At 44.9% G+C, this 144,179-nt stretch overlaps 2 protein-coding genes across 5 annotated transcripts; both read right to left on the reverse strand.

Annotated features, from left to right (window-relative positions):
* Nucleotides 1-31,476: 31,476 nt before the first annotated feature.
* On the reverse strand, nt 31,477-82,407 carry LOC121453038 (spermatogenesis- and oogenesis-specific basic helix-loop-helix-containing protein 2-like). Its single transcript, XM_041659549.1, has 16 exons — nt 82,399-82,407; nt 75,977-76,075; nt 75,719-75,772; nt 71,688-71,764; nt 69,788-69,798; nt 47,181-47,206; nt 45,710-45,921; nt 43,254-43,315; nt 43,067-43,171; nt 41,334-41,418; nt 39,129-39,239; nt 37,412-37,559; nt 37,198-37,286; nt 36,257-36,378; nt 32,987-33,246; nt 31,477-31,635 (listed from the first exon to the last, which is right to left on the reverse strand). Exons 1-16 carry the CDS (start codon nt 82,405-82,407, stop codon nt 31,477-31,479), a joined length of 1,629 nt encoding a protein of 542 aa, XP_041515483.1.
* An 11,535-nt stretch (nt 82,408-93,942) lies between these two features.
* Nucleotides 93,943-118,977, reverse strand: Spart (spartin). Of its 4 annotated transcripts, XM_041659208.1 has the most exons (11): nt 118,467-118,570; nt 118,150-118,350; nt 115,255-115,346; nt 113,017-113,846; nt 109,675-109,872; nt 107,193-107,369; nt 105,511-105,634; nt 101,208-101,402; nt 100,681-100,839; nt 100,455-100,545; nt 93,943-96,008 (listed from the first exon to the last, which is right to left on the reverse strand). In XM_041659208.1, exons 4-11 carry the CDS (start codon nt 113,842-113,844, stop codon nt 95,741-95,743), a joined length of 2,040 nt encoding a protein of 679 aa, XP_041515142.1. In that variant the 5' UTR covers nt 113,845-113,846; nt 115,255-115,346; nt 118,150-118,350; nt 118,467-118,570; the 3' UTR covers nt 93,943-95,740. The 4 variants fall into 4 exon arrangements, with proteins under 4 accessions (XP_041515142.1, XP_041515143.1, XP_041515141.1 ...); XM_041659209.1 differs by lacking the exons at nt 118,150-118,350; nt 118,467-118,570 and adding an exon at nt 118,959-118,977; XM_041659207.1 differs by lacking the exon at nt 118,150-118,350 and having other exon boundaries at nt 118,467-118,584.
* Between the last annotated feature and the right edge of the window lie 25,202 nt (nt 118,978-144,179).

Consider the following 144,179-nt stretch of genomic DNA (forward strand, 5'->3'; position numbering starts at 1 on the left):
ATGTGTGTGCTTGCGTGTGAACGCAAAGGGCAGCCTCGGGTGTTGCTTATCAGGACGTCAGTCCCTTGTTTCAATGAGACAAGTCCTGTCACTGTCCCTGGGGCTTGCTGATACAGCTAAGCTGGTTGGTCAGAAACCCCAAGGGTCTGCCTGTCCCGGTGCTAGGGTTACAAGTGCTGGCCACCAAGCCCTGTGTTTTAGATGATGCTGATACTAACGACTGAACTCATGTCTTCATGCCCTCCCAGAAAACAGTTTACTGACTGAAATGAAGTCAGAAACTCCTACATGAAGTCATCCCTCAAATAACTAAGGATTTGAGGATATTAAAATTAACCTAAAAATAGCTGCTACTTAGAGTGGAATTTTATTTGACCAACTTCTGCCAGGAGTTTATTAAAGAGAAAAATAATTCACTCATCATTTTCATGAAAGCACTTATATTAAAATCTATATCTTTGCTAATCAAACTGTGAACTCTCGGCGCTCCTATAGAGCACAAATATAATACTTAAGAAACCATAAGAGCTGTGTTAGTACTGTGCTGCAGCAAATTGCACCAGAAACACAACAAATTTTTTTTTAATTTTAATATCAAAAACTCATGAAGATATTATTCTATACTATCTGATAAAAGCATATTATTGTCTTCCTTTGTTTTTTCTTTTTTTTTTTAATTTTTTTTTATTGCAAAAAGAAGAAAAAAAAACATAAACAAAAGGAGGGGAAGAGAAATGGGAGGCTGGGAGGAGGTGGAAACTTGTTTTTTTTTTTTTGTTTACACAACAAATTTTTAACCTGAAGCTCAGAAAATAGTGAACAGCCTTCCACTGAATCTGTCTTCCAGCTGAAGAACTTCCTTCATTAGCAAAGTCAAAGAACCTTGAACAGGTTTTTAACAAATCCCAAGGTGTCTAGTAAAATATAGTGTTTAAGTAAATTTAATTTTTATTTAGTATAATTTCAAATTTTGGAAGACATGTGTGTGTGTACGTATACTTGTGTGTGTGTGTGTGTGTTATATGTGTTGAGTATACAAGAATATGAGTGCATTTGCTTATGCAGCTATGTGTGGAAGCAAGAGGTTTACATCAGGATATCTTTGTCCATTGCTGGAGTTACAAGAGCATGCCACCACACCCAGATTTCTTAAACGGATGCCAGGGACTTGAACTCATGCCCTTATGTTTACGCATCAAGCCCTTTACCCACTGAGCCATCCTCTATCCCTTGAAACAGATTCTTAAAAGTGTCTTCCAGGCATCAAAACACTGCGTCACCGTGTAGAATTCATTCTGAAGAAATTCCTAGCTGAGTTTCAAGAAACATCACATAATGTTTAACTTAGTTTACAATGTTGTGTTGAGCCCCACTCATACCTAAGCTGGGTGCATGCAGTCTGCAGGCCTTGGGTCAGACAGTCTTGTAAGGGGGTAAGGGAAGTAGTTCAGTGGAAGAGCATTTGCATAAGGTCCTGGGGTCAAGCCTCAGTTCTGGGGAAAAGTAATGGAACACTTGCTATAATTCCAATACTGATAAACTCCTAAATTTTAAAAAAAATCAAAACATGTACTTGTTTTTCTAAGCTGTTTCTTCCACATGTGCATAAGGTAAAACTATAATTTTAAATAAAAATTGAGAAATGCTAATATAATAATGTTTAACTTTTTATAGTTAATAGCTAACTGAAAACACATCAGATATAACCAAAAGTATGTATGCTCTAAAACCTCTCAAACAAATTATGAAGGAAATACACTCTTCATGACCTCTGGCTACATAGAGGTTATTTAAAGAAAATGCAAATCATGAGCCATACAGAAGTCACTAACTTGACTTCCACAAATTTTAAAACTTATACTTGTATACAACCCTTAAGAAAAAGAAAAGGATATAAAATAGAAATGATTTTCAAAGAATGTTAATTTAAAAGTCTCAGTTTCAGAATAAAGATCCTTTATAGGTCAACAATAAAAATGTAACAGGTAGTTATTTTAATAAACACAAGAGGAAATAAGAATGTTCAACATCATCAGTCACCAAGAGTATGCAAAACAAAGTCACAATGAGACCAGTACAGCTCCAGCAGCAACACACAGTAAGATGCTTGGAGGGTTGGAGAGGACAAAGAGCTTCTGTTGGAACTGGTCACTGTGGCTCATCAAGGTATGAAGTAATCCAGCTATGTTGAAAAGTAACTCACTGGTTTCTCAAGTGTACAACCACCCTGCCACCCAACAAGACCATTTCTGGGAACAAGGGCTAGCAAGCAAATTTTCATGGAAGTTTTATTCATAGTGGATAAAATTTATTCAAATGGTCATCTAATGGTAAATGGATAAACAAATTGTGGCATAGCTATACAATAAACACTATTCAACTATATTTAAAATGGGCAAAGAAGACCACACAACACACAATGTCCTGGCTGTAAAGAGGAAAAACAAGGTATTAAGTGAAGGAAGTCTAGTCCAAGACAGTTTACTCTTAATTCTACTTATAGGAAAATGAAGAAAAACATCAGAGGTGACAGGGACTATAGCTGGGAGAAGTTTTGCTGTAAAGGACACACATGAAATTTGGGGGATAAATGAAGTATTCTCAATCATCATTGGGTTCTTGCTGTATGGCAGTACCCGTTCATCAAAACTTACCATAATACATACTCCAAATTTGTCGTTTATGCACATGTAAGTTATAGATCAAAAGAGCTGATAAAAATTTTCATATGTAGCCAGGCAGTGGTGGTGCACGCCTTTAATCCCAGCACTTGGAAGGCAGAGACAGGTGGATCTCTATGAGTTCCAGGTCAGCCTGATCTACAGAGCAAGTTCCAGGACAGGTACCAAAGTTACAGAGAAGCTAAGTCTTAAAAAAAAAAATTTTTTCCCGTATGTCAAATACAAAGTCAAAAGACAATGACAGAGTGGGAGAGAATATTTTAAAGGCATAGGACAACCAAAAGATTTGATTCCTAGCTGAAAGTTGGCCTGGCATTTACAAGAGAGACCGATAAGAATTTCTGGTGAAAATGTGAGCACAGAGGTCCTGATCAACTGTGATATTCTCTTTGGAGAGCAAATTATAAGTAAACAGAGCCTTGGATCCAGGAGACACCATCCTGCAGAATTAAAAGCATCTGTCTCCGAAGACTGTGTACACAGATGTCTGTGCTTTCCCAGTTTGTAGATAGAAAAATAACTGAGTGCAGAGCTTCAACATACAGTGAGCTATAGACTATCACACTGCTACTAAGGCTGTGTGTTAGGCTTCATGCATAGACAGGAATGGATGTGTTATTCTGGTCTATGAAAAACAGAGCTCTAGACATGCATGCAATGTAAGCATTATAAATAAGAAAGGAAACCCGCATTATGTATGTTTGCATATGATCCCATGAGGTTATAAGATTAAAAAGATAAACATACACGTAGAGCTAGGAACCAGCCCTTTGGAGATGAGGGGAGAGGCAGGTTGCTGCATTTTCTTTGTGTGTCCTGTTAATTTCCTGTTGCCATGAACACCTGCTGCTTTGATAGTGTGGGGAAAGAAATAGCTCTGAGAACTGGGTGCAGAATGAAACTTGCTCTTTTGCTCTTCTTGTTGGAAACTTTCAAAGCCCTAATGCTCTGTGGATACATGTGAGAGGGACTCGGGAACTTAGTCCATCCTTGGTTCCAATAGAATTGGAAGCCACAAGATAGGATTATAGGGATTTTTATTGGTGTCATTTGTTTTTAATTCAGAAGTGTGGTTCAAATAGCAAATACACACAGAGATGGGAAAGAAGCTAGATCAGGGTTGACAGGAGACAGGAGGGCAAGTTTTAAGGCAAGGCATGGGCAACTTGAAATACTGAGCAGGAAACTGCATAGAGCTGTAACCTTAGAGAGTTATACACTCAGGATGTTGCTATATCGATGTCTGGTGCTAGACAGGGAAGAAAACATTCCTTAAGAATTTAGATATAGGGCTGGAGAGATGGCTCAGAGGTTAAGAGCATTGCCTGCTCTTCCAAAGGTCCTGAGTTCAATTCCCAGCAACCACATGGTGGCTCACAACCATCTGTACTGAGGTCTGGTGCCCTCTTCTGGCCTGCAGGCATACATGTAGACAGAATATTGTATACATAATAAATAAATTTTAAAAAAAGAATTTAGATATAAAAGCTGGGCCTCATATGAATCTGTGAGCTACCTATTCAAACTGAAAGCTGCTTATTAGTTCGGTCTAAAAATGAAACCAGACACGTTGAGAATTTAACAAAATACTGAGGAAACATGTCATGAATGTAGGTGTCAAAAAGTTATACATTCCTGAGATTGATGGTTTTAAAATGGTATAGAGACAAAATAGATTGGCAAAGGAGGAGTATTATAAATAAATGTGAACAGGAACCAAATAGAAACAAAACTAAAGTGAGCTCAGGTATAAAATGCATACAGAGGCTGGAGAGGTGACTCAACAGTGAAGAGCAATGGCTGCTCTTCCAGAGGACCTGGATTCAATCCCCACTATTCACATGGCAGCTCACAATTGCCTGTAACTCCAGCTTGAGGCAATCCAATTGTGTCTTCTGGCCTCTGCAGTCTTTGCACATGTGGTGCACATCACATGTGTGAACATACATAAAAATAAAAATAAATAAAAAGGCATGTATGTTTTATGTACTGACATAATTAAAGAGCTAGAAAAAAAGATTATAATCGCAGGTATTGATTTAAAACTGGGATTATGAAAAGGATTGCAAGAAGGAATTATTTCCAAAAACCAAATGTATTTTAAAAATCAAGAGTACTTATAAATAAATGAAAGTTATTAAAATCTGAACAATGGCTTTATTGGCATATCTAACAAAACTGAAGGGAACACTTAGAACACTAGGGAGTCAACTTAAAAAGTTAATCTCCAGTGTAATACAGAGAGACAAAGAGATGGAAGTCACTAAATAAAAATTCAGAGTCATAATTGAGAAGGTAGGATGCTCAAAAATGTATCTAGGTAAAGTCCCAAATGAGATATGATAGACAGAATTGTTGAGGAAATATTTGAAAACATGGCTGAACATTTTAAGGATTAATGAGTGATATTAAGCCCTGAATGTGACAGCCCTAAAACATGAGAATATGAACTAAATCAACGTGTAAGTGGCCATAGTAAAACTGCAGAACACTGAGGCCGGAGGATGAGCCTTGAGCAGGGAGAGTGTCCTACAAAGGAGTCCCACTCACTGGTTCTGCACTGCTTCTCTGCCTCCTTATTAAATTTATTACTAATCATCAGACAATAATTGCAGAACTTTGATGGTCATTCAGAAGCATGCAGGGAGTGACAAACTATTTGAGTTACTGCATGCCCTCATTCCATTTAAGGTGGATCTTGATTTAGCTTTATAAATGCACGTTTTAAATGTCTATTCAATGCTGCATCTGCCCCATCTTGGATTTTGTTGGTAGTTTTTTTTTTTCTATCTCAAATGTCCCCTTCCAAGCAGCACCAGTATTTGGAAGGAAAACCACCAGTACAGGGCCTTCCTTTACAGAGACAATTCAAGGAAACTTCATTCAGGCGTGAATTGTGGTTCAATGTTAATGCTGCGTTAAAGATGATATGTGTAGGGGCTGGAGAGATGGCTCAGTGGTTAAGAGCTCTGGTTGAATTCAGTTCCTAGCACCCACATGGCTCACAGCCATCTATAACTGCAGTTCCAGGAGAATCTGACACCCTCTTCTGGCTTGTGTGGGTACTGCATGCACATGGTACACATATAAACATGCTGACACTCATACACATCAAGTCAGATAATAGAAAAAAAAATAGTGTCTTTAAATAGAAACACACATCAATTAAGGTTGCATATTAATTACTTAATGAAATGCGATCAGAAGCTCATGGGAACATGAACTTGAGTTTTCTTCAGTCACAGCGGCTGAGTATCTTCTAAATCAGTGGTCAGAGTGAGTTTACAGAAAGTAAGAGCTACCAATGTGGATTATCACCTGCTCTCAAAAGGAAGGAAATGGAAGCCAAGCAATAGTGGCGTGATGTCTTCAACATGGTGGCCACTGTCTATTCTGCATACTAAAGAAAATTATTCTCAAAAACGAGGTTTGCACAAAACTATTTTTTAGAGAACTTAAAACAAAAAAAATTACTTCTAGCTGGGCGGTAGTGGTGTACACCTTTAATCTTAGCACTCAAGAGGCAGAGTCAGGTGGATCTCTGTGAGTTCAAGGCCAGCCTGGTCTACAAAAGCTAGTTCCAGGACAGACTCCAAAGCTATAGAGAAACACTGTCTTGAAAAATCAAAGCAAAAAAAAATTACTTTCAACAGGTTGTCATTTTAGCAAAATTCTGCACAAAATGCATTTCTAGAATAAGTAAATGTATCCTGGTATCAATATAAGTGAACAACAATGAAAGTCATACACTAAATAGGAAACACTGTCTCTAGAGAGAAAGAATATTAATTTCTAGGATCGCTAAAGAACTCAAAAACTTAAATAAAAAGCCAACCCCAAATCACCTACTCAAAGACTCAGGGAAAAAAATTGAATTGAACAGACAGTTTTCAGTGGTTATGTGAAAAGATGATCCGCATCTTAAACCAACCTGGAAATGCAAATTAACAGTTTCTCAAAACAAATGCTGGTGAGGATTCAGAGACAAACAAACCCTTTCCATTGGTGGTGGGAGAATAAACTGAGGCACACTATGGAGCACCAGATGGGGACCAGCCTAGATGTCTGTCAACACGTGAATGGATAAAGAAACTGTCAGGACCACCCTGTGGTTGGGATTGAGAGATGACTAGCCAATCGGTATTTTCATGATTGCTAGTATATGTAGGAAGGCCCAGGCCCCTGTGGCCATTTCTATCACTGGACAGAGAGTTCTGCACTATGGAACGGAGCTAGTTACATAGCTCTCCTTCATGGTTCCTGCTCCTGCTCCTACTTGTGTTCCTGCTCTGCTTGCTTCACTGATGGACCTGGAAGTGTAAGGCGAAATAAACCCTCTCCTCCCCAAATTGCTTTCTCACTCATGATGTTCACTACAGCAACTGAAAGGAGACTAGACTCGCTACCAAAAATGAAGCAGAAATCTGCTTCCTCAAGAACTCTGTGTTACTTCTAAAACTACAGGTTCATCCATAATCAAATTCCACAGACAGCTCCCGAGTTTCTAATTCGTTTACTGAATTAAAACCCAAACAAAGAGAAAGGTTACAAAAAAAATCAAAGAAACATTCAATTACATAGAAAAGTCCGTGAAATGTAAAGCTTTTGGAAAATAGAAGGCTGATAATCCTAGGGAGACGTGGTATATAAACCAGGAGGGGTGGGGTTACATGTAGTTACCAACTTCAGGTATATGAAAGGGTCTGTCACTACCAGGCTTAAAGGTGAGAGGTATAATTAGGAAATAGTATGAGTAACCTTATGGAAATAATCAAAGCTCATTAAAGAAGAAATAAATACCTAAAATAGTCCCTTATCCAAGATACTGAATTTGTGCTTTAAAAAACCTTTCTACCGAGAAAACTCCAAGTCCAGATTGTTTAACTGATGAATTATGTTAAACATTTAAAGAATAATTAACACAGACACAGAAAAGCAAAAAAACATGATTTCTAGAGACAATATCAAATCTAGAGAGAGAGAGAGAGAGAGAGAGAGAATATATGCCACTCATGATGACAGATGCGAAATTTCTAAACCAAGTTTTAGGGAATCGAGAATACAAAGGGTTATATTTCACAGTTTGTAGAGTCAAGTGGGTCTTATCCCAAATGAAGTAATGAAATAACTCTGTAGGAAAAAAAGAGAAAATACAAATTTAAATTTCTATAATCATTCAATAGAGCTGTGAAGCACTTAACAAATATTAATAGCCATGTATCCATATTGAGTGTTTCTTCACATACGCAATTCGTGAGATTGTCTCCACATAAGAAGGGTAGCTCTAAAAACACTCATAAATAATAGCAAAATAGTATTAGTAATATAATTAGTAATACAATAGCAAAAGTCTGAATGCTTAGCCCCAAGATCAGGAACAAGACTAGAAATTCAATTCTTTTTTTTAAAATGCTTTATTTTTTAATGATGTGTATGCATGTGTGTCTGCACACATTTGTGTAAGTCCCCTCAGAGGCCAGAGGCACTAGATCCTCTGTGTTGGAGCTACAGCGGACTGTGAGCCACCCGCCATGGGTGTTGGGGACCAATAGCTGATCTTCTGCCAGAGCCACTTCTCCAGCCAGACTTCAGCTCTTACGTCTTCAGCTCAACATTAAGCCAGAAGTTTAGCTGTCTGTCAGATGGCAACACAGTTTGGTACTATTTAGAAATACATAGAAATTAAATCAGATGAAAATATCAGAATAACTACGATGAGTTCAGAGAAACCAGGCATGGAAAGTAACTGTTCATTCTTCCACTCTCCCCAAGTCAAGAAAACACAGAATGTGGTCAGGGGTTTCCTTGCGAGGCGGTCAAGTTCAGAAAGGAGGGGGCATAGACACTAACAAGAGCTAAGCGTGCTGTCCATTTATAACTCCAGCTCTCAGGAGGCAGAGGCAGGAGGTTGACGGCAAGTTGGAGACCAGACTGGACTCCACAGTGAATGCTAGGCTGGTCAAGCCTGCAGACAATCTGGGCGGGTGGGTGGGCGGATTGTAAGGAGGGGTCCATGCTCTCCTAACACTTTCTGTATGAGTCCCTGTTGTTCTTTGGCATGCTGAGTGTACGATAAAAATGAGCAAATCACCCCAAAGACATGAAATACATCTAAAATAAAAAGCAAGGCAGGAGTTTCTTCTAAGAGGCTCTAAAGTAAGAGCCCTGCAGGAGAAAACAGTATCTTAAATCTTCGCAGTGGATGCAGCAATTAACTCCAAAGACTCCTTCAGCTGCAATCAATACACACACGGACCTGGCAGCATACACAGCACAGCTGAGTTCGGCGGGGACCAGCATGGGTGGGGCTGCACAGCCTCTATCAGTCCGGGGTGAGAGAGGCACACTTTAGGCGTGTTCTGGTTTGGCTCCGGATACTGTAATAAAGGACCATGGCCAAAACCAATTGGGAAGGAAAGGGTTCAATTCATCTTACACTTTATAGTCCACTGTGAAGGGAAGCTGAGAAGGGAAGGAATTCAAGGCAGGAACTGGAACAAAGGCCGTGGAGCAATAGTGCTTACTGGATTGCTCTCTATGAATTGTTCAGTTTGTTTTCTTATGCAACCCAGAATCACCTACTAAGGGATGACTCCACTCTGGGTAGGTGATCTGGACTCTCTAACCTCAGTCATCAATCAAGAAATGACCCACAGACTTGCCCACAGGCCAGTTTGACAGGCTGTCCACAAGGGAATGCCCTTCCAAGGTGTGGCAAATTGGCCGTCAGGATTAGTCACCTCAAAGGTACTACCCTTTTAGATAGTGCAGGATCAGGTTTAGTTATGGAGACCGATTTGAAATTTGTTTTTATTGATTTTTTTAAACCTTGGTTTTTAGCTGACATATTGCAGCATTCTAGTGAGAGCGTGCAGATTGTCCTTCTGGGCCTGGCTCATTTCACTAAGCACAATGTCTTCCAGTGCACTCTATGTTATCAGAGACGACAAGCCTTCATTCTCTACTGTGAGGAAGCAATTGTTGGTGTATGGTGTATGCAGAGCCCCTGGGCTGTGTCCGCCCATTCACTGATGAGCCTTTAGCTTGATTTGGCATTGTAGCATTGTGAGGAACAACATACATCTCAGTGCGGTGGTGCACCCCTCTGATCCCAGCACTCAGGAGGCAGAGCCAGGTGGATTGCTATGAGTTCAAAGGCCAGCCTGGTCTATAGAGTGAATTCAAGGCCAGCAAGAACTGCCTATTGAGAAGACCCTGTCTCAAATAAAAAAATAAACAAGCAAACATCCCAGCATTCCCAGGGAAGATGGGAGGCAGAGACAAAAGAATCTCTTGGAAACTGGAGGGCTTTCTGGTGGGAACAAGAGAGATCCTGACTTGAACAAGAAGGAAGATGAGAACTGTCCTTGGTTTTCTGAGCTTTGCATGCTGATCACACCATGCACAGGCAGACACATTCTTTCTTCCTCCTCTCTTCCTTCCTCCCATGGACAGGCAGGCACAAATGTGTGCTGCCCAACATGGGTGCTGGGAACTGAACGCACGCACTCTAAAAGAGAAGCCAGCCCTGTTAACCACTGAGCCACCTCTCCAGCCCATGAATTGACTTTTTTTTTAAATTTACAAGTATGAGTATCCACCTGCCCTGTGTGTATGTGCACTGTGTTGTACAAAATTTTAAATGTCTTTGAAAGTTATTTTATGTTTCAGGAAGGTTTGCATTTTTAGTGAACGTTTTCTATTTTAGTCATTGATAGTTCTAATAATCAGGAACTCTTACTGTTTCTCTTATTTAACAAGTATTCCTTCTTGTACCACTATCTCCATCTTGTGTTATTAACTCTATGAAGAGATGTGTTAATTTCCCATCTTTTAGTGAAATGTCCCTGGTTCCCTGTTAGATGAATAAGCTTCATAGAATTCCCAGAGAGGGTTTTGTTTGAGTTATTGCACACACAGATTGTTCTGTAAATAGTTTTGGTAACTGCAGGCCACCTTAGCTATGTTAAGAAATTCTGGCATTGATTTTGTTTTCCCTGGCTTTCATGAAAGCATTGTTTTGGATGACTGTCCCTGCAAGTTGCACTTGGGGAATATAACTACTGGTTCTCATGCAAGCAACTTGGTTTCTTCTTCTTTTTTTTTTTTTTTTTTTTTTTGTCTAAGCAGTTCTAAGAACTTTCCTGTTTTCCTGGGGGATAGATAGATAGATAGATAGATAGATAGATATAGATAGATATATATATCAAAGTTGATTTTGCAGCTACCCAGAAGCCTGTTCATCAGAGAAGAAGTCATCCTCTTATTTGTAAAATGAGTTCTTACATTACATTTTAGCACATTGTTTTGTAGGTTATTTCACTTCTTAGGAAACTCTAATGTGTATGCTGACCGTTTCTTGTCTGCTGGTTCCTTTTCCTGCTGAACCTTTCTGCTTTTTTGGTCTCACTTTAATTTTCTTCGTTGATTTCCTGTCTTGATATCTCTCATAATTAAGGTTGTTTTTCGTTTGGTTGGTTGGTTTGGTTTGGTTTTTTGGTTTTGGCACCTTGTAGGCAGATGTGGTGCTGGTGGTGAGAGTTCCATATCTTCCCGGCAACAGGAAGTCTACTAACTCCCTGGGCATTATCCTGAGCATAGGAAATATCCTAAAATCCCATCCCCACAGTAACACACTTCCTCCAACAAGGCCTACCCACTCCAACAAAGTCACACCTCCTGATAGTGCCTCTCCCTATGAGATTATGGGGCCAATTAATATTTGAACTATTATAATGTCTTTTACCAGATTTCTGTTTAATTCTCCTCTCTCTTGGTCCCTTATAGTTCCTTAAAATAAATCCCGTAATTTGTTTCTGAAATCAATCACTTTAAACCAAAAAGATTGTCACTATCAAGTAGAAAAGAAGCATTAGTGGATAAAGCCCTCGATAGAGCGCATCTCCCTAAGTCTGGGCTAGTTGGTGAGGGTATCAAGATCATAGACATGGTCTCTGTTCTCAGAGAGACAGGGCAATGTGCTAACAGAGATGCAGCAATTTAAAAGTGAACAGAGTATGGTGGCAGAGATGACGCCTGGTTAAATCTAAACGGAGGACTGTGGAAGCCTTTTAGATAAGATCACCTAGCAAGCAGTGGCAGACTGAGAACGCAGGTGACCTGCACATGGTTATGACTTAGGCTGGGCCCCTGAATCCACTGAAGGCTGTGGGCAGGAGGCCCAGCAGCCCTGCTTGTCATCCACCCACCTCTGGGTGTTCCCCCACTTACATCCTCTCCTCCCCATCTGTGGGGTTCCCTTTGTGCTCCAGTATGGACTCTGATTTTTAGTGTTTCCCATGAAAATCTCAATAATCAGACAAGGAATTGTCTCCAGTCTTCTAAAGCCAGCTAAGAGCCCACCTGCCTTCAGGAATCTAAAGGGTGACAAGCAGAGTTGGAGACATGGCTCAGTGGTTAAGTGCTCGCTGTGCAAGCCGGAGGACCTGAATTTAATTCCAGCACACACCTAAAAGCAGGCATAACAGCGTATTCCTGTAACTCTAGCACTGTAGGGTGAGGACAGGCAGAACACACCACCCTGCACTCTGGGATGAAGCCTCTGGAAGCATTCAGCAATCCTAACTGATATTGGATCAAATTAGTGAAACAATCTTTGTGCCTTAGATCCTTGACATAAGCTAACCATCTCCTATTCTCCTCCAAAGAAAGAGTAAATGGGTGGCAGGATCCCCAGAATCCCAGCCAGGAACAAGTACTTATAGCCCCTTAGTGACAATGTACAAGTAAGTGACAAGGCTAAATTCTGAGACATCTGGATGAGGCATCCTCCTGAAGAATTGGTGTTCTATTGAATAGCAGGCTTTGTAGTAATTTCCTAGCCTTTAATAAAAACAGGTCCTGCAGAGAGGGAGGGGAAACCGGTAGATATATAAAATAAATGGAAAAAATAAAATTTAAAAAATTCCTGCTGTTTTGAGGATTTTTACTGATAGTATTATTCTGTAGGAAGAAACAGAGAAATGTTTCTACCAGGGTGAAAGACCCTGACAGAATAAATTTTAACTCCTTTCCCCTGGACATATGTCTTCTTGCTAAAGACGGATGGTTTGGAAGGAGCAGGTTCCATGGACACCTTTCAAATAGCCGCTTGTTAGATGTGTGCCCTACTGAATTTCAAAGTGGGAAGCTATAGGCTTGACAGGTAGATACTTGTGTAGATAGATACATAGTTTTCCCCTTTTCTACTCTGTGGTAAGCCAACATGCACGGGACCCTTTTGAAGAGTGCGGCTTTCCTCGCTGTCTCTGCCATATGCCAAGACCCTGTGGATAAATAATGCCACCGCCACACGCTCTGACAGTTTTACTGACTTGGTTTAGTGACCAGTATTCAATTTTTTTTATTTACTGTGACTTTGACTATGTATCTATCCTAGCTGCCTCTCCTACTTAAAGCGGACACCTGTTCCCCCTGCCGTAAATACTCCTCCTAAGGAAACGTTGACACGTTTTACACATAAAATTTCCATGGCAAATGAAGGACGTAATAGGCAAAGTTAAAGGGAAAAAAATGAAGGAGAGAATAGAAATTTGCAACAAGATGCCACTTTATTAAAATTTATTTTTAAAAAAAGATGTATGTTGCTAAAGAGATGTCTCAGTGGTTAAGAGCACTGGCTGCTCTTGGAGAGGACCTAGGTTCAATTCCCCACACCCAGATGGCAGCTCATGACCATGGGCAACTCCAGTTCCAGGAGATCTGATGTTCTCTTTTGGCCTCTGTGAATACTGCGTGCATGTGGTACCCGTACATCCAATGTGCGAAGACACTCGCACACATAAAATAAAATAAGTAAGTCTTATGAAGAAAACACCTTAATAAACAAATTCACAAAAATCAGTCATACAATTTCAAACAGTACTGTAGAAACAGGCATGCGATGAATCTACAGTCCTCAGAAGAAATACATAAATATATATTTGTGTGTACTTGAATATGCATACAAAGTATGCTAAAATAAAAATTAAAAGTAAATGACAGCTACAATATGACTTACCACATAGTAAATATTAAATATATTTATATTTAATGATATATTATTATGCAATAATATATAAATAATAAATATATTAAATCAATAAGAGGAAGGACCATGTTCTATCAAGTGGCAATCAAGACTGGGAAAACAGAACCCTTCCAGACCACAAGTGGCAATATAAAAGGTTACAGGCTTGAGTAACTCTCCGGACAGGAACTCAGGTAGTGATGGGGAAGGATAAGCACAGGCTCATGGAGGGATCAAGGCAGCTTAAGCTACCTCCACCGGGACTGTAAGCTTCCTCCTCTGCCTCAGCTGAAGTGGCCTGGAGATCTCCGATGTAATCCCTAACCTTGGTGGAGTAAAGGTTAACAAAGCCAGTACAGGGAAATTCAATCAAAGCTCATTTTCCCTTGCACTGAGGTGGAAATAGCAGATAGGCTGACTTTAGGATGAGCTTCTTGGAGTCCCACACATGATCAGGGAGCCGCTGAAATTTAAAGGCTAATCTCAGAATCGAGGGCCAGGGTTTTGCAGCCTCTCAGTGGTAACTCCTGTGCGCGACTTCTGCTGTCTAGTAATTGCCAGCTGCGGCAGTAGACTCAGTCACCGTCTTCCTGGTCAGAAAGTGGGAAGGAACTGAGAGCATGCCTCATGTGAAGGCAGCAGGATAGTTCTTCCTCGGAAACCAGGGCGTTTCTGAGCTGTGGCATTGTCTCCAAGCCCAGGGGAAGAGCTGAGCCCCACATTCAGTCCTGTTTCCAGTGCCGAAGCATTTGCGGAGCGAGGCCAGGCGCCACCCAGTGGGCGGTGTCAAGATGACTAATCACTAATTACAGCCTAGGAGTGACAGCCTAGGCGGTGAGCCTGGGAGTCCAGCTGTCAGGAGAAAGCACAGAGGTCAGGAGGGAGTGGCTGGTGACAGGTGCACTTGAGGGGGGGCGGGGGCGCTGGCAGACCCAGCGAGGCCAGAAAGCGGTTGTGGGATTGGCGGGGAACTGTCTGGAAGCCCTTTTCAATGCAGGCGCAGCCTTCTCCGGGTTCCGAAATAGCAATGGCACCGGTGCCCGCACATCAGCCCAGGACTGAGCTAGCCAGACCCACAGCAGCTGCTCAGACCACGTGAGACCCACGAGGTCTGAAGCAGCACAATAAGGGATAAAAATTTCTATTCGGGAATTCACAGGATGCAGGGTTTCTACGCGACTGGATTGGGGAATGTAAAACGCCTAGGACTGATAAGTACGTAATTCTGTGAGCTGAATTTTCAAAGTAAGTCATGGCTTCCCTGACTCTGTCTGACATCACTCCTACTAAAGTTCCGAAGCTGCGGATGTCAAACCCCTGGCCATTAAAGCATTATGCATTTCGCTGCCTCTTCAATACAAGTAGCTGATTTTTGTGCTTCCCTGGGCAGTTTTCTGTAATTGAGAATCCCTGGCCTAAGAGCAGACAAAACACACAAATCAGCCAGTACTAGCGTGAAAAACAACAGTCACAAAGGCAAACACCTACATTTTGAAAAAGTGGATTCAAGTTCCTACAGTCTCCACATGTCCAGCCCATTAAAATAATAGATGCTTTAAAATGGAAAGAGCAATCGTGTCTTGAAGATAGAGAACAATAGGCAAAGTTGACCTCACTATTTCTGAGACATAAGCTTTCCATTTGGGCCTGTAGATCCTTCTAGAAACGATGCCAATTCGACATTGCAGGTTGTTGGCTGCAGAACTAAAAGGCACACATACAAAAGGTGAGGCATCTATCACAGCGAGGTCTCTGAGGGGGCCTGCGTGAAATATTAAGCCTGCAGCATCTGCAGGTCAGTGGTGGGTCACTGAGAGAGAACCGAAAATGCAATGGCTTATGGGTTGGGGGGCGGTCATCGAGGACCACTGGGGCTGAAGCACAAGAAAAGACTTGTGTTGGACATGGTGTTGTTGTGGGAGGAGGATCAAGACTGTAAAAGGTCTCCTAGCCTCGCGGTCAAGATTTTGGTTTTCACTGAATAGGTTGAGACCCCAGGGCAAAGGAATACATGAGATGTTTGGTGGCTGGGGCTATTCTGCAGTTGGCAAAGAGCTTGCCTAGCTTGCATGGGGCTGGAGGCTTAGTAGTGCATGCCTGTAATCTCAGGACTAGGAAGGTAGAAGCAGGAGGCTACAAATTCAAGGTCATGCTCAAATATGAATTTGGGACCAGACCCTGTCTCAAAAAGCTTAGTAAACAAATAAGTAGATAACCAGAGGGAACAAAGGCAGAATTTCATTAGGAGAAAACCTAGATGAGACTAGCTACGATGGCGGTGGCTTAGGTCAGGGTGGTCACGGCAGAGTGGGTGGGAAGTGGCCAGGTTTAGCAAGCAAGCTCTTTGAATGAAAAGACGGGAACTGACAGTCAATCACACGGAGAATGAGAAGAGCCAAGCATGACCCACTTCTTTTCTGGCCTGGAAACAATGGACTTGCCTTTGGTGAGTGTCGGGGAGGGCAAAGGTGTAACAAATAACGAAGGGGTCAGCTTTGGTCTCTATCGCAAAGGCCTGTCTTTACCCCAGTGTCTTCCTACACAGTGTTTGAATCAATAGTAAGCCACCTTGTCCTTTGTGTAAATATGGATTTTCGTCACCCTGAGAGCAGACAAATGTTTTTAAACAGTATTTTCAATGGGGCAATTTCTTTTTTTTTAATCTTGTGTATGAGGCAGCAGACAGTGAGAGTCACTTTTTGTTTTACTTGAGCAATGAACTCCTACTTTCCAAGAAGGTTCCGAACCGCTAACTAGATAGCAGACCTCAGATCCTGTACTCATAGGAGGGTCAGTCAGGCTAAAGACAGAGGTCTGGGACACACAGAGCAAGCCTCGCAGACATCTTCATGGGCTTCCTGCTCATCACTTTGCCTGCTTCACATCCAGAAATGGTGCTTGTTGAATGCTCAGCATAAAGGTGTGTGTGGTGTCAAAGGAACGTCTTGTGGAGTAAACAAGAAAGCTATTATGTATGCATCTCCATGTGACTGGATGTCACTTGATTTTGTATTCTGGAGTTAAGGGTGTAGTTCAGTGGTAGAGTACCTGCTAGGATGTGCAAAGTCCTAGCTTCAATCCCCATATACCAACAAACAAACAAAAGCGTCTTTTGCATCTAAAGAAAGGGTGTGGTAGGATCCTGCCTCCAGTGCTATGGGTTTCACAGACTCTTGGGTACCACAGCACCATCCTCAGGTAAATTACACCCATTTTTATAAATTTACAGAAAAGAGACCAGCATCCTGTTAAGGATTCCATATGTAAAGAGACAATGAGTGGTCGGTTTAATGCTATCATTACCCACATCCGGGGATGCTGGTTCTCAGGCCTGCCAGGATTATCACCACCACCCTTTCCTCTTTTGCCTCTCCTCCTCCTTTCTCCTCTCACGCCCAGGATTAGTGGTTACCATCAAAGGTTTTGACTTCTGCCGGGAACATGCAGGAAGTGGCCCAGCAGCTGCTAGACCAATTCTGGGAGGAATCTATTGGTGCAACCATCCTTGCTCCCATTGGCATCAGATAGGAATACCAATGACAACATCATCAACAGCAATAATAACAGAAGCTGACACATGTGATATTTCTGTGCACTTGGCCCACAGCCTTGCCAGGGGGTCGGAATAAATCTGTTTTAACTGACCAGGACAATGAAGCATAGGGGTCTAAGTAAACCTGTATGGCTTCCCACAAGTAAATTATGTAGGTTGAGCTTCAACTTCGGTTTGTGAGGCCCCAAAGTTCTTGACCATTGGCTTCCTGTCCAACTCAGGTTTAAAAATTCTCATTTATATGATTTTATTTTTTTAGTCGGAAGAGAAGGCAAAGGAATTATTTACAGAAGATTGGCAAAAAGTAAACAATGCTACTACCGACTGATTAGCATGGGGTCATCCATAAGCAGGATTTGGGTTACCTTGATGAGATCACAAAGCAGATGAGTACAAATGAACCCCTGGGAAATGTTCGCTCCAACAGAGCACACTTCTTTAAAGGGTGTACACCCGGGGCAGGCCATTCAGAAGACGGCAGCAGCCTCAGACTTGTAGTTGGTAAATGAGCAAGATCACTTTTGAGACTCTAGCGGCTCTAGTGGAGCTCTTTCCTGGAGCCAAGACAAGACTACTGCCGTCTTTAATCAGAGCAATATGGAGGAGACGTTCAGGAGGTCATGGCTGTTGCATTACCCCAGAGTTGGGAGGTCATCAGACTCTCCTGGCAGGTTCTAGCCACCCCTCCCTCCCAGCTTCATGAACTCCTGTGGGGAGACACGGAGTTGGTTGTGGTCCTGCAGTAACTTGCCTTCCCTGAGTCGTCTCCCATGTTGGGGTAAGGCTTCTCTGCCATGTAGTTCTTTAGACTCACCCAAACCCCTCTAAGTGATCCGAATAAACTCATTATTTCACCCAGCTAGACTTGGATGGTATTGGGTTGTGCGGCCTGTTGGGTGTCCATCTCAGGAGACTAGATATTTCTTTACAACTCCTCAGGGGAAGTATTCCACCAGGGATTAATTTAAAAAATTAGTCACGTTTATTTATTGAATATGCGCCCACTAGAATACCATGTCAGGGGACAGCCTGTAGGCATCAGTTTTCTTTCTTCACCAAGTGGATCCTGGAGATTGAAATCAAGCTACCAAGCTTGGTAGTGAATGCTGTTACCTGCTGAGTCATCTCATTGGCCCTGAGACCAGTCTTCAGAAGTTGTCAGGCTATGAGGTGGCCGGGTGCCTATAAAAACACCCATTGGTCCCACTGCCCTAGGCCAATCACAGTATTAAGCAAAGCAGAGTAGGCTACTATTGCCACACTTTCAGACTTTAAATAGATTAACTTACAGGTTAACTTTCCCCCAGAGCCCTCTGAAAACAATATAGTCCCAAATGTGTAGACCTATAAATAAGTAAAATACTAAATAAAAATACTAAATGTGCATTTCAAAATTTGGAATTCTCAGCACCGAGAAAAACATGCAATCCTAAATGAAAACTAGGCGTTGGCTTTGTCTGAGTGGTGTAATGGTACTTGTCACCAAACCCCCAAGATTTTGTGGTGTCTCCCATGGTAAGAATGCAGAACAGGGGGCTGAGGGGTCGCTAAAGGGCTGAGACAGTTTGCTTCTCTTCTGGAGAGCCTGGGCTTGGCTGCTGCATGGTGTCTCACAACTGTCTGTAACTCCAGTTCCAGGGGATCTGATTCCCTCTTCCGGCCCTTGTGGACAATGCACACATATTGTGTACACACACACAAACAGGCAAAACACTTACACACATGAAATTTAAGACAAATAAAAGGCGAATGTGACTAGTAATGTACAGTCTCCCGGTCGGGTTGTATCTCTGCATCTCTAGGTATCATCTCTAGGGAATTCATGGTTTTCCCATTGCTGATCAATCAGCTTTTGCCTATTCATCACTAAACTGCCCTGGCCATTATAACTGAAATTATCTGGGTCTTCCGGCCCTTTGTAAGCTTTCTGTGTTTGATCAAGTATTGATTTTAACATCCAAGGACTCAGAACATTGAAGCTTTCTATTTCTTCCCAGCCATAAAGTATCCTATCTTCCTTTTAAGACTTAGAGTTGCTTCCTAAAGCTACTTTTGTTGTGGGGGTGTTAATTATTTTCTGAGCTTAAGTCATGACAGGTGGCCTAATTATTGCAGGTCCAGCCCTGGAATTGCTTTAGCCTGGCTCTGACTCGGCTCCCTTGAGGGACTGACCTAAAACTCCTTTTCTTTTTAAAACTGGGAAATGCAGTCCTATGATTGGTTTACATCCTCTTCCATCCTCTGGGCCTTCATTTTCAACCTCATCCTCCAACCACTGTCTGCCCTCTGGGTAGTAACCAGGTGAACCACACGCAAAGATGCGGCATGGCACGCCTCTGTTAAAACCTTCCTTTGCTCAGGAAACACGAAAAAGAACAACGGCCTAGGTCTTGAGTGAACTGGCCCCTGTTAGCGATAACAACTAAAGCCAAGCCAAAGAAGGCTTGCAGGAAGAAGGGCAGCAACATTCTCAGATCATTTTCCATAAATAGGCCAAATAGCATGCTGTATTCAAGGCAATGGGTCATTAGTGGGGGGGGGGCAGTGAACGGCAGAACTCGGAGGTGTGAATGGCAGTCTATTTCTTGTCCTAGGTGCTGGTTCACAGCGTTTGCTTTGCGATAGCTCACTGAGTCATAGTCTTAGGACGGGCAAACCTTCCAGCAGGGCACTTACACTTGAGCACAAACGCTGAGGAGAATACAGGAAGCAAGCAAGAGAAGAAACAAGCATAAAACCACCCTGCCCAGGCGCTGCATCCCAGAGAAAACACAGCATCAGTATTGAAAGGAAAGGCTGGCGGAGTTGCAAGCAGGTTGCGTTTCATTTGTTAAGTGGGCGACTTTAAGGATGTTCGTTTTGTTTTTAATGAGAGATTTTAAGAATGTCGATGCCTGCTGTGCTGTGGGAACTTATCCGACATAAAGCAAGTATATGGCATTCAAGAGCAGGATCACAGAGCTTGTAGAGGGGTTCCCTTGGACTTGGGAGAGTGTGAGACAAAGGGGGAAGGAAGGTTGTACGAGCAGAGCAAAGGAGACAACTGAATCATGGAGGCAGAACGTGGACAGGACAGGGGTGGTGGGTGAGTGGCCCTGAGAAGCCTGGTCTTCAGGCAGTCAGCAAACTGAGCAGGCAGCGGAGTGATGGGCCTGGCTATGTCGGCCTTTGATGCGATCTTTCCTGGTCACAGCTCTTTGGGGGCTACTTTCCGCCGAAAATGCTGGGGCCCACTGTGATGTGATATGCTAGAAAAATCTCTGGCTGTCTCTGGAACAGAAGAACCTTACCCTGTAACAAATTCCTAGAAATAGAAAATGTGGAATTCGGAACATGAAAATTTAAAATCTAAATAAATGTCACCCGAGAAGTAACTCCTTTGATCCCTGCCCACCTGTGGTAGTCCCTCTACCCCACCCTCTGCGCAGCATTGCTGCTCATAAACTTCCAGAGAGGTGAAAACTGCCCGTCTTTTTCTTTCCCCAGCTGGTACTGCTAACATCTTCTCAAGCATTTCGTTTCCTTATGGTGCTCCCTGACGGCAGGCTAGCCATGACCTCTGCCCGTCTCTCTCGCTAGTCTCTTATCTTCTCTGCTTGAGCTTGAGGAGTGCTTTGCATGTTAGGGAAACAAGCCATTTGGCAGTCATATTTGTCGAAAAGCCGTGCATAGGTGGGGATGCTCAGACATGCAGACCCAGGCTTGGCCGTTACATTTAGACATGCAGACCCAGGCTTGACCATTACACTTAGACATGCAGACCCAGGCTTGGCTGTTACTCTTTGAAAGAAGCCACCACGTCACGTTTACAAAGATGGACATCTGTTCTAAGGTTTTTACACCTTCATTTCTCAAAAAATTCCCAATATCTATCATGTATCAGGAACTGATTTTATTGGGTAAGAGCCAATATAACTTTACTCCTGAATTGTTCCTCCAACGGCTAGCCAGTGACCCCACCGTTCCTTCTACATTATGCAACCTTTCCTTGGCAGGTTTGAAATTCTAAATATATCCTCCATCTTTAAAAAGTGCTTATAATTTAATTCCAGTGGCAAGAGTCGTCTGGATCCAGTTGTACTCCATCCACCTAAGGACGTTTGACTCTTTTAGGCACTGACTTCCCTGTCAACAGTTCCTGGTGAAACCTGCCCTGATTAACGCTGTCCAAACAACCCCACAGGCCTCCATCTCCCTAAAGGACACACACAGATGTTCTGAGAGGTCTCACTTTATGCCCACGGTGTGGGACTCAAAGCCCGGATCTGGCACACCCCCATGGCTTATCCACTCTCCCACAGTCCTAGAAAACACTTTGGGATTTTCCTTCTCTTTCCTGCTACTTTTCCCAGCACTCACCATCCCCTGTACCACCTGTACCCATCTGCATCTGACCTGCTGCCTGCTGCCTTCCCTTGCTGTCACCCCAGTGACATACGGCCTCAGCGGTGTCTCCACAGCCACCAGCTGCTCAAGACCACAGTGGCAACAGCTATGCTCTGTTAAAGCCTTCCTTCTTCACGGGGTAATGCCACACAACAGGGAGACGTGCTGAAATGTCTCCTCCCTTAAAACACCCTACTCTCTATGCTCCCTTGTTTTGAACATTCTCCATCCTGTGACAAAAGACGAGTTACCTACCCAGGCTTTTCCCTCTCTTTGTCTCTCACCCACGCCAGTCAGGCTGTGACGTCACCACCCCCCCACACACACACACACACAGCGCCGTTCACACTGGTGTCTTTACACTACCCATGACCAAAGCACCAGCACTGGTTGGCTGCATGGACTACTGGCTTCTCATTCCCCAGCATTCCACGCTTGCTCCCTAAAGCCTGCATAGTCTGCCCCATAGTCAGCTCACGTGCCGTGCCTGTCTCCTCTTGTCCTGGTTTCTATCTAGTAAGAAGTCCATTCTCTTGGAGTCAAGTCTCTTGGAGCCCAGCATCACCTGGTTCCCCATGTCTCCTGCATACCTCCTCCTAGCCCTGATGGCCTCCCTGCATCTCCAGCGCCACTAGCAGGCCCTGCTCTTTTCTCTAGAATGTTCCTTTCCCTGAGCCATTGCCTGCCTTGCTTTTTCCTTTTAATTATCAGCGCATCTCCCCAGACTTCCCTATCCCAAATAACAGTCTGCCTCACCCCTGGCCCTGCTTCCTTTCTGTTTAGAATATCTACATCTGTTCAAAGACAACTGAAAAGGCATTTTATATCTGTAGCCATTTATGTATAATCTCAGGAATTCCCTGCTGAATTTCCCTTTGTGCCCGAGGCTCACCTCCTCAACATGCCCCTTTCTCAAGGCCCAGAACCTCACTTCACAGTGAGTACCACTTCAGTCCTGGTGTCCACAACCACCTCGCTGTCATTTTCTATTTATTGCCATGTTAATTTCATTAATTTCCTGTCAGAACATTCACCCCGCGAAGGGAGGGATATTGCCAGGACTGCTAAATAAGGAGGACTTAGTAAAATATTTAACTATTCTAATATTTGTGAAAATGTACAAAGTGGAGAAAATCATTAGAAAACTAAATATACTTCGAGATATTCTTAAAATAGAATTTTCCATCCATTTTAAAAAGTCAAATCATGGTTCCAAGTTTGTGAGAAATCAGAATGTGTCCCTATATGTATAATTCATATAGTTCCATCCTGCATGTTTCTATAAGAGTAATCTAAAGGAAAATGTGTCAATGTGCTATGAGTGGTTACTCTTGTGGGCTTTTTTCTTTTTATTTGTGTTGTTTCTTTGAGACAGGGTCTCACTGTGAAGCTCTGGCTGGCCTGGAATTTGCCCTGTAAATCAGATTGGCCTTGAACTCACAGATATCTTCCTGCCTCTGCTACCCCCTTGTAAAGGCCTGTACCACAATAGCTAGCAAAATTTTGTTTTTAAAATATGGGGGAGGGCCGGGCAGTGGTGCCGCACACCTTTAATCCCAGCACTTGGGAGGCAGAGGCAGGCGGATCTCTGTGAGTTCAAGACCAGCCTGGTCTACAAGAGCTAGTTCCAGGACAGGCTCCAAAACCACAGAGAAACCCTGTCTCAAAATAATAATAATAATAATAAAATAAAATATGGGGGAGGGGTTGTGTGCATGAAATGCCCAACGAGAGCAGAAAAGGGCATGCATCAGAGGCCCCTCGGAACTGAAGTTGCGGCCTATTGCAAGTTGCCTGATGCAGGTACTGATATCTGAACTTAGGTCTTCAGCAAGAACAGTGTGCACACTTACCCACTGAGCTCTCTCCAACCCTGTGAGGGGTTACTTCTACAGAATAAGCATTGGGCTGGAGAGTAGGCTCAGAGGTTAAGAGCATTGCCTGCTCTTCCAAAGGTCCTGAGTTCAATTCCCAGCAACCACATGGTGGCTCACAACCATCTGTAATGAGGTCTGGTGCCCTCTTCTGGCCTGCAGGCATACACACAGACAGAATATGGTATACATAATATTAAAAAAAAAAAGAACAAACATCAAGGGAAAGGGGATTTTTTCACTCCCTTTTATGTCATTTTGTTTTGTTTAAATGTTAGAGGTTCATGGTTTCACAACATAGATTAAATATTTTCCAATAGACTATTAGTACCAGTGTTGATACTGGTCTGATGGGGGGCAAGACGCTGGAAGTTACGGGGGAAACTGGAGTGCTGCATGCTTTGAGAACAAGACTCATGGGGAAAAGGAACCAACTGAGTAAATCAGCTTATTTTACTTATTGGTTCTTTCTGTGGGGACGATGTTTCCTCAATGACACAGTACAAGCCTTAGAACAAACTTGCAAGTTATGTATTAGCTCAACTGATGAGAAAAATGAGAAACGAAGGTCAGGAGAATGATCACTAACAAGCTTAGAGTTGAGATCAAGGGTTATAGGGCTGGGATTCCTACTTGCCACCACGCACTCCTCTGAGGCAGGTGTCAGGTGGCAGACACACATCCGGAACTGGAGGGAACTGAACCAGCCACTTGTAGAATCCACATAAACCTATGCTCTGCTCTGCTAGCATCTGGCTGTAGCCTGAGTCTGGTGGGACTGTAGGGAATGTTGGAAGAGGGTAGACAGGAGAATGGAGCAGGGCAGACGAGAGGATGGAGAAGAGTAGGCAAGAGGGTGGAGCGGGATACACAATAGGATGGAGGAGGACACACAATAGGATGGAGGAGGGCAGACAAGAGACTATCAAATAATAGTGTGTGGTGCTAGTAACTAAAAAGGGTGGATGATGCAGGACTCTATCATGTATTTTATGTGTATATGTCTCTACTTGAGTGCACATATGTGTAGCATGTGTACGTGTGTGTACTTGAGTACATGCATGTGCACCACATGCATGCAGTAGCCTGAGGAGGTCAGGAGAAGGTGTCAGATCTCCTGGAACTGGTTACAGGTGTTGTGAGCCACTATGTGGGTGCTGGGAACAGAACCCAGTCCTCTAAGCGCAATGAACACTCAACCAACAAGGATCTTAAGACTTAACACTAGAGGGAAATAATCCTATCCATTCAATGCACCCCTGATGTCCTTGCTATTTAGAGTACTGTGGACCTGGGAGGAGCTGCACAGTGACCTTAGGAACCATGATCCTTCTCTTCTTGTACAGTATCATAGTGAGCACACAGACTGCCAGGAGGCAGGTGACGTGATAGATGCCGTGTGCCGAGGGCCTGGTAGATATCAAGAACTTTATCAACCCTAGCCTTAAGCTTGTACCTTACTAAGGAAATCAATACAGTAATAAATGTTTCAGAAAAGGAAACAGATGAAGGGAGAAAAATAAGTTACCTCATGTGTGCAGAGGGATGGGATGCAGCCTGCGACAGGACTCCAGTCTGGTGTTCTTCCTAAGACATGCAGCTGCTCCTTAGGGGAGAGTTGTTCGTGTGGCAAAGGACACAGGCTGCGAGGCTGTGGACAAGTGTCTGTTACCGGATGGTATGGAGACAAAGCTGCATTCATGACAAAGGGAAGGTTTGGGAAGGAGAAAAGAGTGGTATTGAGGACTTGAGGATGTGGGGCCTGGGAGTCTGGGGCCTGCTTTTGTGTAAGCGAGAACAGAATAGCCATGCAGACAGTGAAAAATAATTTTCAGCTGGAAGTTTGCCACAACTGGCGTGGCGTTGCCAGCGGGATCTGATTAGTATTCCTGAGCTCTCCGTGGCATCTGTAGGAAATACCCAAATGACACAAAGCCAATTCCAGCAGCAGAGATTTAACATTTTAACCCCATTTCTCTAACACGCTAACCCGTGATGAAATGCTGGCCAGGCGTCTTTTCATAAGCTGTTTAAGGTCTCGGAAAGCAGACCATGTACCCAAGCACGTGGTCATTCACCTTTGCTGAGCCAGGCCAGGGCTCCAATGTGCCTCCTCATAGAGTGAGCTCCTACCCGCACTGCCAATAGGATAGAGAACTGGGTGTATTGTATCCAGACTTGCCTGGACCAGGGCCAAGGTTCTTCATGTAAATATCTTAACGTGCTGTCCTTGTATCTGTCCTCCGCTGCCACAATCCCACCATTTTAATACATCTCTATTGTAGACTTTCCATTTCGGGCAGAATTGACAGTGATACCACATACAAACACATTCGCTGCCAGGCAAACCCTAGGGTAGGTTCCTTAAAAGGCTCTGGGAAGTCTTGTGGCCAGCAATAATATTTATATTGCAACCCAGCAGTCTTGGTTCACACGGTGGGGGCGAGGGCGGATCAAGAAAGAAATTCCCTTCCCCATATTCAGTTTCCCTCAAGTCTCAAGACAGCTAGCAAGGATTCTGAGCTCAGCAGATCCTGCAGGCATGTCTCCCAGGCACGGGGTTAAGATTAACCCTGTAAAACTCCCCTTTATGCCAAGACATCTGTTCGTGTACATTTTTGCTTCTAGAAGAAAATAGTTTTTCTGCAATCACGCTTGTGTCTCTCTTCCCCAAAACTCAGCTGAAGGCTTTGGGACGTTTTTGCCAGCCTTTGACGCACTGTCACTAAGGACTGGAGAGATGGCTCAGAGGTTCAGAGTACTGACTGCTTTTCTGGAGGTCCTGAGTTCAATTCCCAGCAACCACATGGTGGCTCACAACCATTTGTAATGAGATCTGGTGTCCTCTTCTGGCCTGCAGGCATACATGAAGGCTGAATACTGTCCATAATAAATAAATAAATCTTTTAAAAAGTTCCTTTTAAAAAAAAAGAACTTAATAATGTGATAACGGAAGAACATTACAGAATACACTCTAGCAAGGGATATAAAACCAGTGTTTTAGGGATTGGACGATGGTTTAGAGGCTAAGAGTACTGACTGTTCCTGCAGAGAACCCAGATTCAATTCCCAGCACCCACACGGCAGCTCACAACCATCTGGAACTGCAGTCCCTGAGGAGACGGTGCCCTCTTCTGCCCTGTGCAGGCACCAGACATGGAAGTGGCGCATAAGTACATGCAAGCAAGACATTCATACATAAAAATTCCTTTAAAAAGTTAGTATTTAGAAGTTAAATGTCACACGGTAGTTCAAATAGAGCACTCCATTAAGAGATAAAATCAGTATGTCACTCTGATATTTTTAATATAGTAAATAAAATAAAATAATAAACCTTCAGAGTTTAAATCCAGTGGGCTTCCCACCCCTTTAGGATTTCCTGAACATGAGTACTAGCATGGCACAGAAGAGTACCAGGCTGAGCCTACAGCAGGAGGGAGACCGGTGCATTCTAGGCTCTGTGTAAAGACCCGAGTGCACACACGGTATTTCACTTTTCAGCACTTCCTAGTTCAAACTTGAGTCTGTGAGGACAATCTTTGAGACACGTGCTTTGTGAAGATCTGTTGTAGGTGTTGTTGGTGGTGTTATTTTACACACACACACACACACACACACACACACAGTTTCCCCTAAGCCTAATTTTTTTAAAAGAGCTATCATTTCGAGGGACATGGGACCAGCCTAAGGCAAACTGAAAGGAATAAGAATTTAGTGTTTTATAAAATGCTATCCCTTCTCATGAACCCTTGTGGCTGTCTGGGGAAGGATTAAACTGAAACTGGCAAGAAATATTTGTTTGCAAAGACCACTTTTCAAAACAAGTTGGCCAGAATATTCTAGAAACCCATCTCGCTAGCATTTTACTTAGCACACAGTACACGCGCTTTATAATTGGACTTCCTTGTAACCTTTCTGTTGAGAAAAACATTTTTAAAGAGCTTTGTAAAAAAAAAAACTCAGCAGCATGCAGATCCTGTCGTTAAGCCAATCACAGCTGCCTGTGTTTTCCAATTATTTTATTGTTTTCAGAAAGATGATTATCCTGGATTGTACAACCAGCCTTGAAAGAGAGAGATGAAGGGGTTCTCAGTCTTGCACAAGGGTGTCACGTTTCCATGGTGACGAAACCAGCTCTTGATACCAGATTAACCACGATGATCCTGGGTTTCCCGCTCTGCTTCCTCATTCCACATACCAGAGAGCCCACAGAACGGAGAGGGAGAGCCAGAGGTCGGCGGTACTCCTGAGAGCTCCACAGAGAGCTGCCAAGAGGCTCAGGGGCTGCTGTCAGTTGGCCAAGCCTGCCTGGGGCTGTTTTACATGTACAGTAGTCTACTGTAGACAATACCTTTAATAAAAGCGCAAAAGCGACTTTCCTCACCCCGTTCCCATACCATCTAGACAAACCCTAAATCTTGCTGCTAGCTTCTGCGCTCCCCAGAAACTCCATGGGCCCTCAGTCTTTGCATTTCTCAAAACCGTATGATCCAGTTGTCTGGCTTACCAACACCCGAACCTACCTTCTGAACTCTGCCTGGGCTAGGCCTGCACTCTGCCCTTCATCTCCTGACTTCTGCTCTCTACACCCTTGATGAACATAGTTATTATACCAGTTACAACAACAGCACCCAACCTTGTGTGTCAGAATTGTCCCATGGGATGCTGGGCTCTGAATGTTTATGAATAAATCTATAAATGCTGCTGGGTCTGGAGGTCGATGAAGTATGACTGTGTGTTCATTCTTTTTCATGTCCCCTACAGGTATCTGCATCCATCTAAGAGTATAGGGTGTGTTGGGGTGGGATAATTGGATAGATACTACACATCTGTTAGGGTTCACTGAAATACAGAGTGCTAGGTCCCAGCCTAGCTGAGTCTTCCAGATCTGATTCTGGGGGGTACGGCCTGGAAATTGATGAAGTTCCTTCCCACGCCTAGATAAGCGGTTACTCATACAGAAGAACCGCTGATCTTTTTGGAGTCAAACTGAATCCTTGATGACCAGGCATCAGGCAGACTGAGTGGGAGAAGGACCAAAGGGAAGTGGAGCCCCTCCTCCTAGGTAGCTTGTTGCTGTTTTGCATACTAGACAAAGACCCGACATTGTCAGAGCTTTGCATTTTTAGAAGCTAGAAAGAAATAAGGAGAAATTGGGTTTCCCATAACTCAAACAACCAGCAGACAGCAGCCACTGTCACCTTGTGTCCTCTGTCTTTGGAAGCTTTGCCCAATCCACAAGAGGTCTCTAAAAGGTGCCAACATAGAGCACCATGAGAGGCCTGACCAAGTGGCTCCTGGGGATGAATTCCGTAGCCTCAGACAAGGATGACATCATCTGCCGTCGAGGGCTCCTGCCTGGACCGACTATATCTGGATGTAGTTAGGCGGCCTCCCCAAGGGCAGCCTGCCACACCACAGACGCTAATTAGTGATGTTACTCTTCCATGCCATTCCAAGCATGGCTCTCCTACTTTCTCAATGAACTTCGTTATTGGCCACTGAAGATGAAAACGTGGGTGTCTGCCTTCGTCCTTTGTCCTTCCTCCCGCTCCTACAGTGGACCTCTATCAAGTCTTGCTAATTCTGCCGGTAGCAGAGACACAGAAGCCGGCACCGTAGGCAACCGCCTTGTAATTCTCAGACGATACTGTCTCATGCCCTGCCAGTTTGATTTTCTAAAGAAAATCCTGGGGCTGGAGAGAGGTGTCAGTGGGTAACAGCACTTAGCTTGCAATCATGAGCACCTGAGTTCAAATCCCCAGGACCCAGGTTAAAAGCTGAACCTGACTATGTGTGCCTGCAACAGGTGGATCCCGAGAGCTCACTTGCCAAACATTCTAGAAGAAATGGTGAGCTAAGGCTTTCATGAAAGGCCCTGACCCAAGGCAACAGGGCAGAAAGCAACAGGAAAAGACACCCGCCATCTTTCTCTGGGGTCTCCACGCTCACATGTATGTACCATAGGCACATAACACACAACCATGCACACACACACAAAGAATCCTTCTACGGACTGAGGCCTGATAAGTCTTTGGCTGAAAGCTGAGCTTCTTTGGAAGAACATAATTTATTAAAAAATGAAGTTCTCGCCTAGGTTGCGGACCCTTGTATGAGGTTCAGGACCCTGGACCTGGCTGCTTGTGTGATCTCCTCCAGTACCAGCTGCCATCCTGGGAGTCCAACACTGCCTAATCACACCTGGCTTCAGAGAGGGGCGAGAGGATAGAGGCTGAGGAAGACTATGGAAAGAGGGTCCATCTGTGGCTATGGGACAGCCATCATCCCTGCTGCACAAGACTTTGTAGGGGTAGACTTTGCCCCAGGGGCACCAACACTGCTGTAGTGAACCCTCGTCTGTGATTTGTAAAGAAGCCTAATAAACTCATTGGGCCCTCAGAGAGAACTCTGGGAGAATCACGTCTTCATCTGTGGCTGGGGCCCTGAGAGGAGTAGAAGCTGTTGACGTCTGCCCAAGAGAAGGAATTTTAGGAACACCAGTCTTTAATTAAAAAATAAATAAATAAACAAACAAACAAACCTTTAAGTTTTTAAGGAAAATAAGGACTGAGGGCGTAAGCAGACAAACAGCTACTGGTATCATGATCCACAAGTCTTTTCTCCTCGAATTCCTGGCCACAGTCTCTCTCAGAACCCACGTGTGGATCTGGAGAAAGTCCACCGAAGCTTCTCCCAACAGCAAGGGGGGCCAGTCAGGGACGCGGCAAAGCTCACAGAACCCGAAACACCTCAATAACTTCTCTTGTAATGCCAAAGCAATGGCAGCTGAGACTGTGGACAGTCAACATCCACATAAGAAGCAAAGACTCTAAGCTGGAAACTTCCAGTTCCTCACCACAGCGCACCCCATATCTACAGAGTTTGGCATCTTCAAAGACCTTATGCCAAAAAAACAAACAACAACAACAAAAGCTGAAGATTATTAAGCATCTCAGAAATCTAATAAAATCAAATTCCTTTCATGCAATGATTAAAAGAGAAAACATTTTATTAAACGAAACAATGGATTACAAGGTAAACTTGAACATTTCAACAATAAAACTTCCCCGTAAGAACATTTCAGTGTAATATAAAACAAACACAGCTCCCCGTTCCCAACAGTTGCTCTACCACCTGCAGGAAGAAAGGACAAAGCAGAAATCTGTGGGTCTGTAACTAACGGTCCAGCGAGGAAGGTGTCCTCCTGGCTCTCATCCCACTCACATGGTTGCAAAATGCAACCGAAAGCACATTACTGTATCCAGTCACCAAGTGGAAAGGCAGACACCACTCCACACACCCCTGAATAGTTTTAGCTTGGGTGATGAATGAAAAAGGGGGCTGTTAAAATGTCAACTCTACAAAAGATATCAGCTAGAAATCAGTGACAGAAAAGCAGGCTGCAGGATCTGTGTTTGGTGGCCTTGGGAATATCGACATGCCTTCCTGGTCTTAGCTAGTTCTACCCACACGGGTCTTCTTTGTCATACGATTTTCACAAAGTGAACAACAGTTTTTCGGTAGAATGGATATGTGTGGGTGACTAAGGCTGCTGCTGCTTGCCCTTCTCTGGCCAGGAAGTCCCAGAATTGATGAAGAAGCCTGAGAACACAAGGCTATCACTGCCATCAACTGTCTTTCTATACATCTTTGGAAGATTCTAGCACATTCATCAGAAGCCAAGACCAGCGGCTTTCAAAAACCTCTCTTTGTCCCTTCTTGCTGAACTGAACAACTGTGCCCAGCCTGTGGTCTCTAATGGGAGCCTCCGCCATGGACTGCTAACACGCCCCAGCTGCTGCTGAAAAGGAGAGAGCCTCACACATTAACTGAAGGCTGGTGCATTCTTACTCACAACGTCACAGATGCATTTCTGTCTCACAAAATAGTTAATAACGTCAACTGGAGTCTTCAGGTGACTAAAGCTACGGGGTTTCAAATATTTCTTTTTTCTTAAAAGTAGTCATCTTCTTGAGGTGGGGGAGATGGCTCATCGGAGGCACGTGGTTGCTGAGAAGCCTGATGATCTGGGTCCGAGTCTTGGAACCCACCGAAGACGCCGCATGGGGCAGCGTGAGAACTGGCTGGAAACTTGTGGCCTGGAGTAGTACACTGTAGCAGAGACCAGAGAGAATGTCTCAACAAAGAAGAAGGAAGAAACAAAAAAAGCTGCCTTCTGACTTCCACATGGGCACTGTGGTACACACACACACACACACACACCTTTAAAAACCAAAACAAAAATAACTTTCTTATAAAAATTCTACAGCAAAAACATACACATTAAGTACATGTCAACAATGAAAAATGAATCAGCTGTGTGAGCCTGTAGTTCTCAATATTTTGGGGTAGTTTAAGCAGAAGGATCACTTGAACCTAAGAGTTCAAGACCAGACAGACAAGGCAGGATCTCATATTAGCTAGTCATCAATCAATCAATCAGTACTATTCCATCCTCTTTCATTTGTCTTGGCTTTCCTACCCTGACCATTACTGGCACTTCATAGTGTTATCTGCATACTCTTAAGTTTTCTCTGTAGTTCCCTTTGGGATGTCTTTATTACAAGTGAATCTTGGGACAGTCACTATCATTCCTACTTCATAGATGTCACATAGAAATGACATTTTCTGCTCTAGAAGGGATGCATTAGGCATCGTTAGACCAAATATATGACTTAGTTATGACCTCCACAAAAGACTTCACTGTTCACGCTGGTCCGTCCACTTCCCTGTTCATCCATGCTCTTCCCATCCTCATCTCTGATTCCAGACTCCCTAGGGGTTTTGGCTTAGGGAGTAGGTACCTCTCCAGGAGTCAGCAGCACCTGGCTGGACTCTATGTCCTCTTCCTACACCGTCCAACCCATATCACAGCTACCCACTTCTCTGACTGTATCCCCAAACATTTCATGAGTTTGAGCTTCATGTCTGCAGACACTACATTCCCAGAGGAGCCAGGAAGCACATGCCGACAGTACTCAAGGACTGTTGTATAAAATCTGGTGTCTGAACTCAGTCTGATGGCAAATGAAGGATGGGTTTTCATGCAGTGACGCTAACTACTGCAGACGAGAGACAAGAGAAGCAGGTAGGGGGTCGGCTGAGAATGAAGACCGAGGAATGGGCTGGAGTATCCCAGGAACTCTGAGGGGAAGAAGAGGGGAGGAGAGGGGGAGCACCCAGATCCAGAAAAGCTCAATTCCACTTGGTCACCTAATGCTAGACGAGCCAGGCCATATCCAGATTCATGATACCAGACATCCAGCTACCAAGCCTGCAGCATGGAGAATAAAGGCCTGGGGTAACTTAACTGCAGCGATTATTCCCACTCAGACAGAGTGACTTAAAAACCAACACAGCTCTTGCGGTACAGACCATGAGCTCCGAGACCAGGGCATTAGCAGCAAAGTGCAGCTCACTGGCTGGAGAGGACCCAGTCTGCCTCAGAGCCCAGACCACTTACCCGACAACTGGAACTGGCAGGGCGAGTTTGGCAAAGCATGGAGCTGCAGTGCTGAGGAAGAAAGCTGGACCCACCGGGCACAGCGGATGGTAGGTAAATGGAAACGTTCTGGTTCTTTCTGGCAGCTGTGTCCTGGGGAGGGACGGTCCCAGAACAGCATCTGATAGCGTGGAAGGGACTCAGAGAGAGGGCCACGCTGCCGGGGACTCGCGTTTTCACCAGGTCCTCGATAGGGCTCTCAGACACAGAGCTCGACGGGCCTGTCACGGGAAAGAGAGCAAGTGTCTGCAAACACTGTACACACAGTCCTGTGGCTCTGAACCACAACACGTGAACTACATGGCCCTCAATTTAATTTCCCATGTCACACATGCGGACAGCTGTTACACTCAAACACTGACGGCTCTTCCTGAAGCAACATTTAAACTCAACATTGTATGTTTATATTGGTTTATCACAACAAGAGATTTTAGAAGACAAGCAGATCTCTTTGCTTTTTGGTGTGAGTGAGTGTGTGTGTGTGTGTGTGTGTGTGTGTGTGTGTGTGTGTGTCTGTGTGTGTGTGTGTCTACCATTGTAACCAAACTGACCATCTGTCCTGGTTAGTTTTATGTTAACTTGATACAAGCTGGAGTCATTTGGGAGGAGAGACAATAAAGAAAATTCTGCTAAAAGACTGGCAAGTCCATAGTACATTTTCTTGATTGATGTGGGAGGGCCCAGGCCACTGTGGGTAGTGCCGCCTCTTGGCTGGCAGTCTTGAATTTATAAGAAAACAGGCTGAAAAGCCAGTTAGCAGTGTTCCTCCCCCTCCTCCTCCTCTTCCTCTCCTACCCCCCCTCCTCTCCTCCTCTTCTCCTTCTCCCTGCTCCTCCTCCTCTTCTCCTCCCTGCTCCTCCTCCTCTTCTCCTTCCCCCTCCTCTCCTCCTCCTCCTCTTCTTCTCCCTCCTCCTCCTCTTCTCCTTCTCCCTCCTCCTCCTCTTCTCCTTCCCCCTCCTCTCCTCTTCTCCTCCCTCCTCCTCTTCTCCTTCTCCCTCCTCCTCCTCTTCTCCTTCCCCCTCCTCTCCTCTTCTCCTTCTTCTCCTCCCTCCCCCTCTTCTCCTTCTCCCTCCTCCTCCTCTTTCTTCTTCTCCTTCTCCCTCCTCCTCCTCTTCTCCTCATCTTCCTCTTCCTCTTTTCTCTATTCTTCTCCCTTCTCCCAAGGTCAAGAGAAAGGTCTAAGCAGACCACTAAAGTGATCTGCATTTCTTTCCTTGGCTTCAGAACCAAGGGGATCTATGTTCTATTTTGGCCCCTTCTCTTTCGACTTTAGACATAACCATAGGAACATATTTGTCTCGGAGCTCCCTCTGGTCCCCCTAAATCCCCCTTACCCCCTGGATATGTATGTGGTGCCTCTGTCCCGCATTAAACACACTGGACAAACCGGTTTGCTTTGGGGATCCTGTCTGCCACTGAGTTCCAAATTCATATCAACAACTGCATCTCTGATATAAAGAACCCCGTCTCTGAGGTGGGGGTGCCAAGCAGAGCACCAGGGCACAGGCTTGTCATTAGCAGGGAGAGTGATGGTCAAAGATATCCCACCGTGGGGTGCAACACAGTTCCTTAGAAGAAGGAACCAAAGACTCACGAAAGACTGGATGAGGAGAGGGGTGTCCCTGTTACTCAAGGCAGCCACTCAGACTGGAGCGTCCACTTTACTGTCTTCTCCATGGAGAGCAGCCTCCAGGATTACCCAGAGTCACACACTTGCTCTCTCATACTCCAGCTTTGTTCCTTCCCATCCTCTTTCCACAGCTATGTGGGAATGCCTAGGCTTGCCCAAAAAATAGAACAGAAATGCCTCTGGGAGGAGGGCTGCATGCATCTAAATAGGTATTTGTATTCTACATATTTCTTGACCACCACTGCTCTAGACACTAAAAATATAACCATAAATTAAAACAGGAGGGAAAACCCTCTACCTTTGTGGGGTTGGCACTCTAATGAGAGAAGACAGCCAATAAACAAGCATATGAATAAATGTCATTAGCAAGGGATGAGGACCAAGAAGACAAATCTAACAGAGAATGTGGGATAAGGGTGTCAAGGACTCAGAGTGGTGACCTTAAAACAAAGCCCTGAACGAGGTGAATAAACTAACATTCTCAATGCTCAACACAAAGCCGGCATTGAACTCATATGAACACATTCAGTTCTCTATATCCTCGAGCTGGCATTGCAACCATGGATTGAAAATATTAAAAACAAATAAAAAGAACAGCAAGTCTATAGAAAACACGGACAGACTTTGTTCTTTGAACAATATAATGTAACAACGATTTGTATAAATTTACATTGTATCAGGTGTCATCCAACCCACAAAAGACTTCAAGTAAGCAGGAGGATGTGCCCAGGATATATGTAAATGATACTCCATTTTATAGAAGGGACTTGAGACTCTGAAGATCTGGTGTCTGCAGAGGAACGTGGAACCAATCCTCTGTGGGTACTGAGAGAAAACTATGCTTCGTCTTAGATTTCATTTCTATAAGAAATAAATTTATCAATATACTTATCGTGTGCTAGCAAGATATACTTTCTGGCAATTATAGTCAATTTTGAGGCAGATTATATTTTATTTTATTTTATGTGTATTGATGTTTGCATACATTTATGTATGTATGCCACAGGCATGTCATGCCTACAGAGAGACCAGAAAGGGCAGTGAGCCCCCTATAATTGGAAGTAGAGACTGTTGTGAGCTGCCATGTGGGTGCTGAGAACTGAACTCAGGTCCTCTGCAGGAGCAGCAGAGCCTCTGCCCCGAAGATAACTCTTGTGGTTGAATCTGAAATGCCCCCCAGTCTCATTTTGAAAACTTGTTCCCTGTCTGGTGGCACTGTTTTGTGAAACCTTTGGAAGCTGGAATGCAGCTGGTTGGAGCTGGGGCCTTCCACCCCTGCTTCCATCCTGCTCTGATCCCTGAGCCCTGCATCGTGACGTCCTGTCGTATAAGTGCTGCCATGCCTGCCTTTACTATCAGACAGACAGACAGAATCCTCTGGAACTGGGAGGTGAGCATTTCCTCCCTGGGGTTGCTCTGCCGGGAATTCTGCCATGGTGATGCAAAAGGAACGAATAGAACTCCATCTGAATGCTTCAATGAAGCCAGGACTCACTGTGTGGTGTTTCGGCTCCACCTGACCACCCGGTTATGGTAGGAGACGACGGGGACTCAGGGGGACCCAGGGGCTACAGAGCCTCCATTCCGGCGCACGTGCTCACCTCTTACAGTTTCCTCCACGGGTCTTCCTGTGGCCGGCAAGGGATACACGCTCAAGCACTGATCAGCCAGGAGCTGGATCTCCCGCACAGACGCGTAAGCGCTTGTCAGCACAGCATCATCCCTTGAAAGACAAGAAGGGGTCACTTCGCACTTCTCTCCAGTTAGACAAGGTGAACAGTGCTGAGGTCAAAGGCTGTTCTAAACTGTGGTTTAAAAAAATATGTGTTTGTTTAAATGTCTGAGTGTTTCCTGGAGGTCTGTATGTGTACCGCACATACGCAGTCCCTACAAGGGCCAGAAGAGTACATCAGACCCTATGAGACTGGAGTGGCAGCTGACTGCGAGCAGCCATGTGATGCTGGGAAAGGAACCCGGGTCCTCTTGCAAGATCCGCGAGTGTTCTTAACCACTGAGCCATCCCTCCAGCTCTTCAAAGGCTTTTCTATTAGTCAAGATCTGAAAAACCTGGACAGAGTCTCCGTTAAAGATTATTTAAACAGAACAAGGAGGTACTGAGGACTTTTAATGATTCTTCGAAGGTCTTTTTGGTTTCTCTTTGCTCGCACAGACTCCTAAGTTCTAGAAAGGAAGTCATCACTTGGCATGCCACATTTTCTATCTGTAAGCTTAAGGACTGCCTACTAACTGGGTTTAGATGCTCCACAGTCCTCGGCCTCTGCCAGAGAATTCTAGAACCCAGCCTGCCCCTGCTGGGCAAGTGGAGTCTCAAAGCTCATTTTAAGGCTCTCAGGGGTAACAAGGACCACAGCCCAAGGAATATAGCAAGTGTTTGTGGCGGTTTTGAAATGGTTAGTATGGGCAGCGGGAGAGCCTTAGCCTGGGCTCTCACGGTGCATGCTTGCAGGTCCTGTCCACTATGAGCATGCGCAAAGGAGGGGGAAAAAAAACAGACTAAGAATTCCCACAGCCCTGGCCATACCTCTGTGACGTGGCTGCGCACGGAAGGAACAGATCGATGGGCACGTGTCTCTTAGAGAACCTCTTATTGTTCTCAATGGTTTCTTTAATCTGAACAGGTACAAAGGTGCATATATAAAAGCAGACTTAAGGACACATGTATGTGCAGTTACAAAAACAAACGTAAAAATCGGTGAACGGAAGCGTTGCCGAGTAGGACTTTAGAAACTGAGTACCTTGGCCATGACGGCTGGAGAGAGATTCTCCCGGACATACTTCACATAATCAACGGTCGCCTCGATAACCGAAGCCACGTCGCTCTTTCTCCCCTTGACGTGTGGAAGGAGAGTACGCAGCTGCTCGCAGGAAAACTTGATGCGCTCTCTGTTCCAACAGTTGTAAGGCAATAAGGAAGCATTGGTCTCACCTTCTTCTTTGGGCATAGGGATAAACAGTTCTTCTTTGGGGGTTTTTGCGAAAATGGACTGTCCCCATCTTCCTCTGGTCTCTGTCTCAGAGGAAGGCCATGTCCCCACAGGCCAGCAGCCTTCCCAGCTCCTAAAATCACAACCTTCAGGGTTTCCCCCTCGCCTGCTACACAAACTAAACAACTGGCAAGGCACAGAGTCTGTGCTCCGGCAGCCCAGCTCCCTCGACCAGGCCACAGCTGCGGTGCTGTGGGTGCCCAGGTAGTGCCAAGCCCTCACAGCCCTGAAGATCTGTTGAAGTCTGTCCTGGGGAAGAATCACATGCTAGACAGACACCCTTTGTCAATGCACACTAGAAGCCCCGCAGGCCAGGAGGAGTCAGGATCTGGATTTGGACCATATTTCCAACGAGAAATCATTTGGTGTCTTGTGACATGTGAGTTTTACACATGCTGTGGCTTGGGCTGAAGGAAAAGAAGAAGATAGCTTTCCCAAGCAGAAGGACTGAAATGCTAGCATCCAAAAGAGACAGACATGGGAAAAGCAGATCTAAGTGAATTAACTCAAGCCCTTGGCATTTTCCCCGAAGGGCATGATTTATCCAGTTGCGATCTTGACATGTACAACCAGCTGGACCCTGAGGCAAGTCCTTAAATTTCTCTTAATTGCAGAAGAAAAATTAAATTTAAAAATATCTTGTTTGACAAATATATAGTCAGGGGTGGAAAATATGTTGGTGAGTGGAATTTTTATAGGGCTTCAGGAGTCCCGGAGTTTGGCAGAGATGTCTCAGGGACTATTCTGGGGGGAAAGCAGTGGGGAGTCAACAGCTGGACACTATGACTGGAAAGCTTTCCACAGAGAGCACTCACTTACAAAAGAGCTGGAGATGAAACACATGGCAAAGTTTCCGCGTGCAAAGCGGTCTCTCGGTAAACTAGGAAAAGTTGCCTAAGCACGTTAAACGGGAGGACGCCTTAAGCAAACTACAGTCTATTAGATCGTCTGCGTTTCCTCTGCAGTGGGGGCTGTGTCATAAACCTTACTGAGGAAAAGTAGTATTCGAGACAGGGTAGAAAAATAATCCTTGCCACTAAATAAAGCAAGAATGAAACACACACAAAAAAAACAACAGAAAGCAAAGTTATCTACAGACAACTCAACTGTTGACAGCATTGCTCCCTTTCCTAGAGCTTCGCTAGATCTATGTCCCTTCCACAGTGAAAAGGCCTTCATACATGGTTGCGGTGTGTATTCAGAAAACGAGTGAATGCAGGGGAAACAGGAGAATTACAGACAAAAACAGAGAATCACAGCATGAGATCACGTAGAGTCCCTACTGTTCTCCAGCCATCCCGCCGCACTGATGCCAGCTGACCCGATGGCGGAAAGGGTGGCATGCATTTCGTGGTCACATTTCCTAGACTCATCTAGACTGCTGGCGATGTTAAATCTGGGAAACGTGTAGACGTGATTTCTCTGGGTCAAAAGTTATCCACAACACCAAAGCCGTGACAACACTCACCTCCTCAGCTTTTCTTTGCTTGAGTGAAGAAGAGAAGTCTTCCTGATTTTCTGGGGACCTGACAGTGGGGCCTTTTCTCCAAGTTCTGGGTCCCTTTTCAGTTGCCCAAAACTAGGAGCAAGTGAAAATCAAGCCACATATTAAAGAGGAAAATTGTCAGGCGAATGAGTCACTAACCAGGTGGAAACTACACCTCCTGCTTCATACAAAGGGGGCAAATACATCACATCACTGTCCCTGACACATTCGGTACTAAGTCTTTTCTTTCGGACTTTGAAATATCATAAATCCAATGGTCAAAACACTAAAACACACTGATTAAGTATAACATAAAACCAGGGCTAAGACACTCTAATTTTATCTGTTGTGGCTATTCCAAATTACAAGCAGTTACCTACTGACAATGTTTTTGTATTTTAACCTTTACTTCATGCTGTTGAAAAAGCATTGCACCACCAGCCTACTTCTCCTTCCTGCTGTAGTTGATAATTACACACAACCGTTGATGCTCGGACAACCCGTTATAAAGCAGACAGAGTTAGATAGCTCCCACCCAACTGTAAGCTACCGTTACGTGTTCTGAGCAGGTTACAGGCCAAGCTATCATGTCAGGCAGATAGGATGCAGTTTTTACCTACAATACTTTGCACCGGGTCTTACAGTCCCTCTGCAAATCACAGAACATGACTGTATCTACCCTTAAGAAGTTAAGGCACATGGGGCTGGAGAGACGGTTCAGTGGTTAAGGGCACTGGATGTTCTAGCAGAGGCCATAGGTTCCATTTCCAGCACCCTATGTGGTGGTTCATAACCATCTGTAACTCCAGTTCCAAGGTATCAGATGCCCTCTTCTGGCTTCTGAGGGTACTACATGCCTGTGGCACACAGACAAGAGCAGCAAAACACACCCATACACATGACATAAAACTTGGTGTCTTTCCTGAGGTGCTAATTACCACAGCTTTTGTTACAGGGTCTCTAGCTGTCCTGAAGCTCATGAAGTGGGGCCCGGCTACCTGGCCAGGGTGCCCCAAGGATTTCCCCCTTCTGTTTCCACCTCCCCAGTGCTGGTATTCTAAGCACCCACGTCTCAAAGCTTTTGTGTTTCAATTCTTGGTCTCAAGCTCAAGTCCCCATATTCTCAAACAACTACTTTATTGACTGAGTTATCTCCCTAGCACTATAATCCTATTTTCTTTCTCCAAAAGGGTGGAACTTGACTGGAAATTTTACTTTTATTTACAGTGGTAAGATTAGGAGGGAGAGAAAAAGAATTGAAAAATGCTTTCATGTGGTATAGGAAGGTCATGAAACCTCACGGCACCCTCGCACCCCAGACGGGGGTCATCTTCCCATAAAACTTTCTGCGGCTCAGCTGCTACATAAGATTCACAAGGCTGCTGCTATCAATGAGCCACCTGAGTGAGGTCATCTTTGGTTTGCCGCACTGAACTGAATGCCAAGTCCCTTCCTTTTCCCGAACAGTAGATGGCTGCATTCTACACATGCCGGGAAAGCCCGATTCAGCATGTTCACCATCGGTCTCCAGCACTTGTTCATTCCAGGCAGCTCTGAGCTCTATCAAAAACACCCTTGGTGTAAAAAAAAAAAAAAAAAAAAAAAAAAAAAAAAAAAAAAAAACGAGGGAAACATTCACCAAAAGTTGGTTTTACAAAACATAGGAAGAGTCTGACTCCAAGTTCAACTGCCTGTGGGAGATAGGCTTGAATGTTAGTTCTAATACCCAGAAGAGAGGCATCAGACACTGAGACAGCCCAGACAAACTGCCCCGTAGAAAAACTAAAGCTTCCTTCAAAGGTCATATAATAAATTCTCCTAATAGTTGAAGCACTGCGTTTGTGAGTTCAAAACAGAAAAGAAGAAGAAAGTGCTTTAGATACAGACTAGGTAAGATTGTGCTTGTCTGTTCAAATACCGGAGGTTTAAACTGGTGTTTTAAAAGAATCTTCTATTATTTTATTTGAGTATCAAGGAGCTTTCTTATACTGTGTGGTGTACCATGATCTCAGCTCTAAAATTTGAAACCAAAGGATGCTTCCTGTCTTCCAAGCAAGAGACGGCCCCTCTTCAGCCCTCTCAGCACCGGGGCTAGTGTCCTGTTGTGACAGTCTCTGCAGTATCATTAATCAAATATACACACTATAAACATTTGTAATATGGAAAAGTAGGAAAAATAAAACTAACCAAAGAAACAGATCAGTAGAAAAGTCATTGCAGGAAGTCTGGAGGTACAGTCCACTTTCTGGAAGCCTCTTAATGCTTTCCACATCTGCCGGGAGTTTGGAAAGAGCTCATTTTAATCCTAAAATCACGACCAATGATTTTTACAAAGCAGGGTTTTTTAAAATAGAAAGCAAATGGATTTCATTCCAGGAAGCATAAAACCACTGCGATTAGAAAGTACCATTGAAAGGCTACATACACCACACCGTACCCCCAGGACACTCTCTGTCCAGTCAGAACCTGGTAACTGAGGTATTTTACAGTGCGCCTCCAACCGAGCTTATGCATCACCTTCCTATTTATAAGTGAGCCTCAAGAAACTGCACTCAAGCCTCAAGGGGAAAAGAATCTGCAGCTGTCGGTCCTTGGAGCAGTGACAGAGCAACTAGAGAATGACTATGACCCATCAGAGGTGCCGGGGACAGGTGATGGGCAGCTGCGTTTCTGAGGACCAGAGAACAGAGTGCAAAGAGACCTTGGCCACAAGCTTAGTCAGGCCTAGTAAGGTGACACCAGAGGGGTTAGGAGCTGCGGGGGGAGGGAGAGGAGGTGCTACAAAGTGAACTCACTACACTGACCACTGAAAACGAACACTCTAAAAGAGGCAAACACACGTGAACAAGAATGTGAAATTATATAGTAATAACGTTTCAAGAACATATTAACTTTAAGTTTAAAAAAAGTGTCCAGCCTTACGGAGATGTAACTGTGAGTGAGTGTGTGAGTGTGTGTGTGTGTGTGTGTGTGTGTGTGTGTGCAGTATGTAGGTTGATAAACATATACATTGTAAACATAGCACAACCAAATTAGAGTATTCATCACCTTACATAATTATTCTATTGTGCATGTGTTGAAAACATTTCAAATGGATACTCTTAGCAAGTTTCAAGTATTCCACACAGTATTGTTAATACAGTCATCAAGTATCTTAGGTCTTCACTATTTGCTCGTAGGCAAAAACTCTCTACCCTTTGACCAATCCTCTCCATCTGATATCAACTTAATTCCAAAAAAATTCTCAGCTAGTATCCCAGTGTAAAGCAAGTAAAAAATAGTTATTGAACCACATTAATTCCAGGACATGGAGGCTGTCTGCTTCCTTTTGGGATAAAAACTAACGGAATTAGTGCTAAAGTGTTGCAATGCACAAATACAATAGGTGAGGGATTACAAAGGAGAGGCCTAGTTGAGGCGCTGACACCAATGCTTTGTGTCTAAAGCTATGCAAGAGAAAGAATGGCCCTGTATTCACCTCAAGAGGTAAATAAATACAAGGAATTCCTGTGCAATTCCAGGTTAATGCTCCTGCCTTTTGAACATCCCTGTAATGAAGTAACCTAATCAATTATATTTTAATAACCAAGATATGAGGGCAGCCAGGTTATCAAATTAAAAGAAACATAGTAACAATCTCAAACAAAAACAAACAGCACCCTTTACCACACAGCTATCATGCAACTCATTGGAAATTTCTGAACACTTTGGCTTCTCTTGCAGATAAAGGATCTTTTCCTCCTTATTTACACTGATTTCCTGACTATGAGTAAAAGCACACTTGTGAAATACATAGCAAATTCCTAGTCCACAAATAAAGGAATAAGTGGAAAATCGATTTAAAGATATACAAACACGTTTTTTTTATAGAATGTTAATGAGAATTTCTTAAACCTTTGCAAATATATTTTTTAACTCACCCATATTTATGAAAAATGTTTTCCAGTACTTTACCACTGTGTTCATTTTGTCCAGCGTCAGAGGCTCAGTGAAACTAATATCCACTCCATATTCTGAAACACAGCCTAAAGAAATCATGTCAGCAACAACCTTGTGATTCCTGCTTGAAAATGAAACACATGTCACATGAGGAAGTCACATACATACCTTTAAATTCTTCAGGTATTATAAAAACAAACAGCAAATATATGTTTTTCTTCTTGCCGGATCTGAGGGAAAAGCGTTACAATGAAACAAAATCATCATTCAAAGAAAGTCAGACTCGAGAGCTGAACTACTAGGAACTGTACTATAGATGCCTTGAACTTGGAGAATTCGATATGATGGGAAAAAATTTTTACACTCAGCATCTCAAGTCAAGAAGGGGTGACGTGATGGATGGACCGCTCTTTCGTCACTAAATGAATAACCTAAACCGCATCCATATTTTCAGATTTCTCATTAGTTTTAAAAAAGGTTGCAGAAAAAAAAATGACATTTCAAGACCACTGTGAGAATAAAATCAGGGACTGGAGAGACGGCTGGCTCAGTGGTTGAGAGCATTGGCTGTTCTTCCAGAGGCTCCTGGTTCAATTCCCAGCGCCCACATGGCAGCTCACAACTGTCTTCAACCCCAGCTCCAGGGGACTGTACACCCATGCAAAATGCTAATGCACATAAAATAAAAATAAGTAAATAAAAAAGTAAAATCATCAAAATCCAGATTGGGGAAAGTTACATAAAACTAAAAACTCTTTTAAACACATACATGTGTGTTTGAAACAAGATACACATGTATAATTTAAGACAAAAAAGGAAAAGGAAAGCTGAAATTTGAATTTTTATTAAGTTTTTTTTTTAGACTCATAAGCAAGAAACACTGAATATTGATTAGATATTTCACCATTAAAGAATTATTCCTTTATAGATGTGTCACTGGTGTTGGGGCTTTTGTTGAGTCCAGTCTTAGACAACTATTTACTAAAACACCAAATGGATGAACTAAACAATGCCAGATTTGCTGTGAAACCCACCCGCAGCAGAACACTCTGGAAGAGGAAAGATGTCCCACTAAGAGCAATCCAAGCTGCACTGAGGACTTGGGACTTTGCTGCTCTAGTCTGCTGTCCTATGCTTGCAAGGTTCCAAACTGAAATGTCCTGTGCAAGAGTTAACCACACTCGTGTGTACAGAACGTCAGCTAAGTACAAGCTTGGCTCATCCAGGAAGAGCGAACCTCACCTGAGAAAATGCCTCCATCAGACTGGCCCAAAGGCAAGTCCCGAAGGCATTTTTTTCATTAATGATTGATGTGGAGGGCCCAGCCCACTGTGGCTGGTGCCACCCCTGGTGGTCCTGGGTAGAATAAAAAAGCAGGCTGAACAAGCATGAGGAGCAAGCCAGTAAGCAACACTCCTCCAGGGCTGTTGGTTCCCACTTTGAGTTCCTGCCCTGACTCCCCTGAACACCGGACTAACATCAGGAGACTGAAATAAACCCTCTCCTCCCCAAGTTACTTTGGTCGTAGTATTTATCACAGCAATAGACCCTAACTAAGAACCCCTGCATGGTACTGTTAGTTTATGTAAAAGTGAATGTGTATTATTCTACATTCCATATTTTATCATAGACTTATCTGACTATAGGAGGCTGGTCCAGGGTCCCCCAGGGATACCCAAATCAGTCTGTGTTCAAGCCCCTTGCCGACAAAGGCTTTTAGTTAAGGGGCGGGGCAGAGGACCAGGAAGTCCAAGTAGCCTGGCGGTGGTGTCCATCTAACTGGCTTAGTCTCTTCCTGCCTCAGCCTGCCTAGTCCGCTAACCTCCCAGGCCTCCTAAGAGAGTCCCCAGATGTTCTCAGCCAGCTTACAGGGGCCTCTCCTGACACCATCTTAATTCTGCTCTCTCTGTCAGCTCTTTCCAGAGGGGAGCCAAGCTATTCGGACCTAATCCTCTTTACACACATCCTGATTGGTTCAAGATGCCCTGGGATCCCACTAGGAGAAAGTAACTCCCCCTCCATAGGACTCCAGCTCTCTGAAAGTAGCTTGGGCATGAAGAAGCTGGGCTTTTGCAGAGATCTAAGGTGAAATGGGGGTGTCTGAGATGGTAGGGTCCTGACTCACTCAGATCCCAAGAACCTCTTCACACCCAGAAATAGATTCAGGCCACTGCCATCTCCACACAGAGCTCAGGGTTCTTGCTTCAATATCCCCCATAAATCTTAATAAACTCTAAAACGATGTGTCATTTTAATGACAGTTATTTTAAAAAAGCATTCCTATGGGACCAATATCAGCATTGTATATCAAATAAATTTAAATTATTATTAATTTAAAATTAAATTATTAATTATAAAATTAATTTATTAAAATAAATTAAGCCCTCTGTTGTCACCCATACCTACTCCTTCTCAAGTTAAACCGTTAGTTCTTACAACAGCATGCCAAACTGGCCATATACCCACACTGTGAAGCTTCTATCCATGAAGACACGCTTCCTTTTCAAGTGCAAAGTGGTCAGATTTTATGTCAAGTATATCAGCAAACTGTATCTTACAGATGCAAGAGATAGGTCTCAAAGGTGATTTTAAAGACACAAGAGTCAAGATTCGAAACATTTTACCTGATTAACTTGACAGCCTCCAGTTCCTCCACAGTTAAGGTGGAAGTCACCTTCAAGAAAACGATGTCAAAAGAGTTTGCAGCCAAAAGCCCAGCCACCTTCTTTACATCGATAACCGTCAGGGTGATCTGTGCTGTGGCGGAAAAGTACTTCTGGACAGAGCCAGTTAGGAAGTACCTTGTGGCATCTGCAACCAGCAAAATGTCCAGTCGCTCCTGAAAGAGAAGGGAAGCAGCAGAAGCTGTATGTGATTACTACCAAACAAACACTAGGGAGAAATAAAGCAATGGCGGCCGACCCGCAGCACTCAAGGCCAGGAAGCCCTGCTCTGCCTCCATGTCCAGGGCTATGCTTGGGTCTGAGCATCTTGCTGCTTCATGAAGATTTGAATATGCTTTCCCTGTAAACCTCTCTTGCTCCATTAACAGGTAAGGCTATGATTCAGTTTCTTTTTTGTTTGTTTGTTTTGTGTTTTTCGAGACAGGGTTTCTCTATAGCTTTGGTGCCTCTCCTAGAACAAGCTCTTGTAGACCAGGCTGTCCCCGAACTCACAGAGGTCCACCTGCCTCTGCCTCCCGAGTGCTGGGATCACCACCATGTTTCCTAGTTGGACGTTTCTACTGGAAAATGTATTTTGTGAGAAAGTCAAATGAGCAAGTCCCATACTATTTATCTTGCTAAAAACACATTCTGGAGAACAAATAAAAAAAGCTAAATTTGGTGCTAGAGAAATGGCTCAGTGGTTTTAAGAACCCTGGCTACTCTTGCCGAGGACCCAGATTCATTCCCGGCACCCAGAGGTGACTTTCAGCTGCTGCTAATGACAGTTCCAAGGGATCTGGTCCTCTTCTGGCCACCGTAGGTACCAGGCACACACATGATGCACATACATACATGCAGACGAAACATTTAGACAAAAACATCTCATTATGTTTTAAGTGAGTTTATAATTGTGTGTTGGGCCTCATTCCTAGCAATCCTTGGCCACATGAAAACATGGGTTGACAGGTGGACGATTGCCTCCCTCCACACAAGGCAGCATCCCTCCTATGACTATCTCCCTCTCCTCCATCCCCCACGCACTTCTGTTGGGAATGCCTGGAATTTAAGATATTATCTTTTGTATTTACAATTAATATTTACACGTAATGATTTCTGTTGTCATCTCTTTGGTCTGTACTATTCCTTGTAGTTCCTGCTTGCTTCTCTCTGGGATTCACTTTATTGAATTTCAGTGCGGGCTCAGGAGAGTCTTCCAGCCTGACAAGGCTGTCACTGCGCTCACAGGGAGTTAGCTGGTCTAGGTCTCTGAATTTTGAAGATGATGATGCATCACCTTGTGATATTCAGAGTGGCTATAGAAAATACCAAGTGACTTTGCTCTCTGTGGGTGATTTGATGCTCTTTATCTCCTGTGTTCTGATAGTATCTGAGAACAAGACTTGTTATTGGCTCTGGAAACTGATGGTACTTCTTCAACAGGGGTCACTTTTTCCTCTCTGTTGTCTTTCTCTCCTTGGGAATCTTCTCTGAAATGTTAGAAACCCAGGAAGATTCTTTTTTCTATTTCTCTGTGATAGATTAGATTGAATTCTTGGCCTACAATTTAATATGACTTGTGATTTTTTTAAGGTTTTATATTTTTTGGTGTTTTCATCACCTGTTATTTTTGGGATGTGATAACGTCTCTGTAGAAACAAATTAAAATTTTACTTGTGTCTACATGTATGCATTAAGTCATATGTGTGTATCTGTGTGAGGAGGTCACAGAACAACTTTGAGTGTCATTTTTCCAGCAGCGTCTACCTTGTTCGTCAGGACAGGGTCTCATGCTGGGCTTGGAGTTTTCTAACTGTGACAGGCTGTCTGGCCAGGAATCCCCGTATCTCTACTTCCCCAGAGTTAGAATTACAGGAACATGCAGTCACGCCTGCTGTGTGTTCATGTGTGATTGTGCATGTGTATGCCTGCAGGTGGTCAGAAGAAAACCACATGGGATTTCTTCTTCTGTGTCTCCCCATCTCATTTTTTGAGGCGGAGTCTCTCACTGACCCTGGAACTCAAAGATTTGCCTACACTGGCTGAACAGTGAGTTCCAGGGGCTCCCTGTCTCTTCCCAATGTAGGAGAGTGGGGGGGGGGGGGGAGCTCAGGCGTGAGTCACTGTGCCCAGTCTTTACACAGATGCTTAGGTCCTAATGTTTTCACGTAATTACTTTTCCAACCATGCTATCTCCTCAGCCTCGCAAATTGGAATCCAGGCATTTGTTTCTATTCTCTTTTGTCCTAGCCCCTTCAGCTTGCTCTCTCACAAGTACTAAAACAAGGTAGATTATGAACAAAACACATCTCTTTCTTGTCATATTGGAGATAGGATTAAGTCCAAGATGAAGGTGTTGGCAGGCCCAGCATCAAGTGAAGGCATGATTTCTGGTTCAGGGAAGGCAGCCTCTCTGTGTGCCTCCATGTGGTCAAAGGCTGATGGGTCTTCCTTGGGCCTCTTTTACGGGAACACTTATTCTTGATGACAGACAGGCCCTAGTGACCTAATCACCTCGGAACAGCCCCACCTCCTAATGTCAACACCTTGTAGTGAGGGCATCGGGATGTATATTTGGAGAGGACACCAACACTCCTAATAAAGCAGGCTCACAATGTATGCCCAGTAGAGCTGCACACTTGGGCGGCTGCACCTACCTACATCAGGGAATCTTAGAGAAACTTTCGAATCAAAGGCTATGTAGCTGTAAATGTCCCCAGCGTCCTTTAAATGGAAACTGATTTGGGTCCAGTGTTAGGGAGCAGGGAACTGGGAAACGGATTGGACAGCAGAGACTGAGTCTGTGCCGGTTCCTGGTCACACAGAGGACTGGGAGCCTCCTTCCCACACGCAGCTCCCTTTCCGAACATCAGTTCACAGGCCTGTCCCAGAGGTAACCGCATCTCAGCTCTGGTCAGAGGAACAAGCTAAGCACAGGTGTTCTGTATGTAGCTGCTTCCACACCAGGTGATCGCCCTCTGCACACGTGCAACCCTTTGCTTCTGCCCACCACTAATAGGTCCCACCTCAGCATCTCTCCTCTGCCGTCTACAAAGCTGTACCTTTTCTCCGTCACACACATTTGAGACTGTCGCTTTCTAGATTTCAAGTCTGTGGGTTTTAGGTTCTGAGAGAAATGGCTGTGTTGGAACCAAGATTCCATCTAGAACATCGGGTGGCTGTGTCTCCTTAGGTTTTAACGTAGAGTTGTCCCGCCCCTTTCTTTTGCAGTGATATTTACTTGTTGGAGGCTGAATTATTTTAAGTGTCTCCTGCTGTGGCGTTCAGAACAGAGGAGGTGGAGGAAACATTTATGCTCAATCCACCAGCAGGAGCCGGTCTCACTCACCTGCCCCACCAACAGCAGAAAGGACAAAAGGGTCCACTTATTAATGTGTTCTTGTTTTTTTTGTTTTGTTTTGTTTTCTGCGACCTGACACCAGCCTCCAAACTTACCTCTGTTTCCCTCGAGAGCCCTAACCTTTTCAAAACATACCATGACCTTTTCCTTCAAAAATAATTATTTCGCTATTTGAGACACAGCCTTGGTATGATCCCTAGGCTGGTTTCAAACACTCAATCCTCCTGTCCCAGCACTTAGAAACTACAGAGACCCAGGGAGAATCTGGAGGCCCTTGTGGTCTGTTTCACGTCATTTGAAAGCCACATCATAGGTCAGTAGTATTTCAGGTGCAACCCATTAGTGTTTGTTGTCCGACTCTACTGGATCGCATGGCTAATTCTCTCCCAGCACCTTCCTGAGACCCCTCCCCCAAAGATGAGTGCCACTGTAACACTGGTAAGTTAGAGTGGGGCCTGACTCTAAGAAGGTTATAGTTCTGTTGACTTTTTTCCAAATAATGTTTTAGTTGAAGCAACTGCCAATGAGCTAATATAATTTATCAGCCATTCATAAAATGATTATATACATGTTTCTGTGGAGTGTCTGTGTGTGTGTGTGTGTGTGTATGTGTGTGTGTAAGAGAGAAAGACAGAGATGTAGCATGTATGTGGTGTGTGTATGTGGTATGTTTGTAGTGTGTGTGTGTGATGTATATATGTGGTTCGTGCTTATGTGGTGTGTATGTGGTGCTATGTGTGTGTGTGTGTGTGTGTGTGTGTGTTTGATGTGTGTGTTATGTACCTGTGTATGTGGCGGGTGGGTGGGGGTCAAGTGTCTTCCTCAGTCACTCTCCACCTTATGTTTTGAGGCAAAATCTCTCACTGAACTAGTCATTAGGCTAGATTGGCTGGCCAGTGAGCTCCAGGGTCACCCCGATTCTGGCTCCTCTCACCAAGCACTGGGGTTACAGATGCATGTGCGGCTATGTCTGCCTTTATCTGGGTACTGGGTGCCAAACTCGGGTTCTCATGCTTGAGCCGCAAGCACTTCCCCAACCAAGCCACCTACCTCTCCAGTCCCCTGATTTTTCTTTTATCTTAATATAGCAATTTTTCTCTCACTGAGCCATCTGAGAACAAAACAAGGTGGTATGAACAATGACACTAAAAACAGGTAGAAGCCAGGGGATAGGTAATATAAAATAGGTATAGGCTGGGGATAACTGTAGAATTTTCTGTTAGGAAGTTTGGTTCTCTTAGTCTTCTCAAACATCTTACCGCTTTGTGCTCCTCCTTAATCACTGTCCCCATAGGTGTTTATTGAGCCTTCGTACTGGGCAGAGGCAGTGCTAAGAATACAGGTGAAGGGGCAGCCAAGCACCCTGCACACAGGGCTGTCCATGCCTTCTCTGTGGTATAGACAGCAGGGCTCACAATCCTTGGGATGCAGAACAGTGCACGGAGCCTTGGTTACCAGCCCATTTCCATCATCCAGTGTGGGGCTAAGGGACCAAAGGCTTCAGGGCAGGAAACAGTATCTGCCTCTTGGTTCCAGGCACCACCACTGGCTCTAAGAGACACAACCTGTATCTGCAAGGCAAGCTCACAGTGCAAGGGCCCCATGCAAGGTAGACACCTCTATGTTTTCTTAAATACCAGCCTGAACACCACACACACACACACACACACACACACACACACACCTACACCTTGTTATTTCAAGCTGAGAGGATGGGAAAGAATTCCAGGGATGTACATTCAGACTGGGCAGTGGAAACCGTTCTCCCCACTGCGTGAGTCACAGGCTAAAAGAACAAAAGCAGCTGCCTCTCTGAGCCTTGTCCTGGGGGGTACCTGGTGTTCTAACTGCATGATTCTCCTTCCAGGTTCCCCTCCCAGAATCTATCAGTCTTGTGGAGAAAAGTCAAGAGCTTTAAGGGACAAAGACATGGGGAGGAGCCTGAGGAGGTAGGGAGGAAACTAAGATGGGTGGGAAGTAGCAGAATAGGAAACCATGCTCTGTGCAGGAGCCTAAGGTTTGCTGGGTGCTGAGGCACCTGGTACAAAACAGAGCAGTTCCAGAAAGATGTGACTGGTCCTCTCGCCAAAGGCTTCTTTCCCTGACCTACAAAGCCAGAGCCACAACATACTCAGGGTGTCAGCAGTCACACAGATTAGAACACTGAGAGCACCACTCAAGTCCACTACTCAGCAATGTAAATTTAGCAAATAAAATCAGCGTAAATCCGAGTGTTGACTCAGTACGCTGTTGATGGTGTGACATCGGAACACAGGCAATAGGAAGGCCTCCCAACGATGAGAGGAAAAGAATGGAAAGTTCTAGCGTATTCTCCTTTGCAAAATTGCCTTTGAACATGTCTATAATTTCCACCTATGAACACAATTGGCTAGATTCCATTATATATCATTTTTTTTCTGTATGAATTGCTTAGTGCATTTTTTAACCAATACATATTCATTGGAATTTTTTTTAAATGACGAGGAAAAGAAACCCCATGCTTTCTTAGGGGTGGGCCCTATTAACACCCTGCCACGTCCTTTAATGATGGGCAGCTTTATAACCCCACGGGCACCCATGTCCTTATCTACCCCAACTCATTTCTGGCCACATTCAGGAAACCGCAGTCTCTACAGTTTTACAGCCCCAGATCTCCATCTGCAAACAGTGGCAGTCTAAACCCTTAATTAGTAACAGCAGGTGCTGAAGTGCTTAGAGCAAATCACCCCTCCATTTTAGTGAGCTGTTATTTATGTCAGTCTTATCACGGGGTGCAGCGCTGCCGACAATCAGCAGCGGCTGCCTGGGCCTGAACTCTCAGAGGGCAATCACCAGCCTCCGGTTTCCCTGGAGACCAAGGAGGGATTTAGCTCTATCTGGAGACTAAGCAAGCTGCTGGGCTCACAAGACTCAGAGGGGGCTCTGACTCTCCTGGGTCAGAATCCACTAAAAAAAAAAAAAAAATCAGGCATTTTATTCAGAATTCCATTTTTTGCTTAATCCTGAGCCATCAGACTCCTTTTCCTTAGCGCCTTTGCTTTCAAGCGCGAACCTCCCCCCCCCCAGCCCCCGGAATTACCAAAACCCGTTAAACAACCTACAGAAATAATTTTGTTTCCTGAAGCTTGTTCCTAAAGGCTCAGAAGGTTAAGTAGTCAAAGCTTATTACAGGTTTTAACAAAACTCCTCTAGGTGTAAGAGACCCCCCCCTCCTATTTGTCTAGAAAGATCTGTGAAAAGATAGTGTTGGCTCCGCCTTCTGGGGTGAGTAATGCTCCTCTAGGCATCCTAGCCAGGCTTTCCCCGCTATTTTGTTTTGTTTTGTCTTGTAGACAGGTTTTCACTCTGTAACCCAGAACAGGCCTTGAATTCACAGCATCCTCCCGCCTCAGCTTGCATGGGGGCTAAGTCACCAGGCCGGGTTTCACGTTACCTTTTTTTTTTTTTTAAATCTAGAATAGTAACCCTGTGGGTGGGTCACCAAGGGTCTGATCAAAGTGCGCTTCTGGGACCTCTCTCTGCAGAGTACGGATGGACCCGGTATGTACAGTAGTACAGTGGCAAGCAGGCTTTGTTTGTGCAAGGCCACCTTGGGTCGCCATCTTCGAAAGGCGAAAGGCGAACAGTGCAAGGTCAGGGACTCCGGAAATACATGCAGAGAAATGCACGCTCCTATAGCCCAAATCTTCCCTGTAGGAAAGCTCAAGCCGGGTCTCCCAATCCCAGAATGGCCCCAAGGTTCTGCTCCGGGCTCCAGGGTCAGGGGGGTTCAAAGTCTGGCCTGGTGGCTTTCTGGCCTCAAATAACAGCCCTACACCGGAGCGCAGCTCCAGGCCCTTGATGGAGCCTCCTGGGTGCACCCTGGCAGGGCTGCGCCTCCAGGGCCGGACGGGGTGATGTTCACAGCTGCCTCCACCACAGCTCCTACCTGCCCTGGCCTCCGGCCTAGCTCCCCACTGCTGATCAGGTCGGCCATGGCGTCTAGGGCTCCGCAGCTTCTTGGCGGGCCCGCGCTGCGAGGGGCGGAGCGAGGCGCAGAGAGCGCCCGCCCGGGGGCTGTGGGAGCGCTGGGCAGAGTGACGTGGACACCCCAGGCCCGCCACTCACGCCGCAGGCTGGCTTGCTCCACTACGCATGGGCAGAGCACCCTCTGCTGTGATGGATGCCTGGGGTGGGCCAGCCACTTAGCGGTCCTACAGATGCGTCAGTTTGTCCCATAAAATATATTTGCCTGATGCCCGTGCATATGGACAGTGCTTGTATGGCAGTTTCATTAATTCATTCTTTAATTTGGAATTGCTCCGTTTTATACTGCAATTTAACACGTTGGCCCCATTTCCTCAGCTGAGAAACTTCAGCAGTGAAGAAGTTTCTGGTGGCTGCTGACCAAACCCGTCATTCAGCCCTGGCTCAGCACTGAGATAAGATCCTTCTCTTGTTATTGTGTCTAGGTTTTTCTAACGCTTAGGAACCTGTTTTGTGGTGCCACACCTCATGGGGACACAGCACAGAAGAGGTTTGTGAGACCCACCACGGTAGGTGGTCTGTCTCCCAGCAAACCCTCAGGGTGCCCGGCGCTACTGTTGCATTCTGCTCTCGGCGGCTGATTTAGGTCATCAGAGTAGACAAAAATAGTCCTGTGCCTCTCTGCTATTTGGTTGGAAAAAGGTGAGATAAATCGTTTTTGGGGGATCCTCCTTCATCCATGATTCTATATATTGTGGGCTGAAAATATTAGAGAAACTGGCCAGGTGCGGTGGCACCCACCTTTAATCCAGCACTGTGGAGGCAGAGGGGGAAGGATCTCTTGAGGCCAGCCTGGTCTATCTAGTGAATTCCTGGACAGCCAGGACTACATAGAGACCCTGTCTCAACAAACAAACAAAGGAGGAGAGAGAAAACTGCATCACTGCTAAACTTGTACAGACCCCTCCTTTTCCGTTCCCTAAGCAATAGAACATTAGCCACTATCTGCATCGTGTTAGATTTTACAGGGTGATCACCCCTTATCTAAAGCCTTCAGGCCTGAAACCTTTAACAAAGGTTAGAATTTTTTTTTTCATGTGAGACATCTTGGAGATGAGACCCGAATCTAAGCATGAGATTCAGACCAGGTAATAGGACAGAGACTCAGCCCTTACACATGAAGTACAATCATGTTCATAAGCATCTTATACTCCTGACCCAAAGGTGATGTTACGCAGGGTTTAAAAGTAGTTTTCCACCATGCACAGATCCCCATGTGTATTTGGGAGTGGAAAGGGAGGATCGTGTGACATCATGTCAGCAAAGGGGTTCTGAGTTTCAGAAAAGTTTAGATTTTCAAATTAGCGATGTTCCACCTGCAAAAGTCTGATTTAAAGGATACTTCAAGATGTTGTTTATACGTAAAATCAACAGCATTTTATATAAAGGATCTGAATACTAGCAGATCTTAGTATCTACAGGGGGCCTGAAATCAATCCTCTGATTACAGAGTGAAATCTGTACACGTATGCATTTTAATAAACCCTACCTCTCTACTGCCTTCAGCCTCATCGGGGACTGAGAATAAGTAGATGACTGTGGAGAGGATGGTCTCCTTCATCAGTAGAAGATATGGGACAAGGGGGCAGTCGGACTCAGACTCTGGGGTATATGGTGTGACCTGAAGCCACTTGGAACATTTTTCTCTTGAACAATAACTAACTTTCCTTTGTTCCAGGGGTCAGGAATAGCAACTGTGGGGCTATAAATATAGACATATTTAGGCTGAATAAAGAATGACTTTAAGATAATAGGAGAGAAAGTCATTCCTAATGGGGGAGGGTAGTTTTTGTTGTTGTTGCTGTTGTTATTTTGTATCTAGAATGTGAAAGGCTAAAATTGAAAAGAAGCAACCTAGATATTTTTAGCATCTCAAAAGAAAGCTTAATTTTCAAGCGGACAGCTACCTACTGTTTTACAGTAGATCTCCCCAAAGGGGATTTCGCTGGACTCTCCCCTGCCTGACAGTTGGCAACGTCCAAGGACAGTGAGGTGAACTGGCTTCCAGCTGGCTGAGTTGAATAATTCTGCTAAATATTCTGCAATGCTCAGGGTAGCCTTAAAAGTACCTGCCCCACTGAGGTATTAGCCTTGGATAGCGAAACCTGCCATCAACCTGTGCATTGTAAAAGAACACAAGCCGTGGATTTCCTGTGTCGCCTTTAACCTGTTTGAACTGTTCTTGTGTCACTAGCGACAAATGGGCAAGTTACACTTCCTACAGTCCCTATAGCATCAGCATACTGAATATAGTACCACGACATAAAATATTGTAACACCAATTCTACATTGATAAATTAGAAAAATGCACCTAAAATTACTCATTCACTCTAACCTACAAGATGGCAAAGCACATGAGTTTTACATGACTCTCCTAACTAAATTATTGTTGTATTTTTACTTTCATTTTTGGTTCTGGGGGTTGAACCCAGGGCTCTGTGTGCACTAGAAAGTACTATACTACTGAGACCTCCCTCGGCCCTCATATTTGCTCTTCATTTTGAGATGGGGGAGGGGGGTCTTACTAAGTTGCCTAGGCTGGCCTAGAACCTGTGATCCTCCTGCTGCATTGCTACTATTACAGATCTGTGCCACCGGGTCCAGCTAATTGTTTATTTTTTATAATATGCATAGAGAATAAAAGATTTATTCAAATGAACTCCTGTGTTTAAGAAAACAAAACAAACAAAGCATTCACCGTTTGAAAATCTACATTGGTGTATCCTAGCGACTATCACATACTGTATGCCTAAGGTTATTGATGATCTGGCTAATTTCTAAAGCTGTCTCTTTTCAAAGATAGTGGGACTGAAGAGAGTGTTTTCATGAGACTATAACCACAAAAGCCAAAAGTCAGAGAATTCACCAATTTCAGGCATTTTACTTAAAACCTTTCCCATATAAGACACTAAAGTGTGTGTGTGTGTATGCATATATATTAAATAATACATATGACTAATATATATATTAAACAATAATACAAGAACAGTCTTATACCACCTTTGTAATATGCATGACTAGCAGAATTCCACTGATCGTCAAGTTCTGTTGTAGAATTATAAACACAAGTATTTCTGTTCTGTAGTGTTCAAACTTCTGCTTCCACTTTTGCCTCCACCCATCTTTTCTGGCAGTTCACCAATAGCCAGAACCAAGGCTTAAGACAGAAGCCAGAATATGAATGCCTGGTCTTATGAAAACACCTGCTTCTCTCCCGTGCCCAACAAAGTCCTCTCGCCTCTCGGTCTCTGATTCCTGCCATCCTGACCTCTCAGCCTCTGGTCATGGTGTCTTCCTGCTGTTCCTTCATTCCTCTCATTCTCTTTCTGGACTTTCTACTGTGTGGTTCTCTGTTGTGGAGACACCTCCCGGGCACTCCCATCAGAATGGAGCCCCTTACACTATTGTTTACTGCATGGTTTACCCTGGTGTAAATAACACATTATTTTGTCTTCTCCCAATCTCTAGAATAAAGACCTAGAAAAATGCCTGACGCGTAGCAGGCATTGAAATATTTGAATTGAAGAACCAGTTAAGGAGCTGGAAAGATGACTTAGCAGTTAAGAGCACTGGCTGTTCTTACAGAGGACTCATGGCTAATTCCCAGAGCCCACATGGCCCCTCATGACCATCAGCAACTCCAGTTCCAGAGATGTTTTCTTCTGGCCTCTTAGGGTTCCTACGTGCACATTGTGAACACACATATATCCTCTCTCCTTCCCTTTCTCTCCCTCCACATACACACACCCCTCTCCCTTCCTTTCTCCCCCCACCAACATATGAACACACACACATCCCTCTCCCTCCCTTTCAACACCCACCAACACCTCTCTCTCTCTCTCTCTCTCTCTCTCTCTCTCTCTCACACACACACACACACACACACACACACACACATACACACATTGCTCACACAATGACAGGCACATTTCTCACACACACATACATATATATAAATGTATTTTACGATAAGGGCAAATCAAGGGTATTCCAGCAGTTGATTGGCACTAGCGGACTTTATGTCTTTAAAGCATGAGCCTATGATCTATTCTATCTCATAATGCCATCCATTGTGCAGTGAGACACAAAAGACAGGAATTGTTGGAAAGAAATTGCATGATCAAAATGAGTTCGTTATCTGAGTGACTGTGTTGTCATCGCACAGCTAGGGCCATCCAGGGAGGAAGAGGGCAGTTTTAATCTTGTGTTTTCTAACCTAAAACTGTGCGAGAGCCTTTCTGTTTATGCACTTAACTCTTTTCCTCGGTGTGACAGTAGAGCCCACACTCTCGTTCCCCCATCAGGCTTTCAAAACCCAGCGTTTAATCAAGTCAGCCAAATCAGTCTCTCTCCCCAAATCAGTCTCTCTTCCCAGAAACCCCATGACCAGGCTGAGGAATTTCTTTGGTGCTATGGATGAAGCATGAACCCAGGGAAGTCCCTAAGCTCTGTTAGCCAGCTCAGTGACTTGGGAATAGTACTGGCCCTGTCCTCTGTGCCTCCCCAGCTAAACCGCTCAATTCCCAACCGTCCTCATTTCAACCTGAATTTTCTGTGGAACTTGCCCTGCATCTGAGAGGCCAGACCCTCTCTTACTTGCATGTCTCCTTCCTGCTCAGTTCTCTTAACCCAGAAGTGTGGTTCTGTGTGGTTTAAGTTCACAACACTTAACAACAAGCGCTCCGGCTCGGATCTCTCCCACAGCATGAACGGACTCATATTTTCTTGAATATATGCTACTGTGTGTAAGCCAATCTGTGACGTTGTGTTAGAGCAACTCAGTAAGAATCCTCGTATGCCTCTGCTTGACAAGCACAACTATTTTAGCATCATAGGGTAGAGACCGTTTTACTAGAATTTATATCCCAGTAACTAGTAAGTTGATAACAAATACGCACAACCCCATAGGTTAAGAAGCATTTCCCTTAGGCAGGAAAAAAAGATCACATAGAAACTGATTATGCCCAGCAGAAGACTGTATTGGTCTTGACAGTTTTCCTATCAACTAATATACTAACTTTCAAAAGCAGGAATTGGTTCTAGAAAATCTACCTCATTTCTAACCTCAGAGCCTTGTACAGGGTACAGAACTAAATGGAAGTGACATTAGAACTATGGCTGAGGCAGTGTCACACAGGATCCAGAGTGGTCCCCACTCCCGGGCAAAACCATGCCGCTGAACCATGAAAGTCAGCAGATTCCTCAGAGCGTCTGTGGCTGTAGAGCCTGGGAAGACAGTTTCAAAGGGGCTTGTTCTGCTTTAGCCACAGTGACAGCTGGCCTAAGCCGTCAGGAATTTCTGTCACCAAAAATTCAGGCAATCTTAAGAGGAGAGATTTCTTGTTGATGGATGTTGGGGGATAACACAAAGTAGAAAGCGGACATCTTGAATACATAGTGACAGGAGAGAAGAACCTACTGGGCTAGTTTTTCATATTTATTATAAAGCTTTCATAATACCTAAGAGTGTGTGTGTGTGTGTAATATAAAGTATAAAGATAGGGGTACAAAGCCATACTCTGACACTGCCAACAATTTGAACTCTTGGATGTCTCCTACCATGCTCCCCAGTTATAATTTTTCTATTATTATTTATATTTACTTCTTTTATTGATGAAGCCAGGCAGGGTCATTGGATAACAGAGGAAACCTTGTGTGGTGCTTCTGACACCTGAAGGGTAGTTGCTGCATCAACAGAACACCGAAACAAATGACATCATTAACTCAGCAGCTTGTGGGGAGTGGGGGACACCAGACAGGCACTGGTGAGTGTAGAAGCCTGAAGACTCCTGTGATTCACAGAGGACTAAGTACTCAGCAGGTGTTTAGACCCAAGAAAAGATGTTGGGAAAAATATTAGTAGTAGGTATGTCTTTAAGTTAGTTGTCTTTAAAAAGTACAGCCAGCCAGCCTGGTCTACAGCATGAGTTCCAGGACAGCCAAGGCTACACAGAGAAACCATGTCTTGAAAAGCCAAAAAAAAAAAAAAAAAAAAAAAAAAAAACCAGTGACTTTGAATGCAAATAACCCATTTTCAAGGAAAACCTAGGAGTTGAGAACTGCGAAGAGTGTGACAGTGTCCCTCTAGGGTCCCCACAGCAAAGACGAAACCGAGAAGAACTCCGCAGAGGCCACCAGGACCCGTGCCGTGACAGAGCTCAACCACGACTGTTAACTTTACTCCCAGGAGGAAATAAGTTTAAATACTTGTTTGGTGACTCTCAAGAGGAAGAAAGAGGAATGGACCAAAGAAACAAATTATGCTTAGAAATTATGACTATTATATATAGAATTCACTCCTCCTTTACTGTATGTGGTGTGGGTGTGGTGTATATATGGGCTTGTATATATGTGTAGAGGCCAGAGGTTGGTGTTGTTTGCCTTCCTCACCCTCCGACATATTTTTTGATATGGGATCTCTCATTGGACCTGGAACTCAAAATTTGGCTATTAGAAATATTGTTTGGTGCAATATGAGTGAGAACAGGTTAATTGCTTTAGTAAGAAGTAAAATCCAAATATTGGTGGCCAAACACAGAACACATACAAGAACAGACGACTTTATTCATACAACCACCAAATGAGGATTAGCATGGTGAGTTTGGAACAAACCTGCTACCTTCGATAATTCAGGGACTCAAGAGTCTTCCACATTGTGGGGCTACTGAACATCTGGGCTTTGAGATTTGCTTCTTTGGGATGTGTACTGCCAGCGATTCAGAAGCTGAAGCAGGAGGATGGCCAGTTTAAGGCCAGCCTAGTTACTCTAGTTCACTTTTCTGTTGCTGTTACATAACACAGACCAAGAGCCACACAGGGGCGGGAAAGCTGTATTTGTTTCTTCTTTCCTGACCTCCTAACTTACCTCTGAAGTGGGTGCTGAGGGTGATGCTGTCTGCAGCTTCTAGGGATCGTTTTCTGAATGAACATGGGTGTCCAGAGACGCCTCTAGAGCCCTTTTAAAACACTGTACTATAACATAGTAGTAACTTATTTATTTCTTATTTTTTTGGATAATGTAATTTCATCTATATAATAGCATGGTACTGAGGCGCTGGCTCAGTCAGTAAAGTGCTTGCCTGACTGAGGGCCCGGATCTGATCCCCTGCAGTCACATTCCGTTTGTCTTTTATCTTTATTATTTATTTGCTTATTTATTTATTTACTTATTTATTTGTTTTTTTGAGACAGGGTTTCTCTGTGTAGCTTTGGTGCCTGTCCTGGAACTAGTTCTTGTGGACCAGGCTGGTCTTGAACTCACAGATATCTGCCTGCCTGTGCTTCCCAAGTGCTGGGACTAAAGGCGTGCACCACCACTACCTGGCAACATTCACATTTTTTTTTTTAAAAAAATGTAGTTTAAGCCGGGCGGTGGTGGCGCACGCCTATAATCCCAGCACTCGGGAGGCAGAGTCAGGCGGATCTCTGTGAGTTCGAGGCCAGCCTGGTCTACAGAGTGAGTTCCAGGACAGGCTCCAAAACCACAGAGAAACCCTGTCTCGAAAAACAAAAACAAAAAAAAAACAAAAAAAAAATGTAGTTTAAATGTTTACAGGAATGGAGCTCAAAAAAAAAAAAAAGATCAACAACAGTATAAAATTACACAAATGCAAAGCCCAATAAAAATTATATAATGGGCAGAAAATGAGTTCAGAAACCAGGAGAAAAATTAGTCAATGAAACAGACTGGATAAATGAAATATAAAATAAGCCCATTAAAACCATGGCTATGTTGCTGGGCGGTGGTGATGCACATCTTTAGTCCCGGCAGGCAGAGGAAAGCAGACCAAGGCCAGCCTGGTCTACAAGAGCTAGTTCCAGGACAGACTCCAAAGCTACAGAGAAACCCTGTCTTGAAAAACCAAACCAAACAAACAAACAAAAAACATGGCTGTGTTTCTAATACATCCGGAGAGCATAAAAGAAAACCAGGGCAGGGAGGAGGCACAGCCAAGAAGGATCATGGATGTTTTTGTGGGACAGTCCTAGAAATGTTGTGTTTTATGCTTAGATTTTTGTTCCGACTGTGCACGGTGATACATGTCTGTGGTAAGCTGAGACAGCAGGATGGCAGTTGCCAGCCAAGGAGTTCTAGCTTAGTCCTCTGTTGCTATGATGTAACATTTAGAAAAAGCAGCTTAGGAGAGGGAAGGGTTATTTGATTTATTTCCACGGCCATCTCTGAGTGAAGTTGAGGCAAAAGCTCAAAGCTGAGACCATGGAAGAATGTACCTGGCTCCTTGTTTACAATCCAGGACCACCTACCCAGGAGTGGTGATGCCCATGGTGGACTAGGCCTTCTTTCATGAACTAGCTAGGCAGAAAATGCCCTGCAGACCCTCCCCCCAGGCTGATCTGATGGACAGTGTTCAACTGTGACTCCCTCTTCCTAGATAACCAAGGTGAGCCACTACAGTAAAATGTATAACAGGACCGTGCCTCAAAGACAAAGACTAAGACAAACCCACAGTGACCACCAGAAGGAAGACACCAATGGGTTTATCTGTTTGATATAGGGTCACTCACAATTCTTTACCCCTGTCACTAAGCACAGCCGTGTGATCCTGAAAAGTTTTTAACACATACAACAACCCAGCATGTACGAACTTCACACTGGTAAACAGAGTGCTCCCCACCTGTGAATCATGATCTTCACGTGTGTTTCATGGAGAAAGGGAACTGCTGGTTGAGAATAAAGCAGTCCGGGCTACAGTCCAGCAGTTTGATCACCAAATTCTCTTATCCTCTTCTTCACTTCCGTGGCAGGGAAGACAAGACAAAGCCACGTGCCCCGTTTTATCCAGGCACTAACACAAAGAAATAGAATGGCTGACAAACCAAAACCTATTTTTAGGTTGCATTTTTAATACATTTTCTTTGCTTTAAAAAAGTTTAGTATCAAGTGGATGAGCTCTTTAATTCTGCCCTTGAAGGAGTGGTGAAGCCAAATTTATCCATTCACTGCGACTGAGCAGAGGGATAGATGAAAATAGACGAGACGGTTGTTTGCAGACATGAGAACATGAAAACATGAGCCTTGAGCAATGCAGCAATGCAGCAAGCCCTGAGCCTGCTCAGTTTCTCCCCATAGCACAGCACAGTCCTCAGGGAAGGGGCCACCATGCTAACAGGACCACTTCCCACAGCTGAGGAGGCAGGAGCTGGAGAAAGAGGCTGACGTTGCAGAACACAAAGACTTGTACAAAAACAGAAGCCCAGGTTTTCACAGGTGACCATGAGCCCCTGCTGGACACCAAGGTTCAAGGGGCAAAGCTGTGAAGCAGAATGTCTGCAAGCCTCGAGGTATCCAAGCTGGGGCCAGGCATAGTTAAATGTCGCTGTGTGTCACCCAGGGTATCTTTACCAGGGCCTCAGACTAGCTAGTCTTAGTAACCTAGCTCATGGGGAAATTGACTCACTCCAACAGAAGTCCGAAAGACTAAGCAGGACTGTAGACAACTTAAATGTTCATAAGAACATTATAATCCACAATGTGAAATTACTAATGCCCAGCCCAATAAAAATTATATGGATATAATATGCAGAAAATGATACCCAAAGCCTGGAGAAAAAAAAATGGTCCCGAGAAACAAACTTAGAGAAAAGAGAATAAAGGAAAAGAAAATAAGTACATTAAAGTCGCTATTATGCCTACATTCCATTTTATTAATACAGTTTATTTTTTGCATACAATGTATTTATATCATCCATACCCCACTTCCTCCCTGATCTCACATATATATACATATATATTCCATAGAAGCTAGTTAGTGCTACACATAAATGCATGGATGTAGAGCCATCTACTGGAGAATTGTGAACCTACCAGGGACCACACCCTTAAAAGAAAATGGACTCCCCCTTCCCTGGCAGCTCCCACCTTCACTAGCTCCTCAGCTAGGGCTGGGGCCCTTGCAGCTGGAATGATGACTGGCTTGACCTTGTGTAGGTCTTACGCGGGCAGCCACAGATGTCATCCGCACACGTGTGCGCATATTCCACATACACACATCCATACATACACGCAGATGTGAGTCCCTTGCATATAGGAAGAAGCAAATGACACCTCTCATTAGATAGGGGTCAAAGCTCCACTCGTTAAAACATGCACAGGAGATTTAAATTCCAAACATTTCTCTTATTAAAATGGGCTGGTAAATTATATGGGTTTTCCTGGCCTAGATTACAGTTACAAAACCCATCTAAATCACAAACATCCCTAAACATGAATAGGATTCATTAAAGGTTATGGGTTTTAAAACAATTCTTCCCTTATTCACGCTCTGTTTACTGCTAGTCTGCAGTATTCCAAACTCTTGAAAAGCTGACCCAAAGAATCAGACCACTGTTGTGAGCTAATAAACACCACAATGTGACTTTAATGCCACATACTCAGTAGCCAGCCCCTGGGACTGAATAAGCTTTTCTAGAACGGCAAGAAATCTTATAAACTATACAATTTACCATAGTCATTTTATAGATGTGGGTGATAAACGTGAGGTGATAAGATTTGCCCCAAACCCTGGAGGTGACCAGCAGAGTAGGGCGCTGAGACCCACGCAGTGCACAGGGGACGGCTCAGCCACACTCCCATATGCATGTGATCTGTGCTTGATTTTTAAAAAGCTGAGGTGCGTGAGCAGGATGTAACCTAAAGCTGCATAAAGGTTTTATACATACACGTATAAAATTTTAGCTAATGGACAACTTAGAAGCCAAACACACAGTTGGCGGCATAGTCAGAGCAGATCAGAAAGACCCTGCTGAGACTACCAGAATGACATCAGCCTTCAAGCCCCCTCCTGGGACACAGTAAGAACCACAAGTACAGGAATTGGTTACTTGGAGTCACTGGAGACACATGACTTTTATGCAGTCAGAGGAATCGATTTTTGAAAGAGCAAGAAAAGCCGCTCTTCCTTATCTATTTCCTCTCCTGAGAAATGTGTTGAACGTCCGTCTCCTAAACTGTAGATTCTGGATGAAGAAAAGATGGAAAAAAAATAGAAGTCTGCCCAGCTCTGGAATCACAGGTTGAGCTTTGGAAGATGGTTTGATCTTGTCACCTTTTTTACTGGTCCTTTCTTGGCGTTCATTATCTTCTGATTAACGGAATTGTATCTTCCACTGAAATAAAATAAGCATTGATCATAATTTTTCTGTCACCGCTGTCTGCAACAACAACAAAACCGTATTGCCACATACGGCTGACCCTGTTCCTCCGGTCTGGAATAAGAAGTCTTCATTGACACGTTCTGCCTACAGCCCCGTCTTAGGCAACCACGTGGTATCATCTCGCTGCAGCTATGGGTCAACCATTGCAAACGTGGGCACACAAAGGACACACAAAGGGCCAGGCTCCAGTAGTAACTCATCAGGTACCCACCGTGGAAGGCCCTGTCTAGAAAGAGGTGAGGGGGACCAATCTGCTACTTACCTTTTAATTCAAATTAAAGGCAAGAACAGAGAGAGGCCAAGAAATAGAACAGGGACCAATATCAGCACACGGATTTCTGTTCTTCGATCTGGTGGAATCTTCTCTGACCTAGGCAGCTTTGTGCAGGTTGCTTCCTTGTTTTCTTCTTTGAGACAGCAGAGGCTGCTCCAGCTCCAGTGCTTTTAAAACTATCTTAGAGAGTTGTCTCAGCAACAACGACACAGTAAAGACCTGCCATTTTCCTTCTACGCAGGAAAATGTTTTTCTCTCCCCCCCACCCCGGAAAAGCAAAGAGAAGTAAGCCAAGTACCTTAGAACTCTAGAAATCAAAAATTCATAGCAAATCTCAAAATTTTCAAAAAAAAAAAAACTTGGGGTGTTGGTGAGAACACTGAGTTATGCAGAATTTAATTTTCCCTAGTCCTACGCTTGCCCCTTACCTCCGAGAAAACCAACAACCCATGCCTATGGTAAAACCAGGAGCCAAACACATACTATGGGAGTCGCCAATCTCTGACTGCAAAGCTCTTCTTCTTTGGCCTTCTCTGGAGAATTTGCTGGAACAAATTGAAGCCATCATTTAATTCCATGGCTACTACTATTTAAAACTAAACTAACCAGGAAAGTTAAAAGGCAGGGGGCGGGGGGGCACTGAATCTTCAGCACACTTCCTGGTATCTGCAGCGCCATATTCAAGACCTAGACCATGTGTGTTCTTGGGAAAGACTTAGGAAGGACCTAAGCTCACCTCTGGCTAAATTTGAGGTGCTAAGGAGCAGAAGGGAAGGCAAAGGCAGAGTTGGGATTTTCCTGGCTGGGTATGGAGAGCCCGTCCAAACACATATGCAGAGTCCCCCAGGAAGGAAGAGAGTTATTGATTCCAAGCACTTTAAAATTTTCTGCTAATTCCGAAGTAACCACTTAGCGAACCCAGCAGAATGTAAAGTGGCCGCTCATGAGGGAAAACGCCAGCTTCATAGAGTGAAGTTTAAAAAGTCACCCCATAACAGCAGCCTTCAGACCCGGGGAAGAGAGAGCATCTGAGATTCAAAATAGCTATGTGGTATTATATAAAATGCCCAGTTTTGATGAAACAGGAAAGATAACCAAAAATACAGACGCAATAAAGCAAGAATGAAAGAGGGAAAACACTGTCAATAAATGCTCAGTTTACAACACGAAAGGCTGAAACTGTCATACTTAAAAATCAGCAGCAAAGGGGGGCGGGCAGCACCTCAAGATACAGCAAGCGGCATTCATTTTTCGGCAAAGCAACCCAGCAGCGAAAGGGATCACAGGAAATTAAACGGCTTCTGCATAGCAAGGAGACAGCCAGAGGCACAAAGAGAACCGCGGAAGGGAGAAACTCCTGACCAGGTATATTTCAGACAGGACATTAATATCTAGAATAGACAAAGGGAGGCAAATATTAACCCCCTCCCCGAAGCACCAAGACTGTGAGTTAATAAATGAGCCAGGGAACTGAACAGGTGGTTCTCAAAAGAAGAAAAATGGTTGAGTAGAAATTTGAGAAAGTACCCAACATCTTTATCCGTCAGAGAAATACAAATAAAACGACTTTGAGATTCCATCTCACCCAGGTCAGAATGGTTTTCAGCAGAAAAGCTAATGACAGCGAACACCGATGGAGGTGTGGGGAAAGATGAACCCTAGTCGTCGTTGGAGGCGGGGTCAAGTGGTCCAGCCACTGTGGAGGATGGTGCGGCTGCTTCTCTAAAGACCCAAACTAGAATTCCCACACGAATTTGCTGTGCTGCTTCTAATGCATAACCAAAGGACTCGAACCCTGTGACAGAGATATATGCACACCCATGTTCACAGCGGCAGGGAAACAGAACCAGACTAGATGTCCGTCAGCAGAGAGAATGTGGCACATATTCACAATGAAAACTTAGTCATCCGTGAAAATGAAGCATAGGTGAAGATGGAACTATATTAAAAAAGGTGACGCAGGACTAGAAGTCAAGTGCACATGCTCCTTCTCAGACATGGATCTCAGCTTCCAATTTTTATGCGTGTTTACCTGGAAATAGTGTGGACGCCAAGAAACCAGACAGAGGCCTTTAAGGGAGAAGTGGTTTTGAGGCTATGAGAGTGGAGAGGGCATTTCTGAGGACAGAAGATGACAACAGGGGATGCAGAGAGATGGGAGAGAAGAACAGACAGGACTGGAAGGGATATGTGAAAATGCCACCAGGAAGCCTGCTACTTTGTCTTCAACTAAATCAGAACACACATAGAACTTTGTCGGGAGTATCCATAGCAACATTATTCACATTATCAGAAATGTATAAATAATTCAAATCCCCATCAACTGATAATTTGATAACCAATGCTCTATTAAAAAAAAAATCTGGGATGCTAGCTAATCATCACGATAAATCTGACTGTGCTTAACGTGGATTCTCTTGAGAACAAAAGCTGAACTGGCGAGCCACACCCTGCATAGTCTCGTACAACATAATAATGGGAAAACCCACAGAAATAGGAAGATTAGTGACTACCAAGAGCTAGAGAGTAAGAGCTAACTACTCAAAGGTATGATCTTTCTTTGTGAGTTGTGTGGGGGGTGGAATGTTCTAGAATCAGTGGTGACGGTTCCTCAACCTGGAGAATACACTAAAAGCCACTCGGCTTTACTGTACCTGCAGATTGCCTCAGTTGTGTGTCAATGTATATGTGGGAATAACAGGCTGCCACATTGTCCAAGTGTGTTCAGTAAGGTTTAGCAACTACTTAACGGGTATTGCATAAATGATTCCAGCACAACGGTGTGGCAGAATTGTTGTTGCATGCTCAAGTTATCGCTCATACTTATTTTTCTCTCTTCACAAATGGATTCTTTCTCATCTTACTTTTGGTATGTACTAATGAGCTGCACACTGGAACGGGATTAAATTTGAGAATCTTTATCAAGTTAGGAGTTTTTCAAAACTCAATTCCCCTAGCCACCATCCAGTACAGGTTTCACCCTCATTTTACAAGGGGGTAAACTGAGTCTAAGAGAGACTATTCATGTAGAGCCACATTGGATAAGTGGTGGAGGAAAACTGGTTTTCTGTCCGCTCCAAAGCAAGCCAGTGCAAAATTTCATTAATCATCATGCTTCTTGCTTTATTAAAAGAATAATACTGAATACTGTTATTTTTACTTAAGAGACTTCTGCAAGCTAGCTTATCATAAATTTTTTCTTTATTTTTTATTCCCATTAAAATGAAATAAAACTGCACAATTCATAGAAAATACTAAAAATGGATAAGCACAAATCATCCATAACCCTACCAAGTTGTTTTACATTATGCTTTTATTTACTGTTATAAATATTTCTACATAAGTTATGTACTCTAAAATCTTCATTCTAGAATCATCTAGAATCTAGTAGAGCTTCTTAATGCTGGCAAAGTTTATTGACTTATTGTCTTAAGGCTGCACATGTTAGCTGTATTTCCTATATCTACTTCTTGTCTCAAAAATAAATTTTCCAGATAATCTCTCCCTCAACAAGACACAATTAATGTCCCATAGATGCTTTTATTCAGGAGCATGAAGGAAAGCTCTGTCTTCCTTGAGGGCCTTCGATATAAAACTTTTGTCAAGAAAGAGGTGCTGCATCGCAAAGGAAAAGAAACGTTACAGTTGGCTCTCGGCCGAGTTGTTGCTGTGGTTTCCGTCACCGTTTGAGTTCCTTATTTGTAAAGTCCTGTCTTCTGTTAATGTATTCCATGGACCATAGCCCAAAGCTACCTATGAGCTTCGTAACTTCCTAACCTATTTCTAAATAGTGTTTCCCTTCACTAACTTAGCAATTCTTTATAAGCAGCATGTGCAGGGGTCTTTAGGACAGACCTTTCAGTGAGCTGGAGATGATCCTGTTCATTTACAGATACAATTTCACGAAGCCAGAACATAATTGGTGATATTCAACTGGGCAGAATCACTTTTTGCTTGACATTGTAAATAGAATTTCTCTTAACTGGGTCTCTCCTGGTACTCTGATTTCTTCTGAGCGTAAAACAATGTCATACGCCAGTGCTCAAACATTGGTACTGCAAACGGATGTTGCCCATGACCCAAAGGTCTCTGTGTTAAACATGATCCCAGGTAGTACTGGTGAAAGGAGGGAGGCTGTGGGGTCTGCAGGAGGCTGGGTCTGGTGGGAAGTCTTGGGGTCACAGGAAACATAACTTTGAAGCCAGCAGTGGGACCCAGTCCCTCTCTCTTTTCCTTTTCTCCCTACTTTGTGTGTGGCGGTTTTGCCTACCTTGCACTACCAAGTGTTAGTGAACTGCTTGACGCAGGCACAGCACAGTGAGGGCAACCAATCCTGGACCAGAATCTTTCAAACTAAGGCTAAATTAACCCTTTTTAAAAATAAGTGACCTACCTCAGCCTCTGTGTTACAAACGCCAGTTGAAGTACATATGAGAATGTGAACCAGAGCAAACATTAAGGCTATGACACCAGCTGACCACATAGCAGCTCCCTCTTTGAACTTTGTGTGAATGGAAGCACATTTACATATTTCTTTACAGAACACTATGAGAATTATCCAAATGTTGTATAAATGGCATTTTATTGCTATGGCTTATGTATAGTAAAATGCATAGACATAACAAATATCCATTCCCCACTGATGAACATTTTAGGATTTTTCCACCTTTGACTATCATGGGTAAAGCTGCTATGACCTCCGTGTGCAGGTCTTATGGTGCGAATGCACCATTGTTTTCAGAAGTAGCATTGGTGACAGACAGAATGAGTGTATGAACAGCTAGAGAAGAAAACATTCCCGAGCAGCCATCTAACTCTGCACTCCCCCAGCTCCCGCTCGTGTTCTGACAGCACCTCACAGTCGCCACTCTCCTCAGCAGCTAAGAGATGGTGCTGACACCTCCTCCTGTGTCCATCGGTCACCTGGGGTCAACTCCGTTGTAAGGTGCTTAGCCCCAACATTGGTTGTATGACTCATATTTGAATGATCCACAAAAGCAGGCTATTCCATTCCGTGGTCAGGTCAGTAACTCAGAGACAGTATTTTAAGGCGGTCCTGACTACATGCATATATTCAATATCTCCTCAGGAAGATATTCCTATTGGGGGAGGTTCAAGGGTTGCTGATAATTTCAGACAGCGAAGATCTTATCGGTCCAGCGGCTTGACCACTCGTCATTTTAGCAATCCGTTCAAAGATGACTAAGCAGCAATCTACAGTATTTGTATTCATCAGAGACAGAAGGGATCTGGGTGGGAATGAGCAGCTCTGAAGCCTGTGAGGCAGCTGAATGAGTGAGAGTTCCCAGCCCACGGCATCTACCTCCTACATCAGCACCTCAGGCTCAGCGCGGACCGATGGCTCAGTGGCCCCAAACAAGCAGATGGAGGCATGGTGGATGGCCACTGCTCCATAAGGGGGCAGGAAGGGGTGGGCACCTTGATGATCTCCTTGAGCATCCTTCAGTCAAGCCTGATGAGATCTGCCAGGTAGCAGGCCCCTCAGGATGATGATATCAGACTCAGGATGACATGACTTCGGAGTTCACGCTCTGACACAACCAACCTCAAGAGCATTCAGTGAAAATCCAAACTCTCCTCAGAGTCATCTTCTGGGCATGTTTATGGTACATGCATTAATGTTTATGAATACATGCATTAATGTAGTGCAAATAAGGCTTAACTTTCCAAGTAACTCTTTGGTTTCAAAGAAAATTTCAAAGAAGTAGCAGGATATTTTAAAAAAGAGATTTGGATTATCTTAAAGGTAAAACCAAAAGGTTGCTATGTAAGATGGCTGTGCAGAGAACAGCTGAGACAGGAGTTACTGTCCTCAGAAAAGAGCGCCCAGGTGGTCACAGTTCCCTGTCCTGGTAAAGCCTTGCCCTCGGTGTCATAATGTCCCCCTGTGCCTACACTGCTGATCACACCTGATTATCTTCGTGGAGTCTGGAACGGTCGTGGGAGTTAGGCAGAGGAGTGACCCTGGCCAACAGAAACGTTGGGTGCTACACAGCCAGTGAGCCTCCCTAGGAGATAAAAAGCCTTGTGTGCCGTCAACATGCCATTGGAACTCATTCTCGGAGGGACCAAGAGTGTCAGTGGGGTCTGCTTAGACGGAATTTCACAAGGTGGCACCTAGGTCTCCCAGTCTTAATGCCAGGAGCCTTTCCCCTTGCAGACTTCAATTGTATCTTTTCTCTGGGGCACATCCTAGCTCAAATACAAGTATGCCCTGAGTTCTAGAACCTACCATCAAGTCTTTTACCACCAAGATGGGCCTGGGAATCTCAGATACAATGATTTGATTCCTTTTCCATGGAGGTTTGTTGTCAATTTTTAAGATTTAAAGTACATTATAATTCCACAATGAACATGTGTCAAGATAATTAATTTCAATTTCAAAAAGTAATAATTATGAATTGAAAACTATACTTCAATCCATCTAGATGAGAACTGGGCAAAATTGAGCTACATCATTAGTCTTTCCCAAAGAAACCTGTCATAGTACTCATCCCTCGGGTACCTCTTGTCTCGACTGTGTTCGGGCAGGGTTGATTTGGAACTCACTTCTCTCTTGGTTTCATTTTTTTCAGTGTTATATATGAATATGCTCCTGCACATGGCAACAAGGTTATATAGAGAAGGATCTGGTGATATCATATTTCCTACAGGACCTGGAAAGTCTATAAAGCCTCAGAAATACCTCAGAGTTCCTTTGTTCTTCATCACAAAGTGGCTGCATTTACATGGGATGGGTAGTCTAAACCGTACTGTGTCCATAGCAACAAACACGTTTCCCCTCTGAGAAGGTCAAGGCAGACCCGAACAGCGTCTGTGGTGTTGTTAGTGGTGTGGTTTTCACTCTCCCCCGGATGCTATGCTGCTTTTATTGAACCCGCCACCAGGTGTGGAGACTAACAGTGCTTCTGGGACCCCGAATCTTGTGCTTATGGAGTGCGAGGTCTCTTCCAGTGTACGTTTTTATACACCACTCCAAAATCTAGAATCTCAGCTTCCAAAGTATAAAGGACACCTGTCGGGTGAGCGCCGTTCGCGGGCGAGTATAATTAGCTAACGAGGGGAGATCTACCTAGACGTACGTTTTCACCAGACTCTCTTTCATTCTAGGCAGCGGATCCATCTGTTGCCTTTTAGAAAACTGATTTAAGCCAGAAACCTGAAATGGAAAAACAGCATGTTATTTTCCTCCTTCCCAACTGATCCATTTTCAGCCCATTTCCTTCACGAACATGTCTCTTAGCATGTGTAGAGGCGGCTAAGTGACAGGAAGTTCAGCCATTTTCTGCTAGGATCAACCTTTTAAGTTTCTGTACAAACCCCCTCTGGACCCTGTGGTCCACGTGACTTTTAATTTACAGAGAAAGCTTTGAAGACTCATGTGTGTGGGTCTCTAAGAGTTCCTGTAGTAGACATTAAACATACATAAAGCACATAGCTCACCAGCAAGTCAGAAAACACAAGGAACACTACATACAGTGCTAAAGCAGAAAGGTAAGATCCTGTTAAATATTACATCTCTGTTGTAGTTCTTCCAGGAGAGGCAAAAGGATGCTCAGGCGATTCAAGAACACTGGAGGCCAATCAGCTTCCAGATGGCCACTGAAGCCTTGCATCCATCAGGGGCAAAACTGGAGAGAAGAAACTGAGTGGTATAAACCAAAGACGACAGCATCTGAGGGACCAGGAGAGGCACACAGGACATATGGCGACAGTAGGGAGACCACCCAAGGCAGTCAGTGAAGATCTGTGTGTCATGGCCACCAGCCTAACAGGTTCAGTGAGAGGCCCGGTCATGATAAGGCAGAGAGTAAGACACCTGCTGTCCTCCTCTGGCTTCCACGCATGCTCACATGTTCTTTTGTAGGCAGACAGACACCACATCTGCAAGCCCAAAGCATTTCTATTTAAAGCTCTCACGTCCTTCGCTAAAATCCTATGTTGTTCAGAACAAACACCAGAACTTGAATTTATCAGCTCTCATAACACTCTTGAGAAGCTAGTCCTGCGGCACTCTGATAATTCCTTGTACCTCTGAGTCCGTGTGAGGCAGGATCTCTACACAGGGTGTGTGAAGGAGAAGACCTCTGGTGGGGGAGTCGGTTGCCACCAAAGCACGCCCATCCTGCTTGTTAGCTACATGTCAGATATTAGCAGGCTGGGAAGACCCAAGACCTGGAGCCTGCCTCACAGTCAGCATCTTTAAAGCAAGAATTAAAGCTGACTTTAGTTACTGACGAGAACAGGAACCCAAGGCACATCTTTGAGCTTGGAAGGAGCCTGACACCTGAGCTGTCTGGAGGGCCCTGAGTGGAGACATAAATCTGGCTGCAGGAGTCTAACCCTTTACAGGGTCACTCTATTGCAGGAGGCTTTCTGATAAAGAACAGAGACACACCATTGCTTCCTTCTATAAGAATGGCTCCAAACAGGCCTGTCAGTCATCTGGACAGGACAAAGCCTCTCAGGAAAAGCTGCTTGTTCTGGAGACCTTAGAAAATAGTATAATAGCTGCCAAGCGTGTAGGGTCAGGCCTTGGGTCTCTTTGGTCATTGGCTTCTCTCACCGCTTGACGGTGTGTTTACTCTGCAATAAACCAGGCCTGTCCTCCACACTGCTCTCTTTCTCTGTCTAAATTCTTCCCATAGAGGTCACGAAGAAAAGCAGGGACTGAACCAGGTGACAAAGCCGGGGGGCTGGAGGAGGAGACAGGCAGACCGAGCACTAGAGACGCAGCCTCAGCCGCCTGAGCAAACACAGCTCCCACGGGATCAATTATGTATGCATTCAGTGTGGGAAGGACAAAACTCACCCATTAACCTTCCCAGGCACTGCCGCCTGCGCAGGGCCAGAACCACCTTTGAAGACGGAGATTAGCAATTCACTCTAGAGTGAAATCCTCATTAACATTTATACTGGGGGCAGGATTAACGCCTTCCTGGAAAGCTGTTGGCTTTGATTGTACGTTCAATGAGTCTGCACAGTGAGGAGGATAGACCAGCCTAAGTGACTTTTTTTTTTTAAGATAAATAAAGGGAAATGGGCGTTTCCGGGGCAAACGACTTTCACTTTTCACCTTCAACAAAATCTTCAAGGGTGTTTTACATGAATGGATTTTTTCCCCCCAGTAATAGGCTTTTATGATCAGTTGTGTAAATGCTTTTGAGCACTGGCTATCTGATGGTCTTCGTAGTAAACAATAAGGCAAGAGGAAGAGTCAGGCGCATGTGTTTGCTATAAGAGACCAGAAGGCAAGTACAAACCCCATCACAGAGCAAGAGCCTCAAAAGATCAGAAAGGAACGGGGAGGTAGCATCCTCCAGTTGCTGGAGTTTAGAGCCCTGATGTCTCAGACATTTCACGGTATATGCTCTTCACACGCAGGGCTCTCTAAATGCTCCATCAGACTGGGAGACCGACGACAGTATCAGATCCTTCCTCAAGGGAAGGAAAGACGTTAGGGCCCAGAAAGGTCATACAGCAAGTCGGGCTGGGGAGATGTCTCAGGAGCTAAGGGCTCAGAGATTGGAAGCAAGAGGACTTCGGTTCAAAACCCCAGCCTCCAAGGAAAAAGCCAGGCATGGCTCTGTCCCCATCAAAGTTATAGCTGGAAAGAGGAGACAGACAGATCCCAGGAGCTTTTTACACAGTCAACCTAACTGAAAGGGTGAGAGTTTCCAGACTGCCTCAGGGCGATGAGACAGAGAGCAAGGAAGACAGCAAGTGGCCTGCTCTGTCCCACGTGTGTAGGAGTACGCATGCGCGCGCGCACACACACACATTCACCTACTCACAATTTTAAAGGGTAACACAGCAAGTAAAAGAAGAGCTGGAGTCAACCCCAGTCTGTCTGGCTTCATGGTCTGTGGTCTTTCCATCAAGTCAAGGCCTCACAGAGAAGTTAGTGTTCACAAGAGGCCTTGAGATGGAGTGGAACAGGCTGGATGAGGAAGAGTGTGTCCCAGGCGGAGTGTGGAGTTAGAGAATGGACATGGACGGGAGGGAGCATGTGCTGCAGGTACAAGCCTTGCTTCCCAGACAAGGCTGAGGACCAGGAAGCTGGCCTTGATTGTTTTCCTAGGCTGAGAGATGACAGGGACTTACCTTGTTGGCCCGAAGCCCCAAGCATCCCTTTGCTGCTGTAATTCCGATTGTCATTCTCAACTCCCTCCCACACTTGGCTTTTGGGGCTTCAATCCCCATGCCTAGCTCCTCCTCTGAATTATTTATCATTCTCGAAGTTTTGTACCACTAACTTTGATCTCCATGTCCCTAGGTCCCCGACCTCCCTGTCGGCCTAGCTGCAGTCTCCTTCTGGCTTCAGAACTATGTCCTGAACCATCTTTTCTTTTTACTTTACTCGTAGTCCCTACTGTACCTCATTCTTTCATACGTCTGCAGTCACTATCTGTGGGCCAATAATTTCTAAATTTCTCTTGGCAATCTAGAATATTTTCCTGAGATTCATACATCCATCTGATGGCTGGAAACTCCTGTTTGGATAATATTTACTGAAAACTGAATCCACGTCCTAATCGTAAATGCATAGCAAATTAAAGTTAATATAATTTAAATATGTAAGTAAGCATCAACTATCAAGGTGAATATACATGCTGAATGATGTGGTGGGTGTAACAAGCCACTAAGATGAAGGTAATCCTAAAAACCATGAGGCAACCTAAGTTGCCATGGTGATGTAAAGCATGACCTCGGTAATACCACCAATGTCACAGATGACACTGAAAATCCAATGGAAGCCTTCAAGTGTCAGGCACACACAATGTATTGATCGCTTTCCACTGACGGGTGTGCGTGGCTGGGAAGCTCAGACCCACCACTGACAGGAAGCGACACCTGAAGATGACCAGTTTGTCTGCATCACAGTGATTACGAGCAAACTGCACACAGTTATCTTTTAACTGGGGAGACCATTTCATCTCTGTATAAAAGATATGTCTTTTCCTTTCCACTTTCCATATTAAAAAAAAAAAAACCCAGTCTGTTTCCTTCCTTAATTTCAACATTTGTTTCTCCCCCAAACAGACAAGAATGGGAAAACAAAATGATCGCTGGCCAGAGGAAGTGTCTAGAATTTGCAGTCAGAGGAGTTTACCTGCGACATTTCCGCGATGTACGTGCGGCGCTCATTGTTGGCCCTGTGGTACGCCTATTAAAAGACAATGGGTGAATCCTGTGTGAGAGAGGGGTAGCCACACTAATGGGGCCATTACCACGTCTGGCTTTATGTCTCCTGCTTTTTATACCAAATGAAATGGGTTTGTAAAGTCTTCCTGATTGTGAAGGCATTTGTAGGAAATACCAGAAACGAATGGCGGCTTCAAGAGCGTTGCGTCATAAGGAGTTAACCAACCTTGGATTCCTGCTCAAGTTTAAGCGCGTAGTCCTTCACTTGGTTTTCGAGACTCCGTTTTTCTTTCTCGAGTTGTTTGAGTAGCGTGTTTAAAGATTCCTGAAAATATGAACAGTGAATTTTATGCACACGTAGCTCCAAGCAACAATAAAAAAAACTCATGAAAATGTTCGCCAGTGAACGACTGCCATAGCCAAGCGAGACTCTGATTCCATGCGCTGCGCTAGGCAGAGTTAAAGTATCAGCAATAATACATAGTTATCATCTTTACTGAACTCTGTTCTGTGAATTAAATACCTTCTTGGTTTATTTCAAATTAACCTGTTGTCCCCAGGCCCCCAAATTGGATTAAGACTCAGAACTGCGCCTCTGCATGGAAGTTTCTAGTGAAGGGTAAAGGCTTATAAGATCAGAAGAGAAATCAGAATATATGTATTTCCCACAGGTGACTTTCATTTGGTTTGAATCATGAGATAGCCTGTCCTTCTGTTTATTGTAGGGAAAATTGCAGCCCTGGGGTTTACATAATTAGACCAGAGATGTGTGGCTGAGGAGGAAGCAGAACCCAGATGAGACGGTTCCTGGGATCACACACTCGGAAGCTGTCAATCACACAACTGCTGCCGCTCTAATGATGGGGTACAGGCAAAGACTGCATCTCCTCTGCCAGCTGTATGCTTCCTGTCTATTTGATACACCAATGTAAACGACCAGACACCAGGCATCCACAGAGAGAAAAACTGAAGGCTCCTCTCCCCCGAAAGAGGGGATGAAGCAGATGATGGTGACTAAGATCCAGTAACACCATACACATTGAAGAGTTAGAGAAATGCATGGCTAAAATGTAGCATTTAGATCTGCCCAAAACACTAGTGATGATGAGGTCACTCTCATGCCTATGACATCCAAGAGAAGCTGCAATCCAGTCCTCAGCGGGTTTTCCCCAGAGGCACTATCGCACTTCTGGGGTTCCTGTCATCCCCGTCAGAACACTGTCTTTCATATAACAGACCCACCTGGCCTGGGCCTCACCTGTCTCCCACAGAGTGGACTTCAGGCATGTTCTACTTGCTCATTAACAGTTCCCTGTCTCCCTGTCTCTAATCATCCCAAAGCAGGCTACATTGCAACTTGCTGGGAACCCCCTATTTCCAAACTCCTGTCTCATGGCTTCTTTCCACAGTATCCTGACTCTTAGGGCACATCTTAGGGTCATGATCAGGCCTTAGAAACCTAACTGTCACCCTGGGGGCTGATCATTTGGTGTCATATGTACCAATCCGGGCAGATCGGCCTGCTATACAGTGTCCCAGACAGGCATGGCTCACCTTTCTGCTTTCTTATGTCACTTTCGGTACCACTGGTTTTATACCTAGCCTTTTTGTTAAGCAGCTGCCAAGATGGGATTAGAAGAGCAAAGATCAGGAATACCCCTGTGAAGGTGGGGGGAGGGGAAGCGGGAGGCTGGGAGAGCAGTCTCAAGGTCTCCCCACAGGGCAGGCAAAGCAGGCTGGCAGGAAGCAAACTCATCCTAGTCTGTCACGCAGCCTACAAAAGCTTAGCAAAACTAAGGAAACCTTAAGCCCAATCAGTCAACAACGGAATCCCACACACAACTCCAGGAATAGCTCTGCCTTTGTTTCTCTGCTGCCGCCATAGTTCACAGGCAGAGAACAGACCTTTGCAAGTGCGGCTTTAACAGAGCTCAAAGTCTTCTATCAAAGATCTTCCTGCCCCGGGGAGTCACAGGCCCCATGGCCTTGTGATGTGGACCCGGCTGGAATTTCCCAGGTACAGGGCCGGAGATGAGAGCGAGCGGATCTCTGCTTCCTAAAATGCACACCGTTCCTTTCTCAACGCCGTGTCTCACTCACACCTTCTATTTTTGAAGCTCCGAGGTCCAGAGCTATGGCACTTTTATGCAGAAAATAGTCTCCTAGCTGAGGGAAAGTGTGCCAGCCCCGTGAGGTGGCACCAAGTCCTGTGTGGTGACTGCTCACTGTCTTGTCCTACCCCTCCCATACCTGCTGCTTCTAAGTCCCCAGGGACAAGTCTGGAACCTGGCTTCCTTGTCACTTGGGTCCCTCTCTACATTCTGTGGTCTCTTCTTCAACTGTCTCATATGAAGACGGGTCCTTCAGCTATGTCTTCCAAATGTCCTCAGTCTCTTGCCGATGAACTTTTGTCCTCCAGGCAACAAGTATCAGCTACCATTTCTCTGCTTCCAGATGTGACACTGAACTGTAAAAGCAGAGCCCTAGGGGTTCAGAGTCCTTACTGGACTCTTCAACTTCGCCCAACGGCCGTTTGGTTTTACATACACAATTTGTGTCCTAATAAATTCATTTTCAACTGGCACTAAGCATGATTTTCAATTTTGCATTGGCTAATGGTTTTGACTAGATGAGAGCAGTTTATCTTTTTTTTTTAAAGATTTATTTATTATGTATACAGTGTTCTGTCTGTCTGTATGCTTGCTGTCCAGATGAGGGCACCAGATCTCATTACAGATGGTTGTGAGCTACCATGTGGTCACTGGGAATTGAACTCAGGACCTCTGGAAGAGCAGGCAATGCTCTTAACCTCTGAGCCATCTCTCCAGCCCCAGTTTATGAATTTTTAAGACCAGGAAATAGAATGTGCGTTGGGAAAGGGGGGGTGCATATAAAAGTGAATTTTAAAATAAATGATAAAGTCTTACAAAAAAAAAAAAAAAGTGCTGGCAGAGCCCAGGGTGCCGACAACTCTGCCTTCACTTCCCTCACTTTCTCCACAGCAGTGTCTTGGGTAGAATGGAACATTCTACTCCGGCACAGCTGAGAAACACAGCAGTGTGGCCATTTTGGGACCAGTGGACAATTTACCCCTAAACTAGGACTCTTACATAAATCATGCTTGAATTGTATTGCTTTTCGTTGGTTGGCTGGGCACTCATCTCATGTACTAAACAGCAGCTACAGACCAGTGGGAGGATGGCGGTATCATCCTGACTTTCTGCACTACCATCTCCTGTCCGCTCCATGGCAGGGCCACACGGAACAAGACAGCCACGTTCTCCGGTCAACCTCGGCACTGCGCCCACAAGTGGCAGCAGCTGTGTGGGCCACGACTCCTGGGCTGCGTCTTTCTTCCCTTCCGTCACCTGCTTTGAGTTGTGTATCACACACGCGGCAAGCTTTAAATTTATAGTATGGCTCAGACAGAAAGGTTTGCTCTGGCAATCTCACGGGAATTAGACCAGCAGTCACATTAACTACATATTGGAGAAGACAAGAACTCATCTGGATTTCCCTAGAACACTACCATCATCAAATATCCTAGAGTCTAGACCAGTACAGAAAAATGACTGCATACAGGAAAAAAAAATTTTTTAAGTACTAAATTATTCTTAATTAACTTTAAGGTCTATTCTGGGTTTTTATTCTTTCTTTTTACTGACGAAAAAGTAACTGGGTATTAGGAAAGTGATAATTTTTATCAGGGGCAAACCCTGTCACCACTTCCAAGCCACAGCAGACACTGTAATGCTCCTGGTGGCCCCAGCAGCCAGTTATCCTCTGCATAAATCAATGGCCACAAGCCAGAAAGCCATCCAGTAAAGACAAACCGTAGCTAGAGGTGCTCTAGAAACCAAATCCTCGGAAAAGACACAGAGATTTCACGCTTCTATCAAAGAACTGCTTTTGACAACAGTTGCTTCTTCGCATTCTAACTGAATGGGTTTTCACCTGCGTTCTTGTTTTCAAAAGGTTGCTTCTTAAGAGTAGGTTGAAACACAAGGTGAGGAAAAGACGCTTCCAGGCCATGTTAACATACATGCAGTAAGACAGACTTCAGATTTAAATAAGAGGGGAAAGGCCTGCTCCACCATAACACACAGAAAGGAAGCCCTTACCAGTCACCTCTTGTCTTTCTCAAAACTAATGTTAATTCAGCAACAGCAATAATAGGCAGGGGCGGGGAGCTGCAAGCTAAAACATCCCACAGGGGCTTTTAAGAAAGAGAAATGGCAACAGGACTTAGTTAACTGACTTAGTTCATGGCAGCCCCCAGACAACACTAGCTCCAATAGAAAAATAAAGATTCTTCACACTGAGCCTACAGGCGCCCCCTTGTGAGAAAGCCTGCTTATTACATATAGGTATCACATGGCCATCTTTTCTCTCTGGTTTGAAGCTATGCACCTGCCTACAAGCAAACTGTTTTGTTCGTTGGGGAGAATGCAAATTGGGGGGGGGTACATGGGTTGATCACAGGCCCACCACAGTCAGACAGACAATGGGAGTTCCATATCCTGTCTCTCAGAATCCAAGATCCCTTCAATAATCTTTTCATGATACAATTCTTACATCAACTCAATGCACTTTATACAAAGTATAAATGTGGGCATCAATAAGGCTGAAGAAACGATGGTAGCATTGAAACCAACCGCCATCAACTGTGAGTATGGCTGTGGGGGAAGCTCCTACAACCTGATGATCCGCAACAAAGACGGAGTCTGAACCTGGGGCTGCAGAGGTGCTTGGCGGTTAAAAGCGCTTTGTGCTCTTGTAGACCACCCACTCTTGGTTCCCAGAAGCCACATCAGGAGGCCCACGACTGCCTCAAACTCCAGTCACAGGGAATCCGGCGCCTCCCATCCCTTTGTGAGCTTGGGACTGGATCAACAGCACTCATCTCTGTGCTTGCTCCTCGGTCCTGGGTGAGATACTTCCACGAACAAGGCCCCATCTCTTGCTCCTTGTTGCTAGATTTCCAATCCCTCCGGCTCAGAAAACTTCTCTATGCTACTAAGAAGAAAGACTTCAACATTAAATGTTTCCGATGTGAGCTACAGAATCTTTCTGAGGGCAGGTTCCAGGCATAAAGAAGCAGGGAACCAGAGATTTTGTTTCTGCAGGGAGTATTTTGCCCGTCATACTTCACCACGGGTCCTATTAAAAGGCTACCAAGGAAGGGCACTTACACTAGCTATAGCGGCCATGCCTAAAAGAGCCACAAGAGGGCAGTGTGAGCCACCACAGAGGAGAAAACCTGGGTTTTCCTGTTTCAGGCAGAGGAGGGAGAGAGATTTTCGTGACCTTCCAAGGCTTGAGTCTTGAGAGGTCAGAGATGACAGAAGTGGAGGCAAGCGGACTAATTTCTCCTCCATTTTTCATTAACAAAAATGTGAGGTTTCTCTGTGTTGGTCACTAAGGGATGACAGTTATTCCAAGGGAAACATCCATCTGTTTGCGGGTCCCCAGAAATCTGTGTAAGCACATAGTGTTCTGCCCGTACCTGCTCAAAACACGCTTGTTGGTTCTGAGGCGCAGTTAGCACTAACTGCATAGCGGATGGGAGAGGGTAAGGCAAGACTATCTCCACCTTAGGCAGGGTGGACAGCCTCTCTGCACTCAGTGTCACCTGTTGCTGCTATAAAGGACATTCGGCTTTATCTCACTTGGTATCTTGAGAGCGAGGTAAACAGCATTCATCTGTGTACCTTGCATATTTAATTAAAGACAAACTACAATCACAATTATCGAATCCTGAAAATTCAGCGGAGTATTACAGTAACACTCTTCCCCTCTCCAGAGTATCTTTTTTTCTTTTAGCATATCTCTATGCTTTTGTCTGAGTTATTTTTCAAGTGAAAATTAAGCATGGGCTCTGAGGCAAGTCTGTCTCTCAGCAGCAAGGGCTCAGCGAGAGTCATGACTTGGTGTTAGGAGTCAGGCATTGTGCTGGCCTGCCCTGTCATCTGGCAGGATGTGCCCAGGCGGTGCCCTGGCCAGCCCAGGGTCCTAGATGCAAAGACCCCTTTAAGAGAAGCTCCGCCTTCTCTCTCTCTCCTCTCTCTCTCTCTCTCTCTCTCTCTCTCCCCCCCCTCCCTCCCCCCCCTCTCTCTCTCTTCCAGCTTTTACCTGTAGCTTTTCTACTTTTTCAAGGATAAATTCAAATGAGTAGAAAAAAATTAGTAGAAAAGAATTCATCCAGGATGACAGGAACATTAAAAAGGGGAAGAATGTGAGGGCAACATTGAGAAGAAGGGATGAGAAGATTTGTGTCCTCACGGGGCAACCTTGGTCGCTCTGCTGCTATTGTGTGTCCTTCTGTATCTGGGTATGTATGTTCCTGCGCACACAGCTCCGTCTACATGTTTTGGGTTAATGTGGAAACAGAATGAACACATTTTAGATATGTAGAAGACGGTACTTGGTGTTCAGCGGTCTTCTTAGAGGGTGAGAGGCAGGAAGTTCCCAGCCAGCTCGGCAGTTCTTCCCTGCATTAATCCCTAGCCCAGGTTATAAAGGGCAGGCTAGCCTGAAGGGCTCGCGGTTCTTGTGCAGCTCCGCTGAACTTTGTCTTTTAAAGCATTAGTCTTTACATGTCTGCGTGCCATTCCCTTGGTTCTTTGCAATTAGCCTCCCTCTACTTACCACCGGCATTTTTTCATAGGCACGAATGGAAGACAGTCTATCTGCAAAAAATACAAAACGAACAATTGCTATATTCGTACTTCCTCCTCCACTCCTCCACGCGGGGATCGCAGCTCCTGTACCTGAAGGATTTCCACGGACCTTTTCCATTTTCTCTTTCAGAGACACGATTTGCTTTTCCAGTTGGTCATTCAGCTCCAGCTGGGTCTCATACCGGGCTTTCCATTCACTGACTGAACGAAAATGGGGTGGGGACGACAAGATCACCCCAATGCCACTTACTTGTTCATTAAAATAAAACGAATCAGGGCTGGGACATGGTTCAGGCCATAACGTGCCTGACACACAACATGGGGACCTAGTTCAGATCTCGGCGCACACAGAAGAAAGATGAGGACAGAGGTGGGGGAGGGGCAAAGACAGGTAGACCCTGTCAGCTACTGTAGCGATATATTTAGGTATTTTCTCCTTCAAGCAGGTTTTTTGTTTTGTTTTGTTTTGTTTTCACTAAATGAATGACCTCTGGGTTCAGTTAAGAGACCCTGTCTTAAATAATTAGCCAATAGGTAAAGAAGATGCTTGTGATCAAAGAAAATGAGGATATTGGCCTCTCTCCTGCATGCACACACAACACATGTGCAGCTAGACGCACTCCTGCGCCGACATGTACACACACATACAAACACAGTAAATTATGGACCAATTCAAATTTACCTGACTTCAGTAGTAAGACAAGTGAGCTATTTCTCTCTAAGATAGGATTTCCTGGACTGCTGGGATTAGACCCACCCTCGGGCTACCACACAGCCAGAACTCAGCACAGCTTTGGTGCCTCCTGCACCTCTTGCTTTTCCTTGTTCTCTGTGCCCCCCCCCCCTTTATCCTTCACTTCCTGTTTTCTTATAGTGTATTCTACTATGGTGAGTATCAGGAACCTGTCTTTTCCCTTGAGATCTCTGCATAACCCCCAGCACCAGTAACTATCCAGTGTCTAAAGTAAGTCTTAACCACGTATGTGCTTTCGGCACTGAAAACTGTAGCCCTCATATTTTAAAGGTCAGTCATTCTTCAGATGAGGAAATCAAGGCTCAGAGAGGTTGCGTGACATTCTCTCTCTCTCTCTCTCTCTCTCTCTCTCTTTTTTTTTTTTTTTTTTTTTTTTTTTTGGTTTTTCGAGACAGGGTTTCTCTGTGGTTTTGGAGCCTATCCTGGAACTAGCTCTTGTAGACCAGGCTGGTCTCGAACTCACAGAGATTCACCTGCCTCTGCCTTCCGAGTGCTGGGATTAAAGGCGTGTGCCATACCACCCGGCTGTGCGCCACCACCGCCTGGCTGTGACATTCTCAAAACATTAGGATGAATGCTGGTCATGGCACACATTTTTAAGTCCTGCTCTCGGGAGGCTGGGCTTGATACACTGGGAGTACCAGCCCAGACAGGGCTACATAACATACTTTGTGTCAAAAACAAACAAACAAAGCAAAAAAGGTGAAAGTCAAGCTAAGAGATGATGTAACTGCAGTTAGACACAGTTTCATAGGACTCAAAGTGTCTCCTTTTAGCTACTCACCTGCAGTATTTAGGCATTTTCTTTTATCCTTCAAGAAGTTTTTTGTTTTTTCACTAAAACCCTTTAGCTACTAAGGCTAAAACACCCAGTACTGGAGAATGGAGAGTAGGCAAACACAGCTTACAGTTGAAAGTTTCTTGTTCAACTTCAAGGCCCAGAACCTTAAAGTTGGACTTTGTAGAAAGAAAAACATTGGCTTCTGTTTCCACTTCTGTTTAGCACATCTGAGATGAAACCTGCAATCTGATAGTGCTGGGGTCTGAGGAGGAGGGAAACAGCAAACAGCACTACAGACTGCACCCTGTCAACAGGACACAGCCCCAACCCAGACTGGCCCTGCTAGGTACAGGCTTCCAACACTGGGAAGCACACCCTCCCACCATCCAACACCAGGACGCACACCCTCCCACCTTCCAACACCAGGACACACACCTTCCCACCTTCCAACACCAGGACGCACACCCTCCCACCTTCCAACACCAGGACACACACCTTCCCACCTTCCAACACCAGGACGCACACCCTCCCACCTTCCATCACCAGATGCACACTTTCCCAAATGGAAGCCCATAGTCACTGCACCAAATGCACCAGGAAGGAGAGGAAGGCAAAGCCCTGAACTATCAGGCATATTTCCAACAGACACCACTGACCCCCAAGTAGATGAAATTCTCTTTCTGACCGCCTGACTGAAACCATCTGTCTCCATCTGCATGGTGACAATGGAAGCTTTATAGCCAGACAAGAATGCTCCCAAAATAGATTATTTTTTTATTTATATGAGTATAATTCTTCATTTCAATATTATATTGCTGTGAATACAAAACACAGCTCTCACGTCAAAGGGTATATGAGGCTTCATTCTTAGCCAAATGTGAGTGCCCTCAGCCCAGGAACATGGGTTCGAGTTGTCCCAAATAACACATTCTGCCATATGTGAGTTTACACAATATTTTCTTAGTTACAGACCTAAGAAAGGCTTAAGGTATTTTCCAAATATACTAGTGTGCCCACAGGTAGGATATAGAAAATTGGGGTGACAAGGCCAGCTGGACTGGATCTGAAAAAGCATGGGATAAAACCGGACTTGCTGAATATCATGTACTGGCTTTGTGGGAGCCTAGGCTGTTTGGATGCTCACCTTACTAGACCTGGAAGGAGGTGGGAGGTCCTTGGACTTCCCACAGGGCAGGGAACCCTGACTGCTCTTCAGGCTGATGAGGGAGGGGGAGTTGATTGGGGGAGGGGGAGGGAAATGGGAGGCGGTGGCGGGGAGGAGGCAGAAATCTTTAATAAATAAATGAATGAATGAATGAATGAATGAATAAATAAATAAATAAATAGAAAATTGGGGTGAATTTTGCGGTAGACCTCAGATGCTGTCTGGTAACATTCTTGGCTTTTGGGTTGGTGGCAGCTAGGCATGTGCTGAGAATGTATTTCAAGGTTTCGCTTCATGGTCAAGGACATCCCATCAGACTTAGGGGTAAGAAATGAATGGTTATTAACATCTGCAAATCATTGAGTGTAATACAACAGGACCAGACAGAAGAAGAATAGAAATCACGTGATCATCTCAATGGACACAGGAAAAACCTCTGACAAAGCAAAAAGTCCCTTCACCACAGCACCGAAGAAACTGCCCATAGAGAGCGAACATTTCTCAACACAATAGAGGCCACAGTCAACACTGCTGGATGCGGAAAAGCAGAAAGCATTTGTTCTGCAACTAGGCACAGACAGCTCTCTCCCTCCCTCTCTCCCTCCCTCCCTTCCTCCCCCTCTCTATTTTTCTATGTTCTCCCTGGAACACCATGATGTAAGGAAAATGTGAAAGGTGCTGAGAGGCAAGGAAGAAGTCAAGCTATCACGTATTCGAGGATCCTAGACTTACAGGACGCTGCAGACTCCTCAGAACTCCCAGACACGATAAACACTTCACCAAAGAAGCAGGATACAAAATCAACAAACAAAAATTCATACAATTTCTAATTAGTGGTATGAACTTGCTAAAAAATAAATCCGTTTTTTAAAAAAAAAATCATAGTATTTTCAAAGTCAAACAAACCCAGAAATCCAAGGAATGAATGAATCTAACTAGGAGGTGAGAGAATGCTACAATAAAAGCCTTAAGACCAGAATTAGAAAAGACAGCAGAAGTCCTCCCGCACTCATGATGGGCAGAATATTGCAAAACGTGATATGATAAACATGATCTGGAGACTCAACACAATCCCCATCAAAATTCCAAGGAAATTCTTTACGTAAGTAAACAACGAAAATTCACAATGGAAGCACAAAAGGCCGGCAAAGCACAGCGATTTTCAGTGGAAAGAGCAAAGTTGGAGGTGTAAGACATGGCCTCAAATTACAGTATACAGCTCTCCAAAACCTGCATGGTGTTGTCACCAACCCAGACATGTCTGATGTGGGACCCCAAAGAGGTCATGACCCGTAGGTTGAGAACCATTACAAGGGCGGCTGAGAACTCCATGCACACAGCTGAAGCCATCTAGTTTGCAACCCCGTGGGCAATGTGCTTTCCCACCAGCATGTCGGGACGTGCTGATCAAGAGGACTCTTAAGTAATTTGGGCAAAGCGGTGCACCAGTACATTCCCCAGTCAAATCACCCCAAGGCCAACTAAATTAGTCAGTGCTACTCTCACAGGGACAATGACCCAGCACTGGCTACACATATCAAAGAAGAAAGGACTGAACGCTGGGGTGTTTCAAGTCTTTTTTTTTTTTTTCCAGTAGTCTGGATGATGAGAAATGTCAGAGCCCAGTACTTAGGAGGACAAGAAGAGAGTCACAAGTCAAGGGCCAAGAGAACAGAGTGTTTCAAAGATAGTTTCTAATCAGTGTAGGGCACAGGCCGAGGGGAGGATACCTGAGTGCACACCACGTCCCTAGTGACCCCATGAGGAGTTCCAGGCGACTGGAGGCAAATCTCCTGACCAGTGAACGCAGCTGTGACTGAGGCAATGAGGAACTGGCAGTGCAAACCTGGATCTTTTCCCACCTCCATCCCCTCGGGGGAAATGTCCCCGAGCCTCAAAGGCAGCCAAAGTTCCTGTCTCCAGATGAACAAAACCAAACCAAACAAAACTAAGGAGCAGGTGTCTTTCCTATTTCTTGTTGCTGAAGTTTGAGATGAAATTCAGAGGCCGCTACTGTGTGAAAACTCATTTTCTGCATATAGGTGCCATGGTCAAAGGGCTTCAAAGGGCCTGTTTTGAAACTGGTTGTGTTTGCTTGCTCTCTCACCTGTAAATTAATCCATTATAAGAAGGATTAGATTAAATAAGATAAAGATAAGAAAGAGTAGGGCAGACACAGAAAGACACTGTGTTATTGATAAAGTAATAAAAAAAGAGGAAAAAAAGAATAAAGACAAACACTGTGTTTTGAAGGGTATTGCTGCATAGGTGGAGGGGAAGCCAGCTGAAGAGAAAAAAAAAATGGATCCAAAGAAGTGTGTGTGCTGTCCCTCAGATGAGGTGAATTCAACAAGTCAGTATACACTGGGGATGACTGGAACAGGAAGGAAAATGATGTAGGACCACCGGGCCTAGCTCTGGAGTTTTGTCATTGACCAGTGAGGGTAGAAGGGAATTTCACACAAGTGAAGAGTTAACTAGGGTTAGGCCACCCAGGAGCAAGACGGGAGATGTGGAGCCAGGCAGTCAAGGGTGAAGACTTGGCTGAAGTCTTTGGAGAATTGCTCATTCTCTCTGGAAGAAGAGGGTAAAGGCAGCAGCTGAACAGGAGCACTGGAGGCCGGTGGCAGGGTTCTAAGGATTGGAGAGCGTGTAGGACTTACTCACACAGCGAGGGTAACCATGGCTCTCAAAAGCTGTCATAGCCTTATAAGGTTGACACAGTAATAAAATTGGAACCTTTACGCGTCCTTCAGGATAAACACAGATTCGTTAATGTATCAGCAGCCTTCACAATGTGTCTCCTTTGGGAACCTCAGCCTCTCGCTGCAGGCTGTGTCCCCTTCCTGGTTACTCAGCATTCTCCCTAAATAGCTTTGTGTTTAGGACACCCAGTGGCAAACAATATGCATTTTCATTTCTGTATTTATGTGCTTTGTGTGAGTATTTCGTGTGCACAAAGGTACATGAGGAGGCCACTTACCTTATGCTTTAGACCAGTGACTAAGGAGCCCCTGCCATCCTGCCCTAGGTACTTTGTGTCTCATCCTCCATCATCCCCAAGAAAGCTATTAACATTCCGTTCCCGTTCAGCAATGTTTTACTAATGGGATTAGGCATTGCATTGCCTCAGCCATTCCCAGCCTTCTGCATTTCCCAACCCTAGACAGGCCCTTGAGGACATTCCAGCTAGCCGTGTCCATGTAACTACTGAGTAAGTGAGCCAGAGGCTACTCCCACAGGGCCAGGGATAACTAAACACATACATCTGGGCTTAGAAGAGACCATTATAACCTTAGATAAAATGACTGTGACTAAACAGGAGACTTTATTATTATTATTATTAATTTTATTATTGGCTAAGTAAATTACACATTTATGCGACACAGCTAAACTTTGCATATTAATGAATACTCTAAGCTTCTAAAGTAGACAAATACAGTCAGAGGTTTCGCATTCTTAAGTGTTCCTATGGAAGCCTTTCTTAAGCTTGGTCCTATTACCCAGTATGTGCCGTTTCACCCACAGTAGCCACCAGGCACACGAGTCCCACATGCCACATTTACTGTGTACCTGCATTGTCACTGTTGACGCTGGTCTCCAGCTCTGCTATCTTATGCTGTATTTCAAGCATCGAGAGATGCACGACATCCCTGTGATTAGAAAGATTTTAGTTAAGATTAATCCAATAAAAGGAAAGATATGAAAACTAATGCATAGCAACCCACCCATGCTTCAGGGCCAAATTATTATGGAAGACCATTTACTGGAGAAGCGGCTCTTGGGGAAATAAAAGCCAATTAGTCCGTCCTAAGCGTTAAAATGTACCAAAGTGCAGAATCTCCCGGTAAGCAGTATGTATCTACACTCAAATATGACCCAAGGATGCTGTTACATGCTTCTCCGAATCATGCTAAATACTGGCATGAAGAATAGCTATGGTAGTAGATGACAGCAGATAACCCCACACACAGATGTGGGAGGCACCAATGATACACAAAAAGAAAAATTTCAAAAGTCAAAAGCACTTTTGAGGTCGTTTAGGACATGAGTGAGTGGCAGGGTACCGCAATGCAGGATGATGAACCAGCAGAGGGCTGGCCAGAGGATGCAGTGGCTGAAGGCACTCGCTACAAACCTGACAACCTGGGTCTGATCCCTGCAACCCACATGGTGGAAGGAGGGAGCCAACTAAGTTGTCCTCAGACCTGGGCACTGTGACAATGCAACCCCTGCCAAATGCGCACAATAAATGTAAAACAAAACAAAAATAAACACACATACACACACACACACAAAAAAAAAAAAAAAAAAAAAAAAAACGAACAGTTCCGCGAACATGTGCCCAAGGACGGCAGCCAATGCCCTGAACGCTGGCTGAATTGGCCCGGCTAAGAAGCTAGGCTGGGGTCTGCAGTCACTGGGTGACGGAGCTGAGATGCGACTTCTCCCAGACCTGTTCTGCATCTTGACTGCCTCAGAAACATACAGTCTGCACTCAGAAGGCTCTCGTTTTGGTACAAGACCAAGAAACCGGCGATCAGATGGGAGTGAGACAGGGAAAAGGGCTGTGTACGCTATCCAAGGGCTCTTCTGCAGAGCTGCATCCTCAGCTCAGGTTTTATCTTGAAACAGGTCATCCCTTGTGCCCTAACTGCCTCCAGCCCCTCACCTCTTGCCCTAAGTGTCTGGGTTTACAAGAGTTTGTCACCAAGCCTGGATATAACTAGTTTCTTCTCTCTTCCCCCACATCTCCCTCCCTCTCCCCTCTCTTCCTCTCTCTCACACTTAAGAGACAGGATACAGCTCCCTGGTAGAACTCTGACCTATCGCTTCCACCACTCAAGAAAAGCACAGAGAGTCCCAGAGCCCATTTCTACAAAAGTGTCCGGATTTCTGAAGTTCTTCAAAGGGAACAGAAAGAAAATGAATTTAGCGGAACCATCAAAACCAGTCACTTTTTTTTCCAACATTACAATTTCTCTATGCTTAATCTACACAAATATAACAGCTCACTTGTATTCCCTTGACTCCCGCTAAACGAAAAGGCAAACGGGGACGGTACAGATGGCCCAGTGGCTAAAAGCTCTGGCTACTCCAGCTGAGGACCTGGTTTGATTCCCAGCACCCACATGGAGGCTCAAAAGCACCTGTAACTCCAGTTTCAGGGGATCAGATGCCGTCTTTTGGGCACCCTAGGAACTGCACGTATCTGTTGCACACACACACACACACACACACACACACACACACCACACATACAGTGAACCTCTCCATATAACACTTCCTTGGGAGGTGTCTGGTGAGCCCTGCATGAATCCCCACCCGGGCACAGGGGCCTCCTCGCGCACATCAGAGCTCCGACCCTGCAGGTCACAAGAGGTCTAGCAGCGAGATGAAGCCCACAGGACCCACTCACTTCAAGTGGATCTCCTCCAGCAGCTCCAGCTTCAGGCGGTCTGTGCTCACCCCCTCGAAAGTGTCTCCCCGGCCCTCTCCCATCGCGGCAGCTTAGGGACCTCCCACGCCCTACCCTGCGCACCACCTAGGGCTTAAGACCTGGGGATGCCTAGGAACCCGGAAGGAAAATGCGTTGCCAGGAGCCATTGCCAGGAGCCATAGCATGACGTCATAGGGTATATTGCTCATGTCTGCAAGCCCTGGTGTGAGCTAGGTGTAGAAGAGCCTGGGACTGTGGGTTGAGTCTGGATTACAGGTGCCCAGAATATCCAACTTTTTCTGCCCCCTTTCTGACTTTGCTTTCCTGGGCACTGCCCTGAGCCTTGCTAGGGGTGCTGGATTAAGAAAGCCCCCCCTTCATTTGCTTTAGGTTTTGAAAAGATAAGTCTGAACTTTGACGATTGTGAGCTGTCAGGCCAAGAAATTCTTCCTTGGGGTTTAGGCAGCCCCGTGCTCTGACAGGCTTATCATATTTGCATTCTACTCTCGAGTCATCTCTGTTTTAATATATTCTGCCTTCTCCCTCATCTTTTTTTATACTTTATTATTTTTAATTGAGCTATACATTTTTATCAGGAAGGTGATAGGCTCTTTTCCGTGCGGTTGGAATACGGGTTGTCCCCCCCCCCCCCCAAAAAAAAAATTCATCTTGAAGTGAAATCCCTCTTACAGGATATTAAGAGGTGAGTCCAGACAATCGTCAGGAAGGGATCGGAGGGACTGGAGATGGCTCAGCGGATGTGAGCACCCGAGCTGTTAGAAATGGGTCAGGGTTCCCCAGAAAATGACAGCACAATCCAAAGTATCCTAGCAAGGCCGAATGTTTAACTTCTACAGAAGGGGATGTAACCCGTCAAGTCAGCAGGCAAGCGTACCAGTTTTATTTCCACCACAAAGGGGTCTTGTGCCTCTCTTTGAACAACCAGAGCCAGGCCTCACACTCCCACGCTGTTGGTTAGAGCACAACTGGTAAGAAAGCTGTAACTGAAAACAGAAGGCAGTTTGCCAGCACGGATTCTGACTTCCAGAAGTATTGACCCTGGTGGAATTCAGATGTCTGCCAAGTGATTCCTGACCATGTTTTTAAAAAGAAGAGTTTTGTCTTATTTAATTCTTTGACAGAAAAGAGTACATTGTGTTTGTATCTCTCACACAGCTCTTGATGGGGACTCTGATTGGTTCCGATGCTGGACTGCCCAGCTCCCCCTTTCTGGTCTCAGCAGGCACTGCATGCAGGCAAAATATATCAATACATTTCAAATCGGCTGCAGCTTTGCCCTCATGAGAAATCCTGCAGGTTACTAGGTTTATGGGTTATCTCACAGCCAGTTTGCTCTAGGACATCTCTTCTCCACAGCTAGCCCTTTTGGGTGCCCTGCACCCACTTTGAACATGACATCAAGTAGAGGGAAATGGCCACCCGGGATCCCCTGAGGATGCTGGATGCTTCCTGAGTACGAGAGTCCTGCACTAGGCATTATTATGCTGGTTGAACCCCAGATTTCCCCCTTCCTCTGTCTTAAGGGTTGGACCCGAGAAGGTGTCTCCTGTCACTTCCACATTTCCTCCCTCCTCACTGTCCAGTTTCCCCACGTGTTTGCAGTCTCTGGAATTCTCTTAAGCAGACATATAACTTGTGCTCTCTTATTCTTGCGTCCTGACATCTGTAAGAAGTCACAGCCAATGTCACCTCAGCCTACCTTTTCCCACTTTTCTCAGCAAATGAGAGGCTATCTCAACGTTGGTGCAGTATCCACACATCCTTTCTCCTCTCTAATGGGGCAATCTCTTCCTGTGAAGATAGCTGAGCCTGCTCCATTGCAGGTCTTATTGTTAACACGAAAGGGCTCATGACCCACATCAGAGTCAGACCCTGTCCTGACTGTGGGGCTTCCAGGGACCTTGCCCAGTCCCTCAGTGTTCCCAGCATCATCTCTACAGGGAGGCATGCCGTATGGGATGACATGAGGAAGATGGATGGGCCACCCTAGGGTTCCCAAGGATCTCCACTCTCAGGTGGCTTGGCTTTGGTTGCCTGTCACCCGTTGCTGGGGACATGTAATCACCACTATAGTAAGGCAGCACACCATTCCACATCACATGGGAAAGGTAGCTCTAATGGGATTGCCCCTGCAGATCCTCCAGTTTCACAGGGACCAGCCTCAGCCGTGTATCCCAGCACTCACTTCAGGAGCCACACACCACCCGCTCCCCATCTTCCTTGGTTCTGCCAAGTCCCTTTGGGGGTGCCAATTGTGAGGCAGGACTTTTCTTGGGGAAAGTGCCTATTTCCCCACATAGGACACAAACACCAACACCATACTAAAGGAAGACAATTGTCCAGTGAGTCAGAGAGGTCACTGAGGTTGCTGATCAAAGTCTATGTGAGGAGTTGCTTACCAGACTACAGGAGACAGACACATAGAAACCATCAAAAAGCCTAGGCTAGCGTGGGTGTAACTAATCAGCCTTGCATTCCTTGGACTCAGTGAAGGACCTGCAGGCCCCTTGGCTAATTGGAGAAGCTCCTCTTCTCAGCAACTGCACCTGCTTAGATAGCCTTGGGCAAGGACAGCCTTATTAAAATAAATATTAATAAATAGATACTCGGTCTAAATACCTGGTTCCCGACAAAGCTCTGGAAACCCTTGGAGTCACAGAATATTGTTATTTATTCATAATTCCCCTTTAAGCATTCCTGAGGAGTCACCTAGATGGCGGGGCTGGTTGTCATACCTAGGCATGTAGTGAGAAAGCTGGGACTTTTGGCCCTGTCCTTTGAGTGCTCAGCCTTACGGGGAATAAATACAATACTGGGACTGAGTTAATCTGCAATAGCCAACAATTTAATTATGCCTGCGCAACCGGCCTCCTTAAAGATCTTGAACGGTAAAGTCTGGTGAGCAGATTCACAAGTCTGAGGTGTGGTTTGCTTCAACCCTGTGGAGATGAAGAGTCATCTTCAAGTCTAAGTCAGGAGGTCAGCACACTGTCTGTAAAGGGGTCAGTACTTTCAGTTTGGGGCCCTATATTCTTACGACAGCTGGTGCATTGAGAAAAGCAGCCATAGCAAATGTGCAGACAAATGAGTGTAACTGCCCCAGTAAAAATTTATTTTTGGAAACAAGTGGTGGATCTGGTCAGTGGACCACACTTGCACGTCTCTGGTCTAAGGTGGCTTTAAACCAAGGCCCTAATACTTGCCGTTCTGTTTCTGAAACAAATGCAGAGACTGATGGAGCAGTGTTTAACAATCCATTTCAACAACCACTACAGCCTATGAGGAAAAAAAATCCCCATCTGTTCTGAATTCCTGAAATACGAGCCCAATAAATATTCTGAGGCCCAGCCATTCAGAGATCATTTTATTCTCAAAGCACATTCATTAACCAATTAATAAATCTAAAGGTAGTCAACTACAGGTTCAGAAATGATTATAGTAGACATAATATATAAACCATTATCAACCTTTAAAAGTCAACAAAATAATAAAATAACCATGGGGTATTTAATTACATATTTGTAGCTTAAAGAATATCATCAAATGTCTATCCTGCCTTCCGCTGAAGCGGGAACTACCCACCAAAGGACTCCATATTCTTTACCTTGATAGGAATAGGTATAGATCACTTTTTTTTTTTTTTTTGGTTTTTTTCGAGACAGGGTTTCTCTGTGGTTTTGGAGCCTATCCTGGAACTAGTTCTTGTAAACCAGGCTGGTCTCGAACTCACAGAGATCCGCCTGCCTCTGCCTCCCGAGTGCTGGGATTAAAGGTGTGCGCCACCACCGCCCGGCTGGTTTAAATCACTTTTAAATCACTTACTGGCTTTTAGTATAAACTCTAATGACTGAGTGAAACATATTACTATCAGTAAGTGCAATGTTTATGTTTTACTTTCTGCAAATTTAGGAAAAATTTACAGAAGCAGATATGGAAACATGATTTCTTAAAGCCACTGACAACGACTTCAAAATTTAATAGAATATTAATCATACTTCAAAATACCACACCCCTCCCAAGGCTCTGGAACATGGGGGAAGAGGGGGTGCAAACACCATAAGAGTCAGAAGTCCAGGGAGACTGGCTGAATGACATCTGGATACGACAGGGCTCAGACACTCACCACTGGGGCTGCCTCCACAACATAAACCACCTAACACCCCAGCATGGAACAGGCAAGGTCTCACAAACCCCCAGCCCGAGCTGAGGAGCTATTGACAGTTAATGGCTTCTGGGGAGGGAGAGTTGGTTTTCTTTAGGGGTGTGGTCCCTGGCAGATGCTCCGGTGCATGGCCCCACCCCATGAGCACATGGGCAGCACAGACCAGACTACTCCGGTTATTTAAAACATAAGAGTGTGAAGTTGGGAGGAGGGGTGAGGGTGGGCCTAGGAGGAGTTAGGGGAGAATATAATCAAAACAGTTTCATACATGTACAAAATCCTCAAAGAATTAATACAAATCATTCTCTCAAAAAATTGCATACTCTCAATCCTAAAGACTTGAAGAAACCTTTTCTTCGGGTTAAATCAAAAGGCCATTTTGGTTCCTAGCAGAGAGGAGGTCTAGCAGATAAGAGCTAGCATTGCAGAACTGCATGGCACTTCACGGTCAGGCTCCTTCCTGTGTAAGAAAGACTTCTAAAATGTTATCTGAGAACACGCTTTAAGATCATGGTTTTATTTAGCTTTATATGCTGAAAATTCTGTAGGGTATCTCAAAGGCCCACAATTAGTGCAAGAAAGAGGCACTGACGTTAGGTCACTCATTCCCAGCATAAAGAGACTTCATGTGGCTGTGAACATCATTTGTATGGTTTCCTACGTTGTTTTCTGAAGGCAGCACATATAAAAATAGATTGACATTAGGTTTAAGTAACATATATAATAAGCTTTATTTTAACTGCAAAAATATTTGAGCCACATTTAAGGGAAATAAACTCACTGAGACTATAGACTGCATATTTCTAGGCCAGATGTAAGAATACTGATTATTTTTCTTGTGAGTGGATACATGCCCCAAGTTTCTGACAGTCATTTTGTAGGAATGAACACACAGAAAACACTGCTCCTTGTGTGGAGAATCCACGTCTGCTGTCTCCCACACTCCATCTGGTAAGGCTTTGGTGAAGGTCACTCCCAGAACTCCTGTTATTTATCCTTCTTTTTTGCTCCTTTCTCCTCTTCCTCCTCCTGCTTTTCTGTGTTTCCGCCCACATCTGCGCTTGCTCCTCCCTGGCTTTCCTTCTGAGAGCTGTTAATGATCTGGTAGTCCTCAAGGAGCCTGTGCCCCGTCTGCTTTGCGGTTCTCTTCACCATGGCTTTGATGCCGATGTTGTCGATATTGTAGGCGGTGAGGCCAACGTTGATAGCGGAGTCCACCGCGTTGTGTGTAGCTTCTCCTGCATTGTGCCCATACCTTTGGAAAAACAAAAAGGGCAAGAATGGCATAAAATTTTTGAAAACATTCTCCTGAAATCATGTCTTCTGTGCCATTCTTGAAAGCAAAACTGAAAACGGTTTCAATTTAGTTAATAAGTAAAGACATGGGAGAGAATAAAAACCAATTACAAAGCTGCCCTTTTAGCAAAAAAAAAAAAAAAAAAAAAGTGTGTGTGAAGATAAAAGACTAGCTACAACGGTAATAAAAAAATTGGTGAAAAAAATCCCTAAACATAAAATAAAATAAACATTGTTAATCATTTGTTTAAATCTCTACTTCACTTCTCAAAGTAACAAATGTAGATGCTCCTTAATACAGCATCTACAGGACAACTAACCTTCGGCATCACAAATGCCCTTAAACCATGAGCATCTAAGGAACACAGAACCTCAGGCATCACAAATGCCCTTAAACCATGAGCATCTATCTACAGCACACAGAACCTCAGGCATCACAAATGCCCTTTAACTCACGAGCATCTAAGGAACACTGAACCTCAGACATCACAAATGCTCCTTAACCCACAAGCGTTTGATTTGCCTTTAAGTAGAGATCCTGTGACATTCTCCTGGCACACCACTCCACTGCCAACTCACTGGCCATCTGCTGTCTTTAGAACCTGCAAAATACACAGAAGCCCTGGACCTCTGCTGTTCTGTCTGTCTGTCCAGACATGTCACGACTTGATGCCTCACGTGCCTTGAGCAGTCCCTGACACTTTCTTAGTTCTAACCTGCTTAGATGGCCCATGCACCCTGCCTCACTGACAACCAATTCTATCTGACTGCCCTTTCTCCCTCCATAGCTCACCGTTGTCTATACAGGACGTATTAATGGCAACTGTTAACATCTTTGTTTATCTCACTAAATATAAACCCCACTGCAGAGGGAAATCTTTGCTTTGTTCATAAATGTACCCTATGCTTCTGAGAGTCTGGCATCCAGTAAGTGTTTCATGAATGAATGATATGATCACTTACGGTGTTATCTCCCCCAACTCCTCCTCCCCAGCCCTCCTTCCTGCATGGACCAAGCTTACTGCAAGCTCAACCCTCTTGCCTCTGCCTTCCATTGTTGGCATTACAGGCAGGTACCATTATGCCTGACTTGTCTCAGATTCTTCACCCAGCATGCAACAGGTCACCATACAGTCAACTGCACACCCATGTTGATCACTGCTTTTTGCAGTAATCAAGTGACAGAATCACCTATGTGAGCATCACTGGCTGAATGGATAAAAGAAAACAAGTGAGCTATGCACACGATCCAGCTAACTCAGCAACAAGGAGGTGAAACGTTGTCATTAGAAGGGAAGTGAGCAGAACCATGTTCAGTGAAAGAAGCCGCTGTCACACAGACCACTGCCGGATTGTTTCTCTTACACATGAAATCTGAGGTGGGTGGAAAATTCTAGAGTAAAAAGTAGAGTCTAGGGCTGGAGAGATGGCTCAGCGGTTAAGAGCATTGCCTGCTCTTCCAAAGGTCCTGAGTTCAACTCCCAGCAACCACATGGTGGCTCACAACCATCTGTAATGAGGTCTGGTGCCCTCTTCTGGCCTGCAGGCATACACACAGACAGAATATTGTATACATAATAAATAAATATTTTTAAAAAAAAGTAGAGTCTATTCGGGATATGAGAGAAGAAAAGGGGGACAGAAAGGGCAATATAGGTGTGCATCATTTACATACATGGATATGTAATAATGAAATTTACTATTGTGCACAATTAATATAGAGCAATGAAAAATGCATAGTAAAATACATAAAAAATTATAAAAGTATACACAAGTACTTAATATTGACGGTGCTAGTAAGTCTTTAACACTGCAGCTCTGAGGAACTAATCTGAACACTACAAGGATGCCACAATACTCCTCCCCTCTGCAATTTTACCCTTACCCTGGTGAGGTACATCACTTTTAAAGCTTTGCTGATCCACAAAGCCCTGCCTATACAACAACCAAAGCCAAGGTTCAAATCCCCTACACAGGAAATCTCATGGAGAGAGCTGTCACCTCTGGACTTAATACATTTATTCATTTATTTGTGTGTGTGTGTGTGTGTGTGTGTGTGTGTGTGTGCGCGCGCCAGTGTGAGGAGGTCAGGAGTCAGTTATCTTCTTCCATTGTGCAGCACCGAGCGCAGGTGGCTGGTTGGCACTAAGGGCCAGCCCTTGACATTTTATACAAACACTGATCTGCCTTTTGCTTTAAGGAATCTACTGCAGCCCGACTGACCACAACAGACTTGCAACACCCTGGCTTCTCCAACCCAGTGCTGTCAGTCCAAATAGCTTCCTGTGGCTTAGGTGGCTCCCCAAGCCTTTCCTCAGCAGGGAATTAGTAATTACAAACAATAGAACCCACAGTCAGTCAAATCACCCTGCAATGTGGATTTCCTTATTAGACATAAGCAGAAAAGCTTCCTGTAACTGCTTTCTGCGACCCTCAGCATCGCGAAGGGTTGGCTGCCTTGTAGAAGAGACCCCACAGCCGAGGGAGTTCTCAGCCGACCCACCAGCTATGACTCAATAAAAGAATGAAGTGTGGGCTTCAGCATGGAAAAGTGACCATAACCCTCTAGCAATGATAAGCAGGAAGTCTTTAAAGCCAAGTCTGAGAAGATGAAAGGACAGTAGAACATTTCCTGGAGGACACTTTCCATCACTGTGGGGGCCACACAGATTTGGTGCTGTCTTCAAGAGCAGGAAATCATCAGAAGCATAGATGCCCATCTCCGAATAGCTGGAACACTCCTGCTCAGCAGTCGGATACCTCACAGAACAGGTTAGTTCTGTGTGCAATGCACTTCTAAAAGCTACACCGTCCTTGATGTGTTAAATGAGTGTCTTGGTCTCTTGACTTGTTCTTCAGACTGAGAGAACTGCTACACTGTGGGAAACTCACCCACCTGGGAGTCAGGAAATGACATCAGATACTATGATCATAAGACCTTGGCCAACTCTCCCTGCCTCTGCACTTCAAGCTCATAAAAATATATATTTGAAATCACTTAGAAAATTCCTAAGTAAGGAATTATGGGGCTTTCACTTGCTGTGTTTAATTTTTAATATGTCCTCATTTATTGGCTCTAATAGCCCTTACCCACAATTCTCCTAATAGACGCCTATTCCTCTCTTCCTAGGTAATTAACCACTCAGCCCTTTATTGCACTTCAACTCCAAATGTACTGCTCAAAACTCTTCAAATGCATGGATCTGGTTAAGATACAGTCTAATTTCTATTTATTTATTTATTTTTACTTTTTAGTAAACGAGCACTTCAGTTACACTTCATGGACAAACACCACAACTGAAGGACAATAAAGTGACTCTAAAGATGTCCTAGTCAGAGGGTCTAATGTAAACAAAGAAGACACCCAAAAGCCAGCAACTTAAATTTATTCTTTAATAACACTGTTAAAAAGTATTTGTTTCTCAAATGTTTGGAACCAGGTATATCCCGCCACCTTTGGCCTAGTTTAAACTAGTAACCCTTACGTAGCCTGTTGGGGACACAGTTGACTCATTCCTCTCACTGGCTCGACTGCTTCCCTCGACTACACAAGTGCTGACCACTACAAAACCCAATGCTGACACCACAGTCCTGTGAGTGACTTCCCCTTTCACGGTTTCTCTAAAGCAGCCAGCCTATCCCACCTCTGCCCCAAAGGCCCTCTTTCTTCTGCTCTTTGGCATGCCGCCCCCTGGCTGAGTACCCTGCTGCCTGCACACAGGGTGGGGTTCTGGAGTAAAGTCTCTGCCTTCCTGTGCTTCCATGTGCCGTTCCCACTGTGTCTCACCATCAATAGCTGGACACAGATCTGAGGGGCCTCCTGTGATAAAGACACTGGCTATGAGTTGGAAGCAAGCTTTAGGTCACCTGCTAAGGTGAAGGGGTCGGAGAGTCTAACCGCAGCTAAGCAGGGCACACTGAAGTCAACTCTCTCCAGGGATCTCAAAGCCAAAGGAGGAGATCATGCCACCAACTGTGCAAACCCATTTCTGTCCTGTCTACTGACCGTGTGAAACAGACAGCGTCTCTAGTTCAATATAAATGTGCAGCGGGAACCATGACTCGGTCGTCACGGCACTCTGATGAGCCAATGCTAATGCGGGGCCTCCAATCCAATCAAGTCTTTATCTTTTCCTTCAAGCAAACACTTCCATCAAAATTATGTAGTTAAAAATTAAACATATTCTTTGCATTAATGAACATTTATAACAATTAGCAGCATAAATCAAAGCCACAGGAGTTCAATCAGCAGCAGACTAACATTCTATCCTATTTAGGAAACAGTGAGTAAAAAGTACGCTCATCAGAAATTTAAGTAAGGACATAAATCTTAAGCGTCATGGATTGCTTTTTTGAGCTGATGATACAGGAGACTTATTTATCTCTAAAATGAAGCCACACTTACTTGTATCTGACGGTTTGTACGGTTTCTGCAGACACATTGCTGACGATGCATTTAGCCGCACACTCCAAGCCCTGCCAGACAGTTGAAAATCCTGTAAAGGTATTTAAAAGTCAGTCTCATCTAAGGTACACAGCCTGCCTGAGTGTCTCAGGTAGCTCAGTGCCCTTCCAGGAACACAACAAAAATAAAAACAAAATAACAAAATAAACCCAGGGCTGTTTGTTACCTTGAACACTACTCGCGGCCACAACCATGGCACCATCCAGAGTGGACTTCCCATCTTTGTCTCTCTTAAGAGATTCTGGAACGAGTTTGCTTCCATGCTTCTTGACATGCGGAGCGAGCTCTTTGCCAACGCAATTTGCTACTGTGCAGACGCCATCAACTAACCCAACCACAGACAAAAGGCTCAGAGAAACTGCTCTCTTGATGTTACCACCTGCCTCAAGCAAAGTTCTCAAACAACCATCCCCGACTGCATTTCTGCGTGACTGCCACTGTCTCTGTTAGCTGTTGCTACATCTCTGGAAACCCTGCCTCTCGGACAGACTTCTGTTAGAAAGAAAACCACCCACTCCCATTTTTACCGAATTTAAGGGGAGTCCACTGAAAACTGGTGTGACCCTATAAAAACAAACTTCGGGGAGACAGACAGACGGATGCACTGTGGGGGAGGGGAGCCACGTCATCCATACTCTCCCTGTGGAGCCATGGAGCCTCTGGGCCCAGCCCAGAGGAAGCGCAGGCACTCACCCAGGAACTGGCTGACTTTCGCTGCCCCTCCAGTTGCCTGCTTCGCTATGTAGAGGCCCTTGGTGACAGCTGGGCTCACTTCCACCGGTTTTTCCTCTGGTTGGATGCGCTCTCGGAGTTTAGAAGCTCCTTTTTGGATGGCTTTGCCAGTAAATTCAGCACCTTTGACTAAACCCCAGCTCACCCAGGAAGCACCTTTTTTTAAGGGAAATTTAAAATTGCAGCGGTTATGGCTAGTTATGTCTTTAAATCCTTTAATAACAAGAGCATAAAACAAGGTTCAGTAGTAGATCCTACACGGGCCATGGGCATGCCAACTGCACACCTGCAGCTTCTCCCTGAAACAAATCTTATTTTTATTTTATGTGTTTGCCTGAATGTATGTGCACTACATGCATGCAGTACCCAGAGAGGCCAGAAGAGGGTGGAAGACTCCGTAGAACTGAAGTTATAGGTGTTTGTGAGTCACCATGAGGATACTGGGAATGAAACCCAGGTCCTCTGCAAAGTGGCCAGTGCTTTTAACCACTGAGCCATCTGTGGTCTGACTGAAGCCCTTTCTAACTAGGCCTTTTACTTAGGCTACACATCTTTCTGGACCAGAATCCTATATTACTCTGGACTGTATAACAATATGTAGGAATCTGCTGCTAATCACACTTTTCTATGATCAAATCCTGATGTTGACTCCTGAATTGAGGTCATTAAGGCTGGAGGAATGAGGCATTCTTGTCCTTTCTACCTTACTTTAGGCAACACTGGTCCTAATGAAATCCTGAGAAAGACAATTCAAGGCAGAAACCAAAGAACCTGGTTTCTGGGACTCTTGCCTGCTTTAGCCCCAAGCATTAACTGGGTGGGGACCGTGTTCTCTCAGTCCTATGTCCTGCTGAACCTAATGACAGGAGCATGAGCACCCAGGAAGATTCGGGAGCAGCCTGGCCTGCAGCTGTCTCTGGGGTGTGGGCCCATCCTCGGCTCTACTAATGCTTCCCACAGACTGAACTAGAAAAGCTGTTGCCACCGAGACATCAAGAAGGCAGAGCCTTGTATAGGGGGAGAGAGGTCTTCAGCCAGAGGACAATGTGTATATGTGTGTAGGTGGGGGCTAGAGAAATACAAAGAAGCAAGAGGAGCACCCTCCTCCTCTCAGAAGCTTACAGTTTACATCTCCTCTACAGCCAGCTCTAGAACATAAGGCTCCTAAACACATTCACTCTCTCCAGATCCAGATCTGTGGCAGGAAACAGTGCGCGGACACGTGACAACCACAGTTATTTATTCAGAGTAGCAACAGCTCAGAGTAGGTTGCAGTAACTAATTAGAAAGCTTTCTTTTTCTGCTCTCCCTCAAGGACCAGTTACCACCCTGGTGAGGAGAGTCCAGGAAGAACAAAGGCCTGAGGATGGCCATCCTGAGATGGGGTGGGAACAGACAGCCAGCAGTTAAGAGAATGCTGCTCTTCTAAAAGGCCTGAGTTTGTTCCTAGCGCCCATTCCTGGTGACTTAGGACAACTCCAACTCTAGCTCCAGACATGTTGCCTTCTTGTGGCCTCCAGGGATACTGAACACACACATGTGCACACACACACACACACAAAGTATGTGTCTAGAGTTCCTGACTTGAGGTTGAAAACTGAAAAGTCTGGAAAAAATATAAAGCTGAATGTGGGAAAGTTAAAACAGACAAGAACGCCTGACAAAATCAGGAGCAGGGGATGGGGGGAAGAGAGGGTAGAAGGGGAAGAGGAGGGGCGAGGAGAACTTGAGGGAATGGGACAGTCGAGATGGAGGAAGGACAGAGATGAGAGCAAGGAAAGAGATCTTGATTGAGGAAGTCATTATGGGGTTAGCAAGAAACATGGCTCTAGAGAAATTCCCAGGAATACACAAGGATGACCCAGGCTAAGACCCTAAGCAATAGAGGAGAGGGGACCTGATCTCGACTTCCCTGTAGTCAGACTGATGAACATCTTAAATATCACCCTAGAACCTTCATCCAACAACTGATGGAAACAGAGGCAGACACCCACAGAGGAGCACTGGACTGAGCTCCCAAAGTCCAGCTGAAGAGTGGGAGAAGTGAGAATATGAGCAAAGATCAAGACCACGATAGGGACACCCACTGAGACAGTTTACCTGAGCTAATAGGAGCTCACCAACTCCAGCCAGACTGGGACAGAATCATTATAGGACCAAACTAGTTCCTCTGAATATGGAAGACAGTTGCATGGCTGGGGTAGACTGAGGGGCCACTGGCAGTGGCACCAGGATTTATCTCTTCTGCTTGTACTGGCTTTTTGGGAACCTGTTCTCTTTGGATGGATACCTTGCTCAGCTTAGACATAATGGGGAGGGCCTTGGACCTTCCCCAAAGCAATGTGCTTTTCCCTCTTTAGGAGTGGAGGGAGGTGGGGTGGGGGGTAGGTGGAGGGGATGAGAGGTGGGGAGGGAGTGGGATCTGGATTGGTATGTAAAATGAAATAAAAGATAGTTTGTTTTCTCTTTTTTAAAAAAATTTAAAAAGATGAATTTGAAGAACCAACACTGAAAAAAATCACAAAATATAAACAGAACAAATAAGTCTATAATTAGGATTTTATGAAACTATAAGAAACAAAAAGGAATATTCTTTTGTGACTATGAAATATGGAAATGAGATCCATGAAAAGTCACTGCTCTATGGGAGGGAAGCCAGACCTGGATACTCAAGGCCTTGTCACCAAGCGAGAACATGATACAGTCAGGGTGAACCCAGAGACAACATAGCCAGTGACAAACACGGTGCTCAATGGCACTGCCTTAGATCCTTTATGCACACGTGTGGTGATAAATATCAATTATTTCTAGTCACGGCTGCATGGTTTGCCCGCAGTAATGCTGACAGACAGAAAAAGATGAATGCTTGCTAAGTTAATGAAAGGTAGGTGGTAACTATGACTTGTCTAGATCAAACCCAACACTACAGTTTCTGGACTATTCTAGATCAATCCTAACACCACAGTTTCTGGACTGCTCTAGATCAAACCCAACACTACAGTTTCTGGACTGTTCTAGATCAAACTTAACACTACAGTTTCTGGACTATTCTTCACTTTTACTGACTTAAGGAAATCAGCCATTTGTACTTGTACTAAAATAGAAAACACAAACCATGGCTTCTTCCCCTGGTAGAAGGGAATGGAGACCCGAGGGGAAACAGATCTGACTTCCTGATACATTTTCAATTATTTTATCATAAGAAATAACTTTAGAACACTGATGTTTCCATATTTTGGCCTTGATATTCAAAATCTAGATAAAGGAGAGTAATGGCACATGAGGGGCTACTGAGTCCCCAGTTACGTGTGTTTTCTCTTCTCATATTTTATGGGGGTCCCAAGCCTGTAAGTGACCTATCTAAGCACCCCATCATCCTGAAGCCCATCAAATTATTAGTTGTGTGAATGAAGGACAGTTCTCTGTGGCCTGAAGGCTGCGTGAGGTCAGGGTGCTGGTGGGAGATACTGGGGACCTAACAGGCCCTTAGGTCAAGCATTATTACCTCAAAGGGAAGTATAGGGCCCTAGGCCCTGCGGCTGCTGCTCCCCATTTCTCATCTTCTCCTGTTCTGTCAGTCTTATGCGAGAGTACCCACCCAGGGACTGCTGCCTCCTGAGCCACAAGACAACCTTTTTGGCTTTACAGAGGTCTCTGGTATTTTGCCATAGCAGCAGAAAGCTACTACAGTTTTAAAGACAAGTGAGCAATTTTTCACTCTCTTGGGAAGGAAGCATCTTAGACTTTGCTGCCGTAACAAACACTGCAAAATTGCAGTTGATAAGTAGCAGAGATTTGCTTCTTGGAAAGCTAGGACTGGGGTGCTGGCGAGGCACTCCTGATGGCACCGGAAGCAGGGCAGCCTCCAGGGCCCCTTCAATGAAGAACCAATCTCGATCACAAAGACTCCTCCCTCACAACCCAGTGGCTGTTCAAAGACCCCACCTTCTATTTTGTGATTTTGGGAGTTGCTGCTTTAACATGGGGTTAGAGGGCATGAACCCCAGAACATGACACTGGGGGAAGGAGAAAGGATGAGAACACACGAGACAGGACATGATTTATGCTCACATCTCTTTGATAGCTGAGGGATCCCTGGAAGAACACACTCTTACACAGCAATGTGCTGCCTTCTCGGAAGCCCCGTCCTTCCACCTGTCAGTCAGTATTTCTAATCTGTTATTTAATATATAAAAATCCATAAACAACACTTTTACTGGCTCAAGGTTTGACACCATGGGGGCTGACGAACAGCTCTGGGTACCTGACAGAATGTTGTGGGCCACTTTCTCGCTCCATTCAGGCAGTTCTTTCGACTTTTCTTCTGAACTTGGCTCACAGGGCACAATCTGACTCAAATTAACTTCTTCACTTGGAGTATCTTTAGTCTAAACAGTAAAAATGGTTCAAAATGTAAAGATTAGTGAAGTACAAAGGAAAGAAAGGAGAGCATTATATAACAGACTGTCAACAAACACTAGCTGAAGCGAGGGAAAGCATCCACCTTGTTAATAAGAAGAGAAAACCAGAATTGCCACAAAACTGAAAAGGCTTTGGTCTTAAACAAGCTCCCACTGATGAGCTCTAGGTAGAAATACAACTCCAACACAGCATCTACTAAATCAGAGTCAAGCTAGCCATGTCCTCCTCCCACCAGCTCGTGACCTGTGTCACACGGCCGTCACCCCTCAAAGTTGCACGACTGTGGTACTGTCAGAGTTAAAGATTAGATGACTCCGCCAGTAAGGAAGGATGTATCTAAGTGAACTGGCTTTGGTAGAAGAAAATGTTCAATTTGACACCTGAATATCTAGCTACACAATGACCTGCCATCCCACTTAAATGGAAACACCACTACACCAGCTCTTCACAGACAGCGTCAAAGGGTTTGGCCAACACCCAAACTCAAGGCCAAGTTCATCCATTCTAAGAACCCAGAAGCAGGGTAACCACAGACCTCAGAGTGTTATAAAATAGCTGGAAAGAACAAAGATTTTCCGTGCCCAACAGTTTACAAAGAACTTGGCTTTAAAAAAGATAAGAGGATTGTGGAATTTAAAAACATACACACACACATACACACAGACACACATACAACCCCCCCCCCAAAAAAAAAAACAAAACAACTCTTCTTTATAGGAGAAGAACTACCTGCCAGTAAAACCCAAAGAAAATCTGTATCACTGGAGCCAATGTCTCCAACATATAAAAACTCCTGGAGACTGAGCAGAAAAAGATTAACGACCCAATAGTAAAAACAGGTGTAGAGGAATAGACAGTAGAGAGTGCCTACCATCATCCAAAACAAAATGAATGTAAACTACAATATTCTGAAATATAATTTCTTGACCATCATCACACTGTTAAGATATAAAAAAAAAAAACCCCAAAATACTGGCCACCCACCCTCTCTTGCCCAGGCTGTGAGGAAAGGAGTATGTAGCGCCCCTGTCTGCATGGGATCCAGCGGATGCCTGAAGTCACAAGGCAGTGTTCAGTTCCGCAAATATTAGGAAATATTGGGACTAAGCTTTTCCATACATATGATATATAATCTATATGATAGAATTTAATTTGAAATTATCAACAAGAAATAATACATAGAATAATTAAGATAATGTTTTACAAGAGCAAAGCAGAATGATTCTTTCTTCTTCACAATTTCACAGAAAATCCATTCTCCATTTATTTATTATTTATTAGGGGAAGGAGCGCAAATCCAGAGCAAGCTCTTAGCCAACAAGCAGAGGAAGCATTAAAAAAAAAAGTATGTGGTCCTTAGTGTAAAAATAAAAAGCTTTTGAAATACTGAAGAGGACACAAAGTCTTAAAGCAATGTGAGCAGCAATGCTAGGTAGCCCTGTTTGGACTGTGACAGGCTGTGACCTGCTGTTGTGGCAGATGGCCGTCAGACCGGGAGCACACTCCACTGCCTCTTTAACTTGCCTTTTTCCCACGCTTTCCTTTATGGCGTGCATCCTTGCTGCCTTGGTCTATTGAAGACTCTGAAGAACCCGACTGCCTGATATCGGTGCCAGAAGCTTCCTTCCGTGGCTCAGAGGGGTGTCTTGCTCTCCCAGGGATCTGGAATTCATCTTCTCCTTCTGCTCTATTCCAGTTTGCCTGGAGCATAAAGGACTGGGCTTAGCTCAGCTGGTCTTTGCAGGACATTCCTCTGGGTACACTGCACCGTGTGCTCATGACACCAGTGTCTAAGTGCACAAATAACTACCGCTGCTGGTTTCCCTTGTGTGTGCTAACCCATGTGTGCAGCCATGTGTGCTCACGCCATGAAGCAATGTGACAGTCACAGGACAGTTTTGGGTGTTGGTCCTCACCTTCAAACCACCGGCCTTTTAAAGGGTCTCCTGCACGGCGTTTGGCCAGGCACATCTTGGATTCCTGGAGATCTTCCTGCCTCTGCTTCCCTAAGCTGGACAGGGCTGTGCTGGGATTACAGATGCCAGTGCACTGTGTACAGCTTTTAGCAGTCTGGAATCCACTCTCCTGAGACTTGAGAACAGGTGTTCTGCCCTCTGAGCCACAACCTAGACCTTGCTTTCTCCTGTCTACACTGTTCTCACCTCCTTACCAAACATTAACCCTCTGGAGTTTCTTGGGTTATATAAGATGGCTGACAGGAAAGTTCAAAAGAAAAGGTATAAAAGCAACCATTAGCAGGTGTTCATGTGCGTTGTTACCTTGAAATGGATACTGCTACTTTGGGATTTAATTAATTCAATAACAAACGAGACGATATACAGAAAGTTGAGGATGAATTCAAAGGCAAGGAATGAACAAAGCTCATGTAAAAGTGCACTGTACTGCTGGAAGGGGTCAAGTGTCTCATTGCATGCCATAGGCATTGTGCTGGCACATACTCTGCTGGATGAGCAAAAGCTGAAATGTAAAAATCAGAGCCAATACTTGCAGCTTACAGCTGACACTCTGCAACAGCACAGAAATGAAAATAAAATAGAGCCAAAGAGCAAAATAACAGAGAGCAGCGTCCTGCAAGCCTGGAGTCTCCTTAGGTCCTTCCTTGAAGCCTGCCAGCGAGAGCCCACAGAGGGGAGGGCAAAGGTGTTCTTCTCTAGGCCTGTGAGCACCTACACGTGACCACAGTGAGCACGATGGTTACTCTTGTCAGCCTCGTGGGATTTAAACCACCATGGGAGCCAATCTCTGGGGACATCTGGGAGGCATTATTGAACCACGCTAACCGAGGCAGGAAGATCCACTCTAGGCAGCTTGAGCTGGGGTCCTGACCGAATAAAAAGGGCAGAGGGGTCTGAGCACCAGCATTCATCTCTCTCTGCTTCCTGGCTGTAGATATACAGGACCAGCTGCCTTGCGCTCCTGCTGCCATGCACAGCCCTGTGACAGGTCATATCTTCCAAGCGTGAGCCAGAATCAACATTCCCTTTCATGAGTCCCTCTGTCCGGTGTTTTGTTGCAGCAGCAAGTGACTAATACAGCAAGTGAGCAGTAAAGCTGGGAGTGGTCAGATCCACTCACCCACGTTCCAGTCTTCACACACACTTTCCTGTGGACACACAGGCAGTGACATACTACACAGAGGCTGTGTGTTATGTCACCACTGTTAAGTTACTGCGCACATGCACACACACAGGCACACACTCACATACACACACGTGGGCACACACACACATCTACACAGATGCTGTATGTTATGTCATCACTGATTAAGTTACTGCCCATACACACACACACACACACACACACACACACACACACGCTACCCAGCTATATCCATAGCTTCTCTTGTCCCTGCTCATGGCACCCTGCCACTAACACAGTTTAAACAGGTTAATAAAAGAACCCAATACCTGGTGACTGAAGGAAAACAAAAGATCACACTGCCATGCTGTCAACTGAGCTTAGCTGCAAGTAACCACCAACACTCATAATTTTTAGAAAAGAAACTTTACCACTCATACTTAGCTCAACTCCTTAGGACCATGTATCATGTTTTATTTGGCCTTCATTCACCATGAGAATATTGTGTCGACCAAAATCTCTCTCAAATACCATTTATACACCTCGTATGTCCAAGTCTACTAAAGCGGAATTATGTTCAGAGTTTTACACCGCTGTAAACAGTGGTGAAACTGGCACAATCCACGGGGCATGACCACCTGCTAGCTGTCAATGAGAGCTTCGTTTCCCACCGCTGCCCAGTGAGGTGGACATTATCACTGACCCCGTGTTACAGTGAGAAAATTACAAGCAGAGCAGGCTGGTAACAGCTAGGCTAACAGCTACCACACAGTGAATTTAACTCCAGCGCCTACAATCTGCACAACCGGCGGCAGACAACTCTCATCTCCCTGAAGCTTGTTACGGGTCTTTGGAAGTACATCTTTGGTGCTCATGCTTAAGTCAGTTTACCTAGGAATCTGGTTACCTGGAGCCGAAGGTCAGACATCTGCCTCAGCAGATCCTCAAACAGCTCTCTGTCATCTTCTGGGAGCTCAGATGACAGAACGACCCCTACGAAGCACCCTGCGGCTTGTAACATGGTATCTGGAAACATGTAGGCTCCCGCGGTGCACTTCAGAACTGGCGACCTATCAGGAACTAGAGGGTACAACCAGTCACACACCTGAAAGAGTCGGGGAGAACAGGCCGTCAGTGAGGGGATCGCCATGAAGTTGCTACATTAAAAGCAAACCTGTCAGGGTTTGGTGCAGTTTAGCATCAAGCCTCATAAGTAAACCGTCTTCTGCCTTGGTCTTCCTGCATTAAAAACCTCTGTAAACATCCTGCTAACAGTCTTCTTATGGCTGTAGGGCTCCTGAGTTTGACTGAAGATGATACTAGCTTTAGATAAAAGATGTTTAATACAAACCGGGGGCTCATTATTCTAATTAGCTCCCTTTACAGCATGAAATGACTTTCCAGTACAGTACTGATGCTATCTATCCATTTAATCCTCACAGCATCTTATCAAACCGGCTGGTCCTTTCCTTTTCACTGTTAACCGGCAAATAAAAGGATAAAATTGTCATATTAACAGGGTAACCAGTAATGTTCTGGTTAAACATATTATATCCTCAGAAACCTATCATTTCTTTATAGTGAAGATGCAAATCTTTTCTTGAAGCATGGTAACAACTGGTCATTCCTTACTCAGTGTCCACCGATTAACCCTCTCCTCTCACCCCATCCATACACCTTGGCTTCCAGTAACCATCGTTCCACTCTCGGCCTTTAGACCAGGTGGCTCTTGGCTCTCTGTGTTTGGCTATTCTCACTGAACAGAATGGCCTCCGGTTTGTGTGCACAGTTCCGGATCACATACATGTGCCACGATTTCTTCATTCATTAATCCCCATCATTTCCATTGTGAAAATGGTCTGCCATAGTCGTTCTACAACAAAAGCAGAGGCACAGCCAGGGCACTTAAGTTCTCAGCACTGACAGCCACCAAGTGCAGCTTGCGTCTAAGCACATCCTTTATGTCAGAGACACAGCTTGCGTCTAAGCACATCCTTTATGTCAGAGACACAGCTTGCGTCTAAGCACATCCTTTATGGTAGAGACACAGCTTGCGTCTAAGCACATCCTTTATGGTAGAGACACAGCTTGCGTCTAAGCACATCCTTTATGGTAGAGACACAGCTTGCGTCTAAGCACATCCTTTATGGTAGAGACATGGCTTAGGTTATGCTTTGCCAAGTGTCCAGGGACCCTGACGTGACAGACACAGAGCAGAACATTGCATGCCACTGGGGACTGAGACTAAAGCCAAAGGGTACTGATGCTGCGGTACCACCTGGGGACGTCAGTTTTTCCCAACACTCAGACTTAAGGTCATTCTTCTTATCCTGGCTGTCCAAATCAGCACTCCTAAATGTATTCCTCTGTCATGTATTTCACTCTCTAGCAACTGAAGTATAAATGTCCCAACCTTAGGACACCATCTACCATAAAGAAACCCGAGGGATCGATCGAGGGATCATTCCATCTATCAATCTACTGAAACAAAAGGATCTCGGACACATCGCCCCCTGCTGACCAGCAGAAAATAAATGCGCAAAGACTACATGCTCAAGGCTGACTCCTGGAGAGGGCCTGACAAACATTTTCAAAATTTTTTAATGGATTTTCTTCTCTATCTCAGAATGCATCAATTTTGACTATAGTAAAATTCAGGTAGATTAGAACAGAGCTGACTACAGTGTTTTCTAAAGTATGGTGTGATGCCAGGGAACTCAGAAACCTAAACAACAAAAACCCAACAACTCAGTAGATACTTATCTAATGTGTATTAGAAAATCCGCTTATTGAAAATAAACAGATTAACAATGATTTTTAGAGTATAGGAGATTTTACTTAATTTCTAACTGATAGCTGTGATTTTTGTTGTTTTTTTTTAGGATAAATATATTCAGTAGACACTCATTAACTCTTCAGAACACTTCTACAAATAGCTAATATGTGAATGACAGTCAATTAACGAAATGTGGGGTGCAATTCTAATTTTTATTTCGGACCCAAAAGCAATGTATGTAAAATGTTAAGAACCAAATTGAATCAAGTAAGAAATACAAACTGCTGGTGGAACCGGAGCATCTTCTCAGCTGAGTTCTGGCAGCCAAGGGCCGGCCATCTTTCTGATGCTCTCTTCCTGCACCTCTGGGGCCAAGGACCCAGAGAGCTCTTAGGCCCCATGACTATGCAACACTGTGGCCAGGCCAGCAGAAACTCTCTACAGCCCCTCCGCTAACCTCAGTCTTGAGCCTGCTCTTGTTAACCCTAAGGCTTCCTCCTTAAGATAATAGTCAATGCCTCTTGTTTAGTAATGAATCTTTCAACTGTGCCCCAAGAATGTTTTCCACATCTCTGATTAGCTTCCAACCATTGTTAAGCGACTTTCAGCTTGGCTTCCACAAGAACAAGAGCAAAGCAGCACTAGGACTGCAGGCAGCCAGTGCCTAGTTCTATTATCTTATCTGGCTCTGGGCACAGGCAACCGCTTTGTTTAAACAGTGATGTCTCTTCAGCACAACCCCACTGAATGTACACCACGTCCTGGTTTTCAAGAGCCCATCTCCCAGAACCTACAGGCAACCCTTTTCCAGCAGATGGCGGCTGGACTGTACCCCAGCAGACCCCACTAACCCCACAGCGATGCCCTGACACACATTTTGCTTCTCATCAGTCTTTACTCTGGGACCATTCTAGTCAGCCCTTTAGGCCAGGGCTTCGCAGCCTCGCCCGACTGAGGTTAAGGGATGGATAATTTTCCTCCTGATGGGCTATGCTGTGTGGCCACTGAGCAGATTCTCTGGCCGCTCTATTACACCAGGTAACTACCACCCTTCATTGGTAATGAAAACACTAGCAGACACTGTCAAAAAAGATCCCTCAAAGGGTAAAACCACCCCTGGCAGAGTGGTTCTAGGCTAGTCCAGACCCCCAGGTGGGTCTTGATAACGTCTGTGGATATTCAGGGGCTTATATTAGCATGATTCACATAAATTCCCTTTGAAATTCAAGTAACTGCATTTCTTCTTCAGACAAAACATAGCTTTCTTAGGTCCTAAAAAAAATAAAAAAATAAAACCAAAACCAGATTTTTTAACTTTAAAGAGAGGAAATGCCAGAACACACAAACATGAATGTATTTAGAACTCTGTAGATTCTGCTCTTATTCTGGTTGTGTTACAAACATCAACAAATGAAAATGAGGTACACTACCCGTTTCCAGGCTTATACTCACACATTGCTTCCAAGAGCTTACCTGGAGAAACCCAGGAGGGCGGTTCAGAACCGTATCCAGAGAATTATCCAAGAACCTCACGATGCGCAGGTACCCAGGGTATGACGGAGCACTAACCTCTCCCGCAGGGTTTACAAAAAAGATCTGCACTCCATTTGGTATCAAAATCAGCTCGTCTGCATCGAGCCCCAAGGACTCGAGAGGGGGAGGCTGGGAATGGTTCCTATAGAAGTCTTCTCCCACTGAGGAGATCTCCCCGGAGTCTGTTCCGTAGGAAACAGTGTAGTGACCCTCAGCAGCCTGGGGGGTGTAGGCTGGGGGTGCTTCAGCGGGACAGCTGGGCGAAGGTAAGGGCCCAGCAGAAAGTGCAGCACCTGGCCCAGCACCTGTGGAGCCTGTGGCACCTGCACCAGAGACACTTCCATCTACTTCAGCAGGCTGGGGGGCTGAACTAATGGAATCCGGCTCTGGGGACTTCTTGCATGTATCTTTAGGAGGGAACTCTGGGTATAACTTGGGCACATCCTGAAGGTCGTTCCGTAGAGACGTGGCAAGGCCCTTCTCTAGGATCTCTAGCCTGGTGCGGACATTCTGAAGGGTTTCTTTCATCTTCTGCTGCATCTGTCTGGCGGACTCCCACGCAGGGCCTGAGCGCCCCGGCTCTGCTGCGGCGACACTGATACCCCTAAGCAGGTGTCCTATTCCTTGCTTGTAGTAGTTCTTTGCTTCTTCCTTCTGCCCTAGCTCATCCGTGTTCAGCCCTTTATTAACAAACAAAAAGGCCTTCTCGTAAGCTTCCTTGATGATCTTAATCTCAGCAGGTTCTCCATTTTCCGGCTCTCGCTCCATTTCTGCAAGACAAGAAACATCACCTGCCAGTACCCAGTTAGCTTTCTGTGCGCTTGGCCCTCTTTCCCACACGAATAGATTTCAAGGACGGGCCTGCCTGTTCACAACTGCACACCCAATCCTTCAGACAAAAGATTCAGGATCAACTTTATAGTTGATAAATAAATGTGCCCGATCCTAAAATACCATAAAAAGGACTAGAGAGATGGATCAGAGTTTAGCTCCAAGCTCCAGGGGACCTCTTCCCAACACAGGAACCCCAGGTCTGGGGAAGTGGATCCCTGGGGCTCACTGGCAGGCTAGTAGTCTACTTGGTCAGCTCCAGGAGAGTTCCAGATCCCGTCTCAATCAAAAGAAAAACAAGGTGATGACTCCAGAGGAAGAGTCCCGCCCACAGCTGACCTCAAAGGGGGAAAAAATCTGTAAGATAAAAGATAGGCATGTGCCCAAAAGGACACCCTTCCCTCCCCCAGAAATTAGCTTTTAGAGATCACACATAGCTGGAAGGTAAACTTAGTGGAGAGAGAAAATGTTTATAAAGTTCGAGAAAATGTCCAGAATGGATAGCAATGAAATAAAAGGCTGAACAGGAAATTGCAATAAAATTAGAACTTTGTCTAAAAGGCCCCGTGTGAAGGACAAAACGCTCTGAAATGCAGAATAGAGAAAATTACGGGTGGAAAGTGTAGCGGGAGTAACTCAGATAAAAGAGGAAGCAGAAATCCCAGGTTTAAACCGTGCTGCCAGGAGCCGGACAGCAGCCTTGGGGGACCTGATAGGGGTGTGAGGCAGACCTCAGGACAGTTCCTTGCGCAGTACGGTTAATCCCAGGGCTGAAGACGGAATTCGCAAGGTACTTCCAGAGTGACATAGCCAGACTGGAAGACACTTCAGAAAGCATTCAGGAAATAAAAAAACCGCAATTTCTGGTGTGTTTCTAGGTTTTAAGGAAAATTTACACAACCCTGGGAGAATGCAGGATTTAATTAGTAAAAATGAAAAATCACAGAGATAAAAATCAAGACAATTATTAACTCCAGATAAAACATGCCAAACAAAACCCATAAAGTAATCAGGGCATATTCAGCTTCTCTTGGTGTCTAATATTGAAAATAGAGGATCTTGACGTTAGCAAAATAAATGATGCAACAAACCGTACTGAGGGAACAGGAAAACGGGTGGATGGAAAGTTTGTGTGCCAGGATGGAGGCGCTAAAACCTCTGTAGTGGGACTTCAGCTGCAATGCCCAAGGCTGAAACAAGCAGTAGTGTTAGCACACTGCTGAGAGCCACAGAGACACCAAGAACTGGGTCAGGAAACCAATCCAAGCGGCCTTTCGAAGGAAGCAGAGGGGCTGGCTTACAGGATATTTAATTTTTTATGTACGTGGTGAACGGCGAGTTACTTACTTTACAGAATAAATACAAGCCTTGCCACAGCCGCCTTGTCCGGGAGGATTACACTGCGGTCCACAAAATTAATTTTTATTTTCCAGGAACCACTAACAAAGTAAAAGGAAAGAGGTGAAATTTCAATGACAGCTTTTATTTATCTAGTACAATGAAGTATTATTCTGGCATGTATCAAAATGAGTTGTGGAGTATTTTCCTCCTTTGTGTTATGTCTTCCAAAGACAGCCTATGCTGTACTTCTATGTCCAATCCAACGTGCCCCACAGCAAACGCTCAATGCCCACACGTGCTGGGCACTCTGGACTCTTACAGCTTCTCGGGACAGGAAAAAAAAGTCAAGGGGCAGAAGAGTATTTCCATAGCTGTCTACACAACGAAGGGGCCACGGACTTGAGTAGTCGAACTTCTCAGAAGTGAAAAACAGACAGGCCAATAGCTGGTCCAGTCATAGCAACTTCATGGTAGTAGACAGAACACACTCAGCCCCCAGTTCAGGAACTACCACATACGAGTGGCCATATACAAACCTCTATTTGCCCTACCCCGGTGTTACTAATGAACTGAACCCAGTACTTCCCATGGAATCCCACCCCGCTGTCTTCACAATGCCACAGGTATCCACAGACCCCAGCCACTGTCTCCTCCCAGAAGCCGCAGGACAAACGTTCTATAGTTCATTTTTCTAGTGCACAAGGGGGCATGGACTCTGAAGCGTACAAACTTCTAGCAAAGTCATCTACATAGTGCTGGGCCACATGTGTGGCTGGCTGTGTTGGGCTGCGTGTGGTTTCTGGGCAGCAGGCTGGGCTCGTGTGCTTAGAATAAAACAGAGAACTAAACAGAGGAAAAGTGTCTACTTATATGTCTTGAGAAGATTGAAAAGTTGTTAAGGATTTCATATGCTTCAATTCTCAAAGTCTGGAACCAGAAAGGTCTTTGGAAGACCAATCTGAAGTAATGAAACACTCCATTAGCTTGATAATAAAAAAAAAAATGGTGGACTTTTAACTTTTAAACATTTATTTCTTCTTCTCTGTGTGTGAACAAATCTGAGTGTGAAATGTTGGCAGACACGTGCCCAGGCCCCTGGGGAGGTCAGAGGACAATGCCGGGTGTGTATCCTGATCTTCTACCTGGTCTAAGACAGGGTCTTTTGTCTCCCCCACTCCCATCCCCTGCTCCACAGACAAGGAAGTCTCTTTCTCTCCCTTCCATCTCTCAGTAGGAGGGCTGGGATTACAGGTTTTGGGGGCATCTGAACTCAGGTCCTCAGGCTTAGCTCTTTACCCACTGAGTCATCTCTTCAGCTCACTTAAACATTCTAATAAAAGATTTAAGTCACCTTCTTCAAATATAGCTATCTGAACACTCATATGTATGTATGTGGTTCATTTTGCACCAGTAGAAGTAAAATTCTGTTTCGAAATCCTCGGAAACTCGGCGCCATTCCATGACAGAAAACGTAGCAAACAATGGTGCTTAAGGGAAATAGCAAGAGAAGTTCTAAGGCCAGCATGCCTGGTCTGTTACAAAAGAGGGGGAATGGGAAGAGTTTGTCATTTAAATTATATACTGATAAATTACACGTAGACATTTCTAGGGCACAAAATCATAGTGCAGTCTGACTTTTGAACTATTTTGATCTTTTAAAGATGTTATTATTTTTAATTATGCACATGTGGAGGGGGCAGGTGTGTGCACCTGAGTGTAGGTACCCAGAGGCACTGGATCCCCTGAGGCTGGAATTAGAGGCGGTTATAGCCCTGGGAACTGAACTTGGGTCCTCTGCAAGTGAAGTACCTGTTGCCTACTGAGCTCCATTGCCTGATTTTTAAAAAAAAATAAAATATGGAATGATGAACTAAAGCTAATTAACTTACTCATCACCCCAGCTATATGGTATTTAAAGAAAATGAAAAGAGCTGAGACCCGGTCTCAGCGCTGTGTACAATAACTATTCCATGATCAGCTGTTGTCGGCAGATAGAACTGAGATCCCAAAACTACATCACTTATTCCTATCCCGCTAGGGAACATGGGGGACTGATACTTGGGTTGGGCCTCTAGTCGACTCCTGTACCATCCTAGCCAATACCGGCTTGCTAGGGAACTGTGTGTTTCAGAAAGCACCAGGCATGGGCAGCAAACCACAATCCACATTAGTACGTAAGTTTCCTGCTTCAAACAAGTCCTTCACAGCCATCAATTAAGACAAGACAATCAGGAAAGAGCACGAACTAAGAGTAACTCCCTCGGAGCTGGGAGCATTCTTCTACTGCCCTAATAGCTTCAGTAAACTTTAAGACAGTTGCTAATTTCTTAGATATCCGAGGGTCATTTTACCGAGACAAAATTTATCTAATAAAAATTAGAAGGCAAGATCGTTAATGTATATATAATACAACACAGCAAGCCTCAAGGATCGTCAAGAAATATCACAACCATGGGACTAACGGAGCCAGCCGTACACTAACGCAATAAATAACGCAGCGTCACAAAACCGTGCGCATTCCCAGAGAAAACTTTTTCCAGATACGAAGTTAGGCCGCAGGGGTCCTCGGAGACGCTGGATGCCAGTAACCAGTGTGTTTCAATGAGCAACCCCCCCCCCCCCACGCCGTTCATCTTCAGTGCTGTTGCTCCTAGGAGCTAGCTGCCCACCTTTGGGCAAGCTCTAGGCTCTGGGGAGCGAGAAAGAAAGTCAGTGGGGTTTGGAGAGAGAACCGTGGAGGAGGCACACTAGGGATGAGCAGGGACAGGTACGGAAGAAATCACGCCCGGAACACGCAAGGATCAGGGATGGGAGGCCCCACACCATGGATGACCGGGGACTCCGAGACTGGAGAACCAGGTCCGGGGGATGCGCGGGGACCAGGAATGGGAAGACCCGCACCAGGGATGCGCGGCGTCCTGGGGCGGGAGGATCTAGGACCTGAGCGCCGTTCCCGGGGCCAGCACTGTGAGAGGTGGAGGGTGGGCGAAGGCTCCTTCAGAACTAGCTGGAATACCCTCTGCAGGACTTCTGGAAACTTCTCCGGTTAGAAGGGCTTCCCTGCAAGATGCCGGCGTGGCGCGGGCCGCAGCCCCCCACAGCCTGCGGCGTAGCCCGGGTTAGTCCAGACTCACAAAGCCCCGCGTGACGCCCTCTGTGGCCGGCCCCGCCCACGCGTCACCACACCCGCGCCGAGCTGAGCTTTGGCCCACTCTGACCTTCCAGAAGGAGCACCGGACGCCAGCGGTCCGCTCCGAGCCCGAGAGCCCACTGAGAGAGCGGGCACAGGCCTGACACCCTCCGGCCCCAGCCAGGCCCAGGCCACGTCGAGCCGCGCCTGCGCACTCCCTGCCGGCCGCCCCGGGGCCGCCGAAGGGACCCGGAGAGCGACGGGCGATGACAGCCTCTGGCCGCCAGGGGGAGCCCTGGGTCGAGCACTGTGGATCTGGAGACAAACGCTGGCTGGAGCCCAGGACCCTACCTGACCTGTCTGTCACCAGAGGTCTTAAATCTGTGACACATAAAACTAGGCCTGGGTCTGGAGAGATGGATCAGCAGCGAAGATGTCATTATTTCTTATTTGAATCTATAATGCATAAAGAACACACCTCAATAACTTATAAAAGCAACAGTTAAAAGTGAATAAAGTATTTGAGTAGATATCTCCTCAGACAAGATATACAGAAAGGGCATCAGAAGATGGTCAGTACCGTGAATCTTCAGGCTAACTCACAGCAGAATGAGGCATGACTTCCGTCTCTTTAGAATGGCTGTAATCGAAACAGGCAGTAACAGGTTTGGCAAGACAGCTCAGCAGCCCTCCGGTATTACTGGTGAGATTGTTAAGTAACCAAAAACAGAACGGCCAGTAAAACCCTAGTTGGAACTGTGCAGACAAATATTCACTTATCTTGCTTCAAATAATTGAGTGATTATTATAAATCTTTTAGTCTCTTGATATCACCTGCAATCACCTCGGAAGACCCTCAGTGGGGGATGGTCTGGGTTAGGTTAGATGTGTATGTGTGGCGTGTCTTAGGGTAAGTGACCCAGCCCACTGTGAGCAGCACCATTCCCTAGGCAGAGAGTCCTGGAAGAGAGGAGAAATCATGCTGAGCCCAAGCAAGCAGCCAAATGAGCGAGTTTGCACGCATGCATGTGTTTCTCTCCGCTCTTGACTGCGGATGGTATGTATCTAGCCGGATGGTATGTATCTAGCCGTTCCAAGTCCCTGCTTACTTCCTCACAACAACGAACTGTAACCAGGATTAGTGAGCTGAACCAAACCCCCCCCCCAAGTTTTTGTTGAAACATTTTCTCACTGCAACAAATGAAACAAAAATATTTATTTTGTTTAAATGAAGCAGGCATGATTTTATAACAGCATCCTGCCTCAATTCTTTAAACTGCTTCCAAATTATATGCTCCAAATCACTTTACGATGTCATATCCACAGTGTTTGTTTTTAATGCAATAAATCCATTTCTTCAGGCAATAAAAACAGTGGAATCACTTGACTGCAAAACCATTTGCTACCAACTAATTACACTTATTCACACGCCCCGTTTCTAGGAACGACTTCAAAATGGCTTTGTAAAGATTGATAGTTTAGAGTGCTTGTGATCTGGCACTTCCAGTATGCCATGTTCGAATTAACGCCATCATCCCCCAGTGGTATCTACACAGAGGAAGCACCCCACACATTTGCAGCCATCCCCATAACAACCTACCTTCAGCACCAGGTAGAAGGAGAGATGCTGAGACCCCTCCGGCTACTGACCACGGAAGCTGCCCTTGGCTGAAACAGTCTGGGGTAGTTCCCCTCTCAGGGACCGGGCCTGACACAGGGGGATGGGGAAATGGAAGGTGAGGCAGAGAGGAGGTGGGAGAGAAAGACTGAATTCAAATTTCAAAAACTTCACTGCTTTTTTTCTAGGAGCCTATTAAAGCTTCCAGTATCCTAAGATGTTAATGGCTTCAATGAAAAATGTGTAGCAAATTCAAAATTGGGGTACAAGTTTAATCTGAGGCTTCATCCTATACAACTTTGATCAATTGGATAGCTCCACAAGAGTGATGTCCTATCTGAGATGCTCGACATGGTATGTGTTGCTTGACCACCCATGAGGGTTCGTACTTTTGCACAGGCGCCATCTAAGCCAGCTTCTGATGTGTGCTCTGTGGTCATATGTATTTTGGTAAATCCAGGGACTCTTCCTAGTTAAAACCAAGGACTCCACATTTGACTTCCTTTCTTGTCCCCACTGTTGAAAGGGACATGGATGTTCAGGGTTCTGGACGAGAAGTTAAGTAGGATATGCTTCGTCTTGGTTTTTGAGATAAGTGTATGTCTACTATGGCTTCTGGGTATGGCTAAGCTATTGCAAGCCATGGTGGTGAGACACCAACTTCCAGGACTATTATCACCTGAAGGCTCAGTTGACCCTGGGTAACTCTGATATAAGGACACTGGCCAGGGGCCACACCCTCTTTCATTATATTGCATCTTGCAAGTCAGATATCCCTCGTCCAAAATGCCCGAGAGCAGAAATCCATTAGGTTTCCTATATTTTAAGATCCAGAACATTTGTGCAGAGATGATGAGGTATTACGGAGATGAAGAGACCTAAATTTAAACAAAATTTTTGTATATTTCATATATAACTTACACCATAGGCTGAAGGTAATTTCATGCAGTTTTAGTGAGTTCGTATCTTGACTGTCGCCTCTCAAATGAAGTCATGTGAGAAAGTTTGCCCTTTGCACTACAGCACTAAAGACTTTCCCATCCTGGAACATTCCAGTCTCCCAGATCAGGAATGACTAACAGGCACAATGTTCAACACTTGTGGGTGGAGCCTAAGCAAGCATTGAACTACATGGGACCCAAAAGGAGTCTAAGGAGAATTAGTCCAATTGGTGGGCTCGAAAAATATAAGCAAAGGCATCGGGTTTCTTTCATCAATGCCTTGTCAAACCTCTGACAGTTGTCTTCAAATTTTGTAAGTGAGGAGATGGCTCAGTGGGTAAGAGCATTTGCTGAACTAACCTGAAGACATGAGTTCAAATCCCCAGCATTGATACACCGGGTCAGTAATGGCCACTCGACAGTACTGTGACCCCATGGAGGATTGCCTGAGCTTGCTGAGACTGTCTCACTCCAGGCTGGGTGAGAAACCCTACCTCAATGCTGAAGAGTCCTGGAGCAGGGCACCGAAGTGTCCTCCCCCAGCCTCTGCAATTCACACCCCAGCCACTCTCACACACAAACTAAGAATAATTAACTCGGAATTATCAATATTAAAATGTGAAGCCAAAACGAATTTTTCTAAACTTTGTAAATAGCCTTGACAAACCACACTAAAGGGGATGAATTTTATTTATTCATTTACTCTCTCTGGAACCCTTACAGAGTTCCCTATGAGGGTTATTAAAAGGAAGATGGTTTAGACCAATTAAAGTCAATAGTGTTCATTTGAGCAAAACACGCTGCTTTGCAAGTGAGAGCTACAGCAGTTTCTGGGAAACCCAATGTGATCTCAAGATACTTATAGAAAAATGAAAGGCAGCCTAGAGCAATCCAAAGAACTCAGCTCGGTCAATGAGCCAGTTGGTTACAATTTAACTTGTCGGTTGCAGCTCAATTAGTTAATTAGTTACAAGGCCTTTTGCAACCCAGCATTATCAACTTTCTGAAAAAAACAAATTTGGGCTAATATTGTTTTTCCAAACTGAGCAGAGGGTCTGGCTATTTTATTTCATATTCCCAGGGCTGGAGATACAGCCATCTGGAGAGAAAGCCGTGTTTAAGAGCACTGGCTGCTCTTGCAGAGGATTTAGGTTTAGTTCCCAGCACCCCCATGGTGGCTCACAACCTTCTCTACCGCCTGTCCTAGAGGATCTAATGCCCTCTTCTGGCCTTTATGGGTACTGCACATATGAGATTCATGTCCTTATATGCAGACAAACTTACCCAAACACACGAAATAAATACATTTTTTAATTTTTTAATTTTATATTTTCTTGTGGACCAATAAGGTGGCTGCCCCCTGACAAAAAGATGAAATCCCCAGGAGTTTTTATAGTGGATTCCAGACCCACAGGAAGGGTCTGCCAGGGCCAAGATTTCCACTCTTCTGCTGGAATTTGCTCTGCACTAAAGACTGTGCATGAATGGTTTCCATATATCATTCTTGAATTTCCTCCAAACAGTGTAATGAGGTTTGTTGACAAGGCCTTGTAGCTAGTAGGAACTACAGTTAAACTGGAGGGTGTAAGTCCCAAGTCCCAGTCTCTGACCTCCATCTTTGGAGGTCCGGTCCCTGTGCCAGCCAAGCCTTGGCCCCTCCCCGGAGGAGGGTCAAGACAGCCCGCCAAAATCTTGACCACTCCCCCAGTCTATTTAAACTGCTTCCCTGGAAAGTTCCCATGTGGTCCCCCCTTCCCCGTGGTCACGTTGGCGGCTTCCCTGTTCCCCACCCGAGAGTACAGGAATCCCATTAAACCTGGATTTTTTTTTTTAGTTTGGCTTGTTGTGATTTGGCTTGATTGGGATTTTTGCATCGGCAGAGAGCTCGTGTTAGGAAAATTCCTAACAGAGGGTTTGATTTTAAACCTTGATCATGCCTAGTTTGGGTGTTCTTTATCCCAAGAGGTGATATATTTTATGAAGATTGGAAAGATCTTGGTAAAGAAAGTAATTTTGCCGAGGTAGAGGACATGACCTGGTCAGGTTAGAAGTAAAAGAGACTTGTTTAATAAATAGCACGGGCTATCAGAGGGTCCTGTGTTTGAATCTTCGCAGTCTTGCCTGCCACCAGCTTGAACTTAGGCAACCCACTTACGAACCTCAAAACTTCAGTTCCAGATTTGTATAATTGGGATAATAGTGATTTCTTCAAAGGTTTATGCTCAGGATTAAATATGATAATCTATGCAAAGCTCTGGCTCCGGGTGGAGGGAACAGATTGTCGGGCAATCTGCGCCAGAGCACAGACCCTGGAGCCCAGCGCCCACACTGAAACTCTGAGTCTGCCGCTAATCTGCCACCGTGGGCCCGTTTGCTCTGCCCACCAGCACCTCCCTTTTCTCACCGCCAAAACACAGCAAGGACAGCGAAACACTGCTTCCTCTCTGTGTGCGCAAAGAGCCAAACAGAAAGCCTAGCACGGTGGATACACAAAGCTGTTGTTTGTTTTGTTTTAACAAATCTCTTTGAGGGGCTTGAGAGGTGACTCCGCAGTTAAGAGCACTGGCTGCTCTTGAAGAGAATCGGGGTTCAATTTCTAGCACCCACACGGCGGCTCATAGGCATCTGTAATTCCAGTTCCAGGTGATCTGATGGCCTCTTCTGGCCTCTTCGAGCCATCCACGCATGTGGTACATGAACATCCATCAGGCAAAACATCTGCATGCAAAAAATGAAAGCTAATCTACTACTAAATAAATGGAGGCCATTTGATGATGTGATCACTTACACAGGTTAAAACTGGCTTCTCCCAGTCTTACAATTTGGGATATTTTGTTTTGTCTTTCTTTAGGAGAATACATCAATTGGCAGACCCAGAGGGATATGGGTCTTACATCTACTAGACTAAGGCTGCTTGAGTCAGGGAGCAGGGAGGACGGAAGGACAGGAAGGTGTCAGGAAGGTCTTTTAGGTTTGTGTGACCCCAGGTATGCCCTGAGATAGGACAGAGGGTTGCACATAGGAGAAAGTGAGAGCTGAGCTCCAGGGGAGGCCCCTAACTCAGATTATAATTTTTGGCAGCATGATGGGAAAACCTTCACACATACTGACACGGTGCCGGAATTGACGGTGTAGCCACATCACGTGCAGCAGGGGTCGGGACGTTACCCACATTGATTTCAACACTCATACCATGTAGCCACCAACCAGGGCACGGGGTTTCTACCCCTGTCTTCTGAGGAGCGTGCCAGTGGCATCAGCTCGGCAGAACCGAAACTAGCGGAAAGAATTCGTGTCTTTACAGGTGGCTTCTAAATGCGCTGAACCACAGAACCTAGGCAGTTCCTAAAAGCCCCAGCAGAAGAAGCCACTGTTCTGTGTAGGTTCTACCAGGGTACTAATTACATGGAACCCTGTGAACTTGCCTGCTCGCTTCTTCTGTGTGGTTCTGCCTTGCAGAGCCACAGACTAGTATACAGCTCTCAGGAGCAATAGCAATATTTAGAATCTCTTTGCACCCTTCAAAAACCCTCTTTACTCTGAGGGAAAAGAGAAAACTTTTTAAACTTTACTTAGTATCTCTACCGCTTTAAAATCATCTTACAATTTTGGTTTGGTTTGGTTTTGGTGAGTCAAGGTTTGGCAATGTAGCCCAAGCTGGCCTCAAAGTCACTATGTAGCCCAGGCTGGTCTCAAACTCACTGCCCTCCTTCTTGCCTCTGAGGTGCCAGGATTATGACTGGTTGTTACAATATTTTTTTTTATTGTTACAATATTTTTAAGATCTATTTTTATTTTATGTGTATGAGTGTTTGGCTACATGTGTGTCTATACACCATATGAGTGCAGTGCCTGTGGAGTCCAGAAGAGGGCGTTGGATCCCCTGGAACTAAAGTTACAGATGCCGTTGCTGGGAATTTACCCCAGGTCCTCTACAAGAGCAACCAGTGCTTTTTATTGCTGCGGCATCTCTCTAGACACTATTACAGAATCCATATAGTAAGCAATATGGGCTGAATAAAACAGGCCTTGATTTTAAGTAAAATTATTGACTATAAATATAAATAATGAAAATATCTCTGCTTGTGTGTTACATGAAGGATTTCAGCAGGACCTGTTAACACTGACCTTCCAGGTTTACTTTAAGGAGGTGGTGTTGTGGTTCCAGCCTCACTCTGGAGATAGGACCAATATTACCCATGCATTATATTATATTATTATATTATATTAGAGAGGCTCAGTGGACAGAGTGTCTGATGGGGAAGGGCAAATGCAGATCTCAGGCTCTCAGAACGTAGACTACAAGCTGCTCTTCTCCCGCACTGAGATCTCTGTGCTTCCAGCTCTTCTCGGGAGGCCTCCACCCAGTGAGGTTCAAGATCCAGGCCCAGGACTGTGTTGGCATCTGAGATGGTCCACAGTGCCCCAGCCCGCTGCCTCTCAGCCTGAAGTCAGCAGGGAGGAAGAAATCTCTGTGTAAAAAGACAGTTTGGATCCTAGGACATTTGAAAAGTCAGTTTATTGTTGCAGTGTTGGTTTTGGCTAGCAGGTTATTTTCCACCACGGTGCAGGAATTGTCCTCTGCGTTACTTAACTTTCTGTTTGTGAGGATTCGTGTGGTGGAAAGACAGGACTGACTGGACCAGAGATATTCGTCATTGATAGGCCTATTTAATATCTTTAAAAACCACATGCAGGCTGAAAAGAAGGCCCGGTTGTTGGGAGCGCCTATTGCTTTGGCAGAGAACCCAGGTTGGATTTCTGGCTCTCAACCACCTGTAATTCCACATGCCAGGTGATCCAACACCCTTTTTTGACTTCCGAAGGCACCAGGTACTGGCGCATGGACAATGCAGGTGAACCCTCGTACACACAAAATTTAAATAAATAAATCTTTAAAAATTAAAAAAAAATACAGTCCAGTTCACTAAGGCCAAAGAAGAGCCTGAAAGTGCATTTTGAGGAACCCCTGGGGACCAAGACTGGTAAATAGACTATATTTTAAGTGGTACGGAACTCAGGGAGCACTTCTTAGAGAAGCCTAACGCGAATGGGATAAATGCAGACATTTCCCTTTCTTCTGAAATCCACAAGAACCACAAAGATCTCCCGTTGGTTTTGTTTCTTCCCTTATTATGTTACTTTTCCTATGGAAATCTCTGACTGGGAACTGAATTCCTTTCCTGGGGTCCAGGCATCAGGCATTGACTCTTCCCCTCCCCCTCACTCTGCCTCTGACGCCATCCTCAGAGCCACAGAGCAACGGTGAGACGCTGCCTGTCCTGCAAGCCTCCTTCTTCTTTGACTTTTACCATCAATTTTTTTAAGCCTCTGCCTGTCATCTTTGTAAAATAACAGATAATAATAAATAAATAAAAATAAATAGTATTAAATGATCAGAGTGTCCACTTGCGTTGGTTTCTGCAGTCAGTCATGGATCAACACTGTGGCTGTGAAGTCACATCGCACACAACAATTCCCTCCACACCCTCCAGCAGACTCAGGGCAGTCCTGTCCCAGCATGTCACCACGGAACATGTCCCAGCACATCCCCAGGGCAGTATTGAAGCCTGGTGCCTCACCTTTTGTTAAGAAAATACATGTGAGCCTAGAGCTGCGTATGCTTCCCAGCTTTCTTCAGGGAGAACACGCAACATAGCCGTGGGACCTTCTCAACACCAAGACACTTACACCTTGTCAAGGGCGGTAGCTCAAGTTTGCATTTATATTTTTATGAGCAGTCATATTTTTGAAGGGGGAGGGGCACGTCACCCTGAAATGTCATAGATTTGTGAATGAATACGTGTAAAGCACACCGCAGTCTGAGGATAAAAGCCCACCTTCCTCTTTATTTCTCTATGTCCTTATCTCACAAGGAGCCACCATCACTCCCCTTGACGTCCACCACCCAAGTGTCCTTGAGTCCCTCTCTGTTCTATCACCCTCTTCCTTCTCACCTGGATTTTTTCCCTTTCCTCTCTGAATTCTAAATGAATCCTTTTTCCTTCCCACATGTCACCCACATTTGCTAAACACAATGTGTTCCCTTTAGCCTCCCGTTTGATACTTGATAGGCTTTCGTAGCTTGCACTGCCAGGAGAGAGACCTGGTTGCTTCCGAGGCTTAGCAGACCTGGCCAGCTTCCACGCCGTCCCTCCACCAGTCCCCTGTCTCCATAGCAGCGCCCCTGCCAAGCCACACCCTTCCCGCAGCTGCTCAGGGCAGCCTTTGAGAGCCAGCGGCTTGCTTCCTGAATCTCTCAAATGCCGCACATTCCACAAACTTCATCCTCTCGCCACAAAAACTGCCACACGCCCCTCGGCACATCCCCTCCAGCTTAGCTGGAGCGTCTCCCTCTACCCTCTGCTTCCTTCAGAATTACAGTGAATTTGTTAATATCTGTATATACACACTGGTTCTATTTATGAGAACCCAGCTGAAATTTTAAGCATGGCTGAGCTCTGAAAAATAATACCTATAATATTTTTATTATAAATTTAATAAAACGTTGGCAATTCTTTTTTATTTCTTTACCCACGAAGTTGGAAAGATAGATGGTGGTTAAGAGCACTGACTGCTCTTGCAGAGGATCTAGCACCCAGCACCCACGTAGCGGCTCACACGTATCCGTAACTCCAGTTCCAGGGGATCTGGCCTCTGTGGGGACTGCATGCATGTGGTGCACAGAGTTGCAAAACATCAGTACACATAAAATTTTATTTTAAAAAGTCTTAAAAATAGTTTACTTGGAAGAAAAAACATTCCCTAAGCTCCATTTAAAGGGGGTTCCTGGGGTAAGATGGAAGGTACAGACAGCGGCATCTTCTGGGCTTTGGTGGGACGCAGAGCTTCTGTGTCCACGTGATGTGTGCTGGTGTAAGACATTTGGTGCAGGGTCAGTAACGATATTCAAATACAATATACCTCTGGTCAAGTATATGGTTTGTTTCCTCAAAGCTTTTAAAAACAAAATATTCCGAGACTAAAAATGAATGATCGGTTGTCTCTGATAATGTAACCTGTACGAATTATTTGTTTCCTGCTTTCGTTCTCCCATGAGTGAGATCTCGACGTTACACACAAGGAAAACACTGGAAAGATTCATAGTTCTTTGCTACCAGCTGGTGCTCACAGCTCTACCGCTTCAAGGTGATGTCATTTCTTTGGAGGAGACAATGAGTGGGGGATATTTTTAATATATCGACGACATTAGATACTTTGCTTTGCCCCTCCCTCCCTCCTTCTCCCCCTCCCTCCCTCCTTCTCCCCCTCCCTTCCTCTTTCCCTCCCTCCCTCCCTCCCTCCCTCCCATTTGCTGACACGTACCAGCCCCTCTTCCAGCTGCCAGCGTGCAGGAAGGAACAATACAGGCGTGTCTCCTGCTGTCAGCAGGATGATCAGATTAAGCAGATGGGAACAGAAATGTCATTGATAAAGAAAAAAAAAAGAATTTTTCAGTCACGTTTATTACTCACTGAAAAAAAAAATCTTGCTATTTTGTAGTTCCCAAGATGCTCCTGTCCATCTGAAAATTAGTCCAGATATTTTTACTGTCTTCTGACTTAAGAAATACTTGTGAGAATTTACTTGTACTACGCAGTTCACATGCCTTCCTACTGAACTGGTGATCAGGGGAGTCTTGTACACCGTTCAGTACTGACATTTGTCTGTCTGCAATGCTTTCAGTTCTGAGGGCAAAAGCCAACACTAATATACTACAGCTCACCACTAAAGATTACTTTGCAGCTTTTTCTCTACACAGTTCTACTTTAAATTAAATTAACGACTGGTTTTCTTCCAAGGTCATTTGCCTCTGTCTTTTTTCTTTTCTTTTCTTTACTTCGTCTTTGTGCTGAGACTTTAAACTGCAAGAAGCCTGGGCAGAATCAGAAAGAAAGCCACGACAGGCTTTAAGCCATCTACTCCCTTAACGTAGCAAAATCCGCAGTCAGAAAATTAGAATTATTAGTACAACTTTAGTCTATTCCTCCAAATCCTCCTGTGACTTTTAATGGATGTTATTCTCTCTCTCTCTCTCTCTCTCTCTCTCTTTCTCTCTTTCTCTCTCCCTCCTTTTTTTAAAGCTCTAGGTCTTTAGTTTCATTTGCAACTGCTGTACCCCAGCTGTGACGAATGCTTGGATTGTGGTTTGGAGCATGTCCAAACCCAGGCACATCATAGGGAATCAGGGAGATCCCTTTGCCTAGACTTAGCAGCATCAGAATGGGACTCATCAGCCTTTCTTTCTGGGAACTTTACAATGCTCATGAGTCCACTGGTTAGTTGTGGAGGAGAAGGGGCAGGAAAGGTGGCTCGGCAGTTAAGAGTACTAGCAGCTCCTGCAGAGGGCGTGGGTCCAATTCCCCGGACCCACATGACCTCTCACAACCATCACTGAAGTAACTCCAGTTCCAGAGGATCTGATGCCCTCTTCTGGCCTCCTTGGGCACCAAGCATGCACAAGGTACATATACATACATGCAAGCAAACAATCGTGTGTGTGTGTGTGTGTGTGTGTGTGTGTGTGTGTGTGTATGTATGTATGTGTGTGTGTGTAAATTAAAAGAAAAGCAAAGGACCAAATTCTTAGGACCCATGAAATTCCCTGTGCTTATATTTCCATTGCCATTACTACCTCAGCTTTGCTCAGAATCTCTGGGTTTATGCAGCCCTCACCGTGCACAAGTCAGTGAGCTCAGACTGCATGTGAAAACACGGGCCCAGGTCTGACAGTGTGCTCTCACCATCTAAAGACAGAAGCCTGGTAGCAGATATGATGGCGTATCAGCCCTAAAAATAAAGCTGTCTCCTCCTAAATGACTCCTGAAGGAAGGGACAGAGAGCCTGGATAACATAATAGTAATGATGAGAGTACCCATGAAGACGAAGCATCTCACGGTTCCCTTCCAGAACTGAGTCACAAGGAGAGGGGTTGGGTGGATGCGGTGCCTGGCCTTGGCGAGCCAAGAAATGGACTGAAAGGCTCTGTCATTCTCCTGGCTGAGGCAGCCTGGCAGCTGGGGCCCACTGCTCTGATGATACCCCTGCTGGCTGGTGGCTTCTCGAGAGAGCATGGTAGAGACGGGTCTCAACCCCAGGCTCTGGTGACGGGAGAGGAGCAGTTTAGATGTCCACCCAGCTGAGATGCTCCGAAATCATAAATTTCTTGAGCACCCACTGCTGTATCAAGTGGGAAATTCCATACCTGATCTGTGTGAGGAGTTTTACAAATTAAAGACTTCATGGAAATTTGAGAGTTTCTTGTTGACAGACTACATTTCCCAGCTTCCCTTTTGGGTTGCAGAAGTCATTAACGTCTCTATAAGGGTTCTGGCCAATCCTCTGTAGGCATTTTGGCCACCTAAATATGTATTAAGTCATTTTTCAAATACCAGATATGGTTGTTTAAAGTAATGGTCCCAATTTTTAAATTTTAAATTTTATCTTAGCAAATTGTTTCTAACCAAAAACTGTGTTTTTCTTGATTGATATACTTTGTTTTTGTTCATTAAGTAATAATTGGCATTGTGAATGTTGTAGTAAGGAGGGCGGCAGGGCTGCATCCCCGGCACCCGGCCGCCCACACGGCTAGCTTTACCCGAAATAATTACACGGAAACTGTATTCATTTAAACACTGCCTGGCCCATTAGTTCCAGCCTCTTATTGACTAGCTCTTACATATTGACCTAACCCATTTCTAATAATCCGTGTAGCCCACGAGATGTCTTACCAGGAAAGATCTTAACCTGCGTCTGTCTGGAGTGGGAGAATCATGGCGACTCCCTGACTCAGCTTCTTTCTCCCAGCATTCTGTTCTGTTTACTCCGCCTACCTAAGGGTTGGCCTATCAAATGGGCCTAGGCAGTTTCTTTATTAATAAGAAATCACTCCCACATCAGTGAATATTTGAAACACCTGTTTAGATAGATTCATTCTTTGGATACTGACTTTACCTGACTTCTTTTACCAAGATTCCAGGTACATGGTCTTTATGTAGGAGTCTAAAGTAAATAAATAGATAATTACAGTTACCTTATCCCTCTACAGGACTCTGGCACGTGGTCCAGCCAGTCGTACAGTTACATTTAACCTTATGTTAATTCTCCGATTTACCTTATGTTACATTGATTTATGTTAACCTGGAAGCAAAAGTTTTCCTTGTGTAACTCTGTCTCTTAACTTTGTATACCTATTGCTTCGTGACTTGTTTTCTGGATCTTTGTCAACTGTTGAGCTTTATCATGGACCCTTGGATTGTAGTTTGAATTTTCTTTGGGCTGCCAGCCAGCTCCCAAATAATGATATAGAGACTTCTTATTAATCATGAAAGCTCAGGAAAGCTCAGCTTTTAGCTTATGCTTGCCCCACTAACTCTTATTACTTAATTTAACCTGTTTCTATTTATCTATGTTTTGTCTTGGGTTTTTTTTTTTAACCTTTCATTCTGTGTGTCCAGCTTTCCTGCTTCCTACATGTCTGTCTGTCTGGCCCCTGGCATCTCCCTGGCACCTCTCTTTCTTCCTTGGTCTCATTCTGTCGAGCCTAAATCCCTCCACCTACTTAGTCTCTCTGTCTGGAAATCCCACCTATACCTCCTGCTTAGCCATTGGCCATTTAGCTTTTTCTTAGACCAACTAGGTAGCTTAGGCAGGCAAGGTAAACAAATGCTGCACATCTTTACATAGTTAAACTAATATTCGACGACACTGGATGAAACCTCTTCAGAACCTTCCCTTCTGTCAGCTGGGAAGCAGTTACTGATATCAGTGCCCCCAAACCTCTAACAGGGGACTAATGGACCATCCAACTCATCTCTCTTCTTGTCCCTCTGGAAATTATTTGGGGAAGTTAGAACTAAAAGAGCTGGATTTCTGTGAGTCAGTTAGTCTCTCTGTCTCAGTGATTCAGATCAGCTTAACATCCTTCAGGACCATCTCGTCTCTTGGTGGCTGCAGTACTCCAAAACTAAAAAGGACTACGTCTGACCACTGCCAAGGATGGCATCTGTGCCCTCCTCAATGCTGCTTCCACATAAAATATCATAACTGGCACAATAATCCTGGCAATGGGACTAGCCACTGCCACCCTGAATCAACTCCATGCCCACTTTCTCTCATCGGCTCAGTGGGAGTCTCCTGCCTCCACTCTCCCCCTCTTCCCACTTAGAGAATCTCTCAGCTCTACTGTAACTAAACCACCGTGTACAAACCATTGCTTACAGCCCTCTAAGGAGAATTTTCCAAGTCCTTTCAGGAATACAAGACAGCAATTGCCTGCTCCATCACAACCGATCAAGTTAAGACTCTCTCCCTGCTCCATGACCAGAGGACTTTCCCCTTCAGTGGACCCAGAACTACCCACTCTAACAAAGACCATCAGTAGCAGAAAGCAACTGTAACGCCCCTGCCCTGCAATATTTATATGTCCTCGGAGCTGGGGATGATAGCTTCCTGCTGAAGAACTACACTCCCCAGCTTCCCTTGCAAACTGCGGAAGTCATTTCCACCCCTACAAGGGGCTGCGTCCCATCTTCTGCAAGCATTTTGGCCATCTGTGCATGTGAGTGACAAAGTGCCCCCCTTGCTTCTCATCCTCTCTCTATGTCTGCTTTAAACCATCTAACAAGCCTACCCTCCGCTTATTGTATATACAGCTGTACATAAAGTATTAATAAATTCACGTTTAAATTGGGTTCTATCACTAAAATATCTTCCTGTATCTACATACACAAATCCCCAAACATGATTTGCATACCGTATCAATCAGAGGAAAACGACAAGAAAACAAATCCTGTATGTTTTCAGAACAATGCAGTGAATATTTTTTGAACCACAGGTTGATGGGTCTATAGAGACAGACTGTAGATTAGAGAGTCAGACACCCAAGGTCAGGCTAACAGTAACCAGAAACAACTGACAAAACCAAGGAGAACATTTTCTGTTGTGGCCTGCAGGGGGCAGAATGAGCCCAGGGAAAAGAGCGATGGAAGCAGGGGAGTGGGAGACCCTCAGATTCCACTCGACAGTAATGTAATCAAACACTGAGTATTTCCATACTTTTTCTCTCATCTCTACCCGCCTCCCAATACCCATTCTAGTACCAAATCCTGGTGTCATTTGAGACTTCTCTTGGGGACATTTGTGCCAAATCCCTAAACCTTGCTCTAAGCTAGTGGGGAATAGCAGCATTTTCAGAAGAGAGGAGAGACACGGGCCAGGCTTTCTCTGAGCCCTAAACTCATATTTTGCTGGTCTAAGATTCTCTTTCAAGGGGCTGTAACCTTATTTTCTGGATGATGATTCTGGGGCTATGCTTTCAAGAAAGAGTAGACTTGGGAAGGAACTTCCAGATCTCATAAAAACAACTTTCCAGGTTGGTAACTTGGGCTTTGCCTTTTCTCTGAAGAGTCTTTCTTCCTTCAGAAGCAGAGAGTTGATGTCTGAGTTCAGCCTGCAGAAGCTCAGCCATTGCAGATGGCAGATCTATTCTGTCATCTGGTATGTGTGTTCAGCATGCAGCAGCTTGTCCATGGCCAGGGGCAGATCTATTCTGTCTCTGTGCTTCAGATGCATCTCAGGCTTTGCTTGAGACTCTGAACTTCTAGAAAGCCAGAGATCCTATGTGAGGTTGGAGATCCTTTGTGGGGCCAGAGATCCTATGTGGCAGGTGAGGGGTGTTTGATGGGTGGTGTTTCTCAAGCAGGACCATTTCATCCCATGCCACCTTCTGTATCCATTGCATTTTTAGGTTCTTAAAAGGACCCCCATATTCCCATTTGTTTCTGTTCACTCCTTCTGCCTTACGCCATGCATCTGACCTGCCTGGATTCTGTGATGCTGACCAGGTTTCTGTCTCATAAAGTAGGATGGAGAGCAACTGAAGAAGACAGCAACATTGACGTTTGGCCCTCCTTCATGTACACATACCCACATGCACATATAATATCACACACACACCAAACACATGTACACAGGCACATGCCTATACAAACATACTACATGGAGAGACATACACAAGCTCCCGGTTCAACAAAGGGCCTAGTCTCAAAAAAATGAAGTGGAGGATCATAGAGGAAGATGCCAGTATCAACTTCTGACTTCTACTTGTGCACACACATGTACACACCCTACTAACACACACACACACACACACACACACACACAGACAAAGACACACACACCAAAAAAGAAACCAAAACCAAGCATTCCTCCATATCTTTGTCCAGGTGTTTCTCACATGCAGACAAACATTTTCATAGACTATAACTTGCTGGCACAGAGAGGTTTAGCTTGTTTCACCTCTTTTCAAATTGCCGTGTCATTTTTGTAGAAAATAGACCTCAGTATGCCTTTGCTTAAGAATTTTCTTTGATCTCTCTGCCTAAACGCCAAGAGCCCAGAACATGGTGTCTGAGGCTTCTCACCTCTGGTCCCCACCAAACTTGAGTCTGTTGTCCTTGCTTCCTTTGCAGAGAACTACCTCATGTCACACGTTCCTCCCAAGGGCCCACATTTCGAGGCCTGGCTCCTTCTTGCCTTCTCTTTCTCCTGTTTGGAATTCCTGTATAGCTCTTCATACCTGAATCAGAAAGGCTAAATTTCCCTTCCCAGACTGTCTAAGAAATATCTCCTGCCTCGCTTTAAAAATCTTTCTTCTGAAAATCGACTGGAACCGCAAACCTCCTGCTCACCAGATGGGCATTTGGCAAATATTTGTTCACTAAAGTTCATCGCAGAAAGCAACTGTTACGTTGTCATTTATCTAGGTCTATAAAACAGATTTCTGCTTTGGGCTTTGGTGCAATATTCCACCATAATTGTCCCATAGGGAGGACCATATATCTGATTTTTCCCATTCAAGCTATCACTGAAGACTCTGCCTTAAATATCCTAGAAGGCATGATTGTAGCCCATGGCTGTCACTGAGGGCTTTACCACCTGGCTTTGCCATCCCGTCTCCACCTCTTATCAGACTCCAGTTACCTCATAACAGACCAGATAGACACAGCATCGTCTCAGGATGCCTAGCCACAACTCTGCCCCTGTCCTTAGCCTTTCTCTCACATTTTACTCTGGAAGTTTTCTAGTTTCGGCTTGTATATTTGGATCTGGGGTCCAGTTTTAGGGCTTAGCAACGGTGTGAGGCAAGGTTCAATACATTTTCCGTGCGGATATTCGATTTCCCCAGAATCATTTGCTTAGCAGAAAATCTTTTCCCTGTTGAATGTGATGGGTTCCTCATGGGAAACATACCAAACATAAGTGTGACAGCTCATTGTTGCCGCTCTCTTCCTCAGTCACCGAGGCTTACTACACTGCGACCTGGACTCCTACAGTATGAGAATAAACTTTGCATCAATTCATCTACCATGCTCACTTTGGCATTAGTTTGGGTATCAGCTACCTTTCTGCTCCTGTGATAAAACACCATGGCCAAAAGCAACTGTCTTAGGTAGAGTTCCGTTGCCATGAAGAGACACCATGACCACCGCAACTCTTACTAAGGAAAGTGTTCAGTTGGGGCCAGCTTACAGTTCAGAGGTTTAGTCCATTGTCATCGTGGCAGGAAGCAAGGTGGCATGCAGGCAGACATGGTGCTAGAGAAAGAGCTAGGGTTCTACATCTGGATCCGCATGCAGCAGGAAGAGACTAGCTTGAGCTTCTAAGAACTCAAAGCCTACCCCCCCACACACACAAGTGATGTGCCCCCTCCAACAAAGCTATACCTACTCTAACAGGGTCAAACCTCCTAATACTACCACTCTCTGTGGGCATATGGGGGTCATTTTCTTTTCAAAATACCATAGCAACTTATAGAAGAGTTTATTTTGTCTTACACTTCCAGGGAAGCTGTTCCTAATGGTGGAGGAGATGCGGCTGGAACAGGAAGGTAGCTGATCACATCTCATCACAAAAGCAGAGGGAGCAAACTGGAACTTGGGTGATGCTATGACATCTCAAAGCCCACTCCCAGTAACATACTTCGTCCTGCAAAACCCCACCTGCTCAAGCTCTATAAGCTCAACAAACAGCACCACCTGCTGGGGATCCAGCAGTAAAACCCTCAGCCTATGGGGACATTTCTCAAACTGCCATGACTCACTTAATGTTTCCTAGTTCTTTAAAGCAGAAATAAATGCTACTGGTAGGAAATCTCATGAAATATATGTTTGAAGTACATATGGAAAATATATAAAATATAGGTGTTTGATACTGTGAGCACCTTTTATCACTGCTTTGCCAAGGCAGCTTTCTCCATTCTGCTACGGTCTGATGGAGCAGGAGGAGAGGGCAAGCAGCATAGGAACAGTCTTAGACAGAGATACCACAGACTCCTTGACTGCCCAGCAGTGTTTATCAACTAAGCTATTCCAAAGTTTCATGGTTTTTTTTTATTATTATTATTTTCCCTGAAATGGTTATTGAAGGGACGCCTGCCCACTCGAGCATGTGGCTCTGGCGGGCCTTGCCCTTCTCCTCTATTCCCTCTGCCTTTCTAAAATCCGTTAGATTGCATTCCTACAGCTAGCCACCAAGGTCTGTTCCCTTATTTGGCCACTTCTTCTTCCTGAGGCCGATTACAAGGTTCCACTATCAAAAGCCCTCTTTGGATCACCTAATTGACATGCCCAGTTGAAATTAAACACCTCATCCCAACACAGGATTGTCCCTTTCACCTTTATAAACCGCCACTTGCCTCTGTGCCACATCTGTCCCTTCTATCCAGAGGCAGTCCTTTGTCCCTCCAGGACAAATAGCCCTGTCCCCTTTCTCTTGTTCCCTCCCCTTCTCCCTCATTGCCTGTGTCCTTTAGGCACCCTAGACCATTCTAACCCAGACCTCTTCTTTTTCTCTTAAGGATGACCCCAGCAAGGTCATTTGCTGCTGTTTTTCTGCCTGAGTCGGAAAGCAGCCACTTTAACTTTCCTTCCCTGCTTAAGAAAGGGTCTCTGTGAAAACGGGTGTTAGGGTGTGGTTTGTGCCTAATCTGGGGTCTGGATGGGAGCCCCCAGTGTGTGGGAGTCCCCTTCAGTTATTGTGACCTTTCTGCTGTTTTATACTTTGTGTTTTGGAGGAAGGATCTTTTGAGCACCCCACCTCACCCTTCTGGACATCTTTTATTTCCTTGATCATTAGACCCTGCTCATTTACATATTATAATGTCTTAAGCAGATTTTTCTCAAAGGTAGAAACTGTTTTCGCCGGTTTGGCGCAAAGCCTACGGTGTTCACTTTAACATCTTAAAGAGTACCCCATGGTGGGCTAGATGTGACTCGATGGTGGACCACCTGCCAGTGTGAGGCTCCGTGTTCCATCTCTGGTGCCACAAAAATAAATGAACAAGCAAACTCCCACAGAAGGCTCAGGTCATTCTGAAAAGCCTTTCCATACGGCAAAAAAAAAAAAAAAAAAAAAGGCACGGTTAAGTTGTTTCAGAAACTGAAGTCAGCGCCTTCACTGCGAGTCTTATCAGAGCTTTGAGAGGCTCGTATGTAATTCAAGAGTTTGGAAAAGAAAGTCTAATACAGTTTTACCACAGATCCACCATGAGCACGGGAACCCCCACCCCCACCCCCCTGAATTCCCCTCCCCCGCTTGAAGCCCTCCCCCAACAGCAGACAATGAACACCTATGAGACAGTAGCTCTCTGTTGCCCTCTTGTGGTACGTTTCTTCACTTCAGTCCTGTTCGGGACTTGTAAAATTCTCCTTAGAGTCTTCCCTGCTGTTATCAGATCTGGCTGATCTTCCTCAGATGCAGATCTGATTGTTTCTTCTACGCTCAAATGCTTTTAATGGTCTCACCATGGCACTCAAAAATTCCAAGAAGGAAAAAATGGGCAGGTACTGCTTGTGTAGAAATCTCTTCTTGGTTGGATAGTTTCTTGGAAGTCTTACTAATTATAACCAAAGAAGCAGGCAGGGGCGTCTCGATTTTAAAAAGACAGGCTGTGCCCCAGTGCCTGCAATGTCAAGATGAACTGGCGAGAAACAATTAGTATATATATATATATATATATTCAGAGCAAGAAAATGCAATCATTTTGGTCTTAAGCACTAATACAATCAGATACCAAGCTTCCATTGCAGTATATCAGCGTTTTTTAACCAGCGACAACTGAACCAGCTGGAAAACATGAGGGTGCCTCCATCACACGAGGGTGGCTCTATCAGCTTGGAGCCCAGAGACAGCAAGTAGGTAAAGAGGTGGGTGCTGGTAATTGTGTGTAGGCTGGAGGGGGACAGAGGCCAAACAGACAGCTGGTATTTGCTAATTGATACCATGGTTGTGGAATAAGAAAAGTAATTACTAGTGATTATATAAAACTTGGGAGAATAATTGATTGTTTAAACATTGACTTTTACAGGAGCTCCTGCTCGTTGACAGTTTTTTTAAAGTGTCAAACTCCCTGTTCAGTTGGGAGCTGCTCACCAATAGGTTCTTAGAGATTTTGTGGAATAACTAAGGAAAGCTTGGCTAGGATCTACAGTTTCACAGGATGACGGCAGCTTCTTTACTAGGTGGACGGATGAGGTTCAGAAGGCTTTCAATTGCTTTAAAAAATCTCCATATATTTGTTTTTTTTTCTTTTCTCAATAAAAAAAAAGAAAAAAAGAAAAAAAAATCTCCATATAATACAGCTCTGAAGACATTTAAAAGTCAATGTTATTTGTGTATGGTGGCTCACATCTCTAGTCCAAGTTTCTTGGGCAGTAGGGGTGGGAGATTTGCAAGTCGGTAGTCTACTGGGGCAAGTTAGTGGGATCTCCAAAATAAAAGTAATGAAGCTGGTTCTGGAACTCAGTGGAAGGACGCTTTCCTGGCCTTCAGGAGGGCCTGGATCCAACCCCGGTGTTGAAATGTTTGAGCAGATTTTCAAAGACATCTCAAGAAATGGCTTCATAAGCCACAGAGAAGCGGCACATACTTCACAGGCTCAGACTTCTCAGTAGGCCGTGGAACGTGGTGGAACATGGACTGCCTTCGAGGGCAGACAGGGCCCATTCCTCTCTGTTTTCACTCTGCTCTGTGAAGGAAGGCCCTCTCCAACTGACTTGAAGAAGCTGTAGCTTCTGCCAGATAGTCTCGGAGAGATGTATTCCTGTAGATAGCACTGAAAGCCTGGTGCCCTTGAAGTGTTTGGGGCTTTCTGGATGCTGCGGCAAGTCCGAGAATCATAAATCCAAGTGTGCGTGTGTGTGTGTGTGTGTGGGGGGGTGTTTATGGTCAAAGATTCTCAAGTGGAAATCACCAGTATTGCTTTGTTCTTCTACCTAGAGTAAGGGGGGCATGGAGAGAACAGAGAAAAGCTATCCTTATGATCACCATGTTAGTGAGGAGATGACCTTGCAAGTATTTTAACTTTTTTAAGGCCTCCACTCTAACTCTGCAGGCTCAATGCTTCCCTTCTTAGAGAATGGTTAGATACAGTTGAGATGTATTTTTGTGTGCATCTGCGTGCGCGCGGGGGGGGTGGTGGTGGTGGTGTAACTGATTTTATTCTGTGTGTGTTATATCACTTAAAATGAGTTTCTCACCACAGGCATTGCTCCTGAAATACTTTTCTTAACATTTTATTCAAAATTATTTGATGTGTGATCAAAGTCATGGAATTTTGAATATTTTAGGGTGACATGGATATGATGGTAAGAGTAATAGCATAATTTGAGCCACAGTAGTAAATTTCACTACTTAAATTTAAACAACGTGAACGGTATCTTTTCTCTTTTGCTAACGGAAACAAGCTCTGAGGTCTGAATGTGTACAGTCACAGTGCAAGCCACCCACAGGGGAGCTCTTGGCTTAATTCATGTGTGACCAACACCCATCCTTCTTGACAAAGAGCTGTTTTGTAAAGGTCACTTGGTAGGAGCTGATCTAAGGTTTAATGGGCAGCATGACACATGGGCTTATTTCCTGCCCGTAGAGAATAAAGGCAGATGGCTGTCACATGACAACCCTCATCTTGTCCCCTACATTTATATAGAATGTCATTTTTCAATTTGCAATGATTGTGCCATAAAACGTTGTAGTGGGCACGGAGGTTTTTGCGCTCACAGATAAGCACTGGAGGAACCCGAATGATACCTGTTATCTGCCCAGAAGGCTGGGAGCAGATGTGCGGTCTAGACTGCTGATTGTGTGGCCATTGATCTCACTGGATCCTCCCCGCAGAATTTTACTGAAAACTTGTTTTTCTTGGTCAGTCTACAGAACCCATTATTACGGACTTTACAAAGTTTGGATGTAGTCACCTCTGATCTTTATTAGGCTTATTTTGTTCGTTAAGGAGATTTATGTAAGCTTTGTTGTGCACGTGAGATCGAGTTAGTTATCACCAGGAAAGTTTTCAACAAATTGCTGCTGTGCTTAGATACACCTGAAAGAAACCACCCAGGGTGAGTCAGACTCTTGAAGTTTGAGCCGGCACCGGCTACTGAGCTCACTTTTTAAGCCACCTTGTCTCCCTTATTCTTAGTCTCTCAAGGATAACGGTGATACTTTCAATAAATTCAGTAACCACCTCTTCCATGCAGTCACTTAAAAAAACAGCAGGAGAGCATCATCCTTTGTTTCATTTTGGAATAGTGGCTTATCTCAAACATAAGCATTTTACCAACCAAATTGTCCAAATGATGGCTTTAAAAGTTTATGAAAACCGGGCGGTGGTGGCGCACGCCTTTAATCCCAGCACTCGGGAGGCAGAGGCAGGCGGATCTCTGTGAGTTCGAGGCCAGCCTGGTCTACAAGAGATAGTGCCAGGACAGGCTCCAAAGCTATAGAGAAACCCTGTCTCGAAAAACTAAAAAAAAAAAAGTTTATGAAGAACACACAATTAATAGAAATGATATCAAAATAGCTCTATCTGTTCTTTTAACTTTTTTTTCAGAAAACATTTAGATGACATGTGGCTTTTGGGAGTTATTATTCGATCTAGATGCTTCTCTTTGGCAACAGATAGCAACAGTACCAGCAGACCCCGAAGCCTCCAAATTTTCCAAGCCATTTGCCCCAGAGTTTCTATGATATGTCCCTGGTGTGAGTAGATCTGAAAAGCTTTTGTAGATAAACATTTGAAAGTGAGGTTTATGTCACTTCTAAAATATAGCAAGGGAAATTATTCTAGAGGCACCCAGCTCATTAAGTCGGCAGGTTTTATTAAACTTTAATCAGTCTTTTCATTGCTGAAGAGCTCACGTTCCCAGGAGGAGTAAGGTCAGAAACCCAGAGCTTGAAGCATAAATATGTCATCTTCACAAAGGCCTGGCTGGTCTTAGACATTGGTTGGCTAATAACACAGAATTAAATAGCTCTGTCAGAACAGGATCTTTCAGAGAGACCCACCGAGTCACAGGGAGCGGCACACTCCCATCAACTTCACCAGGAGGGTGGCACAGTCTTGGAATGGTGGTGGAGACTACGCTTCATATTTAATTAATCATGAAAGATTTAATTACTAAAGTGTCATACTAATTAATGTTCCTTAGATCACAGAGAAAGGAGAGCAGTTTTGAGGTGATCTTAACCTGCCCTTTTAAAAACAATGGTCCTCACTCAGGATGGGCATTCAACTTCGGTTTAATCCCTTATATCACAGACAGTCATGCTCTCTACTAATCTTGAACCACAGACTTCTGTATGCAGTTTCCCGAGTAAAAACCACCTCAACAGTCACGTTTAGACACGGTAGCTTTTAGAAGAATTGCTTTTCTTGCTCTACAGGAAGACACTGGTCCCATGTTTTCGGACACTGGGGACTGTGCGGAATGGCAAAGCAGAATAGTAGCATGTTAGTGGTGTGGATTGTTAGGAATAGTTCTTAGACGAGCCTCTCCGCCAATGCAAATAATTCCAATCAGACCAAATAAAAGATGCCTGTGTTTAATGCAGCGTTCCCGGATGGCCTGGGAAAGCATGGAGAGGGGAAGAGAGAGGAGAGACCACCTGAAACACAGAGACTGCGTGTTCACTCTGGGGGGCAGTTTAAGTAGTCTGTGGGAGTGGTCTTGACCCTCCCTGGGGAGGGGTTACCATTTTGCACACCTTCTTGACCCTTGCTGGAGAGGAATCATAGTTTGGTGGGCTATCTCGGAGGTGGAATTTGGACTAAGGCAACTCCCAGGGGAGGAGGCTTGAAATGGAGTTTCCTGTCCAGTATTCCAAAGATGGATGCCAGGACCTGGGATGAGGCCCCTGACTAAATATTTTAAACATTCCAGGCTTTTGGATAAGGGGGTGCCAGCGAGCTGAGGTGAAGCCCCTCAACCAAACGTTTTAGACTCCTTGGATAAAGAGGCACCAGCTCAAGTCTGGCTGCTTCCTGTGGGAATGGGGCGATGTGGGAGAGGGGAGAGCTGGGAGTTGGGCTCACGCTCAGGGAGAGGTGTGGCTGGAGCGGCATCCAGTTTACTGTCATCCTGGAGACCTCGGGCAGCTGTTCCTTGAGGGAGATGAGAAGGCAGGTGGCTAGGAGATAAAATATTGTTATTATTGGCGCTATGAATGGGGCTAGCCATGGGAAGAGTGATTAACAGCCAGAAAGAATGGGACAGAGCAGCGCCCTGGTTGTACAGGTGAGGCTTGGGTTGTCTTCTAAAACGTTCATACCTTTTAACCTACAGCCATAGCCTTTTGCTATGACACCAAGATGTAAATCTGTTTCAGTTGTCTTACAGATACCTGCAGGCTCTGGGGAAAAGTTCTGTTGCGTTATCAAGAAATCTGGTCTGATAAAGACTAACAGTCTCAAGAGCGAATTTTAGCCCCACCCATTTTTAAGCATATTTTACAGGTCACTCCTGCTGCCTGGGCCAAGACCGACTTACAAAGCACTATCCAGACAATGCCAACACCTGCACCAGCTCCTGGGATTCACCATTGGTACCAACTCTCCTGGATCAAGGTCCTCTACCAACTAAAATCTGGTTTTATCTGCTATTGTGTCCCAATTAAACACCCGAGTCTCACCTGTACAACCAGGGCGCTGCTCTGTCCCATTCTTTCTGGCTGTTAATCACTCTTCCCATGGCTAGCCCCATTCATAGCGCCAATAATAACAATATTTTATCTCCTAGCCACCTGCCTTCTCATCTCCCTCAAGGAACAGCTGCCTGAGGTCTCCAGGACGACAGTAAACTGGATGCCGCTCCAGCCACACCTCTCCCTGAGCATGAGCCCATCAACTCCCAGCTCTCCCCTCTCCCACATCGCCCCATGCCCACAGGAAGCAGCCACACTTGAGCCGGTGCCCCTTTATCCAAGGAGTCTAAAATGTGTGGTTGAGGGGCCTCACCATAGCTCACTGGCACCCTCTTATCCAAAAAGCCTAGAATGTTTGAAATATTTAGTCGGGGGCCTCATCCCAGGTCCTGGCATCCATCTTTGGAATACTGGGCAGGAAACTCCATTTCAAGCCCCCTCTCCTGGGAGTTGCCTCAGTCCAAACTCCACCTCCGAGAAAGCCTGCCAAATGGTGACCCCTCCCCAGGGAAGACCACTCCTGCAGGCTACTTAAACTGCCCCCAGAGAATGAACATGTGGCCTCTGGGGTTCACGTGGTCTCTTCTCTCTCTTCCCCTCCCCATGCTTTCCTGGGCCACCCAGGAGCACTGCGTTAAACATGGGCATCTTTTTTTTTTAAATTTATTTATTTATTAAAGATTTCTGTCTCTTCCCAGCCACCGCCTCCCATTTCCCTCCCCCTCCCCCAATTAAGTCCCCCTCCTCCTCAGCCCGAAAAGCAATCAGGGTTCCCTGTCCTGTGGGAAGTCCAAGGAACCCCCACCTCCATCCAGGTCTAGTAAGTTGAGCATCCAAACTGCCTAGGCTCCCACAAAGCCAGTGCATGCAGTAGGATCAGAAACCCATTGCCATTGTTCTTGAGTTCTCAGTAGTCCTCATTGTCCGCTATGTTCAGAGAGTCCGGTTTTATCCCAGGCTTTTCCAGACCCAGGCCAGCTGGCCTTGGTGAGTTCCCAGTAGAACATCCCCATTGTCTCAGTGTGTGGGTGCACCCCTTGCGGTCCTGAGTTCCTTGCTCGTGCTCTCTCTCCTTCTGCTCCTGATTTGGACCTTGAGGTTTATGTCTGGTGCTCCAATGTGGGTCTCTGTCTCTGTCTCCTTTCATCACCTGATGAAGGTTAATATTCAGGAGGATGCCTATATGTTTTTCTTTGGGTTCTCCTTATTTAGCTTCTCTAGGATCCCTAATTATAGGCTCAATGTCCTTGGTTTATGGCTA

This window comes from Microtus oregoni, unplaced genomic scaffold (genome assembly GCF_018167655.1).
Source record: "Microtus oregoni isolate MIOR12 unplaced genomic scaffold, Mior012 000010F_ref0000083, whole genome shotgun sequence".
NCBI lineage: Eukaryota > Metazoa > Chordata > Mammalia > Rodentia > Cricetidae > Microtus > Microtus oregoni.

What these genes read in the sequence shown, in the direction of transcription:
- LOC121453038 (XM_041659549.1), bottom strand. An exon ending in GAGGCTGTCAAGTTAATCAG is followed by an intron (nt 43,316 to 45,709) that starts GTAAAATGTTTC and finishes CTTTTCCCTCAG; the next exon opens with ATCCGGCAAGAAGAAAAACA. An exon ending in TGCGCAGCCACGTCACAGAG is followed by an intron (nt 36,379 to 37,197) that starts GTATGGCCAGGG and finishes TTGTCTTTCAAG; the next exon opens with GGATGATGCTGTGCTGACAA.
- Spart (XM_041659209.1), bottom strand. Translation starts at nt 113,844, where the DNA reads ATGGAGCGAGAGCCGGAAAATGGAGAACCTGCTGAGATTAAGATCATC. An exon ending in GCCCTCCTGGGTTTCTCCAG is followed by an intron (nt 109,873 to 113,016) that starts GTAAGCTCTTGG and finishes CGACTCTTTCAG; the next exon opens with GTGTGTGACTGGTTGTACCC. An exon ending in GGCCCACAACATTCTGTCAG is followed by an intron (nt 101,403 to 105,510) that starts GTACCCAGAGCT and finishes CCTTAAAAAAAG; the next exon opens with GTGCTTCCTGGGTGAGCTGG.